Genomic DNA, 144,179 nt, shown 5'->3' with positions numbered 1-144,179 from the left:
GATGTTACAGTGGTACCAGCCACAGTGCCTGGGGTTCACAGGCCAGCTATTTCTTCTCTCCAAAGCAATGGGACTGCACAGGCTCCAGACATATCTCTGTATCAGTCCATAGGTCTGTCACAATGGAGGGACCCTCCTGCCATTCCAGTTGCAATATCCTCAGTAGAAGCATGGAGCCCCGAATTCTCTCCTCTGTCCCTTTCCCATGGTGAGCACCTTCCTTAATTACCTCTGGTGCCACTGACCAAGTCATCCTACTTCTATCTTCTTCACTTCACTCTCATTTCCTCTCTGTGAATTCCCAGTGCTCTTACTCAGATGATGAATCCAAAGGTAGATACCTATTCACCACTTTCCATCCTCTCTGCGAGAGCAGCACTATACAGGCAGCTTCTAGTCCACCATCTTGGCCCACCCATTCCCTAAATTTTGAAGCAGCCCAATCAATTCTGGAATTGCCTAGAAACCAAAGAAAATTTGAAAACCACAACTGATAAGCCACAAAATGTTAAGAAAAATTATGATTAGAAATGAACTTTTGCAGGACTCCAATTCCAAACCCTTTCTTAGCATCAACAGGATAAATCTCAGCTCCCTAACATGGCTCAAAGCATTTTTTTACAACTTTGACCCACCTCTCTCTCTCACTAATATGTCAGACACAGAAAGCTTGTTCTCTTTTCCATGAACATACCATATGCTTTTATGCTGTGCCATCTGATTTTTTATTCCTTCTGCCTATTAATATTTCTTCTCATTCTCTTCTTGGCAAACTTTCATCCACTCTATGGATCCAGTTCAAATGTCACTTCTTCCATAAAATGTACTCTAATTTCAAGTGCTCCTTCCCCTACTTTTCCCACTGTAATCTGTAATTCCTCTTTTAAAGTTCCTGCAAAGTTGTACTGTGATTGGTGGTCTCCAATTGTATCTCATTGGTAACAGCTAGCTAGTAGACATTGCCGGATACCTCAGCTAACCTCCCCAGTTTCAGGCATACTGTAGAATATAGATAAATTTTGATCCAATGTTACAGGACTTGCTTACTCTCAATAGCATTGTTTCTATGGGAAAAAATGTGAACGACATTCTAAATAGGAGAATTCCAAGTTAACTTTGGGAACAGAATCCTATAACTGATCTTTTCTTTCATTCAACAAATGTTTATTGAGCAATTAACATGTGTCAGGCATTGGTCTAGCCACAAGAGATATAACAATAAGCACATCAGTCAAATACCTTGTCCTTGTAGAGTTTATATCCTAGTGAGAAAGATAAAATAGTTAGAATATATGGTATGTTAGACAATGAAAATGGTAAAGAGAAAAAATAAATCATGATAGAGGAATCGAAATGTCAAGGGTAAGGGTTGCAATTTTAGATAAGGTGATCAGGGACAGTCTTGTTGAGATGGTGCATTAGAGTGAAAATATGAAGGAAGTCAATCAGTGAGTCATATGATTAGTTTGGAATATAGAATGCCAGGAAGAAGAAGCAGCAAGGTCGAAACCTAGGAGAGGAGGCTGCCTGGTATGATCAGGGGCAGCAGTGGGCGATGTACTGAGTGGGGAGAGCAAGGCTGAAAAGAGAAATAGCGGGAACCAGATTATACAGAGCCCTCAAGGTGAGTGTGATGACATTGGGCTTTCGTCTGATGAGGTGGAAGCCAATAAGAGCAATAAGCAGGAGAACGATATGATCTGACTTATATTTTCTTAGGTCCCTGTGATTGATCTGCTGGGAATCAGCTGGGACAGTAGATGAACAAAGACGGAAGCTGAACACCAGTTAGGACATTTACTGCACTGACAGTGAGACATGACAGGGCTGGTGAGAAGTGGTTAAATTTTGGAGCCATTTGTCAGTATTTTCAGATGAATCACATGAGGGTTGTGAGACCAAAAAAAAAGTTAAGATTGGGGCCTATAATCAGACCACCCTGAATATGCCCAATCTTGTCTGATCTTGGAAGCTAAGCAGGGTTGATCCTGGTTAGCACTTGGCTGGGAGACTGCCTGGGAATACCAGGTGCTGTAGGCTTTTTCCAAAAAAAGAAAAAATAACAAAATTTTTTTAAAAAAGAAAAGAGTTAAGGTTGGGTATTAAGTTTAGAGTCTGGGGGAGGGGTTGCTTGTTTTTTATCCTTGCAATTTAAAAAATGAAGTTTCATTAATTGAAATGGAGAAAAGTATAAGAGAAGTTGGTTTGGAGAATGACCCAGAACTTAGCTTTGGAGATGTTAAATTTGTAATCCCTATTAGATATCCAGGTGGAGGTGTCAACTAGGCTGTAGGATATATTTTTCTGGGTCAGGGAAGACATCCTGGTTGGAGATATGAATTTGGATGATGTCAGCACAGAGATGCTATTTAAAGCCACCTGGACTACATCACCCATGGTGTGACTATAGTTAGAAATAAAGAAGTCCAAGGGCTGAGGCATGTGTATGCCAATATTTTAGAAGACAAACAAATGAGGAAAAACAAACAGAGTGAAAGAGAGAGATTGAGAAGGAGCACTGAGAAAGGGAAGAGGAACCTCAGTCAAGTGTAGCATCTTGTAAGCCAAGAGGAGAAAGTTTTACAGAGAAAGGACTTATCTCTATATCCAATGCTGCTAAAACTTTAAGTAAGGTGAAAACTGAGAATAACCATTGGATTTAGCAACATGGAAATCAAGGGTGAGTTTGATCAGTACAGTTTCAGCAGGGCAATTGGGGATGCAGGCCTGATTGGGGTAGATTCAGGTGAGAATAGGAGAAGAGAACTTAAAGTAATTTTTAAAATTTAAGATGTTTTCAGTAATGAGAAGGAAACAATAGAGAGTTAACTCTAATGGAAATTGGGAAAAAGAGAGGTTTCCTTTCTTCCTTTTAGGATGGGAGAAACAATAGTCTATTTGTATATTTCCAGGAATATTCAGTAGAGAGGGTAAAATTGATGGTGGAGGAGAGAGGAAGTGAGGGTGATGTCCTTGAGCAGGCTTTAGAGAATGTGGTAGCATAAGACACCTGGGACCAGTGATATGGACAGAATATGGACAGTGGTCAGACACTGGGAAGGCCACAGAAGCAGTGACTGAACCAAGGATGTAGAATAAAGGCGGGGATCAGGGCTGTAGGCCAATGTCTAAGCCCAAGTCAGGAATATGCAGGCCAAGCACCAGAGCAAGAGGTGTAATCTGAGACTCTGTCCAACAGGTTACCGTATTAGTCAGGGTTCTGCAGAGAAACAGAACCAATAAGAGATATATATATAGAAAGAGAGATAAGAGAGCATTTATTATGAGAATTGACTCATACAATTACGGAGGCCAAGAAGTCCCACAGTATGCCATCTGCAAGCTGGAAAAACAGGGAAGGTGGTGGCATAGGTAGCTCTGTATAAATCCAAAGGCCAGAGAACCTGGAGTTCTGATGTCGGGAGGCAGGAGAAGGTGGGTGCCCCACCTCCAGGAGATAGAATTTGCACTTCTTCTGCCTTTTTGTTCTATCCAGGCCCTCAACGGATTGACTGAAGCCCACTTATGCTGGGGAGTGCAGACCTTCTTTACTCAGTCTTCTGATTCTAATGCTAACCTTTTTCAGAAGCATCCACACAGAAATACTCAGAAATAATGTTTTACCAGCTATCTGGGTATCCTCTAACCCAGTCAAGTTGATACCTAAAATTAACCATCACAGTTACTATGAAATCAAGGCAAAGGAAACTAGAAAGCAAGCACTGTAGGACCAATGATAAGCACAAAGAGCATTTTATTGGATCAAGACTCCTTTCAAGGGCCTACAATCCTTCCCCATGGATATTCTTCCTCTGGTTCCTAAATCTGATGACCAGTATATCCTTTTTAAGAGATTGCCTTTATCATTATTTTCATAAAGAGTTATGTTTTTATACATTAAGTATTATTGAATGTGTAAGGTACCAAGAGCTCTGAAATCCAAGTAGCTATTCCATAAAGTCCCATCATTGCTTTCAAAACCCACAAAAGCCATCACACAGTATACAGACTGTATATCTGAAACCATTTCAATTTTCTGGGCACTCACCTTACTGCCTTACTAGTCATCTGACATTGAAATGCTGGAGTTGCAAGACAGAAACGATCTGAGTCTCTGAGCCACTGCGTCCCCGGAAGGCAGCAACACTGGGGTGCCACCTGACCTGCATCCGACACTGATGAGAACAAGACATAAATATTTGTTGTATTAAGTCACTGAAACTTTTTTCCCCAAAGCATAGCCTAATATGACCCTGACTAAAACACAGACACACTAACTTGGTGGAGGTAAGCAGCTGGCCTATAAATGCCAATCCTTTCAGTCATAGCAAGCATCACAGATGCTTAAATAACAAGTTCCCCTAGGATATAACACATAATTTGATCCACAGCAATTTGGTTTTCACACAGAACATCTGGTTTTCAGTAATACATCTGTGTAAATTGAGTTAACCTCTATGATGATATTGTATTTGCATCTGAGGAACCAGAAAGACAAGACTGACTGCAGGTTAAATAAAAAGTGCCTTGGTCTATCCAGATCTGCTCTCCAGGCTCCTGTGATAACATATGTAAACACTCTGTAGGCAATTAGATTCTAAATTCTTCTCTGCTAGAATAATCCAGGTGGCATTAGAATAATTTTTTTAAAAAGCATTTTTCTCCATAAGGTTACAGTCTATGATGTTTTTCTTTTTAATTAAACCTCTGCATAGTGAAAAATGAGCCTGATTTCTTAGAAGTTCAAATCTTTCCAGAACCCCCCAACTCATCTAAGAAAGCCAGTCTAGCTGATTCAGTCAATTGTTTTTGCCTTACAAAATACTGTCCCCAAAGAATCCTTTATAGCGACTCAGAGCTGACAAACAGTTGGTTTATTAAGGTTTCTACCTGTATTGCTCAGTCTGCACTTTCCACTTTAGTACTGCCCCTATTAATCTGCTCAGTAGCCACTTCGCTATTTTTGATGCTGGGGTACAGATTGTTGAGGTGTTTTCTTGGACTTTCTCGGGTTGCTTAACATTGGAGAAACAAACAGAAATGGTAGCAGCAGGCAGATGTTTGGGTCTAGACCAGGCCACCTAACCCAGATGTTGAAGAGAAGGTCACTGGAATGTGTCCCGCATCATGAACCTCTTATTTAAAGCACTTTCTACTTCATTGATAAAATGACAGGATTTATTAACCAGAATTTATCTCTCCTGGCTCTTTTATCACTGGCAGTAAGTTTCCATAACAGCATCACTGTCCCAAATATTTGGTAAAGGCTTAAACAGTTTCAAATTTGTGCTCCTTTATTTAATTTACAGCTGTTTCTGAAAATGCACCATTCAGCGTTAGATGAAACAGCTTATGCCGCCTATCATATTTCACATTTCATTTCATGCTTTGGTAGATTTCATGGTGATCTCTTTTTAACCAACAAAATTTGTTTTAGGGAATAAGATGCATTTTCTTTAAATAGACTGCAGAAAGTGTCCTATATCATGAAAACTTTTCACAGGACTATGTATCAGCAGAGGGCCCTGCAGACCTTTAAAAATCGTGGAGCCTCTTAATTCTCATGGTGGTTGGTTTCATCCTCTCATGGTCTCATTTCCCAGAAGTAATCTGTAGCAGGATGGAAGGCATGCTTCACCGGGTCTCAGTCTACCTCAGTCTAAATCCTGACCCTGCCACTTGCAAACTATAGCTTTGAACAAATCCATAAGCCTTATAATCCTCCTTTGTGAAATGGGGCTAGTAATACTTGTCCACAGGGTTATTCTAAAAAGTCAATACGTACCCATGTAAAAGCGCCTCGCACTGAGCTTGGCCCAGGGCATACGCAATCATCTGGCAGGAATGAATCATTTGCCTGGCGTCTCCTAAGGAGAAGTGATATGGAGAAGTCCAGGCCATTCGCCAGATGTTATGGCCTTTTAAGATTTACCCAGTTTATACAGTTAACCCTTCATTCTACCTCCAGTGCTTGTCTCTCTTGTCGTTCAACATGCTTCCATTTTGTTTTGAAACTTCGTATTTTGACTCTCCCCACTAAGAAAGAACCCTGTGGATTCCCCATCAGAGGTGTGATTTCCTGTCTTTCTGCGCTGCCTCTTCCTCAGAGGAAGCACAAGAGGTGCCAAGCAAGACCTTCATTTTAACTCAGAGATGAAAGTGTTTGGAGCTGTGGGAAGGGTGGCACTGATCTACTTACTCTCCCGGAGAGATTTGTTCCGAGCAACCCATCTCTGGAGTGCAAGTGAGTCCCCTCCAAACACTCCCTGTAAGAACCCATTTGCTGCGAGTCCAGGGACTACAGGAACCCCTCAGGTTTAGAAGCTAAATCACAGAGTCACATCGAGCCCTCCGCCTCTCTACCTAAAGGCAAGCCTCTGGAGCAGAAAGCACTTAGAGTGAAAAACATGGAGTTTCAGTCTAATCTGTACCTAGATGATACACAGCCCCTAGTCCAGCTAGTGCCTGTGGGTGGAAACTGGGGCAGCAGCAAGTCTCATCTAAACTAATGTGAACAATCTTTCTCTTCTTTCCTTCTCACCATTCTCTGCCATCTAGGTGAGTGCCTTTCAAACTCTGCTGACTGTGAGCCACAGTTAAGAAATATATTTTATTTTGCAACCCAGTATTCACACACACACACAAACACACACACACACACATGTGCACACACCTGCATGTGCGCACACACAACTATCAAAAACGTAATGCAACAATTCTTACCCCTTACTATATACAGTGTACTTTATTTTCTACTCTAGTATATTCTTTGTATTTCAGATTTTAAATGCTGGTCATGACCTATCAAATTGATTTTATGATTCACTAATGGGTCACAGTCTGTAGCTTTAAAAACACTCATCCAGGTATTTAATAAGGAGCTACTAGCCTGGAAAAGAAGTAAATGAGGGTCATACTTTAAAGTATATAGAAAATTTCCATTTTGTTTAAATTATATGGATGGTCTGGGAAGATAGAGTAAATGTACTTTAACCTATTTCTCTCACTAAATACAACTAAGAACACAAAAAATTACACATAAAATAAATACAAGAAGACTCCAAGAGATGGAGAGAAGGTAAACTGATTGGGAACCTCAAGGACCAAGGAATGATACGCTGGTAAGTTTTCTGGGTTTTCTTTTTGCCTCATATATGTCAGACTTGGAGCTGAAGAAGCCAGCAACCTGGAAATGCCAATGAGTGCAGACAAAATCAGCTCTCTAAAGGACCAAGAAAAAGGAAGCCTACAAAGCAGAACACTTAAGAGAGTAACCACTCCATGCCAGATGAACACAACAGGTAAAACCGTGCCTCACCCCCACCCATGCCAGCAATGGCCAAGTAGAAAGCCGAAGTACAAGAGGCCATCACAAGGCACCCTGACCCCTGTACCCAAGGCAGGGATATCAGAGAAGGCTGGGTAGGCGGTAGGGACTTCCATCTCTGTTGGTTGTTAACTCCCACCACTGTCTACAATGTCAGTGGAGACATTGGAGAAGCCTGGGCTTGCCCCTCCACCTAATAGGACCAAGAAACCCCTCTCTTCCCCACTGCAGTGGTGTCAGAGGAGGCATGGTGGAGAGTCAGGAGTTTCACCACTTCCCAGTGGGAACAAGGGCCCCCACAATGTGGTGTGTGGCTGTCATAGGAGGAGCAGCAATGAGGAGCTGTCATTTTTCGCAGATGAGGAGTTACCAGAGGAAAGCCAGAACTCCCACACCTGCCCAACATTAACAAGGACCACACCCTGCCGCAGTGGGAAACCTGAACTTCTACCCCATATGGCAGTAATGAGTTAGGAACCTCCTTCCTCTTCCAGAGGGTATCACAGGAAACCAATTAAAAGCCAGATTTAAATAAGATCTAGGGCCCCATAACATAACACCTAAAAGGGCCAGGTTTCAGTAAAAAAATCATTCATCATACCAAGAAACAGAATGATCTCAAACTGAATGGAAAAAGGACAATTAATAGATGCCATCATTGAGACTACAGAAATATTGGAATTATCTGACATAGATTTTAATGAAATCATCACAAAAATGCTTCAATTGTCAATCACAAACATGCTTGAAACAAATGAAAAAAATAGGAATTTAAACAAAGAAATAGAAAATCCCAGCAAATAAATAGGAGATATAAAGAAAACAAAATGAAAATTTTATAACTTCAACCAAATTTAAATTTTCAACAGCATAATAAATGAGGCAGAGGAAAGAATCAATAAACTAGTAAGTAAAAAAAAGAAACAGTAGAAATTACATAATCTGAACAGAGAGAAAATAGACTGAAAAGAAAAAAGAACAAAGACTCAGAGAACTAAATATATAGTATTCATGAGATTCCATTCTCAGAAGTCGATGGGAAAAAAAGGGTAAGACTGCAAAATATCCAGAGAAATAATGGCTGAAAACTTCACTAATTAGGCAAAAGACACATATCTGTAGAGTCAAGAAGCTAAGTAACACACCATGACTTAGCTAAATCATAAGTGTGATTCATCCCAGGAATGCAAGGCTGGCTCAACATAAGAAATCAGTGAAATATACCACATTACAGAACAGTGGGAGGATGAGGAGAGAAGTACATGATCATCCCAACAGATGCAGAAAAAGCATTTGACAAAATCCAGCATCCTTTTATGATAAAAATTACTCAAAAAAATGAGTAAGAGAAAGAAACTTCCTCAATATGATAAAGGGCTTTATAAAAAAAATCTGCAGCTAACATCATACTTAATGATGAAAGACAAAGCTTTCTCCTGAAGATCAGGAACCATACATGACTCCCCAGTAAGAATGTTAAAGTCCATTCTTATTCAACCTTGTACTAGAAGTTCTAGCTGGAAAAATTAAACAAGAAAAAATTATCAAATACATACAAACTGGAAAGAAGTAAAACTATCTATATTTCCTATGTTATATATTATATACAAAAAAATTAAGAAACCAATTCCATTACAATATCATTAAAAAGAATAAAATGCCTAGAAATAAATTTAACCAAGGCAGTGAAACACTTGTACACTGAAAACTACAAAACATTGCTGAAATAAATTGAAGAAAACCTAAATAAATAGAAATATATCTCACATTCATGGATTGGGAGATTTAATATTGCTCAACACAACCCCTATCAAAATTTCAACTGCTTTCTTGCAAAAATAGAAAACCGTATCCTCAGATTCATGTGGAATTGCAAGGGGCCCTGAATAGCTTAATATTGAAAAAGAAGAACAAAGTTATAGTACTCACAACTCTCAATTTTAAAATTTATTATAAAACCATAGCAATCAAAACAGTGTGATACTGACATAAGGATAGACACATAGACCAATGAATTAAAATTGAAAATCCAGAAATAAACCTATGTATCTACAGATAATTTTTTTTTGGCAAGGTGCCAAAACCATTCAATGGGGAAACAATAGTCTCTTCAACAAATGGTGCTGAAACAACTTGATTTCTACATGCCAAAAAATGATGTTTGACCCCCTACCTCATGCCATATACAAAAATCAACTCAAAATGGATAAGTAATCTAAACATAAGAGCTAAAAACATAAAATTCTTAGAGGAAAATATGTGAGAAAATCTTCATGACCTTGAATTTTGCAGTGATTCTTAGATATGGCACTAAAAGCATGAGCAACAAAAGAAAAAATAGATAAGTTAATCTTCAACAAAATGTTAAATATTATATGCATCAAAGGACATTATAAAGGACGTTTTAAGAAGTGCAACCTTTTACAGAATGGTAGAAAATATTGGTAAATCATATATCTGATAAGGGTTTAATATCCACCATATATAAAGAACTCCTGCAGCTCAACAACAAAAACAGGCAACCCAACTAAAAAACAGGCAAAGGACTTGAATAGTCACTTCTCCAGAGAAGACATACAAATGGCCAATAAGCAAATAAAAAAGATGCTCAACATTATTAGTCATTAGGTAAATTCATATCAAAACCACAATGATATACTACTTCACTCCAACTAGGATGGCTATAATTTTTTAAAAGTGAAAAGTAACAAGTGCTGGTGAGGATCTGGTGAAATCGGAACCCTCATATATTGCCTATGGGAATATAAAATACTGCAGCCACTGTGGAAAAAAAGTTTGGTGGATCTTAAAAAAAGTTAAACATAGAATTACCATATGACCCAGAAATTTCACTCCTAAGTGTATACCTGAAAGACTTGCAATCAAGGACTCAAACAGACATGTAAATACCAATGTTCATAGCAACATTATTCACAATAGACAAAAGTGTCCCAAATGCCCATCAGTAGGTGAATGGATAAACAAAATGGGGTATACACATACAATGGAATATGATTCCGCCAAAAAACGAATGAAGTTCTGATATATGCTACAACATTGATGAACTTTGAAAACATTATGCTGAGTGAACTAAGCCAGACATAAAAGGACAAATACTGAATGATTCTACCTATATGAACTATCTAAAATAGAAAAGTTCATAGAGACAGAAGGCAGATTAGAGGATACAGAGGCTAGGCTAGGGAGGTAATCAGGAGTTACTGCTTAATGAATGCAGAGTTTCTGTTAGGGGAAATGAAAAAGTTTTAGAAATAAATAGTGGTGATGGTTGTACAACACTGTGAATGTAATTAATGCCATTGAATTGTAAATTTAAAAATGGTTAAAATAGCAAATTTTATGTTACATCTTACTACAATAAAAACTATTTTTTAAAAAAAACTCATGGGTACTGTCAAAGAATAATGAAACCAACTGTAAGGGATTCCCACAGGCTTACATTGTGACAAATTGATCATTAAAAATATTCACTACATTTGTTAATAACTGGAACACATCAAACACATAAAAACCCATGACATCAAACCAATACTAAAAAAAACTAGCCACATTTGGGCATTTCTAGGGCACAACTTATTACTCTGAAGACTGGTAAATAATGGGAAAGAATTAAGCAATTATCCAGCTTTCCCAGTAGGAACTACATTAAGGAAAATCAACGGTTGATAAAGATTTGTCTTTCTTTACAGAATTCCAGTTAATAGATGAAAGGGTAATAATGGGATTAGAAAATCTCATTTTGCAACCCCTAATGAGATAATGGATCATCAATCATTGTGCAATCTTTAAGTGAAAAATTAATGCAGATCGTTATAATGGAGGTATCCATTTTATACCACTGATCCCATTGATCAATCTTAGCATCACTGAAAATGGGACACCTACACATCATGCGTCTCATGATATGATGCAATAAGTAGTACACAGCACTGTCTATGAATGATTCTCACTTTAAAAAATTGAAATTAAATCTGTTCAAACAGATTAGTAAAAAAGAACTGTCTCTATTTATAGATGATATGATTATCTACATAGGGCATCCCCAGGAATATACCAACAAATTTTTTTGAACTCCTAGAACTGATAAGTGAGTCCAACAAGGTCAGAACATATAGACAAGCATACAAACTCAATTCTGTTTCCATGTATGAGCATTGAACACGTGGACACCAAAACTTAAAACAAATACTATTTATAATCACTCAAAAATATGACAAAACATGTACAGTACTTGTATGCTAAAAATTGCAAAATGCTTATGAAAGAAATCAAAGATCTAAATAAATGGAGATAACATATTTTATTCTTAGATTGAAAGATTCAACATAGTAAAGATGTCAATTCTTCTAAATTGATATATGGGTTCAATGTAATTTCTATCAAAATGCTGGCAAAATATTTTTTAGATATAGACAAGTTTATTGAAAATTTTACATGAAAAGTTGAAAGAACTACAATAGCTAAAAACAATTTTTAGTAAGAATAACATAGGAGAAATCATTCTACATTATTAGTATACAACTACAGTAATTAAGACTGTGTGGCATTGTAGGAGGAATAGAAATATAGATCAATGGAATAGAAGACACATATTTTATATATACTGACATATATATGCCCAACTTATTTTTTTATAAAAATGCAAAAGCAAGGTAGCCTTTTCAACAAATGTTGCTGGATCAATTAGACGTCCATTGACATAAACAACAAAAAAAAGAGCCTTGATGTAGGTTTCACACTTTATATAAAAAGTAACTCAAAATAGATTATAGACTTAAATATAAAATATAAAACAATAAAGTTTTTAGAAACGTTAGGAAACAACATAGGACAGTTTCAAAATCTAGGGCTAGGGAAAGAGTTCTTAGACTGGACATAAAAACATAACATATAAAAGGAAAAATTGACACACTGAACTTCATCAAAATTAAAAACTTATGCTTTACAAAAGACTCTGTAAAGAGGATGAAAAGACAAGGTATATACTGGGAGAAAATATGTACAAACCATGTGTCCAGTGTAGAACTAGTATGTAAAATATATTAGAAACTCTCAATTCAATAGTAAAAACAAAATTACAATTAGATAATGGGCAAAAGACATAAAGCGACATTTCATTAAAGAGGAACTGTAGATGACAAATAAGCATATGAAAAGATGTTCATTGTTATTAGCCATTAGAGAAATGCATACTAAAACCGCAATGAGATCATTACACACATATCAGCATGCCTAACAACAACAAAGTCTGGCGAGAGTGTGGAGAAATTAGATTACTCACACATTGCTGGTGGGAATGTAAAATGGTGCAGCCACTCTGGAAAATGGCTTGGCACTTCCTTAAAAAACTAACCATGCAACTACTAGTCAACCCAGAAATTACACTCCTGGGCATTTATCCCAGAGAAATAAAAACATATGTTCACATGAAAATCTACATAAATGTTTATAACAGCTTTATTTGTAATATCCCAAACTAAAAACAACCCAAATGTCCTTCAATGGGTGAATAGTTAAACAAACTGTGGTGATACATAAATCCATCCCACAGAATGCATCTCAGCAATAGAAGGAACAAACCATTGGCTTGTGCAACAACCTGTGTGCATCTTTATGGGCTGAGTGTTTGTCTATATAACAGTCTTGAAATGACCGAATCACAGTAATGGAGAGAACAGATAAGTGATTGGCAGGAGTGAAGAAGGGGATGGGGGCAGGAAGTGTTAACAGAAATGTTCTCTATGTTGACTTACCAACGTCAGCACCCTAGTTGTGATATTGCACTGTAGTTTTTGAGAGAGATCACCATGGGGGAAAAGCAGGTAAAGGGCACAATAGACCTTTGTATTATTTCCTATAAGTACATGTGAACCTACATTTATCTCAAAATAAAAAGGTTAATTTTCTTAAGTATACGGACAGCATGGGTTTGAGACTGAATTATTCAACTTTATTCAAGGACCTTTGCAAGTCATTTCACCTACCTGGATTTCAGTTCTCCTATCTGTGGAGCAGAATGGCAGAAGCTAGCTTAAAAGTTCACCTAATTTGGGTGTTATGTAAAAATATAGAAAGTGAAGGCAGGATGAAGGAAGTGCACAGACAGCAATAATAAATTTTGCCAGTCTTTCATACATTATAGGGTTGTTTTGAAAATCATATGAGATAGAATACATAGCAGTGTTCTGAAAACTGCAAATCATCCTACCAACATCAAGGATGTTTTCAGATCACCCTCTTTTTTGCCTAAAATGAACAGAATAATAACTAATGTTGGTATGATGATTTTATTCTTTTTAGCCCAAAAGGGGGGTGATCTGACCACATCCTGAAAGACATGAAAGTCAAATAAAATAATTGGGTAAAATTGTCTTAGATAATCCCATGGGTAATGAACTGGAAGACTAACACCTCATATAGTTTTGCCTCTTTTCTTTGCCTTTGTACCTCCTGCTATGGCTAGTACCATCTACAGCTTCCCAAGGCTGGGAAGAAACCCTTACAGAGCAAGGCTCTCAGGCCTGGTAGTCTCCCAGATCCATACAGCAGGAAGGAGGGCCAGTACTGTATATAACAACAAGCAATTTTCCAAAAGCTAACCGTATGTGTCAGTTCCCACTCTTAAGACACCATCCCCCTCATCCTGCTCAAAAATAATTCAAAATAGTATTTTATAGATTGGGGATGAGACAGAGCTGGAAATAAGAGAGTAAGCACTGAGGATATAAAGTCATCCACTGACCACTGGCAACCCACGGGATGAGCCCTAGAACACCACCAAGAAAGTCCTCTTTGCCAGGCTGACCACAACGCCAGGGAGAAAGGGAGACAGAGAAATAAAGGGAGAAAAGTGAAGGCAAAGGTAACTTAGGAGCACAGCAGTCTGGGAGAATTATAGGCTCTCCCTGAGACCTGGCACGTGGGGAAATGGATAATCCAACACCTCCAGATAAGAAATTAATTTCCCACCCATCATAAGAACACACAGCAGCTGCCGCTTAGAGGTACATTTACAACCCCTTAATTTCAGTGAGATACGCAGCAGGTGCACTCTGTCAAAGATAAGGAAGATGGAGACTTTTGCCTCATTTCTTCTCATGCACCTAAAGTAAAAGAGGGAAGAGGACAGAGGCCTTAGGACACTTAAGAGACAGAAATGACAGAAAAGGCCACTGACCTTCACTGAAGAAAATGTGAAATCTCCCTGAGCCCAGGGTCTCACCATCTCTAGACAACCAAGGACACGGTTCATCCAAAACCACAAGAACTAGGGCAAGCCAGCAGATGATTGGGCACAAGACAAATCCCTTTGCCTCAGCTGGCTGCACACATTAATTATTCAAATAATATCTACAGTTCCTCACTTACTGACACGTATAAGTAAAGCCATGATAATCTTTGTAGGTTTGCAGAACTTCTAGAACATCATAGAAACACCTTACTAAAAGGAAATGCAATACTTTTCTAAGGATAAGTTATGTTTTGACAGCAAAGGGTACAATTTAGCAGTGGTCCATTCCCAGACACAAGGCAGTATTCCAAACACCTTGAAAAGAGCCAGTGAAACTCATAGAGGAAAAAAAATACTTACTACCAGAGGGAGACTTGTTCTTAATGAAGTTTAATTAAATTCAAATGTATATATTTCTAGCACTCCACTGGAAATATATGAGAAAGAAAGAAAACAGTTTTAAAACTATTTCTAAAATCAACAAGCTTATATTCAAGAACAAAGAGCCCTATGTATAGATAATGATTAACCTATAGATTCTAATTTATAAAAGCTCAGAAACTAACATGTGTGTATATATATTTACACAGAATATTTGAAAATGGAATTTTCCTTTTAGTTCCAAATCTATTCATTCAATGCACTCAAGTAAAACCCTGTTACATGAGCAGCAGTGTTCTGGGCACAGTCGCAAAAGTGCCTACGGCACAGTCAAATATGGGAGAGAAATGGGTAATAAGTAATTATAAAATAGTGAGCTATTTTGGGATGACAGTAAGCACAAGACAGAGTGCCTGAATAAAAGGGGTGATTAAATCCTCTGGCAGAGAAGGAGCAATGGAAAGGTGTGTGTTGGTGGAAGGACGAGGGAGGCAGTCAGTCAACGGTCACTCTTTACTAGGATAGACAATTGGCTTGACATGGGAGGAGGAATTGGATAGGCAAAAACTTGGTGAGTGATTGGTTCATGCTAAACAAATTCCTAGATAATGCTATATTTATTTCTTTTGTATTCACTGGCTGCATTTGATTCACTTGCCCAAAACATAAGAACTTTAGACTGGCTTCATCCATGGGACTCACGTTCCTGAGTTTGGTGATACCCCTTGTTAACTTTTCACTGTATTTCCCTCCTCCAGCTTTTCCTAATGTAGTATTTATCTGAGAGCAAATGCAATGTAATGTGTAATTGTCTTAATCCAGGCTATGATACACCTGATTTCTGGCCTTTCATCTCTTTCCTATTATTTTGGTGGCTACCACAAATGCCAGTGACTCTGAAGCCAACATAGACTGCCTGGAGATGTTGGACACACTCTTCCTGCAAGACCTAAACTTTCCTTCCTATTTCTGGCCTGAAACAAGATTTTAACTCTATTTACTTCCTCTTGTGGTATTTCCCAAGACAATTGACACAAGATCTCAAAGTTTGATTTTAGAGCAATCTGCATTAGATAATCCACAATGGAAATTTCATATTAGAAACAACGGGACTCTATCTGCAGCCAGGAGCCCATTTGGTTTCCAGTGAGGCAAGAGTAAAATCAGAGCCACTGGCTAAAAGTCCCAAGCCCACAATTTTCTCTTTTATTCACATTTTCTATTATGTACTTGGAGATATGCCCATGCACTGATGAACAATTGTATTCTGCATTTTGCATTCTGCTTTGTTTGTGGAGACCTGGAGAGATTTATGGACTCTGGGATAAATTATGTGAGGGGATGTGACTATTCTTTACTGTTCTGGGTGATGAGAGTTGGAAGCCCATGGACATCTAGAGAAATTATTTTCAGAAAATGAGCAGTGGTGGTGGATCATGTGATGAACTCTGGGAGGAGAAATAAATTATGGTCTGAAACAGCTTGGACATTCGTTATTCCTGATGGAGCTGGGCCCTCATTTGGGTTTGGAGATTGCTGTGATGTATGTAGCTCCAGCAGAAAATTCCTCAACCCTTTGTTACAAAATGAACTCATGAGCTGAAGGTAAGGTATGAGCTACCGATCATCCTCAATTTGAAAGAAATTGCTTTCCTTGCTCTTGTTTTCGTATTTACAGTACATTGGAGAAGGGGCCTGAAAATTAACCCCTTCATCCACACATTAAGCCATGGGAAACTCTGCTTTAGACTGGCTTACATTAATGTGAAAGTCCTTCCTCTCAACTTATAGTTTGAGTCCTTCCTCTCTAACTTTGCAGTTAGATACAAAAATTTCTCACAAGGATCATTTGAAGGGCTTTTATTTCAAAAACATAGTAGGAACAACAAATCTTATTTTTCATTGACTAAAGCCATTAAAAATTGAGTGTTTCATTTGGTGTCACTGTGGATACATAATGAACCAATTAGAATATGTCGCATCTTGACTACATGATAAAAGTCTAGGTAATCCTCTGATGTTGACTTTTCATAAATTATGGCTTCCATCTCTGAGTAAGCTATTTAAAATAATCAAAATAGAAAGTTTCAGTTTGCTGACACAGAATAGCATCACTCTCTCCCTTCCTTTCCTGATAAAAACTATCTCAGGGCATAACACTCTTTATTTTCATCAATTATGATCTCATTTCTGGCTTCATGCCCATTGGGCATGGTTATGCCCAAGGGCATTTGAGAATGTGTCAAATGGCAGGTATAGTCACTTGCATTCTTATACCTCTGAGCTCAAGTGGGGAGGGATCCTCTATGTCCATCCTCTGGATCATTGCTTAGGGATGTGGCAAGGCAAGATTTCACCTTTGCTCAGTAGACGTCACCTAGCTTTGAGCATGCAACTCATCTTTGTGTTGAGAGATGGCAAGGTGATAACTCTGAATCAAGAGCTTAGCTTTAGTAATCTAGTTGATTTTGCTTTCTGCTGTTCTGTCAAAGCTGCCATCCTGAGGCTTTGATGATATTTTAAAGTCACGCATATTGGTCAGCAGAAGGACCACTGTCACACCCAGCTGCTGTCTCTGTAAGGAAATCAGGACATTTTCTGCCTGTAGGATCTGTGTGGCTTGAGAGTCTTGCCTGACTGCTTCCCCTAGAGATCCCAGCTCCTCCAACTCAAACAAACATGTACCTCAAACATGTACCTCAAACATGTAAGGTTTTCCTTGAGAGCCAAAAAGAACAATGAACACATAAATTATCTGCTAGGGTGGAGAAACCCTCATTGAAGAAAAGATGATACAGGCCTTGTACAGAAAATCTCACTCTGAGCCGGCCTGCTGGCCCAGGCACATGAGAATGTGTGCTCCGTACAAGCACCCCCTCCTTCCCTCACCTGGGGTCACATAACCATAATCACAAAATTGTAAACTTGGGATTGTACAAAGGTTCCAATATCATTGTCTCCCCTATGTTCCTGACGTCAGAGGTTCTGAGACTAAACATCCCCAATCCTATTCTCTTTCCTCAGACCCTACCATTAGGCTTCTGCCTTTTTGAGGTCCCCTAGGCCTTTGCAACTCAAAATATGGTCCATAGACCAGGAATATCGGCATCATCTGAGAGCTTGTTAAAAATTCAGAAGCTCAGAGCTTCTGAATAAAAATCATCATTTTAACAAGATCCTTGGGAGATTTGTAGGCACATTAAAATTCACAGAACACTGCTCTAGGTCCCTATCTCTCACAGTGTAGAGACAGGATAACAGGAGTTAAACAATGATAATGATGATAATAATAAACAACAATAACAGAATTATTACTACCAGTACCAATAATAATAATAGGATTTATTGCGAGTGCTCTAATTGAAAGGACCATGCTAAGGGCTTGACATTCATTATATCCTTTAACCAGTGTCCCTTTTTCTTAGTGAATTTCAGGGTCTACCATCTCAAGAAGTCCCTTGTTCCATGATCCGCATGGAAAGAGTCACCTTAAGACATAAACTCACAGAAAATCCAGGCCTGAGAGATACCAGAAGCCTAGCAGTGCACATGGTCCACACAAACAGTGAGGAGGAGGGTGGCTGGAGCTGCCAGCGTGGGCCTGACAAGCAGTTAGCCAAGGGGAGATTCACAGGCATGGGAGTCAAAGAGCAGGGCCAGCTAGGAAGGAGAATAGAGGAGGTGGCCAGGCACGGGGGCGAAGTACAGGACTGCCACTGAGGAGCCTGTCCCAGGCTCCCTGCCATCACTGCCCAAACCCTCTTGAGTCCATTTAGACAGAGCCAAGCCTTTGACCTGCAGGTAAAGGTAACAATGTCTAGAAATACACACATACACACACATACCTCCCCAACCTGCTTGAGAATGTATCAGAAGAGTGGGGGAAGGGCAGGAAAAAAGCCACTCATGGCAGCTAAGGTGGGACTAGAATCTGGGTCTTCTACTCCAAGTCCGTGGCTCTCTGTTCCCCTCCCTCGTATCTTCACAGAGAAGACACCTTATTGTCTGTGTTTATACATTCTACTGCCCTTCAACTTACAAGAACAAAAGCCCCAGGAATAGCAGGGCTCTGTAGGAGACAATGGTTGGCAGATGCTTGGGCCACAACAAATGAAGCCAAAGTTGCATGTTCAACCACAACATGGGTCAGGCTGTGGTGGCCCATGTCCACAGACACAACCCCTAGAGCTGCTTCACTGTCCTGCACTGCAGGACACATCTTACCCCCAAGAGCCAGCAGTACTGTCTGCATACATGAGAGACCATGGTATTAGACCATCGTCTCCTTGAAGTCAGGAAGTGAATATTCTTTACTTTAAGTAGGGCCAGGTAAGGTTACTAACACATTAGGGAAATGAGTGTTGGATGGTTAAAGAAAAAGAACAAGTCATCTGTGCACTGAGCTGGTGTAAGGGTTAACTTTGCAATTTTTCAGCCTAAGTCTCTTCTTACTCAAGCTTTCCCCACTGTTCAAATAAAGAAAACTGAAGGCCAAATGGACAGAACATTATCTATTCCTCCCTTGGCTGTTGGAAGCTTTTTTTCTGCTACTGTTACAGCCATTAGCCCAACTGACATGAGTATGCTGCGTATGTGTTTAACCCCCTACTATACTGTAAGCTATTACAGGGAGGGACAAGCTTGATCCTCGTTATATCCCATCACATACAACAGAATGTCTGGAACAAAATAAGCGCCCAGCAAATAACTGTTTAATTGGAAGTGACTTTGAATTCCAAGCCCTCTGACCAGCTTAAATATGGAGGCCAGCTGTGATCAATGCCACTGTGTCTGCCTCCAGGCTACACCTCTTCTCAAGATGTTGCTTCCGAGGTTGTTGATACCTGCCTCTAGATATGAGTGAGTGGCAGCAGGTCCTAAGCAGGGAACTAGGTGCTAGCTGCTGAAGCATACGCTCATTTGGGCTGTCAATCATTATCTAATATGCTTAACCTAAGCGATGTATTGATCCTAGTTGCCTGGAAGTACACTTGAAAAGGGCTAGGTGACATTTCCAAGGAGAGACAAGATACTTTCAAGTCAATTAGAAGCATCAGAAGATTCAGTGCAGAGGGAGGAACTCACCTCAGTGGAGCAGTGCTTGAGAAAGAGAATTGAATTAAGCCTCCCTTATGCACCAAATCCTCTAATAACCTCCCACATCTAAGCGATATGGTTGCTTGCCCTGTCACACCTGCCACAGTCGAGGTGTCATGGCTTTTTGCACCAGACCTATAAAACACAAAGTGGTTGTGATTGTCAGAAGAACAAATACAGAAAATATTGACTCACTTGGAATTCCAATCTCAGCACCTAAAATCTCCAGTTTAGAAGGTGGGTGCTTTGACTTTAGAAATAAAACATAATTCCTTCTGTTTGCAAAACACTCTGTACTTTACAGAAACTTTAACCTCTCCTTTAATCCCAGTCAGAAGAAATTGGGGTCAAAAAAAAATATATTGACTTGGTGAAATTCATACAATTAGGAAGTATCCAATTTTCAACTACAGTCAGATTATCCTGGGGATTTTCCCATTAAATCTCCTATGGCTTTACCTCTGAATGAAAAATTTTTTAAAGCCTTAGGAAAGGCAAGATACTCCAGGGGATTTTAGTTCTGTGCATGCAAAATTTAAACAAATGACTTGGGGGGGGGGGGTTCATTCACTGGGTCTGCCTGTAGCTTGAGCATCAGGCTTACAGCCGGACAGAGTCCTGCCCTGGAAAGCAGGAGAGGCAGCAAAATAGCCACAGACAAGTCAAACTTCCAGGGTTAGGCTCAGCATTTATGGAGCCTGACACACAATTTGAGAATTCTTCTTTTAAAAAAGAATACAAAATTATAAACTCAAAATTTGGTATAAAGGTGAATATTTGTTTAGAATAAGAAAATAAATCACAATTATACAGTTTTAGAAGCTGACAAACACAACATACATCAAAAAAAATTAAATAACCTAATACTTTTACTAATTGCTGGACACATCCCTGTATAACATCTTTTTTCGTACTCTACTGAATGCATAATCACCTCTTCATATGGCAACAATTTTATAAGTTTCTATAGAAAGAATATCAAGATAATTTAGTCTTTCCTCTAGCATAATTGATGGGCATTTGTTTATTGTTGGTAATTTAGAAAAGTTTCGGGTTGACAACTTGTAATTAGCAACTTCATGTAAATTTTTAGGATTATTAACAAATTTGGAAAAACTTCTACCAAGTTTCTATTGTAAGTGAGCTATACGATTTAAAAGAGTTTTCCACAGACTAGCTTCTAACTCTGTACATTTCAAAACTTGCTCCTTCTCTGCTAACCACATAAATGCTGCACTAGGCGTCTCAGGACATCATATTGTGATATGACTTCCAGCCTTACAACTTTGGAGGCTGGTGAGTGGGCACAACAGGCGGTAGAAATGTCCCTGGAAGCCATCCCTACATGGGGCAGCTGTTAATAACTAAACTATGCATGGAAGCGACAGCGACCTATATATACATAGCACTAAACCCAAATCATTAAATCTCACTCCGGATCCCCCTTTGCTGGATTCCAAAATGACCGTGGATGTTCCGTTGTCGCTCTGCACAACATGAAGCGAGACAGAGGGGAACCTGGAGTTGGAAGAGACAGTGATCTTAACCAATTGCAGTTAAAAACATTGAATGTTCAGAATGTATAATCATATGCATTTATTACTAGGGTCCCCTCAGGGCCTTGGAAGGGGCCTGCGCTGGTGAGGAGCTGCAAATGCCCCTTTCGCTCTCCGGTGCTTTTGCCCATCAATAAAATGAGGTTGCTGATTATTTCTATTCCTCAAAAAGAGGTAAGGATTGACCTGAATTAGAGATGAATTCACAGGGACTGAACCTGGGTTCTCAGATGCTGATCCAGAATGTTTGGCGTCTGTCGCAGGATCCTCAGCTCAGATGTGGGACAAAACACAGGATCAGCTGACTACTGCATGGGGCAGAGAAAGCACTTTGATTGCCTTAAAGGAAGAACAAACAGGTACAAGCCAAATAGAAAAATGCGAAACGGTTGTCTTGTAGACTCCCTGGGGTCTGCTGTAAAGCCGACTTGGACTTCACTGGCTCCGGGACTGACAGGCCGGTGGCTGGGTCCCGCGGCACCCTGGCATCCTGGCCTCCGAGCCGCTCCTGCGCCTGGGCCTTCATGCAGGTCTGGGTGATTGGCCCCTTCCTGCCTCTAACCAAGCCGGGCCTCCCCGTCTCGCTTCACTCCAAAAAGTCCCCTACAGCCCCAGTAGCTGCCACTCACTGCTTCTTTAAGTGTCTCAACCCAACCCACTTAACCCTCCCGACGTGCGATGCACCTGCAGCAGGCAGGTTTCCCGGTGTGTAACCGCAGGGTTCTGCGCCACCGTCGCGCTCCCGCTTCCTGAGCGCGGACACCCTCCCGCCGCCCTGTTGCTCACAGCGTCTCCAAGGCCTTGCTCTGCCTCTGCTGCCCCCACCACCGCCCTGCTGCTCGGGTCGTTTGGTGCAGAGCACAGAAGCGGGGGAGGGATGTGGGATACCGAAACAGAAAGGTAAGGCAGACATAGAAAAGAGAAAAGACAGAGGCAGAGATAGGGGAAAGAGAAGGAAAAGTTAGAGAAAACTATGCCAACCCCCTAAGGAAATCAGACAGAGATGTTTTTTACCTCAGCCAAAGGAAAGAGTGAACTGTGTTTTTAAGCCCGCAGGCTGCTGGCAAGGAAAATAAACCCCCTAACAGAATCTGATGGTATTAAGGAGGAATGGGGAAGAGTAGGGACCAGTGAGTGGGGGGAAGTCAGGGGAATGACTGAATCCTCCCCAAAGGATATTAAAAGAATCCTTTATTCAAAGGATTTGAATACAGTGTTGTTTTACTCAACAAGTTTCAGCACTGACACACTTCAATTTACTTATTTTTCCATAGTTTGAGGATCAGTGAATTAAATGAGCATTTACATCTACATAGAGAGCAAATGGATGAATCTTGAGTGTATTTTGGGCCTGGAGAGGTCACACAGGGACTTCAAGGCATGACAGACCCAAATTGTTATTATTGTCACCACTATCATCATCAACACCACCAACATCACTTTCATCATCATTAACACTTTAGATGGGAAAATCCTTCAAGAATAGGCTCCCAGTGCTGCCAGCTTCCCCTCCCACCTAAGTCGCCTGTTTAACAGATCCCAGGGCACAACAGCACAGAATCTTTTCCATGCACATCCTCTCCTCTCTCTCCCCCCTACTTGAAGTTTCTTCCATGTATACGATCATGTGAACTCTGGTGTGAAATAACAAAATTTAAACTTGGAATTGCCTGAAAAGCCCCAGCACCATTTACTCAGAAATTATACTCAGAAACGATATGCAGATCACATGCAAATGAACCCATGGCCCTCTTAACTAATTTGATACACCTGGATATGGCTCTTAGGAAAACCTAATGTAGACACCTGCTACAAACACTGAGAGAATAGTCCCCTTGGCGGTATTTTAGCCCTTCTGTGACTGCTACCAATTCTAACTACGGAAAGTGATGAACTGGTACAAAACAATAACCAAAAAATTGGAAAAAAAATAGTAACCACTGACTTTCATTCACACTGGCATTATTTTGTGCTGAGAAATTACCAGGGGGCATCAACCTACCCATCGAACCTCAAAATGTAAAATACACTATACATCCTATGACAAGGAACTTAGGGCAAATTAGTCAGGGGTCCTAGTGTGGCCAGGCTCTATCTTTGGTGACAGGACTAGGAGGAACTTAGATTCTGCTGCCCGGGATAAGAGAAAAGGGCGTCAGCCTTAACCTCCCAGATAGCTCCCAGCAGTCAACAGAGGGCAGAGTGAAGCTGTTGGAGCAAGCTGGCTTCCTGTTTGGAAGTCCCTCTGATCTCGGGCTGAGTGACAGGTCTGTGATGCTCCCACACTGCAGTAAGAGAAAGCGAATCATGCTCCCTCCTTCATCTGTTTGTCCTGCACTGGAGGGGCTGCTATCAGGCTCCACAGCACTGACTCCCACCTGGGCCCTTTCCTTGAAGTCTCCTACCCACCTGGCTCCCACAGAGAAGTTGGTCTATTACACTTAGGATGATTCAAGGCCAGCCAGTCTCAAATTTCCCAGAGACGCAAGTGCAGAAGGAGAAGTAGGGATGAGGAGGAAGAAAATACATACAGTAGGGGGAACACTTGACAGGTAGTTGGAAGAGGTCTTTGAATGCTATTACGTTTACCCACACAGCAAACATGACTCCCTATGTGTGTAGAATATGTAAAGGGCAGAGATCAGGACCATTTCCCAGAGCTGAAATTAGGAAAACATGTGTGAGTGTACTCATCATGAGTGCACCATCCTTAAGTACCCAGGCAGCAGTCTTAAGGGGATTCAGCCTTAGGGAATTCATGGGGCTCACTTCTTGATCTCAATCTGTAGTCAGCGTTCAGCTGGAAAAGCAGAACCACTAGGGGATTTGGACAGACAGACACAAAGATAGGCAGGCTGGCAGATGGATGAATGGACAGATGGGTAGACTTATTACAGAGATCTGACTACATGAAATTGCAATGCCTGGTTAAGCAGGTTCTGCACAGGGAATGTTGGAGCTTGAAGAACATAGTGCAGGCAGTCAGGAAGGTGGGGGAAAGTAAGACCAAGGGAGAACCCACAGCCCACAGGACAGTCTGAAATGCCTGTCAGTCCTTGTTTCCTCCAACCTTGGTGGTATGGCTGTCCTGCAGTAGCAAAACACACACAACTGGCGTAAGAGTGAGAGGCTGGAAGATAGAGCAATTGCAGGCCCAACTGCTATTCATGCTGAAAAGGTGAATCAGCAGAACAGCAACAATGTGTGTGAGCTACAAAACGGCAGCTTCACACGTTCACCCTCCAAATCTCACTCACAAACCTTGCTGTGGCTTACACAAAAGGCCACATACACAGAAGGGAATTCTGGAAAACATAGCTTACCTACCCAATCCACACATGACAAAGCTACCACACTACCTAAAGCCTCTCTCTTAGTGGCAATGGACTAGGCCAGCCACTGCCAGCAGTCTGGGTGCCCCAGTGTCATAAGCTGGAGCTCTAGACTTGCAGCACTGACCCATAATGAGGCTGCAGGAAGGACACAAAACCACATTTGAATGAGTTTGCAGAGTCACCCAAGCATGTCAAGGGCCAGTGTTGGAGAGGGATGCCTAGCCTGGCACAACCTCCTCTCTTCTCCATCCCCAGCCCCAGGACACTTGGACCATGTGAAGTGACCACACACTGCCATCTTTCCAACCTCGCCGGCAGATGTTGCTGTCTCCTGCCAGGCCAGGATTTGTTCACTTCATCACTCAGCTCTGACTGTTGCAGAAAGGGCTCCAGCCCTGCTGGGGGAAGCAGACAGGAAGGCTCTCTTCATCCTCAGTTTTTACGTTGATAACATGTTTCATCTACAGCCACACCACCCTGAACACACTGGATCTTATCCGATAATGTGTTTTATTGCAGGAACTTGCAATTAGATGGGTTCTACTAGTGCTACTGTGAAAATGAAGGAAAACTGCCTGGGGTTGGGTAAAGATGAGCTAGATATTATAGGCCCACACTGGCATCCACAGAGATTATTAAACTCCTCATTAACTGAGCCAGGGCTTTGTCAGGACCTGAGGCAGGTGGTCAGTCTGGGACTGTGAGCATGTGGATTTCTCACGCAGGACAAGTGGGTCCGAAAGGGGATGGCAGTGGTCAAGAGGGAGGGTGGCTAATTCCTGGCACTCCTCAGCAAGAAGGACTCAGAAATGCCTCCTCCCCTGAGAGCCCTGTGGGAGCAGCAGCCATCCAATCCCAGAGCAGCCTGATTCTGCACAGCAGACACGCACCACAGTGCCGATGCTCAATCTAACTTACCAGATGGCATTGAAAAGTCACAGCTTCTGTTTTTCTTACCCTGACAAGGTTTTAGAAGGGTAGAAATGGAATACTTCTTCCAAGTGAAATAGTGTCTGTTCTGGCACTGTGGAGACATTGTTCCAACATGGGGGGGGAGGGTGCCAAGGCTCACACATGTGTGTGTGCACATGTCTGTGTGTCTGTGTGGACAGGAGGCTGGGGCAAGGATGGGAGAGGGTGTGATTCTTGACAATGTACTCTCCTCTCATCTCCTTGCAGCCTCCATTGCTGAAAACTGAATAACTCAGGTCACAGAGAAGGCACAGAGCGTGGTCACAACATGCATCAGATGAAAGCAAATTAAATGTACAAACACTTAACTCAAAACCAGTCTTTACAGCCTGGAATATCAAGGGCACCATCTTAATCAGGGGCATCAGGGATGTCAAGCAGCCAGGATAGGGAAGACCCCTGTTCTGGGTAAGAGCTCTGTTCTTACTTTTGGGGCACTTTCTATTAGCAAGCCAGGCTGTGCTGTTGTTTGCAGAGCAATTATGAGTTGTCCTGCAAAGCAGTCCAGGGAGCTGGTCACGATCACAGGGATGCTAATGCAGAGCGTAAGCTGAGACTAGGAGAGACTAAAAACTGGTGACCTGTGGCAAAGCAGGCAGTGAGAGCTTCAGAGGCCAGATGTTGCACTGGAACCAGGACAAGTGGCTTAGTTCCAACTTTACTGCTTCCCGGCAATTAGCGGGACAGATCCTGAGCCTTGCTTTCCTCGCTTGTAACATCAAAATATCAATACTGATGTCACCCGTTTTCCCAAACAAATAAGAAACGAGGTATGAATAAACACTTTATAACTGACAAAGACAAAAATAAAGCTAATATTTGAGACTTTCCAAATGCTAATACTTACCATTTATGTTCATTAATTGCTTGATCCTTCTAATGATCTATTTTATACTTGAGAAATGAATCTCAGGAAGTTAAGAAACTTTTCCAAAGTTACACAGGTAATAAGTAGAGTTGATAAGATTGCAACTCAGGCTATCGACTTCAAAGTCTACCTGTTTATCTTTATTCCATTCTCCCTGCCTCTCAATGGCATGGTTGGCCACAGGCAGCCAAAAGTAGGCATTTCCCTTCTCACACTTTTGAGTTCGGGACTTCTGAGATCTTTAACTTTGAAGACATATATGTAGATTAGTTTGATATTTATATCACAGTGTCATAGAGGTTGCATCCTGTTGCAGCTCACCTGAGCCTTGATTTCAAAACTTTGTCTTGCCCAAGCTGTACCTTAACCTTCCACTCTGGGCCCTGTATGTACCTCTAGGAAGAACAGATTCGTAATTCTTTTCTTGGCACCTCCTAGCTCTTCTTCCAGGGCTAGTCTCTAGCAACAGCAACCCCTTAGCTCTTTCTCAGACTGGTCTTGCCTCTCAGAGTATCGAATATCCTATTTCTTCCAATACCAGATAAATGTATTCTGGGTCTGACTGGCCCAGCAAAATAATTATAGCCCTTGCATTCGAGTTGAACCCAGTACAAGAAAGTTTATTCCTTCTTTTTTTTTTTTTTTTTTTTTTTTTGAGACAGAGTCTCACTCTGTTGCCCTGGCTAGAGTGAGTGCCATGGCATCAGCCTAGCTCACAGCAACCTCAAACTCCTGGGCTTAAGCAATCCTACTGCTTCAGCCTCCCTAGTAGCTGGGACTAAAGGCATGCGCCACCATGCCTGGCTAATTTTTTCTATATAAATTTTTAGTTGGCCAGATAATTTCTTTCTATTTTTTAGTAGAGACAGGATCTCGCTCTTGCTCAGGCTGGTCTCAAACTCCTGACCTAGAGTGATCCACCTGCCTCGGCCTCCCAGAGTGCTAGGATTACAGGCATGAGCCACCGTGCCCAGCCTATTCCTTCTTCTTGATGATCTATGTCCATATTTACCAAGCACCAAGCTCAAGCCACTGTGAGGAAAGCTGAACCCTGCACTGGTCCGAGCTGGAGGAGGATGTAGCCAGATTCTGGCACCATTAAACTGGTCGGCCAGCTGCAAGGCATTACCAGCTGCCACGTCAATCATTAATGAGGCAGACAGTGCCTGTTGCCTGCGTAGTGAACCAAACATTATGACTTGGGATTTCATTTCATTTAAAATTAACTCACTGAATGAAGAATCAGTCTCCAGCTTGTGAGAGACAGAGCTGCTGGCGCCAAGAGGAGACTGGCAGGCCAGAAGCACAGAGGGAACACAAAGGCCCTCACTGATACGGCCCAGCTGTTTGTGTGCGGTCCATGTCTTCCAATTCAACTCCATCTCTGTATTCCCACACACAGCCTCTGCGTCACCTCTCCTTTCTGCTGTGGCATGTGCTGACGCCTCTCCAAATTGCCCTTACTGTGCCTTTAAATCTAGGAAAACTGGGAATACAGTCCTACTCTTTATTTGTGGATTGTATTTTCCTACTTTAGAGAAACAAATGCATTTTTTTAAACTTTTATGTGTATGTAAAAATTAACAAAACATTTTTATAATGCTTAAACACACAAAGGGAGAGAAAATTACATAATGAACCATGACGAACCCATCATTCTCCTTCAGTAATTATCAGCACTTTACTAATTTTGTTCCATCTGTCTCCCCAAACTTGTTGCTTGTTTTGTTTTTCCTGGAATATTTTAAACCAAAACCAAGGTATCATGCCACTCTACCAAAAATTCTCTTGTATTGATCTCTAATTGATACAAACAGTAATATCTATTTATCTATGCATATAAACCACAATACCATTAAACCCAACAAAAATAGCAAGTGTTTATTAATACTACCAAATACTGAGAACATATTCAAATTTTCCTCATTGTCTCAAACATGTCAGTTTACAATTGGTTGTTCTATTCAGGATGTAAACAAGGTTTACACGTGGCATTTGGTTGTTAGGTTTTATTTTATATAACACTCCTCCTTTCCTTTCCCCGCTTCTACACTATTTTCTGAGCCAGTTAGTAAAATTGGGTCGTTTGTTCTCTAAAATGTGCTATATTCTGAATTTGGCTGACTGCTCGCTCGTGGTGTTAACATGTTCTTCTATCCTCTGTATTTCCTGTGAACTGAAAGTTAAAGCTGGAAGTTTCAGAGGATTCAAGTTCAATTTTTTTAAGTGAAAATCATTCATAGATGGTGCCATATACTTCTTATTGAATCATATCATGAGACACATGATGTTTGGGTGTCCTATCTTTAGCAATGCTAAGACTGATCAATGGGCTCAATAGTATTAGATCTCTCTATTATAACGCTCCTCATCAATCATTAACCTAATAGATTGTTTATCAATTGATGATTATCTCATTAAAAGTTGAAAAATGGAAATTTTCTAGATCCACTATTACCTTTGCATCTATTAAGTGGAATTCTGTAAAGAAGGACCAACCTTATCAAGCATTGATTTCCCTGAATATAGTTCTACAGGAAAGGCAAGGTAACTGCTTAATTCTTCCTCTTATTAGCCAATCTTCTGAGTAATAAGTTATGCCCTAGAAATGCCCAATGGTGACCAAGGGTTTTTTAGTATCAGTTAGAAGTCATGGGTTTTTCATATGTTTGATGTTTCAACTAAATGTAGTTATTATGACATCTTTATATATATCTATGTGTAAAGATATATCTTTTTAATGATCAATTTGTCCCAAGGTAAGTAGAGTACCTTTGAGTTTGTTTCATTGTTCCCTAACATGACCCATTAGACTTTTTAAAAATATTTTTATCATGGTAATATATATAACATAAAATTTGCCATATTAACCATTTTAAGTGCACAAAGCAGTAGCATCATTTGTAATGTTGTGTCACCATCACCACTATTGATTTCCAGAACTTTATTACCCCAAAAAGAAACTCTGTATCCATTAAATAGTAATTCCTTACTCTATCTTCCAACCTTTGGTAACCCCTAGTTTCTGTCTCTAAGAATTTGTCTATTCTAGATATTTCATATAAGTGGAATCACATAATATTTGTCCTTTGTGTCTGGTTTAATTCATTTAGTATAATGTCTTCAAGGTTTATCAACATTGCAGCATGTAGCATCTACATTCACTCGTTTTGAGGGCAGAATAACATTTCATTGTTTGTACATACCACGTTTTGCTTATTCACTCATTTATCCATGGACATGTGTTGTTTCCACCTTTTGGCTATCGTGAATAATGCTGCAATGAACACTGTCATACCTATTCCTGTTTTAGTCATTGTTTTTTATTCTTTTGGATGCATACTTAGGAGTGGAATTGCTGGTCATGTATTAATTCTATGTTTAAGTTTTTGACAAACTGCCAAACTGTTGCTTCAGACCAGTTGAATCTTTTATGAATACATCCCCACCAGCAATGTCCAAGGGCTCCAAGTTCTCCACATTCTCACCAACGTGATCCATCAGTCTTGGATAACTTGCTAATTTTCTGCACAACACGATGCTCAAAATCATCTTGTACATTTATTGCTCTAAACTTGGAATTGACCATTTCTCCAAGGAACTCTGGTTTCCTTGAGTTGGGAATAGTATTTAGAGGGCACAGACTGGGCTCTAGGGGTGCTCATAGATGCTAGGTCATTGTTGCTTCTGGGCCATTTCAGTGAATGGAGATATTAACCCTGCTGGGGCTCTTCTAATCCCAGCTCCTCCAGCTGGAAAAGCTTCTTTAAGTAAGAATGGCCTAAGAGTTAAGAAAGAACCCAGGGCACTGCCAGTACAATGTAGCCTCAAGGTAAAGATCAAATTAAGGTTGTGGTTATCAAATCTTGTTAAGACTTCAGAAAGATTCATGGTGATATCTCATAGATCTTCTGAGCTAAACAAACAAACAAAAAAGCTTCTAAGACTCTTATGGGCATTTTTCCCAAAGCACCCCAACTTCAGCACTCAGACTGGGAAGAGGCCTGTCTCAAAGAGATTTGCAGATGTGGTTTTTGCATAATGAAGTGAAACCCTGATGAGATTCATAGAAAACTCATAAAGTTTTTAAAATAATATTACTAATAAAAGCACCACAAGTTTAAACTAAAATGCACAGAAGAGTACATAAAACTTCTATGGACATAAAGAAGACTAAGAAAGCTACTCATCTGAAAAACCAGACTGTTTCCTAAAGAAAAATAAGGATATTTTGGAGCCAAAAGCTGCAGAGAACCAATCTCAAGGAGGAGAACTGGGCCTTTGTTATGGAATGGTCCCTGCTGCCCAGGGCAGGGGCTACTGTGGACGTGTGCCCCACTGGACTTTAGAATTGCTGTGGACTTTCCATTTCCTTCTTTGTAAATAGGAGTGTCTATTGCAGTTATTCTATCATTGTCTCAGTATTTGATGTTGGGTGTGTGTGAAAAAGGTAACTTTTTCTCCAGATTGAGAAGAGATGCACTCAGGAGGCTTCATTTACATGTGGACTGGATGCAGATCATAAGATGCTAGATTTGAACCTGATACCATAATTGGATGCAATTTTGGTAACATTGGAAGGGAATTTTGTATAGTTTTCACATGAGAGAAGTGTGAATTGTTGTGACCATAGGAATAAAGGTGATAGATAATATCTAAAGACTTCCACCATTAATTCTTCCTCTGTTATACACACATGCTATTCCACATACAAAGCAGTAGAATCTGAGATGGACTTGTGACTTGCTTTGAAAAATAGAATTCATCAGAAATTACATTCTAGATCTTTATAGATAGATAGATAGATAGATAATTTAACATTATTGTATTTCCTTCCAAGAGGAATGTTTTGACAGATTTTACAGGTGTCAGTCAACCCTTGTTCAAATTGGGCACATATAAAATCTAGCATCAGGGGAGTTTTATTTGGAAGTGAATTTTTAACTGTCAATACAAATGCCAAAATACTACACAAAACATCCACAGGAACTTTTCATCTTTTTTTTAATTGTACACAAACATTTCCTACATAATCCAACATACAACAGAGAAATGCTACATCTTTTTCTTTCAATGTGCATACAATGGATAATACAAGAATATATATATATATTTTACAAGATTTAACTAATAGATACTAGCAAGTTGACAGTTTAAGTCTATAGCTGAGAAATTATCTAACAAAAATAATCAGAATTTATTTAGCAGTCACTTCCATAACCAAGTGTTATTCTGCTAAATAAAACTTGTTGCCAATCAGGCTTCTGGTCAATACTGATACCAATACTCAGTTTGGTACCACTGCTCCCCACGTTGGTTCTTTCTAACTACTCACATAGCAAACTGTTGAAAAGTAGGGGCAAGGATTTGAAAAAACTAACAGAAAAATCCCCAGCTTACTATCTCTTCTTGGACATGGGCAAAATATCTTGACAAACTCAGTTCTGGTGATATCTTGATGGTTTAAAAGTCTATTGCTGGGAAGAAATTCCATCACACATGTTCATACTTATGTTCTAGATCTTATGAGTTCAGATCTTAAGAGAACTTTCAGCTTCAACTTCTATGCTCTTGGAAGTGAGGCATCATATATTAAAAATCCAACCATCCTGAGACCATCATTCTGTGAGGAGGCCAAGGTTAGCAACTGGGAAAGGCCCCATGAAATGAGAGAAAGATGATCAATCAGCTCCCAGCTCTTCTGGAAAACTGTACTAGTGAAAGCACTCACCAAACATGTGCGTAAAGAAGCCGTCTTGGATATCTGAGTCTCAGTAGACATCACATGGAACAGAAACACTGTCCAGCTGGGCCCAGCCTAGATAGCAGAATGAGAGAAAAAGTAAATTGTTATTCTTTAAAACCCCTATTTGTGGCACCCTGTTATACAGCAATAGACAACTGAAACACTAATTAAACGAACTTGTCATTTCTTATATTTCTTTTTTGTATCTACCCTGCCCACTTGGTTCTGTTTTATAGATTCCATTCCTCCATGAAATTCCCCATGCATTCATATAGATCCTTTAATATATTTATCATAGTCATTTTAAAGTTTTTGTCAGATAATTTCAATATTTTGGACATCTGAGGGTCTATTTCTATTGACTCTTTTTCTCTTGATTACAAGTCACATGTTCTTTCTTCTTCACATGTTCCATAATATTTTACTATAACAGACATTGTAGTTTAAAAAAAAAAGGAGAGAGAGAGAAAGAGACTTAAAAGTAAATATTTATTCCTAGAAAAACAGTGCATCCTTTTTCTGTCAGGCCACTATCATAAGGCGCTGTTTCCATCTAATCTATATTGAACTGAGCCTTGTTGAGCTTTAATTATATGCAGTTTACTATTGGATTTGAATATTTTGAGGATGAGATTAGGACTTTTCCTTTATCATACTCTGAGATCTGAGCACCATGGAGACTCTGGATATCCTTTAATTCTTTTTATCCCAGTCACCAACTTCCAAAAATATAAGAGACTTCTGCTCTGTTGCCTGACCACCAGGCTTTGGATCATTGAGGAGTCACCTTTTCTCTCTAGCCCCACTTGTGATTTTCTGTACCTCAGGATATTTCTCCTCACTCTGGTGTCCTATCTCCAGTTTTTGAAAAGATACACCAATGGATTCAGTAAAGACCTGAGGTGTCTAGGAGGGATTTTGCTCTACCTTTACCACTCTTTCCTCAGCCTTCAGGGAGCACCTTTAGTCAGTGCCTTTGGTGAAAATCTAGTGTGCCCTGAAGAGATTTCTATTTTTTCTTTCTTTTTTTTTTTTTTTTTAAGACCAAGTCTCATTCTGTCACCCAGGCTAGAGTGCTGTGGAGTCAGCCTAGCTCACAGCAAACTCAGACTTCTGGGCTCAAGTGATCCTCCTGCCTCGGCATACCAGAGTGCTAGGATGACAGGGGTGCGCCACTGCACCTGGCCAGATTTCTATAAATTCTGTCCTGATGCCAGCTTTCAGCAGGACATTGCCTTGCACTCAAGGAAGGCCTTATGCATCTAGTTAGAGGATACGATATTTCCAACTCACCTGCTCTCCCCTAGCCTTCATCAGGCCACTATATTGCACTTGGAAAAGGTCCCTGCCTTTCACTTAGAGAAAACACTGTGCTTCTCAAGGGAGTTTCTCTTAGCTTTCCAGCTGTCCTCACCTTTGGCATCCTTTCCCTGTGTGTATAGTAAAGACCCAAGGTGGAGTCAGCGAGTGGTACTGACGTATTCTCTTACTAAGGATACCATCACCCCAGCCCCATATGATCATTAAAATTGATGGAAAGTTAGCTCAGTTTCACTTTAGCCCTGTTTTTGGTGAGTTCCTCCCTTTCCCACTGTAGTTCCAGTGAGAACACAGCCAAGTGCTTCCTTTTTCCTTGAGTATAACTCATTTAGGTTTCTTTGCATCTTCAGCTCTCTGATGGGTTTTTAAATTATGATTTTTATATCTTTCCCAGTTTGTTCTTGTTCCTAAGGTGGTAAATTAAAAAGGAAGCTATGTCAGGAAATGATATTTTCAGTTGGCTCTTGTCTTAGTGAGTTTCAGTTCTATGAGCCTTGATTTATCAATCTGTAAAAACAGCTGCCTCTTACTATGCAAGAGTATGTCAATTCAATAGTAAACAGTGGTGAAATAGTTCAAAATGGGGAAGAAGCTCAAATGCCTGTTTGAACCTGGAGGCAACCCACCTAACTGTATGCTTCACCTCCTCTGTACTCTCTGTCTGTGATCCTCTTTCAGGCAGTTCCTCAGACATGTCTTGCTCTCTGGCCTGTGAACATGCTGTTCCCTTGCCAGGAACACTTGCTTCTTCTTCCCTCCCTTTGCCTTACTAACTTTTATATATGATCCTTCCAGGAAATCTTCCCTGACCCCCACCTCCCCAGTTAAGTGCTTCCCTATCATAGCACTTGTCATTCAGTATTACAATTGTGTATTTATGTGTGTGTATTCCCCACTGGACTGTGAGTTCTCTGGAAGCAGAGCTATGCATGTCTTGTGAGTTGCTGCCTCACAACATGTAATAGAACACATACAGTGGCATATGAGCTGCTTTTTTCATAAATGAGTGACTAAGTGAATGAATCACTCTAAATAGTGTTATTTCTTCATTTAGAAAATACTGTACACCTACTAGATACTAGCATGATGCTAAATGCTCTTAAAACAACAGTGCATATCCATCTATAACCTACAGCTCCCATCCTCAAGGAACTTACATCTAGCCAGAAAGAACAGAGGAACACATAAGAAAAGCTAAACAGCACTTCAAACATTCAATAAAAACAATACAGTCATATAAAAGAAAATAATTTCAATCAAGAAGAATAGGATCAACTATTTTAACAATACCCATGTTGCTGATAAGACAATGGACGTAAAATCTGAGAATAAGCCTTTATGTTTGGCAGTTAGGAGGTTAACAGTGAACTTTGAGAGAGGAACTTCAGAACTCAGTGACAACAGAAGCCAGATTGCAGACATTTGAAGTGAAATGGTGGTGAGGAAGCCAAGTCTGTGGAGCCCAGTCCGTGGGTGGAGCCCACACATTAAAGCAGTTTGGCTTGAAACCGGAGAGAACAGAGGACCATTCTTTGGAAGGCAATAGATCAAGCTGATTTAGTGGCAGATGGGAAGGATCCCACAGAGAGGGAGAGAGATTGAAAAGGCCCAGGAAAAGCAGAACACCTAATAGGACGTCATTCTCAAAGAGGAGATAAGGACCAATACTTTCTATTGGGGCCAAGAGTGAGTCTCAAGAAAGGGAACTCCACCCTCCTCCTCTAAGATAGGAGGAGAAGGAAGGCAGAGCCTTTGAGGGAGCTGTTGGTAAACAAAAAAAAGAAAAAATCAACTGCATGCTGGCTTCCATAGTCTCAGAAAAGCACAAAGCAAGACCATTTTCTGAGAGGGCAAGAGAACTGCTAGGGTGGGAGACTTAAGGAGAGTGGAGAAGGTTTAGAGAATAAATACGGGGACGTGTCCTCTCTTGGAACATGGTCTACGTCAGATGACTTTGTGTCCTGGGTAGATGCACGAGGGGCCCCTGACATAAAACCTTCCACTGTGACATGGCTGGCTTCTCCCAGGAAGGCTGGTGAGGAACACTTACAGTGAAGGAAGAGACATGTGCAAGTGCAGCCTATGGAAGGAAGGAAAAATGAACCTCAGGGGAATGTTGAGTCAGACCTCAGTGTGTGTGAGAGAAATGCTGAGCACCTAATCAAAAAGGCAGGAGCCAGCCTGAGTAGTGGAGCCTGGGACGGGAGCTGGGGGCAAACACAGAAATGGAGAGAGGTATCGGGACTAACCTGGGGCAGTTCAGTGGTCATTGTGCAACATCCAAGACCCCTTGGTTATATTCTTACCGAGCTGTCCACAACTGCAGCCAATCTTTTTCCTAGAGCGTTTTAAAGGTATGGTTGGTCTTTGGCATCAACAGGCAATCAGGTGGCATCTGAGAATTGTGTCACAGCCACAGGGCTTAAAGTCAGTGTCAGCACTCTAACACAAGAGAAGCTTCCGATCCTGGAAAGGTGTTACCACAGCAGGACTGGTGCAAAGGGAACAAGTCAAAGCCTTACACCAGAGTCAAGTTTCAGCCTGAGGATTAGTTGTTAAAGAAAAAGTAGAATAGGCTACTTAATAGAATTGGGGACAGGGAGGTTATTGGAACTTAAGAATTAGACAAATCTTGTTGCTCTGTTCTAATTAGCCACAGAGGTTATATTGTATTAATCAGTCCTGCCATCATTGGCATGAATTCCAGAAATTCCAAAAGGACTGAACCAGCAGTGACAAGTCCAGGCTCAGGATATGGTCTAGATGGATTTGGATGAGGAATTCCAGGTCAGTTCGTTGGCCAGAGCGAAGCCATATAAGACTCTTGAACTAACTGGGCCTAGAACCACAAATCAGAGGGAATGAAAATAATCACAGCAGCATACAGAAGTGAAGACTACTGGCGAGAAGTAGGTTGATAGCAAGGCATTCCTGAAAAGAGATACATAGGCTATGGCAGTAAGAGGAAGGAAAATCAGCTCGTTTTAAATATTGAGTGGAAAGGGAGATAAATGCTTTGAAGTGGTCAAGGATCCAGAACATAGGAGCAGGCTTATTAATATGCCTCAGGGGGTAAGCCAGGAAAGATGTCCTCACCTAGAGCCAAAACAGCACACTGTGAGTAAGGTGGAGCCATTGTGATTGTCCCCAGGCATTCTCTGCCCATGATTCTTAAGGCCTACGCCCAGGCTGGGAAGCCTGGAAGGCATCAACAGGTGAGTGTGGTGCAGAAATGAAAGAGACACAAAGGATTCAGCACAAGGAAAGATCATGTAGTATATCAGTGGCCCAGGGCCATATTCTGAGGGACTTTCTGATCTTGGGAAATGGGGAATGGGAACTCACACAGACTGAAGGGGGTTATCCAGAGGCAAGAGTTGAAATGGGCAGTGCATAATTATAAATATTTTGCTATGAAGAATCCATCCTCTTTCCTTGTGAGGAAATATCCTTCCACCCATGTGTATGTGGTCTTGGATATGGGTGAGGACAAATACAGAAATGGAGAGAGGTATCAGGGTCTAAGCCTGGGCAGTTCAGTGGTCATTGTGCAACATCCAAGATTAATGGAGACATTTCAGTGTCTGCCTTCCATTACCATTTTCCATCACAGAAGTGAGAGGGAGCCAGATCCCAACTCCTCCCCTACCTTGCCATCCTAGGGAATGGGCATGGAGCCCTGAGCTAAACCAACCAGACTGCAGAGCTTTGAATACCGAACATAAGACCAAGAGGTGGAGATTGGTAGAGGCTGGAATGGGGATAATAGAGCCCTGGTTCCTTCTTATTTTTTAAGTCTGGTCCTGATGTTCTCATTAATTTTCTGAGCCCTTCAAATCCTTCCAATATATGTCCTTTCTGCTTACAACTGTCAGAGACAGTTTCTATTGCTTGCCATCAAAATCTCTGACTGATGCACATGGTACCACAGACAGTCAGAGGATGACAACAAACTTAGGTTGTCAGCAATGGCAATATTGATGCAACTGACCTTGAAATAGAGATCACACCAAAAGTCAAGAACATAAAGATGTTATTGGTAGGGGTGAAAATGGGCAGTCAAAAGGTAAAAAAATAAAAAAAATTGTGGGCCTCGATAGGCATTAGAGAGAAGGAAACCACATGTAAGTCGGTAGTGGTTTGGGAAAGCAGTAGGAAAGAGACCATTACACAATCACCATTAAACATGATAAGTGGTAAAGAATATAAGCTTTGCAGTAAAATTATCTGTATTCAAATCCCAACCCTTACACATTATATAAATTCTCTGTGCACAAGTTCCCTTATTTGTAGAATAATGTAATAATTTATATTTGAAAAACAATTAAAATTGTGCAGAAAGACTAATACATACTAAAAAATAAGTTAGTTCTTTTTATATAAAATATCAGTGTTCTGTGGAAGCATGAAGCTGTTTACCTAACTTGGTCTTGGAATGGGGCAAAAGTTATTGGAAGAAAGTGATATTTAAGCTGAGACCTGAAAAATGAATAATAACAATAGTAATAATTACTCACATTTACTGAGCTCTTTTCATGTGCCAGGAATATTATCAACTTTATTCCTCACAAAAAACCCTATGAGATAGGCACCAATATTACCCCCATTTTATAGATGAAAGAAACTGATGCTCAGAAAAGTTAAGTACCTTGCCCAAAACCATTCTGCTAACTAGGCAGGGGGGTAAGAGAGGGTGGGAGAGAGGCAGGTGCATTATCAAGCACATTTGAGACCCCTGAAAATAAATTTCTGACCTGGAGTCATATGAATCTCTCATCGCCCAGACCCAGCCTCACTGGAGATTATTTTTCCACCTCCGTATATTCTCAGTTTTATAACACAAGGTGTTCAGAGGACACAGTTCCTTAGATGAAATTTTGTTTTCCACTCCACTTTTCAAGAGCTTGTATTTTTCATAATCGAAGAATAACTGCAGTAGTTATTGATCATGATAAACTTAACATATTTTTCTGAATTAGATTCATATCAGCACACCTCTCAAAGCTGGTCTCAAAGAATCTGGTCACTTTACTCCTGCCTCTGATGGGAATGAGGAAAAAACATGCTACATGCCCTCCCTGCTGTTCAAAGAGAGGCCACATTTGTCCTGCACACTAATCAAAGAAATGTGCTACCGTCTTGCCCAATTTGAGCCCTGACTTCATTACTAAAATGCAGTGTCTGCTGAGGTGAGTGACAGGGCAGCTGTTCAACATATGCCTGGCAACACTGAATAGCCCCATTGGTCCAGCGAGTGGGGGACGCTCCATCCCTTCGAAGCTGACTGGGAAACTGTAAGTGAACATAAAGTAATTACCCACTTGGCGCCTGTCCAGGCCGTGTTCAATGCAATTGAAAGCTTCTGTCCTTGAGGTCAACCTTCCCCAGCTTAGGGAGTTCAGAGAACTAGGAATATTTGCACCACTCTATGATGCAGAGACCTGATCTGCTTTGAAGATCTGTCTGAAATTCACTGAGGTCACCAAGGGGAGGGATTACCGCCTTCCCAGCCAAAGAACCTCCCGTCTCGTGAGAGCTAATATCATTTCAAATGCTCTTTGGTTCATGTTAGATGTTGCTGCTTTCCCCTTCCCTCATGCCGTGGTGTACAGGGTGCCTCCCTCAGATGTTATCCGACTTGAACAGCACACCAGCCATGTGAGGGAAACAGAATATGTGTAATTATATGTTATTGTTATTTCACAGATCATGAAGCCTGATGTTAGAGAGGGTGACTGATTGTATGGAGACGGAGTCACGGTCTTGTGCATCCTGTCATCGGGGTGCTTGGTGTCCTTTCGTCTCCCCACACTGCACCTCTGATTCCATGATTCCCAACCAATCCTTATGTGGGGACGTCCCAGTGCCCTTTTGATTGCCTTGCATGTCTTTAAGAAGTTATTTTTAAAAATTATTTTCCAAGTAAAATTCACATGAATTAATGTTTTTAAAAATACATATTTAGGTTTCTGGATTCTGTGAAGATGATACCCTAGTATCTTCTGACCCTTTCCTGAAATTTAACCCTGGAGAATATGATGCAGATGGCAAATAGGGATTTTTGAAGCTAAAAAACAGCTCATGAATCACTTGGGGAGACTGAAAAATGTCTCGAACTGGTAGGTGGGGGATGTATTGCGTTCTGAGACAAAAAGGCTATGAGAGGTAGCAGAAAGAAGGCAGATAGAAGAGAAGCCTTTCACTGCTGCTCTTAGCTTTCCCCCTCATTGTTCTGAGATAACTGTCAGCAGCTTCTTCCCTGCAGAAGTCCTTTAAGGGTCCACATTGGTGTTGGAAAAGTAAAATTGAGCCAGTGCAGATGCCTGCTGGGGTGAGGAGCTGCTAAAATCAGGTACACCTGACCAGGCACTCTTGGAAGGACATCAGTAGAATATATGGTAATGCTGTGTGCACTGGGAAAGACATCAGTGCTCCTCCAGACAGGTGGAGCTTCACACCAAGGTGCTAAGCTTCACAGTAGAGGTGGATGGCAGGGCCCACTTCCACTTCTGTCATGAGTAAGGGCCACCTGCACAATTATGAGTGGTGGGCCTGGCTCTTCAGCATCCTGATGCCCCACTCACTCCTCCTCCAAACTACCTTTCCCCGGGGGAATTATAATCTGTGAAGACTCATTCATCCTAGTGCTGCTTCTCCTCAGTAATTTAATTGAAAGAAGAAATCCTGACCAGGGGAATTGCCCAGGGGAGAGGCAGTAAGAGGGAAGGGTACAAAGTATTTTTATGATGCTGATGGCTCCAGGCCCTGGGTTTCAATGCCTCTCAATTTTTTAAATCTCTAAATAGATAGAGATTAGAATCTGATATTTGTCCTTCCTCAACAAACACCACCAGAGTTGATAATATCCACAGAAAAACCTAAGATTACAAGCCCAAATAAAACTAGAGCCTAATAGAGAAAGAAACGATATCACACACTATTTGAAGCAGAATCATTTGAACAAACGAAAAAAGAATATAATATTAGTATGATAACTACACTTAAGGAGATGTGGGAATATATTAGTAAAACAAAAATAAATTATAGAAAATCAAGTAAAATATTAGATGCAAAAAATTTACAGTTGAAATGAAGAACACAATACATAGGATAAATAAGATAATGGAATAGAGCTAAAGGAAGACTTAGAGAATTGGATAATCAGAAAAAGAAATTCTTCCTAAAAGCAGCACAAAAGAATAAGGAAACAGAAAATATAATTATGGGAAAATTTAAACGCTAAGAGGTCTGTAGGATAAAAGTTAGAAGCACTAGTATCCAGATAATAGGATCCTATAAGGAATGGGATGGGGAAATGGAAAGGAGAAAATGTTCAAAGAAATAATGAAGACAGATTTTCCAGAATAATGAGTGATAGACTCTCTCAGAATGAAAAGGCTCATAAAAAACCAAATAGGAGAGACAAGAAAAAAACTTCATACCTATTCAGATTATAACAAAATTTTAAATTATTAAAGCAAAGAAAAAATACTTAAGGCTTCCAGAACAGGAGGGGAAAACGGTCTCCTGTGGAGTAACAAGGGTTAAGGCTAACACTAGAACATTCAAGAATACTGAAAACTAGATGATAATGGAAATTTTTTTAAAAAGGAGGTAATGGAGTATAATTTGCAAGTATTGAAGAAAAAAATAATTTCAGGTCTAGAATTTTATTATCATTCCAATGAGGACATAATAAAAACAGTTTTAACTATACAAGGCTTCAAGAGAAAAATCCACACTAAAAACAGTCTTGCAGAATTCATTCAAATAAGAAAAAAAGATCAGAGATGCTGCAAGAGGTAGGTAAAGTAAAAATATATATATCTCAGTAAAGTTTATTGTTCATTTTTCAAGCTGGTTCTTTGAACAGATTAGCAAGAGAAAGAGACCTCTGGCAAAAATGGTTAAATAAAAAACAGTAAGTGTATGAGTGTTCCTGTCTCTCCGCATCCATGCCAACATGTGTTGTTTTGAGACTGCAAACTAGTGCAACCCCTGTGGAAAGCACCATGGAGATACCTTAAACAGATTCAAGTAGACCTACCATTCGATCCAGCAATCTCATTATTGGGCATCTGCCCAAAGGAAAAAAAGTCATTCTATGACAAAGACACCTGTACCCGAATGTTTATAGCAGCACAATTCACAATTGCAAAGATGTGGAAACAACCTAAATGCCCATCAATTCATGAATGGATTAGTAAATTGTGGTATATGTATACCATGGAGTATTACTCAGCTATAAGAAATAACGGTGATATAGAATCCCTTTTGTTCTCCTAGAGAGAGTTGGAACCCATTCTATTAAGTAAAGTATCCCAATAATGGAAAAACAAGCACCACATGTACTCACCAGTAAATTGGTTTCCCTGATCATTACCTAAGTGTACATTTGGGAATAACACCACTGGGTATCGGACCAAGGTGCGGGGTGGGGAGAGGGGAGGGGTGTATACCTACATGATGAGTGCATTGCGCACCGTCTGGGGAATGGTCACGCTTGAATGTTCTGACTTGGGGGGATGGGGGTTGGGGGGAGGGGATGCGGGTATAACTACATGATGAGTACAATGTGCACTGTCTGGGGAATGGACTCGCTTGAAGTTCTGACTCAGGGGGATGGGCAGGACACGGGCAGTGTATGTGGCCTGAACTTTTGTACCCCCATGATGATAAGCTGAAATAAAAAAAAAAAAAAAGAAAAAAAATTTTTTAAACTGAAAAAAAAAATAAAAAAATAAAAAACAGTAAATACACAAATAAATAAAATACAGGGAAAACCCAGAAAACTATGAATACAGAGATTCAAAGAAAATACTGTGAATGACTACATATTAATAATTTTGAGACCGAGAAGAACTAGAAGAAATAGAAGGTGTAAAATGCCAAAATGTAAAGAAATAACGGACATACAGGCCAAAAAATATATTTTAAAAAGTAAAACCTGAGAAAGACCTCCCCTCTTAAAAAATTTATAATTCCCATGTTCAGATTGTTTTAGAGATGAAGTCTACCAAATTCCAAGGATGAGCTATTTCCTAAACTATATACATTTTTCAAGAGACTATAAAAGTAAAAACCACCAAGCTAATTTTATAAGGCAACAATAATCAATATTTTCTTCAAAACCAGATAAAAATAATATAAAAAATTAAAATTACAGGCCCACATCATGTTAAATGTAGATGAAAAACTCTATATAAAATTTTAGCTAAGTGATTAAATGTGAATGCATCATAATTACATAGCAATTAGGTGATTTTAAAGATCTTATCTTTGAGAGAGACATAATGAAGCATGTGTTGATGAAATGATAAAATGTCTGGAATTTGCTTCAAATCATGCAGTCTGGGAAATGTGAAGAAGTGGCAATAGGTGGAATAAGATGGGCCATGAGCTGATAATTCTTAAGGTCAGGTGGTGGTTACATAGTCACGCTATTCTCTGTACTTTTTATTTATTTTTAATTTTTCATAAGAAGAAATAAAGAAAATTATTATGTGTAGGTTATTCCAGTATTAAAATGGTGGTTTTTAAAATCAGAGAAATCTATAAATAAATTTTTCAACAGTAATAGACTTAAGGATAAAAATATAATTTTTTCAATTGATGCAAAAACAGTACTTAACAAGGTTCAGCCCCTAATTTATGGTGATATTTAAAAAAAAAATTCTTATCAAATCAAGAATATAGTCAATTTCCTTAACTTTTTAAAGGCAATATAACAAAAAGCTACAGCAACATTATATTTAGTGGAGAATTTTAGGTGTTTTCCCTATAAAATTGGGAGAAAGAAAAGGCAATCATTATTCGCACTACTAGTATGTAACATAGTACTAGAGGTCTTGGCCAACATTATAAGGAAAGAAAAGAATAAATAAGGTTTTCCAAAAAAGAAATAAAACTGTCATTATTTGCAGACAGATGAAAAAGAGAATTCAGCAAGTTTGGAGAAATACGATCAATTTATAAAAATCAATAGGATTTTAATATCATAAAGATATCAGTTCTCCCCTAATTAATCCATAAATTCAATGCAGTCTTATTTCAAATACCAGCTGGAATTTAGAGGAACTCAATATATTCATTTGAAATTTCACATGCCAAAGTAAACGTGCACAAATATTTAAGTTAACCTTGAAAAGTTCAAAGGATAGAAGCAAGAGTTGTTCTACCAGATATTAAAAATAGTAGTAAAACCATAATAGTAGTAAAGCCAAAATTAGTAGTAATAAAAACAAGGTGACATTGGCACCAGAACAAAATATGGACAGTGGAACAGCATTGTCCTGTTGAGAACAATGGCAGTTCAGAAAGGGAGCCAAGTACGTATGAGGACTTAACAAGGTAAAGATAGCACCACAAATCTAAGTAGAATGAATGGTTATTTAGCAAGTAGGATTGGGGAAACTAGCTCATTACATGGAGAAAATAAAACTGGATATCTACTTCATACCTTATACAAAGCTGGAAAGTGGACGGATTAAAGATCTAAATGTGAAAGATATTTTTTATAAAGTCAAGCAGAAAAAACCATAGGAGAATGTCTATGTGGCCACAGTGTGAAGAAAGACTTCTTAAACAAAACTCCCAAAGCATAAGTCATAAGACAAAAAAAAAAAAAAGTTTATATCAAAATAAATATTTTTCCATTTCACAAAGTGTATCACAAAGTTAATAAATATGTAATAGAATAGGATAATATATTTACACTGTCTCAAACAACAAAAAAATTCCATCTGGCATATATGAGGAGTTCCTACAAGTCAACATTAAAAAATAATTACAGAAACATCAATTCACAAATGGGCAAAGAATAGGAACATATGAGTCACAGAACAGGAAACCTAAATGTCTATGAAGTATATGAAGAAATGTTCGAAATTAGTAGCAATCACAGGATTGCAAAGTAAAGCAACCATGACATGTCACTTTATACCAATTAAAGTGGCAAGAATTAGAAGGCTGGTTAATGTCAGGTGTTAGTGAAGGTATGGAATTACAAGAGCCCTCGAGCACTGGGCAGGAATGTTCACTGAAGCATGGCTTGTGATGGTAAGCCCTGGGAGATCATCCAACTGCCCACCAGCGAGAGAGTGTACAGGCAGACTGTGGCAAATGCTATTAGTCTGATATTTATTAAGGAGCTCATATCATTAATATCACATTCTTCCCCTAAAGAAATAAGTTAAAAGCAACAGTCTATATGTATATATAAAATGGATGGATCTGAAAACACAATGCTGATAATGTATAATACAATTTATTTAAGTTGAAAATACATGTATACAAAACAACAGTTTACATTTTAAGATAACACATTCAAACAAGAAGATGCACATTAGACTTTGGAATGGTTGTCTGTAGGGACAGGGAAGGAAATGGGGTAAGGGAATGAATGAATGAATGAGTAGCCAACTTCATAAGGATCAGTAAGAATCACGAACTAAGGGGTATAATTAGCTCAGCATTCATCTTATTTATTTATTTATCAAAAATAAGTACCTAAGAACTGTGTATGTGTCATATGGCTGTCCTGAGAGAGAAACAGTGAGGAGCTGAGGCAGGACAGTTCAGCACAGAAGGCAAAATCAGCTGTGATTGCAAATAATCAAAGGTTGAAAACTATTGCTTTGGTTCATGGTTCACACATTTGTTTGGCCCCTGGACTACTGTCTTCATCACTCCTGCTTATTCTCACTCCTCTAAAGCCTTCCTGAGAGCCTGGGAAGGTAACTACAGGTTTTTATGAGAGGCCTATGAAGACCGACACAAGCAAATGATGATTCATCTCAGGAGCAACATTATCAACACCCTGCATGATCCCAAAACATTTTTCACATTAACTTTAAATTACAAAATAAAGCTTTGGAATCCTAAAGTCTAAAGGAAATAAAAAGGTAAAAACCTTAATTAATGGTCAATGACTTCTGCAATATTGAAAGAGTTTTACCCTTAGATTTGAAGCTCAACTTCTCCAGGACTGTTGTTTCTCTTTCTCCTTCTTTCCTGCTTTGCCCTGATTCATTCAGAAAATGAGGCAGGAAGAAAGAATTATATATCTGGTTCTTGCCTATAAAGACTCATGCATTGCCAGAGTTTTATAGCACCTTGAAGAGGCATGATCTTCACTGCTATGACTTTTTCCTCCAGGTGTCTCCCCCTTTAGTGGAAGCCTTTCCATCACTGCTGAGCCCACCTAGATCCACTCTTCACTATGGTCCACATTGCTCTGCGCTCCACAAGTCTGACCTATATCCCCTCGTCCTTTGGTCCAGTTGAGTTTGGCCAATTAGCAGCCCCATTAGGAGAAGTGGGGAAGGAGGAGTTTCCCTTGTACCCTTCATGAAGGGTAGCTGTGGGCTGGCTGTGTTTCCGAAGATCTCAACTACAGACAAGTGGCACTTTCCAGAAACCTGTCCCAAGGTTCCAGGAACCACTTGGTCTCTCTACTACTCCAGTGCCTGGGGATGGTATTGGAGCCCCACTGTTGCCAGTTGCAGGGTCCTGCACCATCACGTATGATTCTCCTACACCCATACCTTTGAAAATAATGCCTTTAATAAAAATCTCCTCAAGTTGTCCTAATCTGATTTTGCCATCTGTCTCCTGCTGCAACCTTGCTGATGCACCCAACCTGCCCCATATCTGGCAGAGTAGTTAAAAAACAAGTTCATTTTTCTTTGATGACCCTTTTAGGCCCTCCATAAACATTCAGAGTCCAAATTTTGATGTTGATTGGAAGCCAAGAGGCAAAGTTATAAACAAAGCTGTTTCAGGGCTCTGGCTAGGATCACCCAAAATATGCCAGGAATATCTTTGAGAATGACTAATGAAAGTGTTCCTCAATCTGTTCCCAGAGGTATCACCATCCCCCGTGGGGACATTTTACCTGAGACTACCCTCTGTGCTTTTGTAGATTTCATTACAATTGTAACAGGTTTATGTTTCACTGTTAAGAGTTGAATAAAACTTTATCCATAAAAAGTAAATCATTGCAAATCCCTAGACAAATGGAATGGTCTTAGCATCATAATATTAATTTATAGGGCATGTGTGGTATAACTTTCATCTGCAGAGCATCTCAGATTAAAATGACTTATGGGGTTAAAGAACAGTCAGGGCAGGCTGAGAAAGAGCCGGTCTGGAAGACAAATGTACCAAATGGATATCAACAAGCTAAACACAGGGATCACTTCACACACTCCTGGGCGCCAGACAACTCAGAGGTGAAATACCAGACTGTTAACTGCTAAAGCAGAGTCTCAATTTAAGAAAGAGAATAAAGAAAAATCGCCTGCTCGCAAACATTGCACAGGGGCCGGCACTGCACATCGGGACGGCACGGTACCACGATGCAGTCAGACTCACTCCAGAGAGGCGTGGAGTTCCATCTCATGCCCTTGGCCTTGCCTCCCTAACTGTACCAATTCCTAAAGACACGGTGTTGCTTTCCAACATACCCTTTCCTCACTGTCTGCACAGCTCACAGCCACCTGCGAGCCGATGCTCAAGGGCAGCTGCCAGGCATCCATTCGACAAACGTGTCCAACTATGTTCCTGCACGGTTCTAGGCACTGAGAAACACAAAGTGAACAAAACAGCCCCTGCTCTCGTGACGCTTACGTTCCAGTTGTCTACAGCATGGGTGGGGTGAGGGAAAGATAGACAAGGAAATAATAAACGCATGAGATGTCAGGTAGTAAAAAAAAAAAAAAAAAAAAAAGTTAAGGGGGAAAAAATGAGCCAACTGAGAGGAATGGAGGGTGCTGCTTTAGAAAGTCTGAACAGAGAAGCCAGAAGCCAGGAAAGCTAGACAAACCTGTGGTTCTCTCTACCGCAGAATATGTGCACAGTTCTAAATTCAGTGGTATACAGTGGGTATACCTAGTATAGAGTAGATGCTAATTAAGTAATGTAGACTGAATGACCACAAATAGACCAGGCTTCAACCTCTCCTACGGTGTCCTGGAGAAATCAATGTGTTGCCAGCACCAGCCCCCATGAGCCTGAGGTTGTATACTCGTTTTGATCATGAGATGCAATGAAAGATAAAGCTCTATAGCAAGGGATCAAGAGGAAGGTAAGTGACAAGTACCAAGTGAGTCCCACAGGCTATTAACCTGTCACCAAGAAAACAAGGATGATAAGAGTATTTATCTGCAAGCCCTAGCCTCCAAGGAAATCGCAGGTCTCTTTTCAGTTTGGTTTTTAGTGTAATTAAACATCAAGACCCCCCTAGTGGTCCAAGGAGGCTCTCCTTGGCTTCATTTCATAGATGGTAAAACTGAGGCCCTGAGACACTCAGTAACTGCCCTATGTAAACTATGGCTGGCAGAGGCAAGACATAGGGTCAAGGCAATTGGATACATTGTTAAAAGGGAAACACACACACACACCCTCACACACACACACACACACACACACACACACCCCAGTCTACTGCAGGGAACATTGAAAGTAGGGGACTTCTGTCTGAATAGCATGTATAAAGGAATCACATATACCTAATAATTGTTTCCCTCTCACCTTAACTACCCTATAAGACCCTTCCAAGATTAATACAGTTTGAGAGATGGTGTGAGAGATGGTATGGCCCTAATGTGAAAAATGGGGATAATAATATAAACAACGCATTTCATTTATTTTCAAAATTATCAGCATATAGGAAGAACACTATGGGAGACAACACCAGTCCTTGCCAACATGCAGTCATCTTTTCCTTTCTGGGCACACAGAAGATTATAATACTCAGCCACCTTGAAGTCAGCAGAATCACGTAACCAGTTCTGCTAGATGACACATAAAATGAAATAACATACCCTTTCCTGGATGAGTCTAAAAAGTCTCAGTGAGACTCTCCATCTTCCCTCTTTCTATTTAGTGAAAAATTTGGAGGTCACGTGTTGAGATGGGAGGGCCAAAAGTCTGAAACAGCCTGGATAGATGAGTCACTGCACACAGTACAGCTTCCTGAATAGCTTCTGGAACCACAGTGGATTTTACAGGAACAAGAAATAGACTTTGGTTGGCGAGCCACTGTGTTGTTGGGATTGTTTGTTACTGCAGCATGGATTAGTGTGACCTGACTTACACACATACGATAATGTTAGTGTCCTCTACCCTACAGCTAGGACCAGCTGACCCCTGCTCCTGCATTGACCTTTTGACCTTTAGAACTTTCAGCGTGAGCTCAAGGGCTGGGCATGATGTGCTGGAGAGGGGCAATAAGCCATGCTCTGCTACTAGAATTCAGAAAGATTGGTTCCTGTCCAGCTCTCACTGTAAATCTGATTGGTCTACTTCTGGGAGGGAGCTCACCCTTAATCCATAGCATTCTCCCCTCGATTACCCAGCCCCCTGTGCATTCTTTCCCTAGGAGCCACCAAAGCCCAGAACAAATCCCCTTCTGTGAAGATTTCACAGTAGCCCTCCCCTGCCTGGGAGTAATAGAAATTGTCTGTTATCTCTCGTTAGAAAATTAAACTTTTATTTGGCCAAAGCCAAAAGGTAATACAATTCTATAATGCTGTAGTTTCATCTGTTTATTACTTACTGTTTGGAGAGAAAACAATAAATAAAATATCTGTGTGTGTAATATCCCCTTTTCCCTCTAGGGACTCATAGGAGTTCCAAATTTCTAAATAACCTCAGTGTGAAGCAGTGCTTGCAAACAGTCCAGCAGCTTCCTTATGACTCTCTCATTAACGTTTTCAACCCTCCAATTCCTGTCTCTTAGGTCAGGTCACTTCTATTTAATAATGCTGGAACACACCACTGCACAGTCTGAAATAACAGAACGGGCATGTTCTCACACATATCCAAATAGCGTGTCAGCCCCGTGTAATTACAGGCCTGCGAAACATCAAGCGTGGGCTACCAAATAAAGAAGGGGCCTCATGGACGACAACATTAGTTACAGGAAAACTGATCCCGGTAGTTGTGGCCAGCGGCTGGTTTCAGACTCCAAGGCCTCCACTGGCACTCTCTCCTGTCTCCAGAAGAAAATGCAGAAGCCAAGAACCGTGCTGAGGAGAAGAACCAAAAAGCAGAACTAAATTCTCACAACCTTGTGACCTCCTGACTGTAAGGGTTTCTTGTTTCCCCGGAAAGAGTAAATGGATCTGCAGATGTTGGGAGGCCCAGGGTGCGACTGCCTGTTAGTACGTACACTCTGTCACCCTCCGCCCCACTTCTCTTACCTGCTGCTCTGGCTGGGCTCAGCCACAGCATTTCCCAGGATGAGCCAGAGGGACCCTGGGCCTCATGCATTGCCCCTTCCTTAGACCCGTGGAAAGTCATTTCCATTCCAGGGTAGTGGTCACCATTGTGTGCTGCTTTCTAATGCGGTCTTCCCAGTCTTGGACTCTCACTCCTGCCTTCTCATTGCTTTTTGCAACTCCATCGAAACAGAAGAAGATCCTATAATTGTAAGTCTTTCACAATTTGACAAAAACACCTTTATAATAATGCATTAGTTCCCCCAGGCAATTTTAAGCCTCTTATCTTTAATTGTGGAATTAAGGATTTTATCTCCCATGAAAGGAATTTCATGCATCAACTAAGCAATGTGCAGGGTGGAAAGGAGCCTCCCAGGGCTCCTGAAAACCGTGCTAAGTCTTGGTGGGCCCAGAGGTGGTGCCACTTCAGGCACGTGAGGGACAGAGGTGAGAGGAGAAGACATGAGTCAGAAAGAACTGTGAGTGTCCTGTTCTCTTGCTCTTGGCTATCCTCAGATGAATGGATCCGGGCTGCTCCCTCAGAAGTTCTTTTCTGTGATGGTTACCAGGAGAAAGTCCTGGAATCATGGTTTCTTGCACTGTGGCCTCTGGGCCTGGAGCCCTCTACCCTCCCTTGGTCTTCCTGCCCGTCTCTGGCACTACACAGTCCTGTCCTCTCTCCCTTCCTCACCCCTCATCTGAGCCACCATAACTGACAAGTCTGTGCCTCTTCACCAAATGCACCAACCCTCACCCAATGCAGCTGCCACCTTCTCCCTAGAACAACTGTCCACTCCCTCAAAGCACAGAGTTCTCTGCCTTGAGGTCATTAGCAAAGGGACATCTGGGATGAGAGCAGAGAGAAGGATCTGGAAACTTCCTATTGTTCAACAACATATCAGCTTCAGGGGTAGGTGGGCCTCGGTTATCACAGAGGGAGCTTCAGCCAAAGGAGGGGTAGAGGGTAGAGATGGCAGAGGTGTGGGACTGGGCAAGGGCGTTTACCACTGTCCCTGCACGAGCGAGTGTGTGCAAGAGCAGGTGTTGAGGGAAACTGACGTCTTTGACAATAATTACAGTTACCAAGAAACTTTAAAAGTGAGAAAAGAACTGAAACTCTGGCTAGCTAAAAGTAATACTAATTACAGGCTTTATGCAAATTATTTCTAATTATCACACAACACAATAATAATATGTCTATCACTATAATGTGTCAAATTAACTTTCTCCTAAGTTCTCCATAACATTCTGAACTTCCTTCATGTACAAGTTGTGCAAGTAAAAAGACTATCAATTAACAAGACCACATTGTCCTTTCAAACCCTTTGCCCATATTTCTACACGGTTATCTTTTTCTTTAAGGGTTTTTGAATGGCCTTTATGCAATGAGGAGGGAATCCTTCTATAAGTTTGGGATGTGTCTTTTAATTTTGATAGTGTGTTAGCCTGTAGAGAAACTGGTCTAAGTCCTCATTAATAATTATGCTCTATGTGCTCTCTTTCCATGCAATGTGCTTGCCTGCTCACATTAAAAAAAAAAAATGGAAAAAGTACCCATTATATCTATTTGCTGAAGTCTGGAATTCCTTTGAACAGGAAATCATCTTTCATCTCAAATTAGAGGTAAAAGGTTTACAAATGCATAGAGCCACAGAGATAATACATTAGTGTGCTTCAGGTCAATCTGAATGATGGTAGAGTCTTTCCTATATTTATGGGAGGTTTCATTTAGAAAGCAGTAGAGAATTCTGTGCCAGAATGGGTGAGAGAAAGGCTACCAGGAGAAGTTCTAGAGACCAAGACTGACTGCCCTAGAACCTTCTCTGACCCTTTCCAGGTCAGGGTTAGTTACCTCTTGCCTGTGGTCCCACAGCCCTCAGGTACCTGCCTGTCATATCCCACTGACCTCACTGTCATATCTGTCTTGCTCACACCCCTATAATGTGCTTGGGGGGCAGGGACTGCATCTGAGCAGTTCATCGATGTGTCCAGAGCACCATACCTAGTAGGTTTTTAATAAACACTCATTGAATGAATGGGTAGAGGAATCGATAAATCCATAAAGCAACATTATTACTTTCCTCGAGGCTCATGTGACAGGATCATTGCTTCTGCTGTAGAAAGATAGAGAAGCACTAATATCAAGGGAGAAGATTCAAGTTCTGTAGGGGTCATCTTCTCAAGCTGAGAATGACCACCACCCTGCCAGCATCTGGCCAAAAAAGGCCCCACGAATAAATGCCTCAACAGAACCCCACTCCAAGGCCATGTCCTCCCTTGGAATTTAGATTCCAGTATATCAATGTGAATGAGGGCAGTGCCTCCCCTCCCCTCCCCCTTCCCCAAGAGACACGTAGCTTCCCTAACTGGCTGAGATCCTTTAGTGCCTTGAGTTATACCCTGAAGCAGGGACAACTGGGTTTTCAGGAGCTACCCAGAAGAATCCGCCTCATTCAGCAGGGCACCCTTGTCTAATTGGGCTCTTCTAGGTATTTTATGACTGATCTGGCTTGAAACTCATTTACCTTCTTGGAAATTTGCTGAACTTTCAATCCTCCAATAACTGGCCTCAGATAACACCACACTGCACTCTCTGTACCTGTGACCGGTTGCAGAGTCCTGTCTAGGCTATGGAGGCCCTGTCCAGCCACGATCAGGATTGACCCCTTTTCTGGCCTTCCTGGCAACTTCAGCCTGGCTGACCGTGATCCTGTCTAGTTCTGGTACTTTCCACAGATGTGTGCTTCCCCATGCTCTCCCCACACTCTAAACATACCCAGCCCTAGCTGAGGATCTCTGCCTGCCCATGTCTAAACCTGCCCTGGACAAGGTCAGTGCATGCACATCACACACTATGGGTTGCTGCTGTTCTAATTTCTTCTTATCTCCAGTGCTGTGCATGCATCCCCACCTGCCCACCTCTGTTTTCAAACTCCTGCTGCCCACGTGCTTTAATCTGGGTTTCTAGACTCCTGTTCTCCTAGAATTGGCTTGAATTCTGCCTGTTGGATACTCATGACCATTTTTCCTGGGCACTATCCAGGCTGCCTCTCTGAATCTGGGATTGATTCCTGCTCTGATATCTGATAACTGCAGCACCATCAAATGTTGCCTGAGCACCCTCCCTTCCCAGTACTCTGTCCTTCAATTCCAGGGAGTCTCTGCCCTGCACTGTTCACCTGGTTCACTATGGTCTAGACCTGCAAAGAGGACATAAGGAAAACCACCACTTGTGCTACATGGTGCAAATATAAAATACTATTGCTTTTGAGAAGCTCCTGAGCAGAGCAGTGGAGTGCACAGGTTCTTATCCATCTGCCATCCTGGGGAGAAGTTTCTGGGTTGGGCACAGCTGTGTACACTATGGAAAGGGCTCTAACAGAAAGAACCTGCTTCATAATGTTCTAAATATTTATAGGAATGGGGGGCTGAGGGACATCTAGTTGACTGCATGACAATGAGGGTTTTAGGATTAAAGAGATCAGCTGCTGATATCAATCTGTTCTTCCAGTGAGCTAATCCAGATAGCTGAGCTGGCTTCTCACTATGCTACCAAAAGCAGGGAGGACGTGGGCCTTGAGGCAATGCTGATGTCTCTCCCTCAAGTTCCTTCTTCACACCTGGCTCACCACCTGCCCTTCTTCCCACCCTGAGTCCAGTCTTGCTCAACAAGCCTATTGTCAGCATCCATCCCCTGCTTCCTCTGCAAGCCTCTGCAAGATAAAAGGCTTACAAATGCATGAAGCCTCAGAGATAATGCATTAGTTGTTTCAGGTGGATGTACATGTGATTGGAGCACCATTCCTATGTTTGGGGGGGAGGGGGGAGCAGAGATTTATATAGAAAGCAGTAGAGAACTCAGTACCAGAAAGGGTGAGGGGAACAGGCCACTAAGAGGAGCCCTTGAGCCGCTCTAGGCTTCCCAGGCATTCCAAAGACAGGGCCCCGTCCCAGCCTTTTAACTCACCTCAATCTCCCCGCCTCTCATCAGAATACACCCATCTTCTGATGCATTCTCCCAGGACCCTGCTTTCTAATGCAACTGTAAAATCACAGAAGTTTAGGTATACATTATCTTACCATAAAGTGGGAACGTAAATATCTTTACCCCAGGGTAAAAGAACCAGATGATGCTTCTTGTGAGAGGTGGGGGCTTTGTTTGTTTGTCTTTGGAGGTGCTGTCCCCTCACGGTGCCATCTCCTTGCTCCAGCCCTGCATGCTTCCAAATACCAGCTCTGCCACTCCTTGGCTAATTGATCACAGGCAACCATCTAAACAACTTTGTGCCTTTGTTTTCTCATCAGCAAAATGGAATTATATTCATAACCTTCTTCAAAGGATTGTCCAGAGGATTAATGAGAGAATTTTATATGAATCACTTAGCATGGTACCTGGCACTCAATAAACGTTAGCTCTTATTATTTCTTGAAGACTTTATGACTCCTATTCTTTAAAAAAATCAATCCAAATGCATTCTTCTATTAAGTAGTATTTAAGGACAATGTATATTACCCCTCCCAGGTAATATAATTGCATTTTAACTGAGAGGCTGTTTTTATCCAACGAAGGGCTATACTCAGAACGTTTCAAGCTTCCAGGCAGATGGAGAATGGAAGAGCTTTGGGGCAGGTGAGGTTCACATATCCCTCATATCAAGTGAACTGAAGTTGGTAGATGCCTGTTGCCCCGATATGTGCGGGTAGACTTTGGTTTGTTGTACAAATTCCATAAAGCCCCAAACCTGGAAAATGACAACCAGGACTTATTTTCACAGCTCTATTAAAAAAGCAGGTATGACAGATCATTTTACTTTTCCTGCTTGTATCATATAGTCCTTTTTAAAAATAAAAAAAAATTTACTCAAAAGAGATAAAGTATGACCTGAATAACTTAATTTGAATACCTAAACACTCAGGCTATTTACCAATGATAGTAATGTTTATTCTTACTTTTATAGATTTTCTTCTCTTTCCAAATCAGTTCCACTATTCTGCTAAACACTGACATCACTTTTGGCAGATATTTATTACTAAGGTGTTTGTAGATTTTCCAAAGGCTAATATTTAATCTAGTTTATTTCCCTAAATTCTACACAAACACCAAAAACCTTCTAGGTCCAGCTCCATCCTGCACTGTCTTCTAGTTTTGATTAGCAGGGCTATTTCTTAATGCAAAGCCAGTGTTGTAACATGTTTCCTTCCCTACTTTTTATTCAAAAGCTCCTTCAGAGGAGTCTTTATTGCCTTTTAATTGTCTAAGTTTATTTTCTTCATTTCTCTTATTAAAGCAGAGTTGGCAGAGGGGGTAAGGGGGAATATAGCCGGTCCTCAGCAACCTTCAAAGTCATCTTTAACCTTGTAAGCATCTTCATCCATCAGCCAGCCTCCCTTTTCCCTTGCCTCTGCTTTTTCTTGATCTATTCAGAAAAACCTTTCTCATTCTCATTTGCTCACATTAATTCACCCTGCTCTTTGGCTGTTTGAACTTAAGTTGCATATTCTCATTTGATTCCCTCCTGTCCCCTTCCTTTCCAAGTCAGATTTTTCTTTGTGCTTAGGTTTTTAAGCCACCCTTTGTAAATCCACTTTGCGAAGAGCAAGCAATCTCCAATCTTCTTTTCCAGAGCAATTGTAATCCACTATGCTTTAATTATAGTGTCTGTTCAGATGTTCAAAATTCCATCCAGTTATAGACTTTAATACTTCTTCCCTCTGCACTATATTTATTAGATTGATTAATTCCCCAAATGTGCTTTTTTGAAGTTTAATACCCTTGGTCTTTGAAGCCACTGCTTGCTTAAAGAATTCAAGAAGATCATGATCACTGGTAACAAGGCAGCTGCCTTGGAATTCGCTATATAACTCAGCTGTTGCCATTCCCGGTCTCTCTAGTACTGTGCCACCCTTAGCCTGATTTCCCAGCACGTTAGTGAAAACACCATCCTCTCCCTACCCTGGGACACGCCGTGATGGACAGTGGTTTTGCCTACAACCAGTGGAGATCTGTGCCTGGGAAGTTTCACAGAAAGATAAACATACTAAGTAAGGATTGACTTTTTTATTATTATTTACCCTCATCTCATCTCGGATGACTGGTAATAAGTTGAGGTAACTCACATTATTTATTTGGACCTTCATTTTCATATAAATGAAATGAAAAGGGGGGTAGGTGGCTTCTAAGATATCATCTAGCTCTTATAAATACCATGCTTCTACGATTCTAATTTATTCTCCAAAATTGTGGAGTTGTATTTCAGGCACATTAATGTGAACTAAGGAACATTTTACTGTTTAAAAATAAATATTTAATTTAGTTGTGGTGAGTAGTCAGACCACCTTATCTTTATTAAGGCAAAATTGGCATATGGTAATATGTTCATAAAGTGTAAAATTTGGTAAGCTTTGTCATAGATAATATGTACACACACTCATGAAACTATCACCATAATCAAAATAACATTCATATTTATAAGCCCTACTTTGGGAGTAGTTGAGTATCACTTATGATTCCATATTATCTACTATGTTAGCTTTTTAACTAAAACTTTTTGTAGTGTTAATTCACTGGTGGCTCCAGGGTTTATAATATACATCTTTAACTTATCACAGTCTACCTTCAAGTGATATTATATCATTTCATATATAGTACAAGAACATAACAACCACACAATTCATTCTCCTCTCCTGGCCTTTGCGATGTTGTTGTCATACATTATGCTTCTATATGCATTATAAACACCAACAGTTATTTTTTTCCTTTAAATGGCCATATTTTTAAAAGATTGAAATAATTCTTTAAAGACTTTTATAGTTACCCACGTAACATGTCCAGTGTTTTCCATTCCTTTGCATAGATTTATATTTCTATATGGTATCATTTTCCTTTTCCCTGGAGGACTTCCTTTCTTGTAGTGCAGGTCTGCTGGTGACAAATTTTTTCAGTTTTTGTATATTTGAAAAATCTTTATTTAATATTAGCTTTTTAAATATTTTTGCTGAGTGTAGACTCTAAGTTGACAGTTGTTTTCCATCAGTACTTTAATATTGCCTCTCTTCTCTTGCACCTTTTCTAATGAGAAATCTATTGTCATCCTTAACTTTGTTCCTCTGTAAATAATGTATCGGCCAGGCATGGTGGCTCACACCTGTAATCCTAGCATTCTAGGACTCTAAGGCAGGAGGATCACATGAGGTCAGGAGTTCAATAACAGCGTGAGCAAGAGTGAGATCTCTTCTCTACTAAAAAAATGAAATAATTATCTGGAAACTACTAAAAATAGAAAAAAATTAGCCAGGCATGGTGATGCTCACCTGCAGTCCCAGCTACCAGGAAGACTGAGACAGAAGGATCGCCTGAGCCCAGGAGTTTGAGGTGGCTATGAGCTAGGCTGATGCCACAGCACTCTAGCCCAGGCAACAAGACTGTCTTAAAAAAAATAGACAATGTATCTTTTTTTCCTGACGCTTTTAGGTTTTTCTCTTCATCACTGGGTGTTAAACAATTTGATTATAATTTTCTTCGGTTTTGTTTACTTCCTATTTTGGGGGCATGTTTTGGGCATTTTTTGAGCCCTAGAATTGTAATATATGGTTTTCATCAAATTTGGACAATGTTTGGCCATTATGCCTCCAATTTTGTATCCTGCTCTCTTCTCTTTGGGGACTACTGTTATATGTATCTTCGGCCACTTGAAGTATACCACAGCTGACTGATTCTCTGTTGTTTCCCAGGTTTTTCTTTCTGTGTGATTAATTTTGGGTAGTTTCTACTCTGTTTTCATATTCAATAACCCTTGCTTCTGTATTATCTACTCTGCTATCAAGTCCATCCAGTGTGTTTTTCATCTCAGAAATTGTAGTTTTTATCTCAAGAAGTGTTTTTTTATATTTTCATAATATGCTATTTAATATGCTCATTTTTTTCTCTATGTTCTTGAGAAAATGGAATGTCCCTAATAATTTTGACATCTACACCATTTCTAGGTTGATTTTGATTGATTTTTTTCCTAATTATGGGTCATATTTTGCTTCTTTGTATGCCTGGTAATTTTTTATTGGCTGCCAGACATTGTGAATTTTATCTTATTGGGTACTGGATATTTTTGTATTTCTATTAATATTCTTGAGTTTTGTTCTACTTCACCATTAATTTACTTAGAAACATGTTGATCCTTTCTAGTAATGCTTTTAAGCTTTGTGAGGCAGTAACCCCTCTACTGAGGCAGGACCCTGTTGAATACTCTCCCTGATATCCAGTTATGAGATTTTTCCCCTCCAATGGGAACAGAAAATATTCCCTGTCTTGTGTGAGCTTCAGAGATCATTCCCTCCAGTCCTTTTAACTAATTCTTTCCCCAGCCTCTGATAGTTTCCGCACAAGCATGCACTGATAGATAGTACTCAGATGAAGACTGAAGGGGACCCTCTGAAAATCTCCAAAGTTCTCTTTCTGTGCAGCTCTCTCTTAAGAGCACTGTTCCCTGCAAACTCTAACCACATTGGCCTCCCCAGACTTCCAGATCTGTCTCCTTAAATCAGAGAAACCACCAAGATTTTTCTGGATTTCCCCTACCTTTGCCATGGCCTCGAAATTCTCTCTTGGTAGCATGCTGGGGCAATCATAAGGCTCACATTATTTATTTTCTATCTCTCAGGGATCATTGTCCTTTTTCTGATGTCTAAAGTCTTATAAACTATTTTTTCATACTTATGGTCCAACTTTTTAGTTGTTTTGTGAGAGAGGCCAAATCCAGCCTCTTACTCCATTTGGCCAGAAGCAGAAGTCATCCATCGTAACTTGAACTACTATAAAATTTCCATCTCAATGAGCATACCTCTGAGTATTTAATGACCATTTGAATTTCAATATTACAACTTCAAGTCATTCTCAACAATCTTTCTTACCTCTGTGCCTAAATATATATTTATTATTACATTTGCTGTTCTAGGTTTTTTTTGTTCCTTCAATAAACAGTGTCCTCAAAATATCATGAATGTTTATTACTTTTTTTGTTTTATCTTAGTTTCCACCATTTGTAAATTGCACTGCTATAGAAGTCTAAGTAGAACCAAGCTCATTGCTGTTGGTTTAGCTCAAGTTTCAAGAACCCAGAAACAAAGGTTTAGTCATTTTAATGTCCTCATTCTGAGTCCATTTTTCATGTTTCATATTTACTCATTTGGTGATGACTTCCAAGGAGAAGGAAAGATTTTCTTTTGGAAAAAAATAAATTGGCCTTGAGGTTAAGAAAGAAGCCCCTCTCCCAACTGTTCACTATTTCCAAAGTATAAACTGGCCTTGATTTCCAGTCTATACCACACCTGAATTATAATGATTTGTGGAAAATTTTTCTTATTTCTTTATCTCTCTTCTGTTTATTACATATCTTCCTATTCCATCTAATATTTAATGGTTTGAATTTAACACAGACACACACACACACACACACACACACACACACACACACACATACACCCTTTCTGTGCATGCCAAGAACTTACCATTTCTCAATCCATTTTTTCAGGTGCTATAATAAAAAAAAGCTTTGAAAAACTCTGATGCTACCAAATAAATAAATGACACCAGAACTGAGGGCTTGGGAGAATCCATCCAATTGAAAGCCTGTTAATAGTAAAGCACTCTGTGCCTGGGGTAGAAAGGTGCTATAAAAACCCATAATTGTGTTGCCACAGTTAGACCAGCTCTATAGTACACGATAGGGCCAGAGACATTTCCTTTAATCTAGTTCCTGTGATTTCACCATGTTCCCTTGGTTTTATATCAGATGACAGAATAAAAAGTTTTCTGTGCCAACCCCTGTCTTCCCAGTGGGCCTGTCCTCCATGCTGACAGGCGCTGTCTCTGTTCTCCCACAGCAGGGCAGCACTCAGAGGCTGAGGATGAGCCCTGCTGGCAGCCTGTCAGGAGCCTAGGGCCCCGCTCATCACATGAGGACACGGGACCAAGCTGCCGCTGGCTCTGAAGCTCAGCACATGCTCCTGCTGCGTTGTCAGAGCAATCAGATCAGCCAGACCCTTTCTGAGCTCAGTTACCCAGAGACCTAGAAGGTCCATCCTTCTCCCAGACTTCTGCCCTCACAGGCCCATCCCGGTAAGCGCATGGGTAACTCACTGTTAGGCCTGACATCGCCTCAGATGTTGTTTTCTGCCTGTGAGGCTGGATCCTCACCAGCCAACACAGCCAGTCTTACGAGGCAGGCCTGCCCGAAAACGTCTTCAGAGCTAAGTGACTAGTGCCATCTCTGTCCTACGCCTGGAAAAGTGTACAGGTGTTGGGGAAATGCCAATGACCTTCTGGAATGAAACAACCTTACTTGGTTTTTTAAGTTAATATCAAATTTTCCTCTATTCCAAAAAGCATAGCTTATATGAGTAACTCTTTATATTCGCTTACTTAGCAAATACAAATCAGGCCGCTGTTCCGTGCCAGGCGCAGCGCTAGGAGGGGGACGTGTGGCAGGGAGGCGGACCCTGCCGGCCTTGGAAGGGCTCTCGGTGTGTTGAGGAATGCAGACAAGACAAGGCACCGCCATAGTGATTGAGGACTACGTTCTGGAAGAGGCACCGAATGTAAGAGCACATGAGGGGGACACAGTACCCAGGGTTGGAGAGGGCAGAGAACTCCCTGCGGAAGTCGTGCCCAAGCTGAAACCCGCAACATAAGGGCAACCAGGCTAAGGGAGTGGGCCGGGCGAGGCAGCGGGCACGTCGGCAAACTAGGAGCTATGCAACTGGCTAGTCAAGCCTGGAGTCCAGCCTGGGCTTGGAGGGGGAGAGGGCAGGATGGGGGACCTCAGGGGAGCAGGGCCAGATCCAAGGCTTGCCCTCCCAGCAAGGAGCTTGAGGTATAGGCTGGTGACAGCAGGTACTGACAGGTGTCAAGCAAGGCCCAACAGGATCAGAGTTACACTTTAGAAGGATCCTTCAGTTTGGGGTAGGGGGTAGGTAGAGGGAGGAAGGTTGTAGACAGGAAAACAATTAGGAAATTATTATCTCCTGGACAAGAAATAACTCTGGTCTGAATCAAGTTAGTGGCAGTGGAGTTTTAGAAAAATACATAAATTTAGAAATATTCATGAGGCAGAATCAATAAGAGTGAAGGATTAAGGGTAGACATGCAGGAGAGAGAGGTAGCAGTTAAGCAAGATGCTGTGACTGACGGGGTGTTGGTGGCATTTGGCAAGACAAGAAATGTAAGAGGACACAGAGGTCCACAGTGGCTGCTACATTTTTCTATTATCAACTTGGTTAAGGTGCCTGTGGGACATGAGGGAGGTGGGGAAGTCAGACCATCTCCCAGCACTCCCTCGTGGGGCAGTGGGTGCCAAGGAGGGTGTTATAAAACAGAGGAGCTGAGGCCAGGCAGGAAAGGGGATTTTCCTCAAGAACTCACAGGAAGCTCATGATTGGGTCTCCAATTTCTGATCCAAAGCTTCAACCATCTGACCTAGTATCCTTCATAAGATAATCTCGGATTTTACATCAAATGCCAGGTGATAGTTTGGCATAGGTACAGAGGACCCCCCACAAGCTAGAGACACATTTCAAACAAGTCAAATAGATCACTAAATCACATGGAAGTACAGCGTCTGGAGAGGTCAGTTTGTTACCTTCAGGCTTGATAGGCACCCACTCCTCCCCTTGCTTCTGAAGATGGGGAGCAGTCTGAAGGCTGATTCCACAAGCCCCTGGAGGCTGCAGCTGGCCCACTGGTCACCTCCTTCTGCCCTAGTATCCTCATCCGAAGGATGCAGAGCATCCAGTCCTTTGAATCCCCACTCCTATTATCAATGTGGACTCATCCTCCAGACGTGATTCTTGTCCTCTGAGCCCTCTCCCATTTTTCTTTCCACCTGTGTGCTGTGCACACTAGCAGAGGTCTTCCTCCTTGACAACCTGACATGTGCTGTACCTCCTCCAGACCCCCGTCCTGGATGAAGGTGGCTAATAGATCCTCAAGGACACAGAGACCACCCTCTGTTCTCTAACCCTACAAATGCTGGATAATAAGGCTATGATTTTGTTAAGGAGCTCTTGTTCCACACAAGCACATCACACTGTAGAGTCAGTGCTTTTCATATAGAGCTGGAAATATAAACAGAGAAAAATGACTATGTCAGTGAAATGCTCCATGAGGCCCCCAAAGACCTAATTATGAATGGACAATAAATATTTAATCTCATCTTTAACCCTTGAGGCAAAGCCCAGAGTGGGCCTGACTCACTCCACTGGCAAAACTGCACAAGGCGTTCCCATGTAATTTCTCTCCCATGGATAGTTTAGCAAATCAAAATATGCCCTCTTTCCTCCCCACTTATGGAAATATACTTGTTTCTGCCCCTGCCTACAACTTCCTTTGGCTCCACCTGCTTCCCAGTGAATCTCTCCTTCTCAGTTTTAAAATCAGTGGTTTTGTGTTAGCCCCCATTTTTATTAAACAAATGATAACAATGAAAATGACAACAACTAACATCTACTGAATACTTACTATGTACCAGGCCCTTGTGAAGGCTTTAGGAGTTTTATGAATGTGATCTCATGTAAATTTCATAAAACACTACAAGATAGGTTTTATTATTCCTATTTCATAGACAGAAAACTTGAGGCTCAGAGAGAATAATTGGCCCAAGTCATATTGTGTGCAATTGGAAAAGCTAGTAGTCAAACAAGGTCTCTCTGACTATAAAGTCTGTGCTCATCCACTGTACCATAATGGCTCTTTAATTTTAAAAAATTACATTAAAATTAACTCTAGAACTCAATGAAATCCTGATATCCCTTTTAAGCATCAGTGATCCTGGCTTAACTTCAATTCTCTCCGAGATCACATGGCCACTACAAGGCAAACTAGGCCATTTCCCAAAATACAAAGAGGAAGAGGAAAATATATTAAGCACCTTGTAGGTGCCAGGGGCCTTTAAGAACTTAATCTTATTGAATTTTCACAACTGCCATGAATGATAGGTATCAAGACATTAATTTTTCCAATGAGGAGTTTTAGATAACCTTAGATAACTTGTAACAATTGCCACCGACAGAATGAGGTACAACATAGAGCTGATCTGCATCATACATGTTGGGGTGAATGCGGAGAGACAGGAACACTCATACACTGCTGGTGGGACTGCAAACTAGTGCAACCCCTGTGGAAAGCATTATGGAGATACCTTAAACATATACAAATAGACCTACCATTCGATCCAGTAATCCCATTATTGGGCATCTACCCAAAAGAACAAAAGTCAATTCTATGAAAAAGACACCTGTACCCAAAAGTTTATAGCAGCACAATTCACAATTGCAAAGATGTGGAAACAACCTAAATGCCCATCAATTCATGAGTGGATTAGTAAATTGTGGTATATGTATACCATGGAGTATTACTCAGCTATAAGAAATAACGGTGATATAGAATCCCTTTTGTTCTCCTGGAGAGACTTGGAACCCATTCTATTAAGTGAAGTATATCAAGAATGGAAAAATAAGCACCGCATGTACTCACCAGCAAATTGGTTTCCCTGATCATCACCTAAGTGCACATTTGGGAATAACACCAATTGGGTTTCGGACTGAGGTGGGGGGTGGGGGGAGGGGATGGGTGTATACTCACATAATGAGTGCAATGTGCACTGTCTGAGGAATGAACACGCTTGAAGCTCTGACTCGGGGGGGATGGGCAGGACATGGGCAATATATATAACCTGAACTTTTGTACCCCCATAATAAGCTGAAATAAAAAATAAATAAATAAATAAATAAAACTCAAATAGACAAAAACAAAAAAACATAGTTTTCTGGCCTGAAAAACCAAAGGACAGAGTCTAGTACAACTACAGCCACTGGGAGAAGGGAGAAGGGAGAAAGAGAGAGAGAAAGAGAGAGGGAGAAAGAGAGAGAGAGAGAGAAAAAAAAGAAAGAGAAAGAGAGAGAAAGAAAGAGAAAGAGAGAGAGAGAAAAAGAAAGAGAGAGAGACAAAGAGAAAGAGAAAGAGAGAGAGCATAAACTCTACCCTACTCACATCTCTGGCTCACACTTGAACCATGTAATGCCAAACAGACTCAAAAAGCAGTTAAGGATAAAAGAACTACACTGAGATTTAAACTATTGACCAAGAAACAGGATTTGCAGTTTACATCCAACAAAATTAACTGTTTGGTAAAACAAAAGTCAACATTATTCAGAGGTATATAACTGAATCTGGAGTCTCCACAACAAAACAGTCTCAATGCAGAGGGTAAAGTCAAAATTATTTGACATTTAAAGAACCAGAAAATTTGAAGAACCAAATGATAATTAACAGAAACTAACAAGTTGACCCAGATGTTGGAATTAGCAGAGAAGAATTTTAAAGTATCTATTGTAACTGTGCTCTTTAATATAAAGTGAAATATGTTCACAATGAATTAAACATAGAAAATCTCTGTGAGAAACTTTTTTAAAACCAGAAATTCTGTATTTGAAAAATATAATACTTAAAATTAAAAATTCATAGCATGGGCTTAATAGCAGAATAGTGATGATAGAGGAAATGGGAAATTGAAAATAGATCAATAGAAATTATTCAGTCTGAAGACTGGGAGAAAAGTGATTAAAAATGAACAGGACCTTAGAGCTGAGGAACAATGTCAAAACATCTAACATATGCATAATAGGAGTCTCAAAAAAAGGAGAGAGAATATGGGGCAGCAAAATTATAAGGAAATAATGACCCAATTTTTCTTTCTTTTTTTTTTTTTGAGACAGGGTTTCACTCTGTTGCCTGGGCCTGACTGTAGCGACATCACCACAGTTTGCTGCAACCTCAAACTCCCAGGTTCAAGTGATGCTCTTGCCTCAGCCTCCTGAATAGCTGGGACTACAGGCAACTGCCACCATACCTGGCTAATATTTCTACTTTTTTGTGAAGACAGGGTCTCACTATGTTGCTCAGGCTTAAATTTTCCCAAATTTGGTGATAAACATAAGTTTACAGATTTGAAAATCATAGAGAACCCAAGTAAAATAATTATGAGGACAAACATGCCTAGGCATATCATAATCTAACTGCTAAAAAAGAGAAAAAAAATCTTACAAGCAAACAACATACTACCTACAAGGGAACAAAAAATAACAATTACTACAGACTTCTTGTTGGAAACCTTGGAAGTAAAAAGATAATGGAACAACATCTTTAAAGTGCTAGAAGAAAAATTTGTTAATTTTTCTATATCCAGGAAAATTCTATAACCAGTAAAATTATTCTTCAAGAATGAGGTAAAATTGAACAGAACAGAAAACCCAGATATTATACGAAACCATCCACATACAGCCAACTGATCTTTGACAAAGCAGACAACAATATGCACTGGGGGAAAGAAGCCCTATTCAATAAATGGTGCTGGGAAAACTGGATAGCCACATGCAGAGGAATGAAACAGAATCCATACCTCTTACCACTCACAAAAAATAATTCAACATGGATAAAGGACTTAAGCATAAGGCATGAAACCATAAGAATTCTAAAAGAAAATGTGGGGGAAACTCTTCTAGATATTAGCCTAGGCAAAAAATTTATAAAGACACCCCCCAAAGGCAATCACAGCAACAAAAAAAATAAATGAATGGGACTTGATTAAATTAAAAAGCTTCTACACAGCCAAGGAAATAATTAGCAGAGCAAAGAGACAACCTACATAATGGGAGAAAATATTCACAAGGTATACATCTGACAAAGGCCTAATAGCCAGAATTTACAAAGAACTCAAGCAAATCAGCAAAAAAGAAAATTAAACAATCCCATTAAAAAGTGGGCAAAAGACACAAACAGAAGCTTTTTAAAAGAAGATAGACAATGGTCAATAAACATGAAAAAACTGCTCAACATCACAATCACCAGGGAAATGCAAATTAAAACCACAGTGAGATATCAATTTACTCCAGTCAGAATGGCCTGTATTAAAAAGTCCCAATACAATAGGTGCTGGTGTGGATGCAGAGAGAAAGGAATGCTTATATGCTGTTGGTGGGACTGCAAATTAGTACAACCCCTATGGAAAACAGTATGGAGATTCCTCAAGGAACTAAAGTAGACTTACCATTCAATCCACCAATCCCACAACTGGGTATTTACCCAAAGGAAAAGAAGTCATTTTATCAAAAAGATGCCTGTACTCAAATGTTTATTGCAGCACAATCCATAGTTGCAAAGATGTGGAATCAACCCAAGTACCCATCAATTCATTAGTGGATTAAAAAAATGTGGCATATGTATACCATGGAGTACTACTCAGCCATAAAAAAGGATGAATTAATGCCTTTTGCAGCAATTTGGATGGAACTGGAGACTGTTATCCTAAGTGAAGTATCTAAAGAATGGAAAAACAAACACTACATATATTCACTGCTACATTGGAACGAGCACACGTGCACAGAGGAAGTAAAGTTCAATGGAAATCAACCACGGGGGTGGGGGGAGGAGGAGATGAGTGAAAACCTACCTAACGGCACAATACACAATACCTGGGTGACAGGCACATTTATAACCATGACTCAAGCATTATAAAAGTGATTCATGTAACCAAAATTATTTGTACCCCATAATACTTTGAAATAAAAAATAAAGACTGCAGAGAACAAATTAGCCCTTTCTACCATGTGTAGACAAAGTGAGAAGGTGCCATCTATGAAGAACAAGCCCTCACCAGACACTGAATCTTCTGGAAACTTGATCTCAGACTTCCAATCTCCAGAACTGAGAAATAAATGTTATTTTTTTAAAAAATGAGGTAAAATTAAGGCATTTGTAGATTTTTTTAAATGAGAATTCATCACCAGCAGATTTACACAATAAGTAATAAATGCTCCTCAGGGTAAAATAAAATGATCAGTTGAAAACTCAGATCCTTAGGAAGGAATGAAGAACATTGGAAATTGCATATATCTGAGTAAATATATTTTCTTTTCTCTTAATGTCTGTAAAATACATATGACTATTTAAAGAAAACTAATAACATTGTCTTATAGGGTTTATGTAGGTTTCATATATATGACAACTGGAGCATAAAAAGTCTGACTGGGGTTGGGGGAAGTAAATGGGCCTACTTACTTACAAAGTTTCTGCATTTTACTTGCAGTGATACAGTATTAACTCCTAGTTAATTGGGAAAAGTGAAGTATATGTTGTGGTCCTTAAAATAACCAGTACTAATGCAAAAATAATGTAATTCAATAAAGTATAATTTTCAGTCTGAAAGAAGGCAGGAAAGAAGAAACAAAGGAACAAAAAATGAAGTGTGCAAAGAAAAAACAAATAATAAAATAGTAGAACAAAAATCCAAACATATCGGTAATTACATTAAATGTTAATAGACTAAACACTCCAATAAAATTCAGAGACTGTAAGAATAGATTAAGAAGCAAAACTTGACATACTACCTATGAGAGATTTAGTTTAAATATAAACAGATAGGTTAAAAGTAAATGAATAGAAATATATATACTAGGAAAACAGTAAAAACCAAGGTAATCAGAGTGGCTATTTTAATACCAGATAAAATAGACTTCAAGATGAAAAGTAACATTAAAGATAAAAAAGGACATTTTAAAATAATAAATGGATCAACTTATAAAGAAGACATAACAATCATCAATGTGGTATGTGCCTAATATAAAGCTACAAGACACATAAAGCAAACATTTACAGAATTAAAAGAAAAACAGACAACTCCACAATCAGAGTAGGATATTTTAACACCTATCTCCCAACAATTAATAGAACTCTTAGACAAAAAAATTCAGTCAAGACATAGATGATCTGAACCATAATTTCAACCACCTTAACCTGCAACTGAAGAATAACATTTCTTTAAAGTGTGCATGGTATTTTTATCAAGACAGACCATATGCTAGATCATAAAATGTTCAATAAATATAAAAGGACCAAAAAGATAATACTCAGTCCTTGGTGAACCTAAAATAAGATCAGATGACTTTGTTTTGTTCTCTGCTATCTCTCTGGATTAGGGTTCTCTAGAGAAATATATATACATATGTGTGTATACATATATACACATACATATACATATATATATATACATATTTCAGTGTTCTCCATAAAAATATATAAACTATATACATCTTATATACAAATAAGATTTTAGGGAATTAGCTTATGCAATTGCAAGGACTGACAAACTGGAAGTGTGTGGGGCAGTTTACCAAGCCGAAAACTCAAGCAGAGGTTGATGCTATAGTCTTGAAGCAGAATTTCTTCTCTGTGAAACCTGTTTTTCTTTTTAAGGTCATCAACTGATAAAATGAGGCACACTCACATTATTGAGTATAATCTCCTTTACTTAAAGTGAATCGATAATAGATGTTAATTATATCTGCAAAATACCTTCACAGGAATGCCTAGGTTAGTGTTTCATTAAATAATCAGGACAATGCCCTAGCCAAGTTGACACATGTAAGTAATTAATCACAATCTCCAAGCTAAGAAGAGTGACTGATACTTAGAAGTTTTCAATAAACATTCATTGAATGGATGTTGAACAGACAATTATGAGATCCAAGCCCAAAATCTGAAGGTGAAGCATGACCTTAGAGACTATGTAGGCCACAGTTCTCCAGCTTCAGAGACACCACGCACTGCATCCCCCAGAGCTTCTGTATCTAAGACTGGAACAGATTAGTAATACAAGAAATGGTTTTTAACAAGCATGCTGGGGCCACAGCTGTATCTCACTGCCCTGCAGGCATCCCCAGGTGATTCTGATGCAGGTGGTCCACAGATTGCAGTCTGAAAAACTGAGACCATCAACTCATCAACTACAATAACGCTTTCTCCAGCATTCCAGACAATGGCTTAGCAGCCCTTCTAAGAACTGCGGGCTCACTACCTACTCAAGCAGCCCATTTTGTCTTAAATCAGCTGACTATTAAAAAGTTCTTCCATATATTAGGTCCAATATAAGTCCTAACAGGACTTTTCTGGAATCTCCACCTATTGTTACCAGTTCTCTTTTGTGCAGCTCAGGGTATTCCAGGGCCTATGGCCTGAGCTACAAATGATTGGCAGGACAGCTTAGGTTCAGGTGATGGCTCAAAAGACTTGGTCCACATGGCTGCTCTTGCTCACCTGTGAGAGGGCCTAATATAAGCCTGCTGTCTTGCTGTCTGTAGTGTGCAAGGATGTGGAATTGTCTGGGAAGAGCCCTCAAAGACACTGCTTGGTTAGGAGAGCATCAGGAATACCTTACAGAGGCCATGGTGGGGCAGTGAACCTGGAGCACACCAAGAAGGCAGGTTGCTATGGCAAATATCTGATTCTATGTATTAGAGGCTAGACTCCTAGAACCAAAAAAAAATGCTAAATTATAAATCCAGAGTAAATTACTAGAATAAAGTTCCCTAGGACAACTAGGAACAGCAAAGGAAATTTGGATGAACACAATACTGGGGATTTTCTTCTTTGGCCAACAAAGCTGGAATTCAACGATCCTTTGATACTCTAAGGAATTTATTTAATAATTCAATCATTCAATTGTTGCTCCCATTTCTGAGCTTGAGATTCGTCTATTCATTAATTCTATTACCTCCTTGGGTGAACTTAGGGAGGTTGTATGTTTCCAGGAATTTGTTCATTTGCTCCTCCCTTATGTAGTTTTTGGGCATATAGGTTTTTATAGTAATCAAAAATAATGTTTTGTATTTCCGTGGTGTCTGTTGTGACCTCTCCTTTTTCATTTCTGATTGAGTTTATTAGGGTCCTTTCCCTTCAAATTCGTGTCAATCTCGCAAGAGGGGTGTCAACTTTGTTTATCTTTTCAAAAAAACAGCTTTTGGTTTGGTTGATCTTTCGTATAATTCTCTTGTTCTCAATTTAATTTAGTTCTTCTTTGATATTAGTTATTTTTTTTTCTTCTACTAGATTTGGAATTAATTTGCTCTTCCTTTTCCAATTCCTTGAGAGTGTTTTTAAATTGTCGATTTTTGAACTTTGTGTTTTTTGGATGTGAGCATTTCATGCTATTAGTTTTCCTCTCAGGTATACTTTTGCTGTATCCCACAGGTTTTGATAACTAGTGTCTCTGTTATCATTTAGTTTGAAGAAACTCTTGATTTTCCTCTGTATTTCCTCCTTGACCCAATACTTATTCAACAATAGATTGTTTAATTTTTATGACTTTGTGAGATGGTGAGTATTTCTGTTGGAATTGAACTCTAATTTTATACCACTATGATCAGAGAAGATACATGGTATAATTTCTATTTTTTTGAATTTGTTGAGGTCTGATTTGTGGCCTAGTATGTGATCAATTTTGGAGAAAGTTCCATGGGCTAATGAGAAGAATGTATATTCGGCTTTATTTGGGTGGAATATTCTGCAGAGGTCTGTCAGACCCTTTTGTTCTAGAGCTCTGTTTAAGTCCATTATTTCTTTGCTTATTTTCTGTTTGGAAGATCTTTCCAATTCATTCAGTGGGGTGTTGAAGTCCCCTGCTACTATGACGTTATTTTTTATCATGCTATTTAGATCAGATAAGGTTTGTTTTATGTAACTGGGCACTCCTGAGTTGGGTGCATAAATATTAAGAATTGTTCATTCTTCTTGTTGGATCTTCCCTTTCACCATTATAAAGTGGCCATCTTTGTCTTTTTTTAGTTTTGCTATTTTAAAGCTTATGTTATCTGAAAATAGTATAGCTACCCCTGCTTTCTTTCAACTTCCATTTGCCTGGATGATTGTTTTCCATCCTTTGACCTTGAGCCTGAAAGCATCTTTATTGGTTAGATGCATTTCTTGTAGACAGCAGATACTAGGCTTGTGGATTTTTATCCACTCTGCCAGTCTATGTCTCTTCAGAGGATAGTTTAAGCCATTCACATTTATTGAAAGGATTGAAATCTGAGGTAGATTTCCATTCATATTGTTGGGTGAAATCCTGTTGTTTTGTTTTACTCCTTGAGCCATCATGAAGTCCAGGTTCTAGCCTTTAACTCCTGAATGATTTTACTTTGAAGAGTGTCTGTTGTGCTGTTCAATGTGTAATGCAGGTCAAGTACTTTCTGTAGGGCTGGTCTGGTCTTTCCAAATTCCATCAGAGATTCCTTGTCTGGAAGGACTTTATTTCTCCCTCATAGATGAAACTTAATTTTGCCAGATAAAGAATTCTAGATTGGGAATTATTCTGTTTTAGAAGATTAAGGATAGGCACCCAATCCCTTCTGGCTTGTAAAGTTTCAGATGAGAAATCTGCAGTTAGTCTGATAGGTTTTCCTTTGTAGTTTATTTGTTGCTTTCACCTCACTGCTCAGAGAATTGCTTCTTTTGTGTTTACTTTGGTCAGCCTAATAACTACATGACATGGTGATTGACTTTTCACATTGAGTCTCCCAGGAGTTCTGTGTGCTTCTTTTATCTGGATATCAAGATTTCTGACCAGGCAATTAAAAATCTCCCAAAACGGAAAAGTCCTGGACCACATGGCTACACTTCAGAGTTTTACTAAACATATAAAGCAGAACTCATATCTATACTACAGAAATTATCGCACAACATTGAGAAAGATGGTATCCTTCCTAACTCATTCTAAGAAACGAATATCACCTTGATACCAAAGCCAGGCAAGGACACAACAAAAAAAGAAAACCACAGACCAATATCCCTCATAAATATAGATGCAAAAATCCTCAACAAAATTTTAGCAAATTGAATTCAGCAGCAAATCAAAAAAATAATTCACCATGACCAGGTGGGCTTTATTCCAGGGATGCAAGGCTGTTTCAACATATGCAAATCTATAAATGCAATTCACCTCATAAGTAAAAGCAAGAACAAAGACCATATGATTCTCTCAATTGATTCAGAAAAAGCATTTGACAAAGTCCAGCACACATTTATAATAAAAACTCTTAGCAAAATAGGCATAGAGGGCCATACCTTAAAATTATCAAGGTTATATATGGTAAACCCACAGCCAGTATCATTCTGAATGTGGAAAAATTGAAACCATTCCCACTTAGAACCAGAACCAGACAAGGTTGCCCACTATCTCCAATTCTATTCAACATAGTGCTGGAAGTCCTTGCTAGAGCAATTAGACAATAGAGGGGAATTAAGGACATCCAAATGGGGGCAAATGAGGTCAAACTCTCGCTCTTTGCCAATGATATGCTATTACATCTAGAAAACCCCAAGGATTCAACCAAGAGACTCTTAGAATTAATAACTTAATTCAGTAAAGTCTCAGGATACAAAATCAATACACACAAATCAAAGGCATTCAAATACGTCAGTAACAGTCAAGCCAAAATTCAAATCAAAAATGCAATACCTTTTACAATAGCCTCAAAGGAAATTAAATATCTAGAAATATATTTAACGAACGATATGAGAGACATATACAGGGAGAACTACAAAACACTAAGAAAAGAAATTGTAGAAGATGTAAACAGATGGAAAAAATCTACCTTGCTCATGGATTGGTAGAATTAATATCATTAAAATGTCCATACTCCCTAAAGTGATCTACAGAATTAATGCAATCTCTATCAAAGTATCATCATCATTCTTTACAGATCAAAGAAAAATAATTCTATGCTTTGTATGAAACCAGAGAAGACCTTGTATAACCAAAGAAATCTTAAGTAAAAAGAACAAACTGGGAGGTATCAGTCTACCAGACTTCAAGCTGTACTGCAATGCTATAGTAATTAAAACAGCATGGTAATGGCACAAGAACAGAGACAGAGACCTTTGGAATAGGACTGAGAATCCAGAGATGAAACCATCTGCATAAGGCAATCTAATCTTTGACAAAACAGACAAAAATACACACTGGGGAAAAGAATCTCTTTTCAATAAATGGTGATGGGAAAACTGGATAACTACATGCAGAAGATTGAGACTGGATCCCCACCTCTCACCTCTCACAAAAATCAATTCATGATGGATAACAGACTTGAACCAAAGGCATGGAACTTTAAGAATTCTAGAAGAAGATGTTGGAAAGACACTTTTAGACATCAGCCTAGGCAAAGAATTTTTGAAGAAGACCCCCAAACCAATCACAGTAGCAACAAAAATAAATAAATGGGATCTGATCAAATTAAAAAGCTTTTACACAGCCAAGGAAGCTATCATTAGAGTGAATAGACAGCCTACAGAATGGGAGAAAATATTTGCTGTCTACACATCTGATAAAGGGCTGATAACAAGAATCTACCCAGAACTTTAAAAAAATCAACAAGAAAAAAATCAAACTATCCCATCAACAAATGGGCAAAGGACATGAACAGAAACTTTTCAAAAGAAGACAGAAATAATGGCCAGCAAACATAAAAAAAATGCTCAACATCTCTAATCATTAGAGAAATGCAAATCAAAACCACAATGAGATATCACCTAACCTCAGTGAGATTGGCCTCTGTCAAAAAATCCCAAAACAACAAATGCTGGCGAGGATGTGGAGAGACGGGAACACTCTTACATTGCTGATGAGACAGCAAGTTAGTGCAACCTCTGTGGAAAAGAATTTAGAGATACCTCAAAGAGCTAAAAATAGAAATACCATTCGATCCAGCAATAGCACTATTAGGCATCTACCCAAAAGAGCAAAAGACATTCTATAATAAAGACATCTGCACCCAAATGTTTATGGCTGCACAATTCACTATTGCAATGGTGTGGAAACAACCCAAGTGCCTGTCGATTCATGACTGGATTATTAAAATTTGGTATATGTATACAATGGAATATTACTCAATTATAAGAAACAACAGTGATCTAGCACCTCTTATATTTTTCTGGATAGAGCTTGAGCCCATTATCCGCAGTGAGGTGTCACAAGATCAGAGGAATAGCCTCCACATGTACTCGCCATCAAATTGGCACTAACTGTTCAACACTATGGTGCTCACATGCTAGTAATACTCTTCAGGGATTAGGGGGTTTGGGGTGCATAAACTCACAACTAATGGAGGTGGTGAGCATTGTAGAGGGGAAGGGCATGCCTCTAATCCTCGCTTGGGTGAGGCAAAGTCATAAAATGTAACCAAAATGTTTGTACCCTCATAATATCCTGAAATAAAAATAAATTCACTCATTCACTAAATATTGATTACATGCATATTGTGTGCCAGTCTCCATGCTAGGTACTGAGGATGAGTGGTCAGTGAAACTAACATGGCCTCTGCTTTCATGGAATTCATGTCTAGTGGGGCTGACATAGTGAACTGGTAACGAAACAAAAATATAAGAAGTATGTTATAAAATAAGTGTATAATAAAACAAGGTAGGTTTGTACAGAGAATAACAAGGCAGACCGTGGTGTTCAGGGGAGGCTTTTCTAAGGGGATAGAGTTTACATTAGATCTGAGGATGAACAGAAATTTACTGAGTGCTCTAAGCACAGCCTTAGGGAATAGCATGTGCAAAGGCTCAGAGGCAGAAAAGAAATTTACACACACAGGAGCCTGAAAGGATGTCTGTGCAGTGGGAGCATGAGTCAAAGAAGCCTGTGGTTCCAGATGAGGATGCAAAGGTAAGCAATACTCTGCTGTCATGGTAAATATTTGAGTGGCAAATCATTAAAGGACAAAAAGCAGAAAGTGGCATAATTTGGTTCATGTTTGAGGGAATTAGTCTGCCCATGTTTGGAAAATGGATTGGAAGGGGGCAAGATTGGAAGCAGATCACTTAATAGGTAAATTGCCCAAATGACAAGTATTGGTGATAAGAACTAGGGTAGTTAGGAAGAATTTGAGAAATGCAGATGGATTCAAAATAGCATATACTCAGGAGTTACACTGAGTGTACCCCATGAGGGAAGGGACCTTGTGTTTTGCTTAGCAATGTACCTTCAGTTCTTGGCACAGTGTCTGGTATGTAATATCAATGCAATCAATCCTCATTCTTGGCAGATTCCATATCTGTGAATTTGCTTACTGGATAAAATTTATTTGTAACCCCCAAAATCAATGCTCATGGCACTTTTGCCATCATTTGCTGACGTGCACATGAACAGACAGGTAAAAAATTAGAGTCATGGACATTCCCAGCTGAGGTGGAACAAGGCCATGCTTTGTCTTCTTGTTTCAGGTCTCATATTGTAAAGAAGTGTTCTTTTCATGGTCTATTTAGTATCACATTTGTTTACATTTTTGTGGGTTTTTTTTTTTTTTTGGTGACTTCACTGTTTAAAAAGGCCCCCAATCACAGTGCTGAAGTGCTGTCCAGTGTTTCTAAGCACAGGAAGGCTGTGACGTGCCTACAGAGAAGATACGTGTGTTGGGTAAGCTTCGTTCCAGCGTGAGTTATAGTGCTGTTGGCTGTGAGTTCAGTATCAAAGAACCAACAACATATATTAAAGGTGTCTTTAAACAGAAACACACCTAAAATATATTGATCAGCTGATAAAAATCTTGCAACCAGGGGCTTGCAGACACCTAACCTGTATTTGTCCTAAGAGCAATGGTTCAGTACTCACTAAATCAGTGTTCCCAGTACTTTATAGAACATAATTACCACAAATAATGAAAACCAGCTATAACTGCTAATTGAACAAACAAATGAATACAATAGCTATGGCATGATTTGTTAATGAATTGAGGTCTTTAGGCTTCAGCAACTGCATTGACAGTGACATCATTTATGGAGATAGGATATTCTAGGAAAGACATAGGTTTGGGAAGAAAATGGAAAATGCTATTTTTACATGTTTCTTTTGAGGTGCCTGTGAGATATCCAAGTGGTGATGCCAAGTGGTCAGCTGGAAATATGAGTCTGAATCTCAAAGGGGATTTCTGGACTAGAGACAAAAATGAGTAAGTCATCACCATATAGTTGACACTTAAAGCCACAGGGATAGAGGAGATCACCGAGGAAATAAATGTAGGGAGAGAAGAGAAGAGGGCCCAGTCTAAGCACTAGAGCACAGCTACACCCAGAAAGCCAGTACAGAGGACAGAGCCAGCAAAGGAGATGGAAGGGGAAGATGGAAGGACAACAGCCAGGAAATGCATGGTCACAGAAGCCAAGGGAGGACTAGGCTGAGAAGAACAAATAGCCAGCCCTAGAGAGTGCGGCTGGGAGAACAGTGACGGTGAAGGCTGAAAGTTGCCCTTAGATGATGCAATGAGGTTGTCAGTGACTTTGGGCTACCTTCAGGGCAAAGGAGTGGACTGAGGGGTGAATGAGACAGATGAGAAAATAAAAGCAGTACAATTTGACAACTTTTAGAAGTTTTATGTTGAAGGGTAGCAGAGAATTGAGGCACTGGCTATAGGGAGCTAAGAAATCAAGAGAACGTTTTGTTTTGATTTGATTGTAACTTGGAAAATACAGCAACATGTGTTCCAACTGTTAGGGATGATGCGGTAAGAAAGGGAGAGATTGATGATGCTGAAGAGAGGACAAAACTGGAGACCTTACAGTGGTAAGAAAAAATGGGACCCAGGGAATATTTGGAGGAACTAGTCTTTGTTAAGAGAAGAGACCCCTACACTTGTCCCCATGTGTGCACAGGCACACGCATGCACACTCTCACCCCCAATACCTCTGCAATGATATCATAAGATAAGCGTAAGACTCTCCGTGTATTCCTATTATCATCTTGATTTCAACCAAAGTTCCAGAAGGTACAGATACTTCTGAATCTTGCTTCTAGTCTAAGTGGACATCTTTCCCAGGTTTCAATTCTTGCATTTGATTTTCTATGTAGTTACCATCTGGGGTTCTGACTCTCTCAGCTTTGTCCAAAGACTTCTCTTCCTGTTTCCCAGCTTCTAAAGATTTGGGTCATGTCTTCTTTCCACCAGAGGCGCTGCCTGAGGCCAACAGACTAATCTGGGATGGCTCCATCCCTCCTTCCTCACTGCACCTAAGGGCAAATTCCCCAGGGCAGCCGCAGCCTGCAGGAAGCGCAAGGCTGGGCACACAGTAAAGGCTGTGTTTGTATTAGAAATTTCATTTCTCATAGTTTTATGCCCTTCTATTTTCAGCAAGGTTCAGAATTCATTTGAGGCATGACTGTGCTAACAATTTTAAGGTTTACATAGCCCAAGAATATGTACATCTCTCTTGATCCACTACGCACATGATACCATGGACCCACTATGTGCCTTGCCAGCCACTTTAAACACATCATCTCATTTATTCCTCATACCACCCTGTGAGGTGGGTATCATCATTCCCATTTTATGGACTAGGAAACTGAGACCCAGGGATCACACAGCTAATAAATCAAAGCCCAGATTTGGACTCCGGTCAAACTTCAAAGCCTAAACCTCCCCACTTTTGCCAGGCTGGGAAGTGGCCAGGACAGCCCCCTTGGCACATCTTTTCAGCCACCACTTCTTCCGCTTATGTTCCAGCTCCCCAAATCTGCAGAGACTGCCTTGTAGAAAAATACCAATTCGAATCAGTGCAAGTCCCCACCTGGCTCAGCGCCTGACCCAGCAAACACTGCCTGTGACACCACCCCCAGCACACCTGGAAGCCCATGGCTGTGCTTCCACTTTCTGAGAAACTTCTGCGCACTGCGACCTTAACCACCCTGCTCAGTCTAAGGAATAGAAATAAGAGGAGGGTGGGAATTCTTTAAGTTGTCGGCAAATTCTTTGGCAAGTTATGAAAACTGATATCGTGGAAGAGATCTGGTCTATGCCAAAATGAATAATAAATAAGGGGCTTCAGAGCAAGGAAGAAATGACACAACAATGAATGGACAGGGCCCACTGTGGTTAGAACACACCCTGGTCAGGTGTGCGCACAGGCTGTGGGAAGGATGTCCTGCTGCTTTACGTGACAGAAAGAGACCAGCAGGATCCAAGGCACATCAAGGGATGGGAGACCGCATCATGCAACAGAGAGAGGCAGAGGAGACCTCTGGAGAAAGAAAGGGACCTTGAGAGGGAACTGGGGCGCCGGAGGCCTCAGGGCTTGCTTGTGGTGATGTGAGCAGCAGCCAGCAAGAAGCAACAGGATGCAAGATAAAGGAACCCAGATAAAGGAAACGCAGAAGCAGACTGAGAAATAGTTGATAACAATTAAAGATTAGAGCAGGCACCAATCTTATTCTGCTTGATATCTTTTTTTTTAAGCCAAGAATACAGAGTTAGGTTGCTATGGATCAATTTACACTTTATGCTATTTTAACAAAGAGCACTCTAGTTTTTTTAAGCAGATGTGATTTGATTCTGTGCTAATCTCTGCCCAATTAATAATGTTACTCAGACTGTCTCCAAAGTGTATCAAAACAACTAGTTAAAAAGGAAGAATTAAGTAAAATCCATTTTGGGCATTAGGCGTGATGCTCACATACCTGGAAACATGGATTTCACAGCCTCTGTGTGACATTCAAACCACCTTGTGTGTGTAGCACAGGCCCCAAACAATGACAGCCGGATTCTCAAATCTAGCTTCTCAAAGACCCTTCATCCTCCACAGAAGCAGGAGAGGATTTGGTGGTGAGGTTTGTCTAATTATTGGCAAAAAAAAAAAAAATTGGGAGCAAAAGCCCTGACCTCGACCCAAAAGCTTCATCACCCTTTCAACCAAGGTTTCTGAACACAGAGTTTTGAAATGTGCAGCTGTACGAGGCAGAGGGGGTGAGAGCAACATAACACTCACAAAGCCATGGTGTGTGTGCACTATACATACATGCACAACTATACACGCACACACATGTGTGCCACACTGCACAGGCATGTTCATGCACAGAGAACACACAGCATTGCAGGGCATATCTGTGCTGATGCCGGGTTTGACAAAGAAGAGGACAAATCTAACCCCAGGAAATGAAAGGTTTAAAATTAAGGTTCTTGATACAATTGTTACCTGAAAGCACATGCTTCACAGCAAGATTATTACCATAACTATTACTGTTAATATTAATAACAAAACCAGTATTTGCATAACACTTTACATAAATTATATCATTGGATTTTGAAAGGTGTTTTGATAACATTTCTAACAAATAACCAAGCAACAGGGAACAAAAAGAAAAAAACCTTTTTATCAGAGGCTCCCAGGCTTTCTGTCACCAAGGACCTCTTTTATTCTTTTTTCCTCTAAGATATCTTACTTTTAATATGTTTTTGTCTCATTGACAACCTTTATTAAAGAATATTCCATTTCTCTATCTTTATTCATCAAAGAGCAATCAGTATGCAATAATTCGCATTACCTCATTGAACTAATATCATTCCATGAACTTGGTATTTGAGTTACCCTGTGACGTCTTATTATTTATCAGTAAATCCATTTCGGTTCAGCTGTTTGGTATACTGAACTTTAAGGTTCCCACTACCTCCTTAAACAACTTCTAGGGGTATTAAGGCAGGAAAGCACTGATTGAAATCTAAGGTCAATATTTTCTTCTTCTCCATCATTTTTAAACTAAATATGTGCTAATAAAGGAAGAGTATTTAGAATTTTTTAAAGAAAACTTGAAAGTCTCTTAAGCCAGACATAACAAAGCAAGTATTGTCAGCCACACAAGAAAGAAGGCAAACAACTAAACCCTACCAATAATATCGTCTCGCAAGAAACACATTCCACAGGGCTGGCAAAGCCACAATTTGCCTGTTTTCCCATCCTGGCTGTCCCTTCCTAGCTAAATGCCTGGGAAAGTTTCTAAACTTCTCCGTGCCTCAATTTTTTCATCTGGAACATAGGACCAGAATAGGTCCACCACTTTTGGGGGACTTCCTGGGGTTTCTGTGAATAAATACATAGAAACAGCACATGACAAGTAAGCAATACATTTTAGTTATTATTAAATCATCTTAAGTACACACTTTTGGGATCTGTGGCTAGTTCTCAACCTTTTTCAAGGCTATGAAAAGGAAAATCTAGACATTCATGAAATCTGTTTTTGTTGAATCTCTTATTCCCAACATTGTTAGAATAAATGTGCATCTCTGCTTTTATCAAATCTGAAGCAACATGCATAGAAGTTAGGGATAAAGGCTGTGGAGGCAGAATTGCCTCGGTTCAAAGAACTTCTCTAGCTCTTGCCAGCTGGGAAGAGCTGGATATAACCTCGGGTAGCTTAGTCAAGCCCTCTAAGCATCAGTTTCCCCATCGGTAAAACAAGGATCATAACTCGCTCCTGGGGCAATGGAGATTTAATGATATAACATGTATAAAATGCTTAAGCACTTTTTATAGTAAATCCCCTCCCCCTCAAAAAATTAGCATCATGATTACTATCCGTTAACACATGAAAGTATTATTTGCTGAATCTAGTCCCTGATGCAACATATAAGACTTTTGAAATCCAAATACATGCTCACTTACTAAGGCAAAGCACTTAGATAAACCGATAATTAGCTTGGAAACAGAAAGCTAAAAAGAAATATTGCTAGATGATCTGTTGATCTTTCTTTTTCCCTTGCCCATACTAACTGTGGCATGATCTTGAACTATGTCAATATAAATCAACTGGTTCAACAGTTTTAACTAATCTTAGTTATTTCACTGGTTGCTTCAGTTAAAGGACTTTAGTAGCTGCCCAGTTTAGTCAAAGGCATCAAACTAATTTTTTTCCAATCATTGTTATATATTAAGTCCCACTGGAGGCCTTTGGAGAGAAGAAATTCTTTGCAAAGGTGGCCATCCACTCCCTTGTTCCAGAGCTGTCCCTGAGACCACTCAGGTGACTCCCATGTCCAATCCCTCTCCAGATCCCCTTCCTCCAAATCAAATGTAACAGGGAGGGCCTTTTCCTTACTTTATAGACTGCCTCCGTGTTTCTATGGGGAAAACCAAACTCTACCTAAACAATAAAAAGTGGAACAGTTTCCCCAGGCAGACTATCTTTTCCGCACCTTGATTAGCTGAGCAAAATGTAGACATAAAATGCAATTGCTTTTTTTCCTAGATGCTAAAAATGTCAGCCTTGATTTACCCTGACACTCTGACTGACTCATGGCAGACATAAATCCTTCACGCCCAACGCAGTCATTTTTTGACCTGCTCAGCAGCAGGGAGAGGGAGGGCTTCGCATTTATCTTCCCAGTGCCGGCACTGTGATCCCAATAACTTTTCCTTCATCTGCCCCTCGGAGGAGCAAGGGCCAGAGGAGTAAAAACAGAAAGGTGCATGTTCATTAAATTTTTTCTGAGACATCATGCAACAAGGGTTTTTTTTTTTTTTTTAAGTGATTAAGAACGAAGGAGAAGAATAAAAATTATTTGTATAGATCTATTTCCTCTTACCTGACCCACAACTTCACCTTGTCTCTGCTTCACCCTTAATACAAAAATGCAGGAATACCTTCCACTGGGAAAGCAGCTGTCTTTCTGCTGTAGGGAAAAACCTGATGCCTTTCTGCCTGGTATTGTCCCAGGATGGCACATGTGACATTCTTGGGATCGATAGCAGATTCATGATAATTGCCATTGTTTGTGGATTGCCCAACTGCAGCCAGGTGGCCAGGTGGTTTGGAAGCACATCCTCCAGAAACTTGGCACATGAAACACAATCCATTAAGCAAATGGACCCTAATTGGTTAGTGGGGAAGACATAGGGTCTGACCTCACATCTGCACCTTACTGAGAGCAGCTTTGGACAAATGATTTCTTTCTCCATAACCTGGTCCCCAGATCTTTCAAATGGACCCATCCACGCCTGTCTCTCACTTCTTCCTTCATATGAATCTGGTATTTTTTAAATGCTTTGAGTGCTTCTAAAGCAAAGAGAGTTGTAAATTAATAGCACTGTTCTCTGTGCTCTTCATGGCTACGAATTATGATGTCCATTTACCCCCACAGGAGACGGTCTTTCCCCTTCCAAATTTACAAGGTGTGCAGAAAAACCACCTCCCCTCCCACACAGGCAGTGTGGCATTCTCTCTCCAGTGCCTCACCCACACCCTTCCCCGAGGCCAGGATGGCCATGAGTCCCTGCCCAAGTCCCCATTTCTCCTTTTACTCCTGTCCCTTGCCGATGAGGTTTTCCTTAGTATCTTCCCCTTTAGTTGAGTTTCTAGACTGGAAGTTTCTTAATGGCAGAGACTGTTGTCACTCTAGCATACAGGAGATGTCCAGCAATGAGGTAATGAAATGGACTTTGTCTTCCTGCAGCCCCAGTCTTCTAGCCCGTGGCAAAACAATCCTGTCATCAGAAAGGCCATCCTCTCTTTCCAGAAAACATACTCAAGGATTCTCCCTTGGCACAGCCAGACTTTCCTCTGGCTCTTTCTCTCCCAGACTTTAACATTGCTGTCCTCACAGCCTCTGAGACCACCTAAGTCACAGTACACCAAGCCTGTAAGTGTGAATTTAATTTCAGGGCCACTGAAGAAGGGCAAAGGCAGACCCCTTCTGCCTCTCCATGACCTCTCCAGTAGGCCACCACCCTCAGCCCACCCCAGCCCTTCCTACATCTCCTCCAGGAGGACTGTGCCCACCTACAGTCTTGTGGCTCTGTGTGACATAGGGTGCTCTCAGAGTTGAGAGGACAAGATGCTGGCATTCCATGAGCAGAATTGCCTTTGAGCCCATTCCCAAGTGAGCCTCCTACCTGTTCTTCTGGGGAAGGTGGAGCTTCAGGAAGCTCAAATTTCTTCATAGCATCAGGATAAAGGACAGTTTGGGCACCAGTAGGCATTTATGTGAGTTTTTATTTGTCCCCAGACCAATGCTAGAGTAGAGGCAAGTTATCCCTATTGTTGGGAAACATGAAGCTGAGAGTCATCAGCTTCAATCATCTCTCTCTGGTTGGGGGTGGTTCTAGAAATAAAGGACCACCCCGGCCTAAACCCTAACCACTATCTCCTGGCTCCAGCTGGTCAAGGGGGAACCAAAGTTGACAGAGCCCCTCTCACCCACACCCCTCTTCCTCTTTAGTTGGTGGTACCACAAAGACCCTGCCTGATGTAGAGACAGAACTGTTTAGTAGCTATGTAGGAGCCAGCTCAAAGTATACCACCATCCAAGCTCCATTCTGCAAATCCAAGAGGAAAGGGAAAAACATTAACACCAGTGCTTTAGATGGTGTGGGAACTGTGTGATGTGCTCTGCTAGCCAGCCCCTGGCCTTGGAACCTACACATTACTTAATGGGAAGGAAGACATACCTCAAATGAGCCAAAACAATTGCTTAAGGGAGATGGGAGTGGAGGGGAGAGGAACGATTGTGTGTGTGTGTTTTTTCATTTCTCAGATCGCGCCCGTTAGTTTTGTTTCTTATTTAGGATACAGCATTAATCATGCTCATATTTTACAGCCGGGCTTCACTCTTTAGTCATTACTTTAATCAAACCCATCAGCGAACGAAGGAACACGTTACCAGGTGGGAATAACTGCTACTGCTCGCCGTTAATTACTTTGCATTTTACAGCAATCAGCAGCAGGGGCTGAGATCATAATAAATTCATGACTTATGGGCCCATAAAATCATTACCGTAGGAAAATATGTTTTACCGGGGATTCAATGGGCTGCTCTGCACAGACAGAGATTTCTTGAAGGAAATGACACCCATGAAATTAAACTGATCCTTGCAGTCAGCAGAAATGTAAATGCACAAAGAGAGCAAAATTTTACTGTGGGAGAAGGGGACTGGCGGGAGCTGGGACTGGGTGCCCGCTGCGTGGAGGGGGCGTGGTCACGGCGCGTGGCCACGGGGCGGAGCCGAGAGGGGCTGCGCCAATGAGAGGCTCCTGGGCGGGAAGGAGCAAGACTCCATCACCGGGCCATCCAGAGTCTGGGAGAGCAGTCCTTTCCTCATGTCATAGTCCCTGTCCTCCCCCACCCTTTTTCATTTCAGCCAGCTTTTTCCCATTGCCTTGGGTACTGTGACTTAGGTGGTCTCAGAGGCTGTGAGGACGGCGATGTTAAAGGCACAGGAACAAATCAACATTTCAGCCCTGAGAGAGTACAAGACGGGAGGGAAAAGCACTCCTGTGTCTTCTCCTGGTCCTCAGGCAACCCCAGGCGGCTGTTGATGGACAGCTACGCTTGTAACTGAGGCTTCTACCCCACTGCCACCCTGCACACCTCCAGCCTCCTTGTGTTGGTCTTTGTGTCCTTAAAGATCATCTCTAGCCTGTGGGAAATGCTATCCAAGGAGAATAAACTTCTGGTGTTTGTTTTATTTGGGAATTTCTCTATTTTTAAATTTATCACAAGATGCATTCAGGCCATTTGAAGTAACTATTTCCCTTTTCCGTTGCTTCCAACTATGCTAGACAAACACAGGGGCTTATTTAGTGTTATTTAAGCATGAAATTATAACAGATCCTTTTAAATGCTAAGGCACTAAAAATAAGTCCTTTTATCAAGGCACACCAGGTCCAGATCTAGAAGCTCATTAATTTCTGTAAATCAGACAAGATGAAATTCAAACAAAATCCAAGAGCCTCCAATGGAAGGTATATTCATTCTTCCTGAGATGATCACTGTCCTTGTTCATCATTATCATTATTGTTCACGCTTCTAAAGGGTCAGGGAGGGGTTGTTCTCTCAACCGGGGTGAACAGCACAGATGAGAGGAATCAGTGCCACCAGAAGGATGGCAAGGAGTGGAACATGGGTTGGAATCCCATTCTCACCACTTACTAGGGGTGGGGTCTTAGGGAATTTATTGAACTTTCCGGGCATCAGTTATGTATTTTATAAAATAGGGGAAATTGTACCTACCTTTAAATAAAGAACTGTTGTAGAAATGAGATAAGCTTACTACATACATGCAGCACAAGATAAAACACTAGACAGGTCTTCCGACGAAGTTGATCCACTTCTTTTAAACTCTCTCCACCACCACCACCCCAAGGTCAGTCAAGGTGAAGTGGCCAGCTCCCTGAAGGAAGCCAGGGATACCGAGGAGCTGGCCAGCATGATTCGGCCCAGGGGAACTTTGCACAGCAGCGGCCTGTTATGAGAGATGATGAATGAAGGCTGTGAGGTATTTGGCCACATTCCCAACTGTCACTGTGACTTTCAGGAATATGTACTGCACTCCTCGGTTCTAGAGAGATTCTGAGCTTCACAAGAGAGCAATTTGCTCCAAAAGCAAGAGGCATGGACAGAGGGCAGCAGCTTCACTGAGCCCACCAGGCTGTGTTGTCTAATTTTCCCCATCACACTTCCCTGAATTTACCTTTTTAAAACTATTGGTAATAAAGAGAAAGAGGGAGGCCCCTTGTCATCATTTGCCCATCATCCTCCCTCTTCCAACCAAGGGATGACCCCAGCCATCATCCCACCCCACTCATGCCCCACCCAGAGGCAGTGCCAGCAGCAAAGTTCAAAAAGGGGGCCTGCCCTCCCTGACAATAAAAGCAAAGCTGACTTGCCTCCCCGGCCTAGTTCCTGACGCCAGTCCCAAGCCCAGTCCACTGCCTCAGCACTAGGGCAAAAGAAACAGTTGAGAAGCTAGGGACAAAATTAATTATTTTTAAGCAAGAAACCAAGAAATGCAGTAATCCACCAGCTTTTCATCTCTCAGGAGAGCAGAGTTTCAGTATGATTTTTGGATCACAAGTGAAATGAGTTAGATGGATGCTGACATTTTAGCCATACATGTGTCCTTGATAAGTTGTATGAGCGAGCCCCTTACAGTGGGTTGGAAAAAAATAAGGAAAGATTTGGGTATGTATTGGGTTTTCCCCTCATTTAAATTTTTTGGAGACATGTTGGAGCAACTGTGGTGCAGTGGAGAGCAGAAAAGTGCCAACGTCAGCACAGACAGGTTTGAATCCCAGCCCTGTCGCCTGTGAGCTACTTGACTTTGGGTGAGTGACTTAACCTCTCTGGTTCTGTTTCCCCATCTGAATTATTGGGATTTATATCTACCTTTCAGGGTTGTTGTAAAGGATAAAATAACATTTATAAAACATCTGTAACAGGCTAAATATTCAACAAATGGTCACAGTTATTACACAAATTAGCACCTCCTTACTGAAAAAGCTTTCAGGAGCTCTTGTAATGAGTACGAGTGAGGATTCCAACCTGTGTGATAAATCCCCAAACAGTTTGTGCTATAAAACCCAATGTGTGGTACCAGAATGTCTATATCAACTAGAATCCTTGGGCTACAAGTAGAATTAAACTTATTCTAGTCAACGTCCATAGAAAATAAATTTATTAAAATAGATAACATGTAGCTCAGTCACTCAATTTTAAATTTCAACTATCTTAAGGTGTCATTATGAGGGATTATAAAGAGGGGATCTTACCTTACCATTGTTGAGTGAGTAGAGGAAGACTCAAGGCCAAGCAAAAGAGAAATTAAAGCTCTGTGTCTTCCATGTCTTCACATTTGTGCTTTAAATAATCAAGTCATCAAAAAATGTTTATCTATAATACTTAAATAATAGCATAGAGATGTTGTTCTTCAGATGTCTTGTACACATGCCATTTTCTGTTTCCTATGTGCTGTAACACCCGAGAGGAGTTCAGCAGATACATTGATACTGATTCTCTTAACAGAATAACTTTTAGTTATTGATATTAGTTTTGGAATGATAGCAGAGTAACTTCTTTGAAAGGGGAAAGAGAAAGAACGTTACCAAGGCAAATATGGACACCTATTACGGGTCCCACATTGTGCTAGACGTTTACACACCTTATTGCAGCTGACTCTAACAACGTACAAGGCAGATATTATTATTCCCATTTCACAGATAAGGAAACTGAGGTTCAGATTGATTGTTCAGGTTACCCAGGTAGAGATGGAGATGGAATTTGAAGCCAGATTTATTTAAAAATCAAACTGTCTTCACTCCAGGAAAAAATTAAGGGGGTAAATGTGACCTGGAAAAAAAGCAAAAATATTTCTTGAGACATAATTATACTAAAAAATTATTTGTTGTTTACGAAAGTCAAATTTAATTGGGCATACTATATTTTATCTGGCAACCTCAATTTGTGTTTTGCAATTAGATTTTGTGTACCTTTTTCTTTATATTTGATGTTTTATTTAACTACTCTAAGCTTTTTGTTAAATTAAGTAAAAATGAATGCATAGTTCTTTAATATAAAAAGGCACTAATATGGTATTTCTCTAGGGTTTTTGGTGGCTGATCCTAAGGTCCAAAGCAGACCACCCTGCTGTCTCAAAGTCCAAAAGGGAAGAACAAAGCTATTCTTTCCTTTCCTAGAAATAGCTCTGTTTCACACTTCAAATACAATTTTAAAAAATTAAACTATTGTAAACTTTACATCCCAAAGGATAATTATTTTATGTTGCCATTCATCAGGAGGGGTTATTTAAGGCTCTACCCTGCCTCATAAAATAAGGAAGTAATGTTCAAAACCAGTGCTTTCCAGTTCTGGACAAATGGTCAGCTAGCACAGACTGCTGGTTCCCTCTCCCCAAATCAAGCCTGGAAAAAATGACAGAAGGGAACATGAAATCCATGAAATACTAAATAAGAACTTAGAAACTTTGACTAGAAATTGCTACTGGTAGTGAGGGAAAGGAAGGGATGAGAGAAACAGATGTGACTGTGATCCTTTGGCACCTGGGGCTCTCTGTCCAGAGAGGTCCTCTTCATTCTGCTTGAACTTGCCAGGACCAACAGAATAGTGTTTGACCTTTTTCTCCTCATAAATACATGTTGCCAAACAGAGTAGCTGATGTGCCCAAGAAAATCTAAGCTCACAGTCTCATACCTAATTACCTGAGGAGTAAAACTAAGTCCTCCAAAGAAAAATGACTAACTGTATGACATAAAACATATGAAGCATGATTATTAGAACAGAAAGACCAAGAATTTGGAATAAATGGGATAAATATACTTTCAAGGATAAATATACTATCAATATAAAACAAGGAAAAATGAAAAAAGAAACATGAGAAAGTATTAGAAATAAAATTTAATAATGGACATTTTTAAAGATAGGGTAAATAAGACGATGGATATAGCTGAAGAACAAATTAGTAAAGTGAAAGACCAGATGAAGAATGGCACAGGAAAGAATAAAGAGATAGAAAATATAAAATAAGGGCTGAGAGTAAGGAGGGTCAAATTAGAAGTGCTACCGTCAGGTAACAGGGATCCCTAAAGGTGGTGCAAAAAGTAAGAGAAAGATGTGAAGAAATATGGGGAGAAATTTCCCAGACTTATTAATTAACTTAGATCAAAAGAACCCACACTGAATCAAACAGAAGAGACAAGCAAAAAACCATACCTTGTGTCTCATATAGAACTTTAGGCATAACAATGAAAAAAATAAATGTTTAAAGCACCCAAAGAGAAAGAAGAAATCATCTACTAAGAACAAGAATCAGATTGACATTAATCTTCTCAACATCCACATTAGAAGCAAGAAGATAATGAAGTAATATTTTTAAAACATTGAAGGAAAAGAACTTTGAACCTAGAGTTGAATATATCAAATTGTCATTTAAATGTGAGGACATAATAAAATATTCTTAGGCATAAATGCCTTAGAGGGCTTGCCAAACAAAGTCCCACAGTGAAGAAACATTTGGAGGAAGTACTCAAATAATAAGAGAAATAAATCCAGGAGGTACTGCAACTTTTATGGAAATCAACATTGATAAAGTATCTTGGTATAACTTTTTTCTTATAAAAAGAGAGAACTAAGACAAGAGAAAGTAAAAATATTCTTAATAATCAAAAGCCAAAATTCCAGGAAAAATCAACATAATCAGAGGTAGGGAGGTGAAGATGCTAGGTAGATAGCAAGGGATTCTGGGTCTCTTAGGGAAGAAAGTGGGTGCTGTGGCCCCTATCTTGGTCCTGCCCCACTGTAATCTCCCGAGCGACTGCCATACCTGGGAAGGAGGGAACACCCCACAAATCTGCCCGTCAACTTAGAGCGCCAGCTGCAAAAGAATGCAGAGGACTCTCTAGCCCACAGGCCAAGTCACATAGGTACCACAGAGTCTGGAAATTAACCTAGGACAACCCCCATGCAACTCCCAACTGTCTAACCAAAGTGGTTCCATGGTGACATCTGAGCCACTAGGGAGGTCCCAATCGGGGCACTATAAAACAAGGCACAAACCATAACCAAGCCCTCTTTTTGGCCCCTTCGTTTTGCTCTCCGTTTGCTGCGACAGTGGGTCCAGTCGTCATCCATGGCATATGTATCACGCTCTGTGAACCTATATCTTGCTCTTGCTCTATAATCCCATCTTTCTCTCCTCAATAAACCTCACTTTCATACTTGACTTACTTTGGCATGTCTGGTGATTCTTTGGCCATGAGAGCTTTAAGAACTGATGTTTCAGACTGAAACCTGACAAAGACACTAAGAGACATAAAAGTTCGCCAATATATTTGTCTTGTTGGGGGAAGAGAGAGATAGAGACAGAGATTGCGAGAAAAAGAGAGATGGGAGGAAGGGAGGAAGGAGAAAGAAAGATTTAACTTTAAAAATCAATAGAGATAAATACAAATATGGGTGTTAAGGGCAACTATCACAAAATTAAAATTAGAATAATACCAACATATCCGAGGAAAAGAAGGAATGGAGAAAAAAGAAAAAAAAGTGAAATACGGTAAATGGAAAAAATAAATAAGACAGAACAAAGTTCTAATATAATAGTAATTAGAATAAGTATAAATTATTCAAACACATTAATTAAAAGGCAGAAACCTTCTTTTTTTTAATCCAACAATACATGAATCGTAGGATACACACTTAAAAACACACAGAATGTTTAGAAATAAAAGGATAGAAAAGATATATTAGTAAAATATGAACCAAGGAAAGCTTAGTAGTGATTTTGATATCTGGGCAAGATACAATTTAAAATAAAAATATTTGTAAAGCAACAGAAGAACATAATCTATACATAAAAGGGGGAAGAAAAAGATGATATAGCCAACATAAACTTACATGCATTTGTCTAAACTGCAGGAAGAAAGCAATTAATGAACAATTGTAGTTGTGGTAGATTTATTAGAAACCAATATGTCAACTGTAAGAAAACAGCGGAGATATCCAAAACCTAAATAACATAATTAATAAGCTCTAGCAATTATATAAACAATACATATGGGAATTATGCCCTGCTAAATAGAGAATACAGTTTTTAGCTCCCTCCAGTTACAAAAATAGACCACATACTAGATAATTAAAGCAATCTCAATAAATTACTAAAGAACAATCAAACAGATTATGTTCTTCAACAATAAACAAATAGAATTAGAAATTATCTACAAAAGGATAACTTAAATAGCATATTTAGAAATAAAACCACATTTTATTAAACAGTCTTTGGGTTAGACAGAAAATAATAGAGGAAATTTAGAAATATTCAGGACTGAATGACAATTAAAATACCAACTGTCAAAATCTGTGGGATATTAGTAAAGCCATACCAGAGAAAAATAATAGTTTTAAACAAATTAGCAGGAAACAAGAAAAGTTAGAAATAAATTAGCTAAGCATGCAACTAAATAAATTATGAAAAAAGAGCCTTAGAGCAAAAGCAAAGAAATAAAAAGTAAGAAAATAATAACAGTAACAGCAGAAATCGATGAAATAGAGAACACACACACACACACACAACCACAGCAGCAGAAGATTAACAATTCAAAAGGTGTTTTGTGGCCGGGCGCGGTGGCTCACGCCTGTAATCCTAGCTCTGGGAGGCCGAGGCGGGTGGATCGCTCGAGGTCAGGAGTTCGAGACCAGCCTGAGCAAGAGTGAGACCCCGTCTCTACTAAAAATAGAAAGAAATTATCTGGCCAACTAAAAATATATATACAAAAAAATTAGCCGGGCATGGTGGCTCATGCCTGTAGTCCCAGCTACTCGGGAGGCTGAGGCAGTAGGATCGCTTAAGCCCAGGAGTCTGAGGTTGCTGTGAGCTAGGCTGATGCCACGGCACTCACTCTAGCCCGGGCAACAAAGTGAGACTCTGTCTCAAAAAAAAAAAAAACAAAAACAAAAAAAAAAAAAAGGTGTTTTGTTTGTTTCCTAACAAAAGTAAAATGGAAAGCCCTCTAGCAAGACGAAAAAAAAAAAAAAGAGTGAGAAAGATTGCATGCCCTCCCCATAAAGGAGGAAAGAAGGAGGAAGGAAGGGAGAGAAGGAAGAAATTAAGAGAAGAAACAGCTGTCAGGGAATATATTTGAAAACATTGATAAAACAAATAAAAACCTAAAATAATTTTTCAATGCCAAAATTACAACAAAAGTATTTGGGGAGCTCAAAGAGACCAACAAATATTTAAAAGAGCTAGGAAAGAAATTCAATGACTTTTCTGACCCAAAACAGGCCAGATAGTTTATGGGAGAGTTCTATGAAATTCTCATAGAATGATAAATTTCAATTTTAAACATTGCTTCTAAAAAATATGAAAAGAGGGAAAGCCACCCAGATCATTTATTAGAAAATGATCATCTTGATTCTAAAGCCAGATAAACACATTGAGGAGAAAACTCTAGAGCCATTTAGTTATTAACTTAGATGCAAAGGTACTAAACAAAATAGTAGAAAATAGAATCAACAATGATGCATGTGTGTGTGTGTGTGTGTGTGTGTGTGTGTGTGTGTGTGTTAAAAATCTCAAGTGGGGTTATCCAGGAATGAGTGGATTAATAAAATATGGTCTATGTATACTATGGAATACTACTCAATTATAAAAAATGACAATGATCTAGCACCTCTTATATTTTCCTGGATAGAGCTTGAGCCCATCCTCCTAAGTGAGGTATCACAAGAATGGAAGAATAGGGACCACATGTACTTGCCATCAAACTGGCACTGACTGATCAACATTAAGGTGCTCACACAGTAGTAATATTCTTTGGGATAGGGGGGTTGGGGGTGGATAAACTCACAACTAATGGACACGGTGAGTGTTGGCGGGTGGGGGAAAGGGCGCATCTCAAATCATGGTTGGGAAGTGGCAAAGTCATAACATGTAGCCAAAATGTCTGTACCCCCATAATGTCCTGAAATAAAAAAAAAAAATCTAACAAAAATAATTTACCATATTCAGGATGAAGAAAAATTATATAATTATATATATATAAATTTAAAATTTACATAAAGTATATGATTATATATTATAATAATATCAATTGATGCAGAAAGAGCAGTTGATAAGGCTTGACATCTATGATGGATGATGATTTCCATCCTCACTATTATTTTAACTTAGTACAGGAGCTAAATATTATAAGGAAAGTAAAAGAAAAGATACAAGGATTGGAAGAAAAGTGATTAAATCATTTTCTAGGTAAACATCTAGAAGAACCAACACAATGCCAGATGCAATATCAACCTACAAAAATCAAAATACTTCTTAATGCTAGCAAAACCCAACAAGAAAATGTCATTTTAATAAAAAAGGAAAATACCAATCACAACATCAGCAAACAACTACAACATATCTAGAAGTTAATGTCCCTGAAAGTCACAAGGCCTCTATAAAAAAATGTAAAACTCTAATAAACGATATAGAAGAGAATAATACAGATGTAATAAATAAATTAAGAAATTCCATGTTCTTGGATGGGATGATTTAATAGTCTAAAGATGTTAATTATCTCTAAATTAACATAAATTAAAGCAACTGAATTACAATCTTAAGTCAAATTTCTACAAAACATGATAAACATACTCTAATATGCATATGGAAAACATCTCTACCAATAGATAAGTCATCATTAAAAGAAAAGACCACATGGACGGGACTTGCACTGCAAAATATTGTTAGAAGATGATAGTTTTTAAAAAATACCCTCTGATACTAACATAAAAACAAGTAAATAGAACAAAGAATTGTCAAAGATCCATGGCATTATGGGATGTAATATATAATAAAGTAGTACTATAAATGGAGAAAGAGAGAATTATTTAGTCATTTTGGCAGAAATTGACTCAGTAGAGAAAAATAACTTAATCCCTGAATAATAGCACATAGAAGAAACATAGGAGAATATCTTTGTGATTTAGGGGTATATAACGTCCAAAATAAAAATTTTAAGGGTAAATCCTAAAACAATAACTCAGTGACTTTTATGGCAACAAAATTTAATATTTCTGTGCATGGACAAGATTAGTCAGAAGACAGATATTTTTAATATTTAAAACTGTAAAGAATTAATATCTAGAATATAGAAGAACCGCAAATTAACATCAAGAAGAGAGCATCTCTATTATAAAAACGGACAACTAATATAAACAGACAATTCCTAAAAGAGGAAATCCAAAACCTGAGAAGCATACCAAGAGACACTCAAACTCATCAGTAGTCAGAAAAATGCAAATTAAAACAACATTGAGATTTCTCTCTACACCAATTAGACTGGCAAGAATTAGAAAACTGGATAATGCCAAGTGTTGAGGGAGGGAATGTAGGTATATTGAAATTCCCATGCACTGCTGATGGAAATATAGATCAATTCTGTTTTCTGGGGGAACAGTCTTGCACTACTCACACAAACTAAATGCACATACCTTACAACCTAGCAAGTCTATTTTTAGATTATTTATCTAAAAGAAATTTTCACCCAAGTCCAAAAGAGGATGTATTTTAAAAAAATAGATGAAAGAGATTACATCAAACTAAAAAGCTTCTGCACAGCAGAGGAAACAATGTGTGCAGAGACAACCTATGGACTGGGAGAAAATATTTGCAAACCATACATCTGATAAGGAGTTATTATTCAAAATAATATAATACAAGGATCTCAAACAACTCAATCATTAAAAAAAAAAATGAACAATTTAAAAAATGGTCAAGGACCTGATAAGACATTTCTCAAAAGAAGACATACAAATGGTCAAGAGACATATGAAAAAATGCTCAATATCAATAATCATTAGGGAAATGAAAATTGAAGCCACAATGAGATATCACCTCACACCTGTCAGAATAGCTATCATCACAAAAGCAAAGGATAAATATTGGTGAGGATGTGGTGAAAGGGAACTCTTGCATACTGTTTGTGGGAATATTAATTAGTACACCAATATGGAAAACTGTATGGTGGTTCCTCAAAAAACTAAAAACAGAACTACCATATGATCCAGCAATCCAACTTCTGGGTATTTACCCAAAAGATTTGTAATCAGTTTGTCAAAGAGATATCTGGACTTCCATGTTCATTGCAGCACTATTTACAGCAGCCAAGTTATAGAATCAACCTAAGCGTCCATGAAGGGATGAATAAATAAAGAAAATGAGGGATGTATACACGATGGAGTAATATACAGCCATTAAAAAGAAGGAAACTGTCATTTGCAACATGAATAGAATTGGAGAACATTATGCTAAGTAAAATCAGCAGGCACAGAAAGACAAATACTGCATGTCCTCACATTTAAACAGTCTAAAACAATGGAACTCATGGACGCAGAGAGTAGAATGGTGGTTACAGAGGCTGGGGGGCGGGTGAATGGGGAGATGATAGCCAAAGGGTACAAAATCTGAGTTAGACAGGAGGAATTTTTTTTAGTTCTATTGCACAGCAGGTGAATATAGTTAATAATAGAGTATGACACATTTCAAATTTGCTGAGAGAGTAAATTTGTAATGTTCTCACCACAAAAAAAAAATGTTGAACGTTTGAGGTGATGGATATGTTACCTAGCTTGATATAATGACTCCCTATTGTGGTCATAAACAGAACATCACTTCGTACCCCATGAATTTATCTAATTATAAATTGTCAATTTATAATTTTTTTAAAAGGGGGTATGCTTGGGTGTTTGGAGACTAACAAGATTGTACGAAGGACAATTGGTCTGCTCACTTAGGCAGATTTTAGTCAGAAGTGAGACATTTCAGTGACGTTTTAGTTGTTGGTGGAAGTGAGGGAGGAATATGTTGATTTTGGAATGTGGGTCTCAGACACTCGTATTTAATCTTCTGGCTGCAGAAGTCACCTTAGGGAAGATAGGTGTTGGGGAGGAGAAACCTAACAAGCCTTAATCCCTTATAATTCCTACATTGCAGTGTTTCAGCAAATATTTTACAAAAGGATTTTCTGGATGAACTTCAAACTGCAAGAGTTTCAGTTTGGCAGCTCAAAGAACTGTGCAAATGATCTTTTTAAAAATGAAATGAACATTGTTTCAGCTGACATTTAAACCTCTGTTCTTTTTTACTAGCCTGTCACATTGTTTCACATGTTTTGGTCAGACATGCTTCCCAGAAGAAGAAAAAGGTATTTATAGGATTGTAGGACTATAATATGGAATCCTGGTATCTGTCACCTTTTGCTTATATAAAATCCTAATATTATAAAAATTCTATTAATAGAACCCAGAACCCTGAGCAGCTTCTGCCTCTTTTGTGGATTTGGTAGCTCCAGTGGAAGTGGCAATTTTAAATACTAGTAGAGTTTAAATAAGAATGACCGTGACCTGAGATCTTTTCAACCATATCTCTTCCTCTTGGCTAGAGTCCAAGACACTGTAAACCCAAGGATTATGTGAGATGGTTTTAGTTCTTTATTCTATTAATTGCTCACAAAACTACATTTGAATTTTTCAGGCCATATGACCATGTTTTTGTACCTAAAAACACAGTCCTTTAATGCACTTACTTGATGTAATCTTGGAGTTGAGTTGGATTATAGGTCTACAGACCCAAGTTTTTCCATCCCTGCAACTAGTCTTGAACTTTGCCTTGCTGTAACAGGTAACATTCATATGCATATGATTGTGTGTGACATAAATGTATATGTAACAATATGTGGAATAAGATTCTGTATCCCTTAACCATTGCCTCAGCTACCTACATGCCAACTCTACCTCTAAACTGTCCATGTAAGCACAAAACTGGGGAAGTGAGAGAGAAGGAAAAAGACAGAGGGAGAGAGAAAGAGAGAGAGAGCAGCACTGGAGGGTGGAATGGAAGCTACATATGGTAATCATTAATGCCATCAATCAATTTCTGATTCTTCTCCCTTTTGGTCATCAGTGGAGTTGTATGTCCCAATCCTTCCTTCAAATTAGGACCATGTGACTAGCTGTGGGCCATGTGTCACTTGTAGGCCAGAGTGGCATATTGCCAATGTAAGACCTTCCGTAGTTCTCTCTTGTCCCCCTGACACAGTGTCCAGCATCATTCAAATGGTGGCTTCCATGTCAGAAATAATGATTAGAGCCTCCCTACTAACTAGCAATGGACAAATAACTTGATAATTTGTTCTTTGTTATTTTAAGCTCCTGAGATTGGGTTGGGGGCTGTTACCACATAGGATATAGAGGGACTACAATAATTTTCCCCTTCCTTCCAACTTAAGTTTTTGTCATCCTCCAAGCCAAATGTGGGGACTCTAAGAGGATTATTTTTAGAGACTGAGGATAACAGCAAAAATAGAGACTGGCCTCTCTTTCCCTGTTACATATCTGCTTAGGTGACAGATGCAATGCCCATATGAGCAAGTGAAAACGAATGGGAGGGAGACAACAAGGCAGAGTGAGGGGCAGCAATTCATTTGACTAAACATTCGCTGTTTGTCATATCAAGAATGTAAGATATTCTGGTGGATTAAAAGTTAAAACCTTGACCTTCCAACCAAGTGCAGATCATCAAGACCGCTGCATAAGCCAGTGTCCACTTGGTATGCCAGTCTTCCCTTTATTCAGGCTCTCCCAATTGCTAGAAATGATTTCTTGGGACCCTCTTCTCCATACACACAGACCACTTCATCTGGCTGAGCATGATGGTAAACAACAGTTGAATTTGAGATACTTGTCCCTTTGTTAATCTGTGTCCCTCTTGCCAACATGCTAGAAGATGAAAGGAATGCAAAAGAGGAAAGGAAAGGGAAATGACCTTTCCCTTTCCTCACCATGGATCCCAATGGCCATAGTCAATCCCAGAAATGGGCTAGAAAATTAAGTAAGACTGTACAGGACTTTCAATAACTGAAGGTGACCAAAGAGCTCTGAGAAAATGTTCATGATCCCATTATAAGACAGTAAAGTTAGATTTGACAAAATATGGGTTGAAGGCAGTGATCAGAGAAAGAAAAATTGCTTCATGCTTGCACTGCACTGAGTTTGGAATGTTCACAAAAATAGTTACATATCTAACTAAAAATAATGATTAATGTTTCTAAAGCACTCTGAAACTCATACATCCAAATGAGTGCTGTCATTCAAAGTAATCTCCAAGGCTACACTTTTCACATAGTCCTGCTTTCATTGCTCAAAACATTTTCGGTATTGCCTTCGGAGTCAGTTTATGAGCCGAAAAATAAAATATCTCTTTATAGCCCACCTCAGCCCTCCTTGGATTACTACTTTATTTGCTCTCTTTCCCTCTCCTCTGTCTGTATTTAGCGTAATTCCACACCTCCCTCTCAGTCTATCACATAAGACAAATGAATTTCTTGCTGGCTATGGAAGAGTCCTCGGTGAGTGTTGAGGGAGATGAGGGGCTGCGAGGATGAGGAGAAGCAGCAGGAGAGTTTAAGGGGGAGCAGCCCATGTGGACGCTGCCTGCTGGGAAGCTGTGTGTTGCCAGCAAGGGCACTGCCGACTGACCATCACAAATGTGATCCCCGAAGTTGAATCTTCCTGGATTTACAAAAGTACTTAGGGCTATAAAAAAAAAAAAAAAGCCTCATTAAATGTTTTAAGATTCAAGTCATACAAAGTATGTTCTCTGCTCACAATGGAATTAAATTACAAATCAATAACAAAGATATATGGAAAGTATCCCCAAACATTTGGATATTAAATAACATAGTTCTAAACATCTCATGAGTCAAATAAGAAATCAAAAGGGAAATTAGAAAGCATTTTAAACAGAATTAAAATTAAAACACACCTGTGGGATTTGTGGAACGCTGCTAAGGCAGAACTTAGGGGATACGTACAGCACTGAACACCTAAACTGGAAAAAAAGACTTGCCCCAAATCAATGACCTCAGCTTCAAACTTAGTAAATTAGAAAAATAAGAACAAATGAAGCAGATGAAAAGAAATAATAAAGATCAAAATGGGAATCAATTAAACAGAACAGAAGAAAACAGTATGTAAAAGCAATGAAACCAAAAGCAGCTTCTTTGAAAAGGTCAATAAAATTGATAAACCTCTAGCAACAATGATCAGGAAAAAAAAGGAGAGATAAAATACAAATTACCAATAGTGGGTATGAAAGGTTGACATCATTACAGATTATATAGATATTTAAAGTACAATAAGGGAATATTATGAACAACTTTATGCCTATAAATTGGAAAACTTAGATAAAAATAAACAAATCCCTTAAAAGATACAAACTATCAGTCTCACTCAAGAATAAATATGTAACCTAAATGACCTATTTCTATTGAAGAAATTGAATTTCTATTTAAAAACCTTCCCACAATGAAACTGCAGGCCCAGATAGTTCCACTGGCAAATTCTAAGAAACATTAAAGTAAAATAATACCAATTCTAAACAAATTCCTTCCAAAAGTTGCAAAGGAGAAAGTATTTCTCAACTCAGGCTATGAGGACATTACCCTGATACCAAAAATGGACAAAGACATTACTAGAAAACAAAACTACAGACCAATATCCCTCATTAACATCGACACTAAATTTCTAAATAATATCTTAACAACTCAACAGAATACAGAAAGGATAATAATCATGACCAAGTAGAATTTATTCTTGGACTGCAACATTTGTTTAACATTTAAAAAAATCAGTGCAACTCACAATTGGCTTTTAGCTTTTAAAAGCTAAAAAAAAAAAGATAAACTATGTGATTATTATCAACATTAGAGAAACAAGAGGGAAAGAAGAATCAAGAATGAATTCTAGGATTTTGGCCTGAAAAATGTGACCGGTATCACAGAAAATTCCGGAAGAACAAAAGAGATGCCAGCCATTTGAGTTTGGTATTCAGAAGATCATTTGTTGACTTTTTCATAACAGTTTAGTAGAAGGATGAGGATAACAGTCAGATTTTCCAGGGCTGATGAGTGAAAAGGAGTAAATATCACCTCTGAGTAAGGGATTGCTGTTATTTCTACTCAATCTCCAATTCCACCACAACCCTTGACTGGAGTAGAAAAATACTTTACCCCACTTCCCATCTGAATATAAACTACTACAGATAAACATTCTGGGTTGTTAGCCCATATAAATTCCATCTTGGTCCTACATAAACCCCAACTGTATTTACTCTGAAATACGTTAAAAATTTTTTTAGCTCCCAGTTGTCTTTTGGAACATAGGAATTAGGGGAAAAGAAAATGTGGTAAAATACTAGATGCTTTAGATATAATTGACAAATTTAGAAACAAAATTAATCACCAGGAGTAGATGGCACCCACCCAAGGGTCTGAGGAACTCAAGGATGAAATGGGGAAGCTGTTGGCCAAATTGTAACCTTGCAGTTACAAATGGCCACAAGCCACCAGACTGGCAGATTGCCAGAGTTACTGCTCTCTGCGACAAGACCTGCAGAGGCCGGAGAACCACAGACACATAGTTAGACAACTTCCAACCCAGTATGTTGTTAAAAACTATAATGAAGGGGAATCCTACGCCACACGTGAGAAGCCTAATCTCTTATTTAGGGTGTGTCCCTCACTATGTAAGGGTAGCAGGGTGGTCCAGCGCCAAGAGCAACAGCTGAAAGTCAGAAGAATCACTCTGATGTCTGTTTCACCCCTCTTGAGATTATAAGCACCCTGTCTGATTGTCATCTGCAAAATGGGAATATTATCTACCCCACCTACTTAAGAAAAGTGTTGGGAGGTTGAGAAGAAGTAATAAAGATTATTGTGCTTTATGTTAAAAAAAATTAAGCCTAAACAAATCTATGGTATTCATATATTTATATTAATATTATTAATAATAAAAATAACAATAATTCTACTAAATATCAACAGGAAAGAGGACAAATCTCCAAAGGTGGTTCTTTCACTAGAACCTTGCCAGCTGCTTCCTCTCATTTCTTGCTCCTTCCCTGATTTTCGTTAGTTTGAACTTGTCACCTTCCACCCCAGGCTACCATTTTCAATTGCCTCCTTGATATCTGTGTGTCTTAACCTGAGCCACAGTCCTGAACTCATCATTTTTGCTCCCAGTATTTTGTCCTCATTTGGAACACAGCAGTTAAGCAGTTAAGCAGTTAATTAAGGGAATTCCTGTTTCTCCTAATAGTGCCACAGTCTTACCTATAACCCAGCCTCAAAACCTCAAAAGAGATTCCAGCCATTTGAGTTTGATATTCAGATCAACTCTTGACTTTTTCATAATACTTTCAGTAAAAAGAGATGGATGACAGTTAGATAGTCAGATTTTTCAGGGCTAGTGAGTAAAGAGAAGTAAATATCACGCATGAGTAAGAGATGGCTGGCTTTGAGACCTTCTTTTCCCCTCCACTAAACTCACAAATGTGCACATACCTGTGCCCACATGCACACACAATTAATTTGCTAACTCTTGTCGGTTCTCTACCACAATGCCCCTGGAATCCATTCCTCATTTCATTCTGCCACAATACTGACCTAATTCAGCTTCTGTTATCTCAGTCATTCTCTGAATACTTACTGAGAGTCTTCTACGTGTCAGGTATCATGAAAGATGCTGAGAATGTGAGAACGTGATGGTAAATAAGACATGGATCTTGCTCGAAAGTTGCTCAGAGTCGAGTGCTGTTGGTGGAGATTTTCTTTAATAAAGAGATCATATTATGTGGCAAGTTTAATGACAGAGGTAATAAGAGGGTATTAATAGACGAGGGGTTGACAATGATAGAGCTTCAGTGAGACACGAGGCATCTAGTCCAACATAAAGTTGTCAGGAGAAGCCTCTTGGTGGAGGAGATTCCTAAGCTAAATCTTCAAAACAAAGGCTGTAGGGCCATCGCTGTGGAGAGGAGAGAGGAAGGTATGTGGGAAAGAAAGAATTCCAGTCAGAAGCTGCAGAGAATGTTCAGGAAATTATAAGCATCTCAGGACAATTGGAATATGATTTGTGAAGGAAGTGTCAAGACAGAAATCTGGAGAGGGAGGCAGGAGCCAGATGTTTGAGGGTCTTGAACTGTAGGATGAAGGGGATGTGGAACCACGTGAAGGGCTTTACGCACAGAGGTGACTCAGATTGTTCTTTCACAAAATCATCCTGTCAGAACCCAGCCCCACACCTCTTTGAGCCTGGTATCCAGACTCCAGAGCTCAGGGCATGTCGCCCACCCAGCCTTGTCTCCAGCACATAGAAGCCTCCACACACTATCACCACCCAGAGACCTGCCTCACTTTCAGGCTGCAGAGCAGTCCTGCGGGGCCAAGAGGTACCTGGTGGTACCTCTTACATGCAGCCACATGACTCTACCTTCCTAAATTGAGGTCCTCTTCTTTTGGTTATCCTCTTCTTTTTCCTGATTCCCAAATAGCATGGCATTTCTCCTTCCCTGACCCAATTGCTGGCACTCACGTTTCTCCTAAGTCCTTCCTTGCCCTGTGCTCTCTGGAGTCTCCGTTTCTTGATTAACAAATTCCCTTACACTCTTAATTTCTTCAACTGAATGTCTCTTTACCCCATGATCTTAATGTAGTTGTCCCCCGAGAATCTAGTTCCCTGTAACCATCTCAAGTGGACCATCTTGTCACTCATGTCATCCAGAATTGGAAGTCAACCCCACAATCCTCTTACTTCCAGCTCCCAGACCATTATTCCCCCCTCTTATACAAACTAACCCAGGTTCCTTTCCCTGCATCACACTCAGCCATCAGCTCTGTCATCTACTGCCCTCATGGACACTGTTCCTCATATGCTGAGATCTGTGGGATCCCTGCCAAGTTCTGCCACCATCCTGAGGTGTCCAATCACCCTTTGACTTTCTCAACTCCAAAGAAGTCCTCCTAAGAATGAACACAACATTTCATCATTCCAGTGTCCTTGCTCAATTATACCCATAATATCAGTTCTCTCTCCTCATTGGGATTTCCAGTCCCTTGAACCCTCTAACCCCTCTTTTCTCCCTCCCCCAAATCCATATACATCTTATACACCATGTTCCATTCCTTGAATCCCTCTTTTGCTGAAATGTCATATCAAGTCTTTATAGAATCAATTCACTTAGCACTTCCATTTTCAGAAACCTCTGTCCTCAGCTGAATGAGGTTTGCCTGTATTGCCAAAAAACTCCTGATCAGTCTCTTCATATTCCAAGGTTCTTCCCACTCTAAAAATTCTAGTACTTCACTTCATGATTCATTTCTTTTTAAAGCTGAGCCCTAATCACCCTACTACCCTGATCTCAAATCGTCAAGTGATGCCCATTGCCAATCAAAGCAACTCCATCCACCTGACTTACATTCCAGAATCTCCTGCAACTCGCCTCTTTGGTCTCACCTCAGTCTGCTTCTCTCCATGTTTAGTGATCTCACTTCCCAGCTGGGTCTCCAATACCCATACTTTTCTCTTCCTTGATTCCTTCCACATTCTATACCTGTCCCAATCTCTACACCCCCCAAAAGTAAACATTTACATATATGTGTGCCTCTCTTGTGAAATATGTCAGAGATTTGGCCTTGAATTATAGTTGTAACACCTGTTTCTCTAGCTCAGCATCATGCCTCTCCAAAGTCTTTCCAGCTACTTCTGGAAGAACCCAGGGCTGAGTATAACACCACGTTGCAACCGGTGCTTTGTCTCCAATGCTGCTCCAGTTCTGTCAGCAATGTTGTCCACAGTGCACTACCAAGTACTAACACCTCCTCCCGGTGACAGAGCCATTTCCCATGCAGAGCCCCACCCCAAGTCTCCCTCTACTAGTATCACTCTGAGCTGAAGCCAAGCCACTCAAGAAGGAAGATTTCCTTTCACCCACAAACCCCCCAGGACTATGATACAAATTTATAATTCTAAAAGAGAGTTTCTGGGTATTCCCAACACCTCACAGAGGGGTTGTGTGCAAATCTACATTTTGCTTGAAGTCTCTCCCTTCCTAAGAATCAGAGGTAAGGCCATGGAGACTGGCTGCAGAGAAAACCTCTGGGAAAAATAAAATGTTTCTCTCTGAATTCCGTTCCACTCCTCCTCTCCCCAACTCCTCCATCCATATCTCCTCCTCCGGAGTTCCATTGCAGGCCCAATCAATAAAGAGCTCTTGTTTCACAGTGAAGCTTTCTGTGCAGTTGGATGGAAAACTCTAGTCAGTAATCCAAAGCCTAGTTCCATCAGCGGTGACCCTGAGAGAGCCACTTGCTTTTCAGAGTGGCTCATCTATACCAGAGCCATCGCGAAATCTATCCATGATGGAACAGCTGGAAGAATGCTGTCAATTGTCAATTTTTACATACATGCAAGCTTCTTAAGGGTAGAGAACTTGGCCATGTGACCTAGAACAGCAGTCCCCAACCTTTTTGGCACCGGGGGCCGGTTTCATGGAAGACAATTTTTCCATGGGGGTGGGAATGGTTTCGGGATGATTTAAGAGCATTATATTTGTTGTGTACTTTATTTTTATTATTATTACATTATAATATATGATGAAATAATTATACAACTTACCATGATGCAGAATCAGTGAGAGCCCTGAGCTTGTTTTCCTGCAACTAGATGGTCCTATCTGGGGGTGATGGGTGACAGTGATACCGAAGTGTGTTGCTTACATCCAGTCACTCTGTAATCTCATTTTGGTTGCTGTCACTGCAGAAAACCCTGTTTCACAAAGACAGGTTGTTGGAAATGGAAGCAGGCTTCCAGTGCTTTTGTAGCAATCTCAGAATATTCTGCCTTTACTTTAATCCAGAACATGTAGAGATTTGAAGTCGTCTCAAACATAATTTTAAGACCACAGTCATTCGCAATCTCAATCAGTTGATCCTCTTCTAGCACAGACAAAGTCGATTCACCTGGCTTATTCACAAATGGGTTGCAGATCCATTGCTTCCCAGTTCACGGGTCTTTTGTGGTTGGGAAGTCATGCTCAAACTCTTTTGACAGTGGAGATAGGTGATCATGCACCAACTGGGAGAAAGAAGGCCCTGGCCCAGTCTCTTTCAAAATCTCTGCTAATGTTTGAAACACGTCAAAAATCCCAATGTTGGTGAGGGAAGATGGCGGAGCGGAGGTGACCTCCTGGATTTGTGCTCCTGGAGAGGAAGGCATGGATCTCCACCTGCCACAACCCTAGAGGATCGCTCCCCCGCAAGAACGGTGCTGTGAACCAACAGAGAATCACTGTGGGGCACAGAGAACAAGAAAAAACAGAGGCAAGTGGGAAATCAGATCGAGGTAATTTGGAGAGTGCGGGACGGAAAATAGACAGTGGAGTGCAGGACGGCTGTACCCGCCTCACCAACGAGTGAGGCGGGTTCAGCCCCACAGCAAAGCAGCTTGTTCTCCCCACTGACCTCCACACCCACTCAATCAGGGATCTGATTGAAGTCGGGGCAGAATCACCGCCGGAGACATGGAGCTCCGAGGACAGCCGGGGAGCTACTGTATACTCCTGAGCTCGCCAGGCCCCCAGCTCTGGTGCCTACCCGACTCTGAACATTCACCCCAGCACCAGTGATCTGCGGGCAGGCAGCTGCCATTGTGGGGTCCAAGACCTAGCTGCTGCAGAGCAATAGGGTGCCAGGGGGCTCCCCAGGGGGCTCCCTCCCCTGGTCTGTGGACCCTCTCCAGGTCCCTTTCCTGGGTGTGAGCACTGAGTGCTTCCCCCAGACGCAAGAGTGTGGAGCCTGGACATGGGGGACATTGGGACAGGGTAGACCTTTGCCCATGGGAGCTGTAGCAGCTGGGGCACTGAGCGAGCGAGGGCACCGCCTCCTCCCCCAGCCAGTGTCTTTCCTGCAGAAAGAGACAGAAACCGCCCATCTAGAGGAAGAACCAAAGGACAGGAAAAAAAAAAAAGTGAGAGAGAGAGACTTTCTGCTTGCAAATAGTGTGAATCCTGCCTGCTAACTGAAAGTCCACAACACAGTGATTTAACTTGCCAAACCAGTCTTAGGTAAAGCCAACCCTCTGGGGCTGGACCCATCAGAAGCAGCCCCCCAACTGAAATAGAAAAAACTCTAATCAACTTACAAAAGTCTCCCCCTCTGGACAAAGGAAGCAACATATATAGATTGTTTCACAGCCTAAGAACAGAGTACAAGGTGTGCTGTTAGCCAGATTAAAGCTGTGAGAAAAGATCTAACGATAGATCCAGATGGGAAGGGCTCAGTGGAAAAATATGGGGAGCACAAAAAACCAAACAGAAACCTTACCCCAAAAGAGAAATACCAGGTCTCTTCCAATTGACACAAACCAGATTCAAAATACCAACATGGTACCAGAAGAATTTCAGTTATGGATTATAAATAAGCTGAATAATATACAAGAAAAAATGGATAACCAGCACAAAGAAACCACAAAAAAAATCCAGGATTTGGAAGAAAAATTCACTAAGGAAATTGAAATATTGAAGAAAAATCAAACTGAACTCCTAGAAATGAAGAATTTATTCAGGAAGCTACAAAGCACAGTGGAAAGTCTCAAGAACAGGGTAGATCAAACAGAAGAAATAATCTCAGAGATTGAAGATAACTCTTTCCAATTAAATAAGTCAGTTACAGAGATAGAGCAAAGAAATAAGAAAAAAGATCAGAGTCTACAAGAAATGTGAGATTATGTGAAGAAGCCTAACGTGAGAGTTATCGGCATCCCTGAGGGTGAAGAAGACTATAAGCAAGGGCTGGATAAGCTAGTTGAAGACATAATAGAGAAAAATTTCCCAGGCCTTCCTAAAACTCTAGATATACAGGTTCAAGAAGCTCAAAGAACCCCTGGCAGATTCATAGCAAACAGGAAAACACCATGCCATGTAGTCATCAGACTGACCAAAATATGCACCAAAGAGACCCTTCTTCGAGCTGTAAGGAGAAAGAAACAAGTAACATACAAAGGAAAGCCCATTAGAATTACTCCAGACTTCTCAACTGAAACCTTACAAGCAAGAAGAAGTTGGGGCCCCATTCTCACTCTTCTGAAACAGAATAATGCCCAGCCTAGAATCCTGTACCCAGCTAAGCTAAGCTTTCTATATGAAGGAGAAATTAAGACATTCTCAGATAAACAAGGACTGAGGGAATTCACCAAGACAAGACCAGCCCTCCAAAAAGTACTCAAAAGAGAGTTACACACAGATCAGCACAAGAAAGACCCACGATTGTAAAACCACCCAAGAGCTAAAGATCAAATTCCAGCCACCACAATGGCTCAAGAGAGAAAACATAGCAATGAAGATCTACCCAACAAGATGAACAGAAATCTGTCCCACTTATCAGTTCTCTCAATAAATGTCAATGACCTGAATTCCCCACTCAAGAGACATCGACTAGGCCAATGGATAAAAAAACACAAACCAAATATCTGCTGTCTTCAGGAAACTCACCTAACGTGCAAAGATGCATTTAGACTGAAAATAAAAGGATGGAAATTGATATTTCAAGCAAACGGTAGCCAAAAGAAAGCTGGTGTGGCAGTTTTAATTTCCAATAACTTAGTTTTTAAACCAAAAAAAGTAATAAAAGACAAAGACGGTTACTACATACTGGTGAAAGGTGCAATTCAACAAGAAGACATAACCATACTTAATATATATGCACCCAACTTAGGCGCACCCAGATTCGTAAAGCAAACCCTACTTGATCTGAACCAAATGATAGACAACAATACTGTAATAGTTGGAGATTTTAACACCCCACTGAGAGCACAGGACAGATCCTCCAAACAGAAATTAAGCAAAGAAATAGTAGACTTAAACAGAATGCTAGAACAAATGGGCCTGACTGACATCTAAAGGACATTCTACCCGAAATCCACTGAATATACATTCTTCTCAACAGCTCATGGGACATTCTCTAAGATTGACCATATCCTAGGACATAAAGCATGTCTTAAAAAATTTTAAAAAATAGAAATCATACCCTGCATCTTCTCAGATCACAGTGGAATAAAAGTAATAATGAACCCTAACAGGAACTCTCATTCCTACTCAAAGTCATGGAAGCTAAACAACCTTCTCCTGAATAACTATTTTGTAAAGGAAGAAATCAAGTCAGAAATCAAAACATTCTTTGAATTAAATGATAAAGGAGACACAACTTATCAAAATCTATGGGACACAGCTAAAGTAGTCCTGAGAGAAAAATTCATTTCCATAAATACCTGTTTCAAAAAGACAGACAACTTACAAATAGACAACTTAATGAATAGACTCAAAGAGCTGGAGAAAGAAGAACAGACTGACCTCAAACCCAGCAGAAGGTGAGAAATTATTAAGATCAAATCAGAATTAAATGAAAAGGACAACAAAAATACTATAAGGGAAATTAATAAAACAAAAAGTTGGTTCTTTGAAAAGATAAACAAAATAGACACACCTCTGGCTAGACTAACCAAGAGCAGAAAAGGAAAATCTTTAATAACTTCCATCAGGAACATGAAAGGAGAAATCACAACCGATGCCACAGAGATACACGATATCATCTATGAATTCTACAAAAATCTTTATGCACACAAACTGGAAAATGTGGAGGAAATGGACAATTTCTTAGAAACACATAGCCTTCCCAAGCTCAATCAGGAAGAAATAGAATTCCTGAATAGACCAATATCAAGAACTGAAATTGAAACAGCAATAAAAAACCTTCCCAGAAACAAAAGCCCTGGTCCAGATGGGTTCACACCCGAATTTTACCACACATACAAAGATGAACTGGTGCCCATCCTACATAAACTATTCTCCAGTATCGAGAAGGATGGAATTCTCCCCAACACATTTTACCAAGCCAATATAACATTGATACCAAAACCAGGAAAGGATGCAACAAAAAAAGAAAACTACAGACCAATTTCTCTCATGAACATAGATGCAAAAATTCTCAATAAAATCCTAGCAAATTGTATCCAAGTGCTTATTAAAAAAATAATCCATCACGACCAAGTGGGCTTCATCCCAGAGATGCAGGGGTGTTTCAACAAATGTAAATCTATAAATGTAATTCACCACATAAATAGAAGCAAAAAAAAGACCATATGATCCTTTCAATAGATGTAGAAAAAGCATTTGACAAAATTCAACACCCTTTTATGAAAAGAACGCTTAACAAAATAGGCATAAACGGGACCTACCTAAAAATGATACAAGCCATGTATGACAAACCCACAGCCAGCATCATACTGAATGGGGAAAAGTTGAAAGCATTCCAACTCAGAACTGGAACCAGACAAGGCTGCCCACTGTCCCCATTACTTTTCAAGATAGCATTGGAAGTCCTTGCGAGAGCTATCAGGCAAGAGAGCAGAATCAAGGGTGTCCAGATAGGGACAGAAGAGATCAAACTCTCACTCTTCGCTGATGATATGATGTTATATCTGGAAAACCCCAAGGACTCAACCAAGAGACTCCTGGAATTAATTAATGGATTCAGTAAAGTCTCAGGTTACAAAATCAATACACACAAATCAGAGGCATTCATATATGCCAATAAGAGTCAAACAGAAACCAAATTAAGGACTCAATACCCTTCAAAATAGCAACAAAGAAAATAAAATATCTAGGAATATATTTAACTAAAGAGGTAAAGGACCTCTATAGAGAGAACTATAAAACACTGAGGAAGGAAATTGCAGAACACGTAAATAGGTGGAAAACCATATCATACTCGTGGATCGGAAGAATCAACATTGTTAAAATGTCTATACTACCGAAAGTAATCTATAGATTCAATGCAATCCCTGTTAAATTACCAACATCATTTTTCACAGATTTAGAAAAAATAATTATGCACTTTGTATGGAATCAGAGAAGACCCTGTATAGCAAAAGCAATTGTAAGCAATAAAAACAAAATGGGAGGTATTAATTTGCCAGACTTCAAACTATACTACAAGGCTGTGGTTCTTAAAACTGCCTGGTATTGGCACAAGGGCAGGGACACAGACCAGTGGAACAGAATAGAAAATCCAAATATAAAACCATCCTCATATAGCCATCTAATCTTTTACAAAATAGACAAAAACATACTCTGGGGACAAGAATCCCTATTCAATAAATGGTGCTGGGAAAACTGGATAGCCACATGTAGAAGACTGAAGCAGGACCCACAGATTTCACCTCTCACAAAAATCAAATCACGGTGGATAACAGATTTAAACTTTAAATGGGAAATGATTAGAATTCTAGAAGAAAATGTAGGAAAGACTCTTACAGACATTGGTCTAGGCAAAGAATTTATGAAGAAAACCCCTAAGGCAATCACAGCAACAACGAAAATAAACGAATGGGACCTGATTAAATTAAAAAGCTTCTGCACAGCCAAAGAAGCAGTCATGAAAATAAACAGACAGCCTACAGAATGGGAAAAAATTTTTGCATACTACACATCAGATAAAGGACTGATAACAAGAATCTATTTAGATTTCAGGAAAATCAGCAAGAAAAAATCAAACAACCCTATCAAAAAGTGGGCAAACGACATGAATAGAAATTTTTCAAAAAAAGATATAAGAGTGGCTAATAAACATATGAAAAAATGCTCAACATCCCTAATTATCAGGGAAATGCAAATCAAAGCCACAATGAAACACCACTTAACTCTGGTGAGAATGGCCTTTATCAAAAAGTCCCAAAACAACACATGTTGGCATGGATGCAGAGAGACAGGAACACTCATACACTGCTGGTGGGACTGCAAACTAGTGTAACCCCATGGAAAGCATTATGGAGATACCTTAAACAGATTCAAGTAGACCTACCATTCGATCCAGCAATCCCATTATTGGGCATCTACCCAGAAGAACAAAAGTCATTGTATAACAAAGACACCTGTACCCGAATGTTTATAGCAGCACAATTCACAATTGCAAAGATGTGGAAACAACCCAAGTGCCCATCAATCCACGAATGGATTAGTAAACTGTGGTATATGTATACCATGGAGTATTACTCAGCTATAAGAAATAACGGTGATACGACATCTCTTTGGTTCTCCTGGAGAGAGTTGGAACCCATTATATTAAGTGAAGTATCCCAAGAATGGAAAAACAAGCATCACATGTACTCATCAGAAAATTGGTTTCCCTGATCATCACCTAAATGCACATCGGGGAAGGATACCAATTGGATATCAGACTGAGACAGGGGTTGGGGGAAGGGGATGGGCGTATGCCTACATGATGAGTGCCAGGTGCACCATCTGGAGAATGGACACGCTTGAGGCTCTGACTTGGGGGATGGGCGGGACATGGACAATGTATATAACCAGAGCTTTTGTACCCCCATGAAGAGCTGAAATTAAAAAAAATAAAAATTATATATATATATATATATATATATATATTGTAGTCACAACTCTGACACTATGGCTCTTTGCCCCTAAGAAAGTTTTAGAAGAATTTACTATCTACTTCTGTAAAATGTCAATAATATCATTTACCTCTTTTTTTCAGGGATGTAGTGAGGATTAAGTGTTTGAAAATTGAAAAATAAAATAAAAAAATAAAAAAAAATAAAAAAAATTTTAAAATCCCAATGTTCACTCATTGCCCCCATAATTCCAGTTTGGCTTTGCATGCAGCCACTTTATCTGCTGACTTGAACACAGTTGTTCTCCCCTGAAGTGACAAATTGAGTTTGTTGAAGAATATGTCACACAAGTAAGCAAGTTTTGCAACCAATCTGTGTCACTGAATTGTGCTGCCAGTGGTGACTGTTTTTCTAAGAGAAATCTCTGGGGCATTTCTCATAGCTCAAAAACTCTAGTCAGTGATCTATCTTTAGAAGCCATCTCACTCCTGTGTATAAGAGAAGACGTGTGTGCTCTGTGTCCATCTCCTCACAGAGCTGCGTGAACAGAGAGGAGTTAAGGGCATGTACTTTAACATGGTTGATAATTTTAGTCACATCCCGCAAAACATCGTTTAATTCAGGTGACATTTTTCGGCTAGCCAGCATTTCTCTATGGATGACACGGTGCGTAGACTCACATTCAGAAGCAACCTTCTTGACCCGAGTAGTGAAACCAGAAATCTGTCCAGTCATGGCAGCCACTTTGTCTGTGCATATACCGACACAAAATGACCATTTTCCTGATATGTATTCAAAGACTTGAATAGCTCTGCAGCTGTGGTGTTGGTTGGCAACAAAATTCCACATAACATATCCTCATGCACATCCTCCTGAAAAATGTGTCACACAGAAACAAGCATTGTTGCCTTATTGTCAACATCAGTAGACTCGTCAACCTGGATTGCATACTACAGTGACTCATTAATCCTCTCTAACAATTATGCCTCAATATCCTTTGCTATTTCATCAATTCATGTAGTTATGGTGCTAGCCAAAAGAGGAACATTTGCCACCTTTCGAATTGCAGCCTCTCTTAAAAGTTCACAGCAAATGTCCTTAGCAGCAGGCAGGATCAACACTTGAATAAGATTGAAGTAAGATGCTTACAATTGAAGTAAGATGCTCACTTGCCACTATAAAGCCTGCCACCAGTTGCAGCTTAATTGTGATGTGCCACTCACTGATAGGGTTTTGATATGAGTCTGCAAACAATTGATTTATTGTGGTCTCTGTGCTGTCAAACCTCTCTGCTAATGATAATCTGTATTTGCAGCCACTCCCCAGCACTAGCATCACTGCCTCAGCTCCACCTCAGATCATCAGGCATTAGATTCCCATAAGGAGCCGCAACCTAGACCCCTTGAATGTGCAGTTTAGAGTAGGGCTCACATTCCTATGAGAATCTAATGCCATCACTGATCTGACAGGAGGCAGAGCTCAGGCAGTGATGCTAGTGATGGAGAGCAGCTGTAAATACAGATGAAGCTTCATTTGCTCACCTCCTGCTGTGCAGCCGGGTTGCTAACAGGCCATGGACCAGTATCAGTCCACGGCCCAGGGGTTGGGGACCACAGACCTAGGGCAAATTAATTAACTTTCCAAACCTCAGGTTCTGAATCTATAAGATGGGGATAGTAAAGATCATCTCACAGGGCCACACTGAGAATCAAATGATGTCTGGATGATGCCTAGTATTTACTTGTATCTAGATAGTAGTCCTAAATTTCAGCATCAGGACAGTGGTCATGGTGATGGTAATATTCCATGAAAGAAGATAATGATGATGTCCCTCTTCTGAAAACTGAAGGTATCAGCCTGCTTATATAGAAGTCCAAGTGGACCTTTGCTGGTATACTATTTTACCCACAAGAAACAAAATACCAGTTAGCACTAGAAATCCTCCAAAGTGAGTTTCCTTGTTGCTTATGAAACATTTGAAATTTTCCACTAAAGGAGTTTTTAAATTCTTCTATATTAGGATGTCATCCAATATCTACAAAACATCATTATTTGTGATGGCATATATATTTGAATGTTTCAAAATCTATTTAAGATACTACAAAAATTCTATTGCTATAAAAAATATATTTGCAATGTTGGCATATTATACAGACAAACTTTTATAATGTCAGTTTAATTGTTTAGAGCCAAATTTATCTCCTTTTTTGTCTGGTATATTTTTGCACAAGATTTAATTTGGGGGTAAACAGTGCAATATAAGAAGAGCAGAAAAGTCGCCACATGGCAATTTTATATTTTCAGCACATTGTGTCTGGCCATACATTTTTAATATCACAAAATTGGCTGGTTCTGTAATATTTTGATTGGAGATTTACGCATGCTGTTGCCATATTCTTTAAACAGATGTGCAGTAAATTTGATTAAAAAAAGAAACAACACTTCCTCTTGAAACTGGGACACTTGCTCATTTAAATAATATAGGACAATAGTCACTGTAGATGTTTTAGAAACACAGGAGGCTCTACAAAGTAAAAGGTCCCAAAACCTTTTATTCCCAATTCATTGCAGATCTTCAAAACTTCTAACTGATGTACTACTGTATTTATGCAATGGTCACTGCTATCCGTATTGTCTTGTGTGCAGTGGCAACACAAAACATCATGAAGCAAGAAGACTGGCCTGTTTTGCTAGAAATTGTAGTCCCGTGGATGGGGTTTAGGGTGATTCTGTGTCAAGGGCCTAATTATAGCCATTCCTGGAGGCTGTGCAGAAAAGTGGGAGAGAATCCAGGCTTTGGAATTAGATATTTTGGGTTCCGGTCACAGTTCTGGAACTTACTAATATGGAACTTCCTTCTACTTCAGTTTCTTCATCTGTAAAATGGGGATAATAAAACCTACTTTGTGTGGAGGCTGTAAGAGTTTAATGAAATCTTCCCTAATGTCTAGAATAGTGCTTGGCACACAATAGATTCTTGGTAAATTGTATTTATAATGCTTATATATTTTGTTATAATTATTATCTTGCTAATGGGTATCCTTGGTCTAAATGGATTCTAGGAGGTAAGGTGAAAGAAAAGATCTTTATAAATCCACACCAGCTACTAGGAAAAAACAAAAGCCAAAACCCAATGCCCATTCCCTAATGGTACAAGATCTTATACATAGAATAACAATTACATGAAAAACCTCCCCAAATCCACCTTCTTCAAGAAGTTTTCTTGACAATTATGGGTATAAATAGCTTTTGTGCATCATTTTGAACAACTTTCATAATTTCAGAAACCATACACTCTAAAACATCTGAAATAATTTACACATTCTATGTGATATTTTTATTCAATGTTCTGTCTTTATTAATACACAAGTAATCCCAAACCTCATTTAAATGAGTGTTTTCCAACTTTTCCCCAACTGAAGCTTTTGCTAAATTATTTTCACCAGTATCCAAAGGGACTTATTTGAGCTCTTCATCCTCGGGTGAAGATGGTAATGATCACTAACAAAAGCCAAATGCCAAAACACCTAAGGGAAACCAGAGGGGTTAGATTATCTGTTAAGGATAAATAATTAAACATAAACTATTTTTTAATTTTATACATTACTGGGCCTTGGCAAACTTTACATTTGGAGTCACTCTGCCAGTAAAACCTCCCCTTACATCACATTCTCCTCCATCTATCACTCCATATTTCTGCCCCCTTTATACCAGAACTTCTTTAAAGAGTTGTTTTTAGTTATTGTTTTCACTTTCACCCTCCCTTTCTCTCTTAAACCCACTCAGTCTGCTTGCTAAGTCAATTTTTCACTGAAACTGCCTTTGTCTAAGTCACAAATGACCTCCACATTGACAAATTCAGCAGTTAAATTATCATCTTCTTTTATTTAGAATTTTTAGGCAATATTTAGATTATACAAAATGTATACATAATTCATTGATTATCTTTGTACCCACCACCAAGCTGAAAACATAAAACATTACCAATACTGTTGAATGTCTCTGTGTATAGCTCCCAAATTTCTTCCCCTACTCTTTTAAATTAATTGGTATCCTGAATTTAGTATATTTCATTTCCATGTATTCCTTTACAATTTTACTATGTAGACTCCACTAGCCAATGTAGGTTTGTTTGGCGTGCTTTAAACCTTTATAAATGGTATTCAACTGTTCACATCCTTCTTCAACGCTGCCACTCACTGTCATGTTTATGGGATTCATCCAGGTTGCTCTAGCTCACTCATTTTTTTCAGCTGAATAGAATTCCATAGCATAAATGCACTTGAATTTCTTTACCCATTCTCTTGTTAATAGACAGTTTGGGATGCTTCCAGTATTTTTCTAAAAATAAACAGTGCTTCTATGAGCATGCTTGTGTATATCCCAGTAGTCAATTCTCAGTGCTCACCCTGTTTGATCTCCTGGAGACGTTTGACACAGGTGATCACTTCCTCCTTAAAATGAATTTTTAACGTGACTGTGGGGACACAACATTCTTCCTGTTTTCTCTGAATATCACTGCCACTTCTCAGCCTCCATTGCTGGCTCCTCCATTCCCAACCTCTAAATGCTGGGGTGCCCCAATGCTGAGGTTTCCCTCCGCTCTTCCCTCTCACTCCCTAGGTGATCTCAGCCACTTCTGTGGCTTTAAACACCACTTTTTGCTGATAATCCCAAAATACTAAATATGTATACCATGCTCTCTGCCCTATCCCTCGATCTTCAGGCTTCTCTGCCCAACTTCCTATCTCCACTGGGATATCTAAATTTAACATATCCAAAATTGATTGATTTCCACAGTTTTCCCCCAAAGCTTTTCCCTTTCCAAGTGCTCTTCATTTTATTGATTTGAATTCATTCAATCTGTTTCTCCAAGAAAAAAAAAAGTCTTCTCTTTTTATCTTCTATGCCACTTCAAACACTTCAAATTCATCCAAAATCCTATAGTATCTACTTTTAAATAAATTTCAAAATAAACCACCTCTCCTCATCTCCACCTCTACCAAGCCACCGTACTCACTCAAATTACTTGGCAGCTTCCTAAATGGTCTTCCTGCTTTCACTATTATCCCCCTACAAACCACTTTTAAGATTTTTTTAAAAAGTAAAAGATATAAATTATATCATGACTGAGAGATCTTTTAGAAAAGTAAAACATATAAATTATATGTCTTTCCTCTGCTAAGAACTCTCCAGAAGCTCCCCATCTCACTCACAGTGCAATCCAAGTCCTTCTTATAGCCTGTGAAGCTCTAGATGCTCTGGGCTCCTAATTCCTCATCTTCCTAATCTCTAACCATCCTCCCTTTCCTTACTAGACTCCTGTCACACTGGCTTCTTGGCCATTCCTCTTACATACTCAACATTTGATGCCTCAGGGCCTTTGCATTTGCTCTTCTTTCTGCCTGCGTTGCTCCTTCTTCCCCTGTGATAGCACATCTTGGTCCCTCATGTCATTTGTATCTCTGCTCAAACGTCTCTTTCCCTGACATCTTCTCTCACATTTCTCTCCCATTACTGCCTATGCCCTCACCCAGATCACTTCATTTGTGTTATGGTCTAGATGCTTTTGAAATTCTGGATGCTGCGATGTGCACTTCAAGTGTTTGGGAATCAGGGTTACAGCAGAATATTTTAGTATTTTTGTTGGACATTTACACTACTATGATTCTTCTTGTGGGAAAAGAGAAATGGGTGACAAGAGCTTGAAGGAGTATGATCATAGGTTCAGGTGCTAAGGGATACATATTTCTTCTGTTTTCAGCCCACCTAAACCACTGTCACCCAATCCAAGATTCCTTAAAATATGAGTGTAGACAAAAATTCCCAAATCCATCAGCTGAAACCTGCCTCAGGTCTTCATGGAATCATGGTGGAGATCTGGAAACAGAGACCTCTCCTGTGGGAGCTGCAGGAATGAATCATTTCACTTAAGTACTCAACACCCATGGTGCACAAAGCATCAGTCTCATGCTATGCAGGAACATAAAGGTATCAGGCATGGCCTCTACCCACCTCCACATTTCAGAGGCTCATCATAGGTAAATCACGTCCTGTGATATTTGAGAAGTGATATAACAAGTGCAAATAACAAGAGACGTGCTGCAGAAGTTTGGAAGGAGGTCAGCAAATAAAAAAGCTAGCATATTTTGAGCAATTAAAGTGTGCCAGGCTCAGAACTAAATGATTTACATATATTATTATAGTTGACCTTAAAAATAATCCTTAGGGCCAGGTGCAGTGACTCACACCTGTAATCCCAGCACTTTAGGAGGCCTAGGCAGATCACTTGAAGCCAGGAGTTTGAGATCAGCCTGGTGACATAGCAAGACCCTGTCTCTATAAAATATTAAATAATTAGCTGGGTGTGATGGAATCTGCCTGTAGTCCCACCTACTCAAGAGGCTGAGACAGGAGGATCACCTGAACACAGGCGTTCGAGGTTACAGTGAGCTATGATCATGCCACTGCATTCCAGTGTGGGCAAGGTACAGAGACCCTGTCTCTAGAAAAAAATAATAACAATAATCCTTGGAAGCAGACATTACTGTCATCCTCATTTTGCAGATGGAAAAATTGAGACCCAAGGTCACACAGCTTGAAAGTGAAGAACCCGAGTTTGTTTTATGGCAAAGTCCAACTTCTTTTCCCCTGTGCTCTGCACTGAGAAGCTAAGGACAATGTTATCCACTAGGAGCTCTGGCTTCTGAGCCCTCAGGGGCAGTCAGTATGGTAGAACTTGGAAGATGAATGAGCTGGGATGCATTCTATTTATAAAAATTTATTTAGTGCCAACATTGTGCCAGGAACTAGGGAAATAAAGATGGACAAGTCATAGTTGCCATCCTTACAGAGGTCACAATTGGGTCAGGGAATAGATGTCATTAAAGGTTGGGCTGTGAAGCCAGAGTGTCAGGGCTGAAATCCTGCCTCCTGTGCTTACTAGCACGGGGACTTGGGCACGTCTCTTCATCTGTGTACGCTGCAATACAGGAGATTCCCTAAGGACTCACCCAGGGACTTTGCATCCTCTTCTGAGGAAAGGGTTAGTGTGTTTTCGGTTGCGTGCAGGACAGTTGTTAGGTCGAAGTATGATTTTGTTATTGTTTTTACTTGGAGATCAAATATGATTTAAGGAGATGTGCAGAGATTCCAAATTGACAAGGGGTGGAATGGTTAATTCTATATGTCAACTTGGAAGGTGCTTTTGGATGAGATCAACATTTAAATCAGTGAACTCTGGGTAAGCAGCTTGCCCTCCATAATGTGGGTGGACTTCACCTAATCAGCTGAAGGCCTGAACAGCCCAGAAAGACTAGCCTCAGGGCTGGAGAGGCAATGGTCCTGCCTTCCGCACCTGGACTTCCTCTGCACCAGCAGCTCTCCTGGGTCCCCAGGCTGCCGGCCTGTGCAGCAGATTCTGGACTCCCCGGCCTCTGTCACTGCATGAGCCACTTTGTTATAATCAATCTCCATATATGTACACACATACACATACACACACGTGACACACACATCTGTTGTTTCTGTTCCTCTGGAGAACCTAGGCTCACACACGTGGGAAGCATGGCAGGTTCTGAGCAGAGAGACTCAATTTAATCCATGCTTTATAAGGGTCACGGCAGCCCCATGTGGAAGGCAAGCATGGAGGCCGGGAGAGCAGCGCCACGGTGGTCTTGGTAGCCAGGATGGGAAGCCACGGAGGCTTGCACTGGAGTGGCAGCGGCAGGATGGGTGGGAAGCGGTTGAATTCGGGATATGTTTTTTGAGATAATGCTGACAGGATTCGTTGATGGATTAATTATTATCATTATAGAAACTATGACAGAATGTGGTAAGAGCCATAATTAAGGGACACATAAGGTCATTTAGGATAAAAGATTAAGGATAAATTAGTTCCTCCAGGAAGGTGAGGGTTCAAGTGACTTTTGAGTTGGGCCTTGAAGAGCAAGTCACGTACAAAGTGGGGCAGAGGAAGACTCCAGGCTGACAGAGAGACACTGGCAGAAGGACGCGGGCAGAAACACACAGGGCATGTCCAGGGAAGGTCCAAGTAGCCTAGTGAGGCCTGAGCAGAGGAGCTGAGAGGGACTGCGTGGAAAGGAGTTTGAAAAGGAGGCTGGAAAGGCAGGCAGGCGCATCGGCAGGTGCTGCGTCCCATTCACATCGGGTGACGGCACAAGAGCTGATGCTTCGACGGGTCTAGCCATGGACTTTGGGGCCTCCCAGGCCAGGGGCAGAGCCTGGACGGGCATCCCCAGCCCCAGCTGAAAGTGCCTGGTGACGCTGGGCAGCTCATACCGCCTAGTCGTAGAAAGCAAAACCAGCACTTTCAGAATCGAATCCCATAGATATGGACTTATATTCATCATCTAATGCCAAAGGAAAAATTATTTCATTCTAAGATGAGAAAAAAGCAGTTGGTCCATTCATTCCTGGAGCTGGAATTGCCCTCGCTGCCTGTTAAGCATATCCTTTACAATTTGGCAGTGATCTCTGCCTGTTAAGCATCTCTGGACACTGAGAAGTGATATTGATTTGTTTCATTTTTACCACTGGAGGTATTTATTCCTGTTTGCACTCTTGCTTCTTTAATCCAGTTCTTAAAACAACCATGGTAGTGGTAGATCCTGGAGCTGATGACTCATATGATTTGGGGACATTGGGAGGAAGGGATGCTGCAGGGTGTGTGGATGTTCATTGTGACTTCTTCAAGGAAATGGACTGAGCATGCAGTCTTTGCTGGCGTGGCCAAAGTTGAGAAGAACCTAAAATCAGTGCATAAGGAAGGGTCCTTGGTTTCCAACCAGTTAACTCGTTCCTGTAGACCCTACTATGTGCCAAGTGCTGTGCTCAGAGCTGAAGACATAGGGATGGGGGCAAGCAGAGCCTTTTTTAGGGCTCACGGTGGGCATCAGATGTGCCAATAAACAGGCTGCAGCGGAAGGCAGACAATGCTTCCATGGATGTGTGAACACTGTTGAAGTCAGTGGGGGGCACAATAGAAAGAGCACTCAGATCATCCCAGGGAGGTCAAGGAATGACTCACAGGAGGTGACCTGCAGCTGAGAGGTGAGGACACAGCCACCAGGCAGACAGGGGAAGCCTGTTGTGTGCAGAGGCAATAGCAAGAGCCCAGAGCATTCCTCTGCTGCAGCCTAACAAGGACATTCCAGTGGTCTCTCTGCTCAGTGAAACCTTACCAAGGACGACAGTTGAGCAGCTCATTTAACATTAGGTACTCTGAAAAGACATTAGGACATTGGTTTTGTGAAGAAATACATGGTGAGCAGTTCGTATTTCTAGTTTTAATCCAAGTGTCTACATAATTGTCTTCATTTCTGCCAGTGCCAGTTCGTGGCAGGTCCTTCTTTCATGATGCTTTCACTGAGGTCAGAAATGTCTTCAGTGGCACCAGCTGAGTGGGCCGGGTCTAGGGGAGCCGTTGGCTTCTCTTGGCTGCTGTTGACGGACACAGCCACTGGCAGGAGACAAGGCAAGAGAGGATGGAAAGTAGAATAGGGGTACAATGTACACTACTTAGGTGACGGGTGCACTAAAAGCCTAGACGTCTCCACCATACAATGCAGCCATGTAACAAAAAACCATTTGTATTCCCTAAATCTATTAAAATAACTTTTTTTAAAAAAAAGAAAAGTAGAATAGGGGAGAGACAGGAAGAAAGATGGGCCAAGAGAAGTGAGAATCAAGTTTCAATTTGAGAGCTGGGGGCAAGTTCCGCCAGTTGCCTCACAGGTCACCCTGCTGACACCCAGCCACACGCCTAAATCCACTCTGATGTGGCCGTCACTAGCAACAGTCCCCTCGAGGGGTGCAGCCCACCAGGTCAGCCTCGGGGTGCTCAGGTCAAGGCAAGGAGTGGGTGCTGGGCTGAGGGGGAGCTTGCTGCAGCCGCAGGGCTCTCCCAACCGGCGGCAGGGACCTCCCACCTAGGAGCTTTCCAAAGGCCTATGGAAACGTCTTGAGCCTGAAAAACAAAACAAAACAAAAGGAATTGGCTCCAAATATGAAAAAAAGGTTTAAAATGGAAATTAAGTATTTAATTGAATGTCTATAAGTTGTAACATTATGTCAACTTCATTAATTGTTCTATTTAGTATTCACCCCCCCAAGAAAATCCCTTAAGATTTTATGATCCCGTGAGAATTACTGAGTAGAGATGTACTTGCCAAAAATTATCCATCATAAATAATTTTAAAATCAAAATTAGAAAATAATTTCAAATTATAATTATAGCAACAAAAGATATACATTTCCCAGGGAATATGGAGGCATTTTACATCATGCCATATGTTTGGTATATTTGATAAGATCTTGGATAAACTCTCAAAGGTAAGAGAGCCTGAAGCCTATGAAATTCATAGAGGAGCCCTGGCTATCTTCCAGGCTCTTTTTTGATCATTTCTGGGGCTTCTTAAGCTAGCATCTTTCACCAAGACAACAAAAGCCATCTTGAACCACTTTTGAGTGATTCAAAATATTCCCTGGTAATAAATAGTGCTCACTTGGAGCTGTGTTTGATTACACTGTCAGTGCAAGCTCAGATTCTTAGAACGTTTCTGGGATTCCCAGTAAGTACAAAATGCCTTTCCAAGACGTTGGTGTTCTGAGGGCGGGACTCACTTGCAAAGCGACGTGATGGATGCCTGTCACCATGCTTCCCCTGTAGTTAGTGCTTACGAAATGTTCATTTGTCTGGACTCCTTCTGTGAGTCCACAACACTTTATAGTTGCCCACCTCTAATGCAGCACCTGTCGCACTGCATTTCAGAGTCCTTTTCCTTTTCTCACGATTGTCTTCTCCACTTAATGGTAAATTCCAGGAGGGCAGGAACCATATTTTATTCATCACTGTATATCTTGAACCTGACACAGTACCTACTGGTGTTCAAAAAGTATTTGTTGAGTGAATGACAAGATAAAAGAATAAGCTAGACAGATAGATAAGAAATCTAAAAGATTAAAGCAAGGCTTTCCGCTAATAGGTCAGTTCATGCTGATTCCAGTTCTAATAATAATTTTATTAATAGCTGCCAGTTTTTGAATGGCTACTGTGTACCTTTGCATGTTAAATGTTTTCAGTACTGTCTCCTTTAACCCTCACATGTTTACGAAGAAGGTGGTATAAGACAATGAGGCAGAGATTCAGAGGGATTAAGAAAGGGGCCTGAGGTCGGCAACTAAGAAGTGGTGAAGATGGCATTGAATCCAGTACTACTGACCTGCTCCCGCAAAACAGGTTTACTCTGCCCCATCCTACACTATTGCTTGCTCTCTGTGCGAGACTGGAGATCACATGCACATAAAGTGGGTCAGAGTTTCTGCCCAGAACTAACATGCATCGAACAGCTCCTAAGACCAGCCTGTCCTGATATTTTCTAGACCTGGACATTCACTTCAGCGGGAGCAGCTGCCCACTAACTCTGTAGCGAGCAGAGAAGAGAATGAAAATCCAGGCAGAAACAAGAGTCAGTCCCCACCACGACCCTCTGAAACCTTCCTGGGGGCCTCATGCCGCAACAAGAAGGGCGATGGCTGAGGAGCCAGAATCTGGGGTTCTAGCCCTTCCACTGAGTAGCTGTGTGACCTCGGCCAAGTCTCTGAGCTTCCCTGGACTGTCACTGTGGGCCTCTTGCAGTGCTAATATCCTCTCCATCTAAACATCTAATCTCATCTCCAGTTTTCTGGCATCCCAGGAGATGTGCCTTTTCTAAGCCTGGTGATCATTTCATGTCTTGCAGGAGAGGATGAATTATCCCAGGAACTGCAGCTTGGACCAGGGTAACTGCTAAAGTGGCTGTTACTCTTGCAAGCGTCTGAAAGCCCAGCTAACCACTTGCCTCAGTTAATAGCGAGCAGGTTAGGTTCCTTCCTAGGTTAATTACACATTGTGTGGAAAGCATTTCCTCTCATCAGTTCTAAATTTGCTCCCTTTTAATTTTGTCAAGTGCTGTTCTTTCTCCGATTAGGGGAAAGGGCAAGAGGGAGGCTGCAATTGGCTTGCTGTTCCCCATTCATTATACTCCCACCTCTGGGGTGCTCACCTCTCTTCTGTGACTTTTGGACAAAATAGCTCATCTTTCCTGGTGCAGAAGTCACCCCTCCCCCCAGATCCATCTGCTTTGCCCTTCTAGGGACCTTTCCTATTTCTGCTGTGTCCTGTCCAAGCTGAGGTGAGCCACAAAGTGGAGGAGGTAGTCAAGGTGAGGAGAGAGCATGATTCACCAGGTGTAATAACAATCCCTTCCCAATTGTGCTCCAAATGCAGACTGCCACTGTGCTCACCCCTGGAGCTATCCCTTCTCTTCAGAAATGAAGTCCAAGAGCATATCAAGATACCTAGTGCATCCTTCTTCCCCAAAAAGGTGCTGATAATTTAAGACTTGAACAAAGCATTTTAAACCTTCCTCTTGAGTGACACCTAGGACCTTAGTTCTTTGTCAATACATGGTGTCATTTACCCAAGAAAGAGTGAGCGGAGTTTCCTCCTTCAGGTGAGCCAGCTTTCCGACCCAGGGGACCAGACCCGGTAGGCATCGATGAGCTGGGCACACAATTCCTATATGTTGATCTGGAATTGGTGCCCAAGGCCATGCAGCAGAACCCCCTGCATCAGGGACACCAAGCCCCAAAGGTTAGTGGCCCATCACAAGTCTCATGCTCTCCATTTGATCATTCCACAGACATCCCTTGAGCTCTTACCATAAGAGACACCGTCGCAGGCATTGAAAACACAGGAATGAACAAAGCAGATCTAATCGTAACAGCTAACAGCTTTGGAGAATCTGCCAGGCATTCTACCAATCACTTCATAAGTCATCTCACGGCACCCTCTCCTCAGCTCTCTGAGGAGAACACGGTTATTATCATCCTTATTTTTCATGTCAGGAAACTGAGGCTTAGAGAGGGTACAAGCTTTGTCCTGGTACCACAGCTAGTAGGCTGTGGCGTCTGGAGTGAAACCCTGAAGCTGTAAGCTCCTAGGGGAGCTCCAGTCACTCCCCGGCCCTGCCTCCCGGGGCTCAGCCTAGGGACCTGCCCACCACAGCCCTCCTTTAGAGCTGAGCTGGGGAGCCGCCCTCTTGCTATGGGGTACTGATTACTTCTTCCAGCTCTTGTCATTCTACCATGTCCTGGCCCATCAGTGGCTTTTTGGCTGTGCCTAAATTCCACATGAACACGTGAGTCCTGGGTTATAACCACGCAGAGTTTTCAGGCTTCGTAGTTGACACCAACAGGTTGAGATCCGAGACTATGGATTCAAAAACCCTACCTGAGCCCAACCCACAAACCAGATGCCAGAACCCAGAGTGGCAGAGTGCCTGGGACATTCCTGAGGGAGGACGTGCACCAGCCCTGCTCCCTGGCAGGTGTCTCTCTGGGCTGCATGAGACACCTGAGGGGGAGCAGTGTGATATGTGCATGTGCAGGTTCCTGATGCGCGAGGCACAGCTGACAACCAGCGAGTACTGTACACCGGGCCTGTGCCAAGCACCTCACATGCGTTATCTCATTTAGGACCAACTACCTCTGAAGTGGGCACTATCACCACCTTTAATAGAGGAGACCGAAACACGGAAAAGTAAGTTAACTTGCCCAGGGTTGCACAGCCAGATAGGATTCAAATCTGGGCTGTCTGATTGCAGCAGAGGAGACGTCTCAATGGTCCCTAAAGAAACTCATAGGTACTATGGAGGCCAGTGGTCACTGCAAAGTGTCCCAGCTCTCTTACATAGAACCAGCACATGGATTTTTCTCTCCTCATGCCCAGGCCATGTGACTGCAATCCAGGAGCAGAAAGAGGAGCTGCTGCCCTTCCCCAGTGGCCCTGCCCGCCTAGTGTTCTGGCTGTTTATTACCAACTCCTCCTGATCTAATGGGAGTCGAAATTTCCATTAATTAAGAATATAAATAAATAAATGGGTAGGAAAGAAAGCGAGATGGTGGCATGGTGCCCGGAAGGCTCTGCTGAAAGCAGCCAGTTCACACTTCATTAGCATCTTTGCTCCCTCTCCAAACCTGCTAGCACAGCCTTTCTTTGAGGCACAGGCGGGAACTCCAGTTTGGAGGGATGCTTTGGCTTCAGCCTTCAGCACTGCTGGGCATTTCTGGTTGGCCTCTCTCAGGCTTGAAAGGGCCCGTCTGCCCCAAACCTAGGTATGTCCTCAGCCTACTCACCCTCCTTCCCACAGAGCCTTCAAAAAAGAACAGATAATTTCTGCAGATCTGGTGCCCCCGACGGGAGCTCTCATGCTATCACAAAGCTGTGATGTGGGACAGTGACTCGGCTGGTTGTCATAATTTCCTGGTCAAGTTTTCCTCTCAGCTAGATTTGTGTGTTCCTCGGGTCAAAGCTCTCCTCTCCAACTCGTGTTGAAAAGGCATCACTAGCAGTGAGGCCGCTGCTGTAGACGAAACATATGGGGGAAGGGGGCCGTGGAGACAGCAGAGCAGTGGTGGGAAGCCCATTCCGTCAGCGAGCATCATACTCTGCCTACTGCGCTGGGCACCAGCCGGCTATGAAAGTGGTGAGGACACACCCTCTGCAGAAGACATAATGTAACAGCAAGTAGCATTTAATAAGGACAAACTGCATGTCATAGACTTTGAACAGTGGAGTTCATGGGGAGCAGTGGAAACTCCATAATGTCTATATGGCAGGGGCATGGAGGCTGGATGGCTTGTTTCAACTAGGACAACTAGGTTGGATGGCGTGTTTCAAAACAGCTTCGGCAGAACAAGTACGCTGCTTTCTTTTGCTGCAGCTTAGATGGAAGGAGTGGGGATGAGGGTGCTGTGGACACCTCCGAACAACCTGGGGGTTACTGCTCCCATTGAGAGTTAGACAATCCTGGAAGCTGAGACTTGTGCTGGGACAAGAAAGTAGACAGTCCTTTCTGCTTCTTCCCGTGGATGAGTAGAGCCAGAATCAGTGGAGAATTACTTTAGAAGCAGAGACAGAGAACTTGGCACGTATATTCTTGAGAAAGACTTTTGGTCTGACTCCTGACTTCAATTTCTGTGGAAGAGGGCATTTATAGAAATTGTGGTTCCCAAAGCTGAATTTCTAGTCAAAAACTAAGAGATGGTTTGACACTAAGATAAGATGTGAATATAGTTTTTCTCAACATGGATAATGCAACTCTTGAAGCTTAGGGGCACTCCTTACCTCAGCACAACTCCTGACTAGGAAGATTTTTTTAAAAATTAGGAAAGGAAGGTGTCAGGGATGGGGGGGGGCGGGGGGGGGGCGTGAGGGATGGAAGGAGGAAGGAAGAGAAAAAAGGAGGTCCAAGAACACCCGGGATTGCAAGAGGTCTCTGAATAATCTGAAAAACAATCTGTTTTCCACAAGAATATAGTATATTTAAAATGCACATAACAGCATGGTACATTCACAGTAGATTTTGTCATTACACACACAAGGACAATGGGATACAGGGAGCTCAGCGCTATTCTACATTCCGCCTTCTGCACTGTGTATAATGTCTCTGTTTCTTTCCTAAAAGGTAAGTACAAGATTCCCTGCAGTCTTCCCAATCCACAAGATAGCCTCGTTGAAATCTCTGTACAGTAGTACTGTTATTATAAATGTTGTTGCCCTATTTGAGGTTCTTTGAGGTTAGAGTTAAACTTAAGAGTCATTAACTTAGTAGTTTGGGGTGTAAGGGTGGGAATAAGGCCAGAGACATGTTTCCAGACCTGAGAAACAGCTCACCCAGCATTTCTAGCTTTCTTCCAAATTAAAGTGCAAATCCTGTCGTGTTTCTTTCCTTCTCCCTCTCAGTCTCTGCCCTGTCTCCTCAAAGATTCCAGAGAATAAGCCACCCTTCTTGATTGTTTAAATGAGAAAAGACCTGCTATTCTTAGCTAGGGAGATTCACTTGTGTTGCTCTAACAACCTGCCTATCTTTTCCCCTGGGAGCAAGTCCCTCTCTCCCTCTCTCTCTCTCTCTCTCTCTCTCTCTCTCTCTCTCTCTCTCTCTTCCTCTCTCTCTAATGTGGTGGTGGCTTTCAACCCAGTTACATATTAGAATCACGTGGGAGTGCTCCTTAAAAAATACCAACACCTGGTCCCTACCCACAGTGAGTCTGACTTAATTGCTCTGGAGAGTGTATCTAATATTCAGCCAGGTTGACAACAACTGCTCTGATGTATGAAGTGAATTCATCATCTAGTCCCCGACCCTCAGCAAAGAATTCTCTTCTTCTCTGCTCTGCTGGGGCAAGAGTTCAGTTCTACTCAGGATTTGCCTAGCTTTGGATGCATTGGTTGTGTTTATTTTGTTTGAAGATGGTATTTGATGAATTAAAGAATTAAGATCTTTATCTTTCGGAGATGCCAAGATATAACATGAGTCAACTCATTTCTTCCTTGACAAAAATGAAAGAGGGCAAAAACTACTAGCTTTCATAGTATTAACTGAAGTCTAAGATTATGCAAGATTCTCAACTCAAGGTAACATGAGGGCAGATACTACGGTCATTTAGCCCAGTATTTCCCAACTACACGCTGCATCAGAATTACTTGTGCCCTGTTCAATGCTCCCATGTTAAAAATTCAGATTACCAGGTCTCATCCCAGAAATTCCAGTTCAGAAAGTCTGGAGTGGAGATCAGGAATCTGAAGCTGAAACAATGTCCCAAAAAAATTATGATGTGCCACCAGCTTGGGGAACTACTTATTTTGGCAATCTCTCTTTAATGAAGAGGTGTGAATGTCTTTCTTTTGACAGCAGTGTTCTTCGATTATCCTCATTTAAAATGGTGCCCAAAGTTGGAAGAGTGTTGATACTCTACGATGCCCTGTCCCTAGCATCCCTCCTAAAAATGCTATATAGCATATCTGTTTCATAGTTAGAGAGAATTTATGTTGAAAATTCTGAGAAGAAATTTAAAGGTAGGGTTACAGTTGAGTTAGGATCACAAAACCCCTATTGCAACAAGAGATTTTAAAGGCCAGACTGGTATACTACAGCGAGTACACACTTGAATGAGGAATAAAGTGGAAGGAGAAAAAGGATTTGAATACAAACTTGGCACTCTCCCACTCACTGGCCTTGAAAGGGTACCCCTGCTGGGTGCTGATGGGAAACAATCAAGTCTATCCTCCCTATCCCCTGTGTTGACTCTTCAGTGCAAAGTAAATGAAAGAGGAGACTAACTTGGGGGAAGTCCAAGGTAGAAGAGAAAAGGATGGGACAGGGTAGAAAAGAATCAGCAAGGAAGAGTATTGAAAAATGCCTGAGGAGCGTCTGACATTGGGAGGGAAAAAATCAAAGGAGAGACAGTAGAGTTGGCCACATCCCCCGACCCCCAGCACCTGGACTCCACATCTTCAAAATGGATCCCTCCCACCTCTAAAGTGACAAAACCACAGACAGATCAGACAGCCATGTGTCCTCAGAGCAGCATCCATCACACAAGTGTGAAACAGGGCCCTCCTGCCTTTGTGGCAGGCCTTCTTTACCAGTTCACAAAGTCTGTCCCTCTACTGCTTCCTGCAAGCAGAAATCCTGAAGGTGGGGAAGAGTGGAGGAGAGTCAGCCTGCCAGAAAGAACACAAATGTGGATTGAGGTCGGGATCCAGGGAGACATTGCTTTTGGCATGGGTCATCAGATCCCTTTGGTTTTCTCTTTTTAAAAAAAAAATCACTGAGTACCTGTTATGTATCATGCATTTACACATACATTAGCTCATTTCATCCTCAATACATCCCTATGAAGCAGGACTACCATTTACATATTACAGATGAGGAAACCAAAGCTTAAAGAAGTAGCGTGACTAATCCTCGCAGGGAGAGCCAAGATCAAGCCCAGATCTTCCCTTGCCAAGAACAGTGCTCCTCTCACTGTGCCCCATGGTACTCACCTTTCAATTTAAGCTTCAGGTTCTAGTCCAATAAAACTATAATGTCATCTTTTTCATATTAACTGCTGTATTGAAATATGAAAGAGCCATTCACTTTGGGGAAGCTACTAACAGCCATAACAGATTTCGGAAACAAATGCCTCAGAGAACTTTTTTTTTAATATTCTGGTCTCTTTCCGAAATTTTCCTCATTTCATTTGTGCCCTCACAATAGCACGTTACTGTCCTCTTTTATTCAGAAAGGTTTTCCAGCAGTGTTCCCATCCTGATAAATTATATCTAGGGTTATCTGTAAATGTAAAAATAATTATTATATTCATCATTTATTGAGTACTCATGTCAAGAAACAACTAAACATTTCACAGGCATTATTTTATTTAATCCTCATTATAACCTCTAGAGATCAGTTCAATTAGTATCTCCATTTTACACATGAGGAAACTAAGGGCACAGTAACCATGTGACTCACCCACAATCTCACAGCCAGTGAACGGTGACTGTCAGGGCTCAGTCGGGCTGAACTCCAGGGCTCCCATGCCTAAACCAACCCGGAAGAGCCAAAGGACCTCTGCAGTTCTCAGGCTCGACCGTTCAGAAGTAGCATATAGCTCATACCTGAGTTCCACATAAAGGGATGAGCATGACATTACAGTGTAAAGAACTAATTTGAAAATAGATACGGTTCTTATGCTCGATAGGAGAAGAAGGAGAAGATATTGAAAGTTGCTCTGAAAAACTGACTTGGAAGAAGAGGGAACAGAGAGAGAACCTTAAAGGAAAACCAGTCATTCCTGGGCAAGAGTACTTTGTAACACTCTCTGCTCCAAACATTTAGCAATAAGAGATGAAATATAAAAATAGAAAGTAAAAAAACACAGGAGTAGGTTCAATAACGAGATAAAGGTCTCTGTGAACCAGAATACAATAGAAATACAAAATGGTGGGTGGGGCTAAAGTCACAGGCTCCTGCATTCTGCGTCCAGATACAAAGAATTGTGGCTAGGAATTTGGCCATCTAGACAGAGGAATAAACAAATGCTTATTGCTTTAGGCCAGGAGCTTGGCAGGGAGATTTCCCTGACTCCCAGTCTCCCCATGGTCAGAGATTGTAATAAGCTGTAGGCCCAGGATGGCAGAAATGGAATTCAGCAGCTCATACCTGGGTGACTGGATCTGCGCTACCACCAGTGTCCCTCCAGAATACGAGTCACAGATGACTGTAACCTAGGGTGCCAGAGGCAAGGTAGAGTAAATGACAAAACCACTGGATGGGGAACATGTGTAAAGTGTGGAGGGGGAGGGAAATGAAGCGTCAATATTAGCCAGCACACTGAAATTTCAACACACATAAAGAAATCTAATGCTAAGAAAAACAGTCAACAGAATCACCCATTGGAACATAAATCTATCCCAGATTAAATGAATTTTATTAAACAATCTGACAAAGACTTTATGAGAGGTATGTTTAGAAAACTCAAGGAGACTAATAAAGTCATAGCTTCCATTTTAAAAGAGCAAAAAATTACAGGACTACAGAAACTGAGTGGAATTGAAAAGATCCCAATTAAAAACCTTATAAATGAGAGAAAGCATTAAGTAAATTTTATTTGGAAGGGGAGGGTGTGTGTACATGTGCATGCAAAAGTTGCAATGTAAAATGCATTGCTACCTTTTTTTTAAAGTGTGAGGAAGCTTAGCCTAGAGAAACACTTGCAAGAGTAAGTAAGGAGCCATCTACAGGGATGTTCGTTGCAGTACTATTTGTAATCAAGAAAAACTGTAAACATGTTCATCAATAGGAGAATGAATAAATTAATTGGGATAAATATGAATACAATGAGATACTGTACAACAAGGAAAATAAACTAAACCTATGTATGTCAACATGGATAAATCTCCAAAACAAAATATTACATGAATAAAAACAACACACTGAAAGATATGTACTATATGCTAGAATTTATACAAAGTTTGGAAGTAGGCAAAACAATACTTTATATTGTTACAAATAGACACACACAGTATGTAGAGTAATGGTATACAAACCTGTAGGGGACGACAAATACTAAATTCAGGAGGGTAATTGACTCAGGAATGGGGGATTGGGAGTGGGTAACTTAGGTCAGAGAAGCCTACATTAAAGGCTTCAACTAAATCCATAACATTTTATTAACCAAAAAAAAAAATGGAAGTAAATATGGGGAAAATGTTAAGATTTGATAAGGCTGGGAGAAGACTACATGGATGTTAGCAATTTATTCCTTATACTTTTCTATATATTTGAAATTTTTTATGACCAAAAATTATAAAGTTTCCAAATCTGTGATTTTAGTACCTAGGGTAATCATAGGATCTCGAGTAAGCTTTCCCCTCCCCAACCCTCATACTTGGTTTATCAATATTTCAAATATTGACCCACTGTCTTACTCCTAAGCCAGAAGACATTTTCAGGTTCACATTAGGCAAAAGAAAATTCCCTAACTGGAGTTGTGACCCTCACAAACTTATTTTTACCTGCAGGCAAAGCAGAGTTAGAACTCAGCTCTGTGTCTGAAAAAGGCCACTACATTAACCCTGAGTACCGCAGAGGTTCCATTGTGCTTCTGATGAGCAGAAGATGAATGTATCACTTTACTCCACCTAATGAACAATTCAATTTCTAATAAACACCCTAATAAAGAAAAATTGAAACTTAACTCACTTTTATTATCACAAACTGACATGTCGAGAGGTCTTAATTGGGCTGAAAACAGCTTCCAATAATAATACCCTCCTTAATTGATTCATTAACGGGGCCCCTACTGAGACAGAAGTGCTAGTTCCTGGAAAAGGAATGAAATAGAGCCCTAGTTTCCACTGAGTGGCTATGATCCCTTGGCCATCAACTCCTCGGGCCACTAAAGAGGGTGTTAAGGGTGTTCAGTGCCTGGAATCATTCTTCCAGTCCTAAAATGGGCATGGGACAGAAGCACAATCTCCACACACTCACCACTCCCATGGTGGGTGACAAAAGCTAGAGACAGAATCTCACAGAATTCTCTCTTATTATGAGATGAATCTGCAAGTAACAACCAGGCAAGGGGCCACATTAATAGCAAGTGATTAAAGCTTTTTATAAAATTGAACAAAAATTACCACACCCCAGCGTGGTTACGGAGGGAGAGGAGGGGCGGCTGTAGCAGGGAAGACGTATGAGGAGCAGATGACATTCATCGGTTTGCAGGAAAGGGTGGTTTTGAACATGTTTATAGATAATACAATTATCCAGTGTAGTTGCTAAGGGAGTGGCACTTGAAGTGAGCTAGACCTGGAAGACTGTCCTGCTTGGCCACCGACTAGCTCTGTCACCTTGGGCAGGTTATCTAACCCATCTAAATGCAGTTTCCTCTGCTATAAAGTAGGAATAACAAACCATCACAATACTACTCTACCACAGCAGCCAGAATCAGTGAGATCGTCTCATTCTTTCAAAACCCTCCAGTGGCTCCTCATTATGTTCCCGCTCAGCCTGCCCCTCCATTACCTCTCTGACCTGGTCTCCTGCTCCACTCACTCCTCCAGCTCACACCACAGTGCCCCACCCCCACTGTTTCTCCAAGTACCTGGCAGGCTCCCACCTCGGGTCTCTGTGCCAACTGTGCCCTCACCTCCAGCTCTCTGCATGCTCACTCCTTCACCGATGTCAGGTCTTTGATCCAATTCACCTCCTCCATGACCACTCTGTTTACCCTCTGCTTACTCCAAATATCCTTTCCCCACTTTACTTTTTCTTCTTCCATAGCACTCATCAGCTTCTAGCATGCATTCATTCATTTATTTTGAGACAGGGTCTCATTCTGATGCCCAGACTGTAGTGCAGTGACACAATCACAGCTCACTGCAGCCTCAAACTCAGGCTCGAACCATCCTCCTGCCTCAGCCTCCCAAAGTGTTAGGATTACAGGCATGAGCCACTGTGCCCGGCCACGTTTTAGCATTCTATATAACTCACTTATTATGTCTACTGTTCATTCTCCCCTGTTGTTTTTGTTCACTCAACTATCCCAAGTGCCTAGAACAATGAAAAGCATATAGCAGGTGTTTAATTTTTGTTATATCAAATCCTCATAAAAGTGTTCTGATGACTAAATTAGCTAATGAACATAAAGCACTTAGCTTAACACAGGCATACAAAAGATTCAGGAAATATCATCTTTTTTTCATTTTGGTTATTATTATTTTCCATCCAACATGATGGATATTATTAACTAATCAGGTCATAGTTTTTCCAGCCACTGATTCCTAGAGATGGAAGACCCAGATGTAATTAACTAGAGTCTTCTGACAGTATATGGCATCTTGTTATGTTAGACACTACTAGCTAAGGACCAAAAGTGCCAGGTCACCTGAAGACCCCACCCCCCACATCAAATACTTTGCCAACATGGCCAGGGCTGGCAGCTGCCAGGTCAGTGTACATCTAGAAACTATTGCTCCCTCCTGTCCCTTTAGGACTGTACTGCATGTAAATACCTACTTGACAGCACCTGCATGACAGTGGGTGGCTAGAAAGGGTTTTGTTCTACTTTTAACAAAGGGTAAGGGAGAAAGATAGCTGACTTGCTTGCTGGAGTCCTCAGAATTTAAGCTTCTGCCGACTCTCTGAGACATTTGTGTTTCTGTTCAGGAAAAGAAGAAAAGAGCACCCATCTGCCCACCCCATAGCCTCTCGGGCACTAATGAAATGCCTTCTTTGTCAAACACAGGAGTTTCTGAGATAAAACCACTACCCTGAGTAAATAATGAATGGAACAGACCCAGTAACTCAAAATTCAACTGCATCTTCTGTTTCCTGAACATGAAGGAAGACAGGAGCAGTGAAGCAATGAGGCACTCAGCACTCAAGCCAAAGCCCACCCTCCACTTCTCAGCTGATAACCCATCTGAAGCACACACAGCAGCCACAGCAACAAAGGCAGGCCTCAGGATGTGCTCTTTCTCACAGCCCCCAGCTCCCTCTGCCTGCTGCAGATGGCACCTGTGCACAGGAACACAGGCTGGTGCATGTGCATGCATCATGGCACCATCAACTTGGCCATCTATGGGGACTTGAGGAGGCAGGAGAGGGCAGTGGTTCAAAAGCACAAGCATCTGAGCAAGAAAGTACTGTGTTCAAATCCTAAATCTGCAATTAACATCTGTGTCACCTCAGGCCAGTTACTTAACCTCTCTGAGCCTCAGTTTCCACATCTGTAAAATGTCATGTTGATAACACCCAACCCATAAAATCTGTGCAAGAGTAAATGAAATAACACATGAAATCATTTAGCATTGAGTCTCATAAGCACTCAATAAATTTTAATATCACCCTTCTTTTTGGAGGGTTGGAGGGTCTGGAAGGAACAAAAAGCATGAATGCTATTGTGTTCAATCATCCATTCATTCAACAAATACTTATTGAATGCCTACTAGTTCCAGGCCCTAGTCTAAAGCAGGCAAGATGCCCTGCCCTCAGAGAGCTTACAGTCTAGTGGATAATCATGGGCAGCATATGACATAACGGGTACTTCTATGTGCCAGGCAGTGTTCTAAGTACTTTAGCTGTATTAACTTATTTAATGTTCACAACCACCCTAGAAAGTACATTATCATTTTCTCCATATGACAGAAGAAGTAACTGAGGCACAAAGCAGTTAAGTAAATTGCCTGATGTCAAAAGGTTGCTGGCATCAAAGCCAAAGTTAGAACCCAAATAGACTAACTCCAGAGTCCATTTTCTTAAGCACTACATATATTGCCTTCATGCAACTACCAGATAGTGAGCTCTTTACAGGTAGAAAACACATATCATTCATTTTTGTAGCCACAGCAAAGTGCCTGGCTTGTGAGGCTGGTCAATGAATGCTTATTGCAGGAACAAAAGACAGATGTTCTTTGAGGCACTAGAACCACCTCTTTATAAACCCTGAATATGTAATGAAAATAGACTATTCTCATGACACCCCTCTATAAACCCTGAATATATAATGAAATACTATTCTTCCTGTGCATAGAGAATACTACTGATCTTCTGCCCATAGGTTATTAAATGTAAGGCTGTTTTTCCAGAAATGGTGACGAATTTTTCTTGAACCGCCTATACTCTGCCCTGTTCTCTTTAACCCAAATGGCATGCATTTGAGAGGGGCCAGGTATGGATCAAATTATATTTTAAAAGTCAGAATATGTGGTCCTGAGGTTACAAAATACAAAACACTCATGTTCTTTATTGGGGAAACAAATGAAACACCTCAACCACACTCTACAAATCTCCCTCAAGGCTGTGTTCTCCCACTCAAACGCCTCTAAGTCATCACTATTGTCAGGACAATTTACACATAAACTAGTGGAAGTTGAGCTGGGCCAGAACTGAAAATGACAGAGGCAACTACTACATTGAGGGCAGAGGAAGGCAGAAGAAAGAGGAGCTCCCCAGAGGACTAAGGTTGACAATGCAGTAGAACCAGCTGTTCTACAATGAATATGGCTGGTACTTGATCCACAATAATAATTATTAATTGTATTTATATTGTATTAAATATATTCTAAAATATATGTTATATATTAATCTATTTAAATATATTTTTTATCAATCGTATTAATACTATAGTAATTATTTTTTATTACAACTGTCATTTATTAAGTCTACTAGATTCTGATTTTTTTTGCATTATCTCATTTCATTCCTATGCCAATCATGAACAGTAGTATTATAATCTCGATTTGTTAAGGAAAAAACTAAGTTTAAGTTGTTTTAACAAAGACCTCCCAAAATTCAGTGGTTTAAACCAGAAAGATTTTCCTCTATTGTGTAACAATCAAGAAGCAATATTATATACAGTCTAAGCATCTGTAACAAAAAAAAATAATAATAAGTGACTTAAAAAGAGATAAAAGTTTTTCTCCCACATAATGGCACAGAACTGGGAAGGCAACCAGCTGTCAACCAACTTGTGGCTTCCATTTGGGGATCCCAGGGACTCCTCAACTCCCACGGTCACCCCAGCCAGCAGGAGGCGAAAAGTGGCAATGGGAAAGCGTGTCTTAAGAATCCAACCCAGGGCAGCACACAGCACCTGCACCCCACTGGCCAGAAGGTGGTCATAGAGTTATTGTGAGAAATAAATTGAAAAACCAGATGCCTGGAGTAAGGCATGTGATTCATGTCCATATCTTTTCCTTCACTTTTTGATATCAATATCTCGAAAGTGAGCCCTAGTGTGATCATTTGAATTCTTGTTCAGCAAAAACATTCATTCCCTTCCCCTCAACCCCTGTGGACAGAGTATACTTCCCTGTTCTACTGGGAAGTATTACATGGCTTGGCCATGGAACTTGCTTTGTCCGGTGGAATGTTAGTGGACATGATGCAAGTAGAAGCTTTAGTTATGTGGTTCAGCTGGGCTAGTGCTCAGGTGACACACTGCAAGAAGAGCTCATCCCCGAGTAACTTCTGCCCCTTTTCAGCCTGGGCTGAAAGCAAACACATATGGAGCAGACCTGAGGCCAAACCATGGCCTGGAACCAACCCTAGTCCTTGCGTAACCTAAATCAGGGCCGCTTGCTGAACCCAGCCTAGATCGGTTGAACAAGAATCCATCAGCAAACCTGTGAATCTGAGCATAAGTGCTTGTTGTTGGAAGTCTCTGAGTTTGGGGATAGTTTATTATGCAGTGTTACTGTAGCAGTAGCTGGCTACTACAAAAATGGGTATCAGATGCGGGGTACTACCATAATGAAAACCTAAAATATGTAACTGTGGTTTGGGGACTAGGCAACAGATGGTGAGGAAACTGTCATGGAAAGCCAGAAATATACCATCCCATGTTATTTGGAGACGTACTTGGCAAAAGTCATCTGTGATCATTTGGAAGACAGAAAATGTGCCTAATGAACTTGAAGCATTGGGCAAGAAACTGTCAGGGCAGAGTATTGATGGTGTAATCTAGCTGTTACTAGCTGGATAAAATATTGCGAGACAAAGTTGAGTTTAAAAAAGAACTGACCAGCAGAATTGAGAGAGAATATAGAAAGCCCAGAAATTCCAAGACATGCAGGTTTGAAAGTGAAACTGTTTTTCACCTTATCATTTTATCAGTCCCTGGACAAAGACTAAATCAAGGGTGTGGCTGTCATATTCTTTGTTACAACTTCAGAAAGAACTGAAGTGTTGCTTAGCTGCTCTTTGTAGCTGAACAAAGGGCTCCTAGAAAGGTAAAAGGTGTGATCCTACAGAGGCATGATATACCCAAAGTAGCCAAAATTAAATCTTAAGCAAGGGAGATGTCTCAAACTGTATCACAGATGTAACCTTTGGTACATGGACTTGACCGAAATCAAATATATAGGAAAATCACAAAACTTTTAAAGCACCTGTATTGGTGAAATGCCGTCAAGCTGAGACTGTAATTGCTTGAGATAGAAAAAGATCTCTGGCCCCCAAATTTCTACGAATAGAAAGCAGGCTGAAAAGTTACTTAGCCAGAGATAAAGGCTTATTCTCTACAGTTCCCCTTCAGAGGTGGCCATGCATGGTAGATAATGGACAAGGAAGGACCTCCTGGATATTGGAGGGAAAAGATATGAAGAACAACGGACTGGTGAATGACTCTAGGGAGCAGAACTAGAGCCTCATCCCCTGGTCAGCAAACTATGGCCCTCAGGCCAAACTCTGCCTGCTAAGAGATTTAGTAAATAAAGTTATAGTGGGAAAACTACCACCCCCATACATTTGCATGTTGTCTACACTACTTTTGTTGAAAAGTTGCAACAGGTACATATGGCCTGCAAAGTCTAAAATATTTACTATCTGGCCCTTTATAGTTGCCAACCCCTGGTCTAGTAAAGAATATTCTATACCCACAGAATAAAGAAACCTGGCTATACTTGCACGGCAGAATATCAGAACTTCTGTAGACCAGTGACTGCAATGTACCTACCATTCTTCCCTTTTTCAAATGGGAGTATTGGTGCAGCTATTCTGCCTCTGTTCAACATTGTATGTTAAGTGGTTGAAAAGCAAATAACTTGTCATTTTAGTTCATAGATATCTCAGTCAACAGGAGTCACGTCAGAATTTGGGGTAATTTTACTCAAGATCCTAGACTTCAAGCTTGATGGATTGGATGGAACATTTAAGGGCATTAGGATGAGAGTAAGTATATTTTGCATGCAGGTAAACAGTGAATAAGATGCCTGATTGTGACAGTTTGTATTATTATTCACTCCCTTTTTCTCCCATTGTGGCAATATGTCCTTCCTAATGTCATGGGCTTGGCCAGGTGAATTGCTTTAGCCAATGGAATGTCACCAGGCCTGGCAGGAACAGGGGCTTTAAATGTGCTTAGATAGTTCATCATAGATCTTATATTCATGTGATCTTCTATGAGAAGAGCATCCTTTCTATCTGGCCCTCGGCATAAATATACACGGAGCAGACCTGAACGAAAGATGCAGCCTTAAGCCTTAAATAGATCCAAAGCCTGAAGTAGAGCCTCCCAGATGGGCCCAGCCTAGATCAGCTAACTGTAGTCACTCTGCAGACCCATCAGTGACAGCATAAATACTTGTTTTATGAGTCACTGAGTTTTGAGGTGGTTTGTTACACAGCATATTGTAACAATAGTTGACTGATACACACAGCTCCCATAAAATGATGAGGTGGCTGGAATCTAGTAGACTGCACTTTAGTTCTGAAGACCTTGGTTCAAGTTCCAGCTCTGCCACTTACCTGCTATTTAATTGGAAGAAGTCACTATACCTTTCTGAGCTTCAGCATTTTTTAATTAAAAAATGAGGATAATAACAAATAAATAAACCAAAGAGTGATTGTAAGATTAAATAAAATAATATATTAAAATGTTTTATAAATAGAATAAAGTGTACAAATACAAGGTATTTTCATTATTACACTTCAGTTTATATAAAGCAGCCTGATTTAATTCTACTTTGATTTTGTTTATCTGATTCCTGATTTTTCTCTAATGAACATGTGTACTTTTGTAATAAACAGCAAAACAATGTAAAATTTATCCTTTTACAAACCGTGCTCCCCACTTCTGAGCACTCCCACCTTCCTGCATCTTCTCCCTCCGTGAGGGATACACAGTGCCACTGACCACAGTAACCTAAGTACTACGTGAAAAAGGAAGTTCCCTGAGCCCACATTCTTCCCTCACTGCAGAATGAAGGAAATATCAGAATGTTCCCCTTTCTGTACCAACCAAAACTCCTTGAAAACCCAACTGGCCAACTGAATTCACAGCAAAAAAGCAATCTTCATCAGAAATTTTTATTTAGAACTGTCCACCAAATTGCTCTCCGGGAGCTCCGGTGTGGCACACAGCTAGAATCTGGGGTGTTACAATCTGGGGTGATCATTTTGTGTTCATGTCAAAAATGTTTTTCTTTCTCCAAAATGCCAAAGGGAAGAGTATGGGTTTCCTAGAAATGGCTCTAAATTGCCTCATTGCTCCCAAGAGTGAGAGCAGTGAGGGCAGACGCTGTCCACTGGGAGAGGGGAGAAGGTCAGATCAATAACACTGATGGTATCCATTTGTTCCACAAAGACAGCCAACACAGGTTTCTGGGGAGGATTATTTGAGAAATAAATCTACCCACACAGTTCCTCTCAATCCTCCAGCCAAAGCAGCAGAACCCACCAGCAATCAGACCACACTGCTCAGCTTGCTTTATAACAGAGCAGCCAAGCTGTGCGAAACACCACACGATGGAAACACTGATCAGATTAGCACAGCACAGAGTGCCGTGGGCACGGGCTGCTCACGTGGGAAGGAGAGAATAGCCCCTGGAGGATGTCAGAAATCTGTGAGCAAAGTCTTCCCTGAGGCAGAGTAGTTATGGTGACCCCCACAGTGCTAACTGTAGGCCACCATCCACTATGGGCACCTACATGCTCAGTACTTGAGAAAACAGTGAGCAGCAGAAGGGAGAAGATGCAGAGATGGTGGCACTGCCAGCTAGTCCTCACGGTGATCTCTAGAGTAGTGACAGAAGACAGAGATTCTGGATTACTCATTCACCCTACAGACACTTGTTGTCCACCCACCACTTGCCAAGCACCATGCTAGATGCTCAATAGTCAAAGATAAATGAGACACAGTTCCTGCTCTTAAAGTCTGTATGCCCCACTGTGCCTAGCACATAGCAGGGGCCTGGTAAGTGTTTACTAAATGTTCAGCTTCATGTGGCCTCTTTTCTCTGCCCTCTAGCAAAGCTTCATTTTTTCTGCTCACCTGCTACGTAGCCCAGTTCCTAAGTTTCCTCCACAGGGTGGGGGTGGGAGGGGTGGAGCTCAGGGGGTGATGCAAGTCATGGGGAGCTGCTGCCGCCTGGTTCCTCAGAGGCCACAGGTGGGTACCAGTCCATGGCCCAGGGTTAGGGACTGCAGACTTACAGCACTCTGAATTTTAGTTACTAGTGCACATTTTATTTCCCTGTGACACAATAGGATCACTGAATATAGGATCTGTGTATTGCTTGTCACTGCATCTGCTCCATAAATATTTAGTGAATGAATGGCTATGTCATCATGAGAGCTGTATCACCACCCACTACCACCATCAGAATAGGATAGAAGGCCTTGGGCTTGCCAGAGTGGGAGAAAGCACACCGGGCTAAGGGTTAGGGGCTTGCCTTCTCACAGAAGCTGCTGTCGTCAGCTGAGTGGCACGTGCCCAGCTGTAAGATGAAGGAGTGGGCAGATGGTAGCTCAGGTGCCTTCCAGCCTTAAGACCCATCCTCTTAGGCATAGGGACATTCAACGAGTGCTGGCCGTGGTTCAAGCACTGTTACCAGCTTCACTGCAGTATCTCGCGTGATCCTCAGAATAACCCTTTGAGGTACTATGATCATCACTATTTTATATAAAGAAAGGAGGCCTGGAGAGGTGAAGTGACTTTCCCAGTGTCACACAGTGGTGGATGGGGGATTGGAACCTGAGTCTGGCTGACTTGGAAACCCAGGCTCTCAAGGGTTTCCTCTTGAGAGGAAGGCCTGAGGCACCGGCCTTCCTCTCCCACAGCCACAGCTCAGGCTGCTGGTGCCCTTTGGGTGCCACTCTCCTCCTGAGCAGCTTCATTTTCCACTGTAGCCCGATTTTTAGAAAACTGCTAAGAATGCCTTTGGCAGACAGAGGACCGCGGGCAGGCCTTGCACGTGCTCCTCACACTGGGCGCCGGGGGCTTCCTTGTGATTCCAGAGTGGGCCTGAGGCACGAGAGCACTGGCTCAATTGCAAAGATGCTACAAAAAGAAGGTTTTACAGGGGGTGCCAGCCACACCCCAGAAACACAATAGTTCGAATACCATTTGTCCAAGGAGCTTTGGGGACCTGAAAAGATGTTGACCATATTACAGACCCATCTGACAGATGCTTCTACTCATTCTGCCCAGATTTACAGTACAGAGAGGGAAGAGGCTTACTCACCAGGAGACAATTGTGCTACAGTGTCAGGAAACCCTCACACACGGTCCCCCAAATACCCAAAGTGTGGCAGAGATGGACAGCACTCATCAAAGAATTTAAGATAATTTTTTAAAAGGAATAGACCTAGTTTTATAAGTAGACAGAAAAACAAAGCAAAGCCCTAAACCTCTTCTAAAGTTGTACCTGAATTTTTTCAAAATGACAAATAACAACAGTGAAATCAAATACTAAACAATAAACGCATGGTCCCCAAAAGCTATAGATAATAAACATGTGCTACTTGAAGGCCAAAGGAGAAGAAAATATAGCTCATGCTTAGAAAGCAAAAGATATTGAGGAATTTGGCAGGAGGAAAGAGTAGGATTAATTAACTCCATGCAAGTAAAAGCGCCTCTTTTCTAAAGCAAATGACCTTAAACATAAAGCAGGAAAGGAATAAAGAATGGGATTTGGAGAAAAGTGAATGTATTTTATTTATCTCAAAGAGAAATTTACAAATGGAAATCCAGGGGTTCTTTAATGTGCACGTGTGGGTGTGGAGGATGTGTGTTTGCATGTCTGTGTGTGTGCACACATGCACATGAGAGAAAGAGAGGTTTTTTGGTGGCAGAAAATGGAAGTCAGTGGCACTAGGTGTCTGCTGTTCCCACAGTGGGAGGAATTCCCATCGCATCTCATACAGATGGGCACAGGGAGCCTTCCCACTAGAACTGGGCAAATGACCGTTCAGAAATGCCTAAATCCGAACCACACAAAGGGAGCCAGGCCACAGTAAGGCAGTTTGCTCGGAAGCAAAATGACATGTTTCATGCTTAAATTACCCATCCCCTCCTCCACTGTCCCCTCTTTGAAATGCTGAATTGTGAGAGCGGTAGGCACTATAGAAAAATAGGCAGGTGGAGATTCGGATTTGGTACAAGGAGCACAGCCGCCTGCATTCCTCTGCCTTGCTCTGCACCTCTTCCTGGGGCTCCCTGTGGCTTCCTGTCCTCCTGCCAACTCCCACCTGCTGTCCCGCCACTGCTCCAAGTCAGGCTCCGGGGAAATTCCGCCAGTCCACCTCTGTCTTGAGTTGAATTGAAAGGTCTTCTGTGGACACAGCCTCAGCCCTCCCTGAACCTGGTCAACAAGTCCATCCCAGGTGTGCGGGCCAAGCCACCGTCCCTCCCAGCCCGTGACACCAGGCCCAGGCCAGGCCTGGCGTGCAGGGGGTGTGGACAGGCGGGTGCCTCGGTGGGCCACGCCGTTGAGCTGTTTCCTCTGCTGCTTCTGAAAACAGCTGCTTCCTGTCTCCCCACCTCTGAAGATCATAATCCACCCAGACCTCCGAAATGTAAATGGCATTTAATAGAAATATTAAGATTTAAAATTCTACACAAAGCACATCAGGGAGGAGGCAGGACTTCCTCCGGCCTACAATCACACCTTGGGGTTTTAAGAATCTGTGAAGAGACTTAATGGAAGAACACAAACGAAGATGGAGGGAGAGGAAGAGTAGGAGGGAGGGAGGAAGAGACAGGAAGGCAGGTGCCCTGAGGGGTGAATGCAATTTCCCAACTTGACCTGACTCTGGCACTGTGAACACAGTAACATTGCCACCTAGAGGCTTGAGAGTGAGTTCCTGAACTTGGACACTAGTGTGCAAGACTTGTTCATTACTGTGAGAAAGCTCGTTAAGGGGCTCGGAAAAGATGGGGATGCGTAATGGAGGAGGAGGGTGAGGGCACTGTCCTGAACCACAGCATCCAGCCATGCCAGGGCAGCTAATACTCATCAGGCACCTGCCACGTGCCAGGGACTGAGCCAAGCGCAGCAAAGCACAGGCAAGGCACAGCTTCTCTGCTCAAGGACCCCAGTCTTAGGAGGAGACAGACACACAGTAACACAGACTGAGAGAGTCACCATAAATGTGAGGAAACACTGCACCCAGCACAGGTGAAGGAGAGGCTAATTCCGCTGACTAGAGGAGCTGGGGAAGAAGCTTGACCTAGAAAGAATTCACTGAAGAGGTGGAATTGAGCTGGTACACGGAAATGTGGACACTTGAGAGGGAACTCCAGGTCGAGTTACCACCAAACAAGACACAGAGGCTAGAAAGGACACCAAGAATGCTAAGTATGACTGTCTTATCAGAAATGCAGCTGTTACCTGCAGTTGGTACGAAGAAAGAACAAAGGCCAGGAAGAGTGGAGCCAAATTGTAGAGGACTTTGAATGCTGGGCTAAAGAATTTGTGCTTTTTAAGTTGCACAAAGATGTGGCTTTGTAACTACTTTGTTCATTCTGGTATGCTCAGCCCCTAGAATAGTATATGGCTCTACAATAGTTTCTCAATTAACATCTGTGGAATGAATGACTGTAACAGGAATCCCACGAAAGTTTTGAAGAAACAGATAATTGTGTAAGATTTATGTTTCTGTAAAACATAACTTGAGGCAATCTGCAAGAATGGAAGAGGAGTGGGGTGGCTCCATGACAGATCTACTGCCAAAGCCCAGGTGACATGGGTCTGGCCAAGGCACAGTGGGGAGAACTGTGACAATAAAATTTAGAGGTGTGTGGGTTAAACCTGAGTGATGGCACTAGGCAAGGCAGGGAATGCAGAAGGAGGAGCAGTTTGGGGAAGATGATAATGAGTTTAGTTTTAGAAATGGAACATTCAGGCCTCTGGGACATAACCAAGTGCAAATGCCCAGCGGGCAGTTAAAGATGCAGTGCAGCGCCCCAGGCACACACACACTCCCTGCACACAGGCACACACACACACTCCCTGCACACAGGCACACACACACATTCCCTGCACACAGGCAAACACACACTCCCTGACACAGGCAAACAAACACATTCCCTGCACACAGGCACACACACACACACTCCCTGCACACAGGCACACACACACTCCCTGCACACAGGCACACACACACACTCCCTGCACACAGGCACACACACACACACTCCCTGCACAAAGGCACACACACACTCTCTGCACACAGGCACACACACACACTCCCTGCACACAGGCACAAACACACACTCCCTACACACAGCCACACATACACTCCCTGCATACAGGCACACACACACATTCCCTACACACAGGCACACACACACACACTCCCTGCACACAGGCACACACAAACACTCCCTGCACACAGGCACACACACACACACTCCCTACACACAGGCACACACACACACTCCCTGCACACAGGCACACACACACTCCCTGCACACAGTCACACACACATACTCCCTACACACAGGCACACACACACACTCCTTGCACACAGGCACACACACACTGACTGCACACAGGCACACAAACACTCCCTGCACACAGGCATACACACACATTCCCTGCACACAGCCACACACACACACTGCCTGCACACAGGCACACACACATTCCCTGCACACAGGCACACACACACACTCCCTGCACACAGGCACACACACACACTCCCTGCACACAGGCACACACACACTCCCTGAACACAGGCACACACACATTCCCTACACACAGGCACACACACACACT

At 40.8% G+C, this 144,179-nt stretch overlaps 1 pseudogene; it reads left to right on the top strand.

Moving 5' to 3' along the window:
- The first annotated feature begins 1,921 nt into the window (after nucleotides 1-1,921).
- On the top strand, nucleotides 1,922-2,040 carry LOC123636048 (annotated as a pseudogene).
- The last annotated feature ends 142,139 nt before the right edge of the window (nucleotides 2,041-144,179 follow it).

The sequence above is a fragment of the Lemur catta genome, chromosome 3, assembly GCF_020740605.2.
Source record: "Lemur catta isolate mLemCat1 chromosome 3, mLemCat1.pri, whole genome shotgun sequence".
NCBI classification, from domain to species: Eukaryota; Metazoa; Chordata; class Mammalia; order Primates; family Lemuridae; genus Lemur; species Lemur catta.
Note: the sequence above shows the minus strand (reverse complement) of the source record. Positions and strands in the feature narration are given on the sequence as shown.